At 43.3% G+C, this 143,140-nt stretch overlaps 2 protein-coding genes across 4 annotated transcripts; one reads left to right on the top strand and one right to left on the bottom strand.

Moving 5' to 3' along the window:
• The first annotated feature begins 22,421 nt into the window (after positions 1 to 22,421).
• Positions 22,422 to 43,490, top strand: LOC109285993 (uncharacterized). Of its 2 annotated transcripts, XM_019498724.2 has the most exons (6): positions 22,422 to 22,696; positions 29,070 to 29,206; positions 37,111 to 37,242; positions 37,886 to 37,972; positions 39,084 to 39,239; positions 42,331 to 43,490. In XM_019498724.2, the coding sequence occupies exons 1-6, from the start codon at positions 22,687 to 22,689 to the stop codon at positions 42,466 to 42,468; spliced, it is 660 nt and encodes a 219-aa protein (XP_019354269.1). In that variant the 5' UTR covers positions 22,422 to 22,686; the 3' UTR covers positions 42,469 to 43,490. The 2 variants fall into 2 exon arrangements, with proteins under 2 accessions (XP_019354269.1, XP_019354270.1); XM_019498725.2 differs by lacking the exon at positions 37,111 to 37,242 and having other exon boundaries at positions 22,427 to 22,696.
• A 15,544-nt stretch (positions 43,491 to 59,034) lies between these two features.
• On the bottom strand, positions 59,035 to 108,588 carry ZC2HC1A (zinc finger C2HC-type containing 1A). 2 transcript variants are annotated; one of them, XM_006259003.3, is made up of 10 exons: positions 108,508 to 108,588; positions 91,706 to 91,782; positions 90,572 to 90,688; positions 87,691 to 87,826; positions 84,160 to 84,308; positions 82,810 to 82,909; positions 80,413 to 80,521; positions 69,470 to 69,589; positions 62,857 to 62,967; positions 59,035 to 61,962 (listed from the first exon to the last, which is right to left on the bottom strand). In XM_006259003.3, exons 1-10 carry the CDS (start codon positions 108,521 to 108,523, stop codon positions 61,776 to 61,778), a joined length of 1,122 nt encoding a protein of 373 aa, XP_006259065.1. In that variant the 5' UTR covers positions 108,524 to 108,588; the 3' UTR covers positions 59,035 to 61,775. The 2 variants fall into 2 exon arrangements, with proteins under 2 accessions (XP_006259065.1, XP_006259066.1); XM_006259004.4 differs by lacking the exon at positions 69,470 to 69,589 and having other exon boundaries at positions 108,508 to 108,538.
• Positions 108,589 to 143,140: the final 34,552 nt, after the last annotated feature.

Here is a 143,140-nt window from a genome sequence, read left to right on the forward strand (position 1 = left end):
GACTGGGACAGAGCTGCACCTGGCTGATCCCAGCAGGGGTGAGCTATGCTCAGGCCAGGCCAAGCTGTGGGGCCATGGGAGCCCAGCAGCTCTTCCAGGGATGGGGGTGGGCTGCCCCCACCACTATGCACACTGCTGGTAAGCCGGGGGAGGGGGACCCACACCACCTCCTGGGCTCCCTGGCACTGTGTCCCTACCTAAGCCGCCAGGCTCTGATGTCTCTATGACATGGCCTGGCCAAAGCCCCAGTCACGGTGAATGCAGCCCCAGCTGGCTGGGCCATGAGACACTTGGAGCCTGGCTTTTCCTCCAGAGGCAGCACCAGGGAACCCAGGGGGCATGTGGCCCCCAGTCTCTGCACGGGGCAGGGGAAGCTGCACCTGTGGCCTCTGCTCCCCACCTCACTGCCCCTGCTTTGACAATGGCATGGCATCATGCGATTCCTGTCACAGGGTAGGCCAAGCCAGGCAGCGAGGCACATGTGTGTGGCATGGGGCTGGGTGTTGGGGTGGCAGGTGGGTGGGTGTGGTGTTTGGCTGGGTGCATATGGCATGTGGCTGGGTGTGAGTGTGTGGTGTGTGCATGTGGCATGTGGCTGGGTATGTGTGTGTGGCATGTGGCTGGGTTTATGTGTGTGGGGGCATGTGTCAGGTGTGGGGGGGCATACGGGGCCAGACACAGAGTGGGAGGGTGTTGTGCATGGCTGGACGTGGAGCGGTCACAGCGTGGGGTGGTGGGTAGGGGCACTCCATCTCCTACACCCGCCCATCATTCTTGAGGGGCACTTTGCTAGTTGAAACAATTTCAAAAGGAGTAGACTGGATACAATGGAAATACAAATTTAGAGGCAACAGAATTAGCTAAAAGATTGTAATTTTTATTTTTGTTTTTAATAGATAAAGCTGGATCCTGCATGTTGTTGATATTCTATTTTGGTGACTTTTTGCCAGTAGCTGAGACAGTAATTACTAGGGCTCTTCAAAATTTCAGAAGCCATTTCATTTCAGATGTGTGTAGGCTCGTTTCAGCACCCAAAACATCAAATCCGAAACAAAAAAGAAGGTTCCAAAACATCTCCGGAACTAAAGCAAACCATCTGAAATATTTTGGAATAATTGTTTCCAATGTTTCAGAGCCAGGCTTGCAAGGAAACAAAAACTAAGAAGAGGGAGGGGGAAGAGGGGCAGAAGGACTGCTCTGATATTGACAAGATGGGCAACAGTTCAAACCAATCAACAAAGCCTCCATGCAATTATAGTTCAGACTGTCACATGTTAGGTTCAAATAAACTGCAGGAATAAAATGCAGTAATTCAACCTTCTGGAACTAGGTAGTACAATTACCTCACATAAATTAAACTTCTATCAAGAACATTTTTAGTCAGAGATCAGTTCTGAGTGACATTTCACAGAACTCCAGTTATTGACATCTGTAGCTGGCCAGTATCTGTGAGCTGTCTCTGAGGCCCCTTCCAATCCCAGTGCTCTGGGGGAGGGATGGCAGCCTGTTGTCATCCTGCATGCAGATCCGGGGGCCTAGAGGAGTCTGGCATAGCCCTGCAGCCCTCCCAGGGGGCACAGACCCCTGGATCTGCATGCAGAATGACAGCATCCTGCCGCTGCTGGCTAAGGCAGCACCAGCACCCGAGTGTGTTCAGTGCAGCCCATGCTGAGCACAGCCTGGGCAGCCATGGGAGAAGCCCCCATGGCTGCCCTGCCTGGCCCCATCCACTGCCCGGCCCAGCCTCCTGGGACTTAACGCCCCCCCCCCCCCCAAAAGCCCTGTACTCACTGGCTGTAACAGGGGCTGTGAGGGCTCTGGGACCATGTGGCAGACCCCCCCCCCCCACACAGTCCCCACTCCCCGACCACCCTGCCCCCACCACACAGCCCCACCCCTGATGGCCCCCCTGCCCAGCCCTAGCCTAGTTCTGGCACTTCAAAAAAAAAAAAAGCCTCGCACTCACCAGCTGCAGGAGCAGTGACTGGGGCCTCTGGGAGCTCGTGGCAGAGCCCCCCCATGCAGCGCAGGGCAGTGGAGGCAGCAGGGATAGCCCCCCTGCTTGGCACCTGCATGGCAGCTGCCCCACGGCACAGGTGCAGTGTGGCTTAGCAGGCACCACATGCTGTCTGGGTGCTAAGCATCACCCAGAACCCGGCAGTGCTCATTCCCAGTGGTCCCAGCTCCCAGGCAGTATGTGGCACCCTGCCAAACCATGCTGCACCTGCACCATAGGGCAGCTTCCATGTGGGTGCCAAGTGGGGGGGGCGATCCCCACTTCCCCCCCACCTACTTACATTGCACGGGGGGGGGGGGGGGGGCTCTGCCCAGAGGTCCCAATCACTGCTCCTGCAGCCGGTGAGTGCGGGGATTTTTTTTTTTTAATAGTGCCAGAACTAGGCTGGAGCCGGCCAGGGCAGCCATGGGGGCTTCTCCTATGGCTCCCTCCACCTGGGGAAAGGCAGGCATAGCCAGAGAAGCAGCGAAAGAACCTGTGGCTGCCCTGCTGTGCCTGCCTCTCCCCGGACGATCCAAATCTCCAAAACAGAGTCAAATCTCTGCAACAGGTTCGGCCAGATCAAAACAGAGCAGTGATCCAAAACATCAGAACAAATCACTGTCCCTCAAAATGGCCGAATCTGAAACTGAAATGAAACATAACCGTTTTGCACAGCCCTAATAAATACATCATAGTGGCTTTATCTTCCAACTCTGTCCTCTTTAAAACAAAAATCACAAAAAGCCAAACACATGTTTTAAGAAGATTACCCAAGTGGAATGATTAAGCCCAGAATCTGTTCTTCCACTGTTTCAGTGCAGACAAGCAATATTCAGTAATGTAACCACTGCTACATTACTTCAGAGGTTACAGTCCACTGCCTTGGAAGCTGGCAACTTGATGGAATAAGAGGAGAAAGCATTTAGGAGGGGGGTTATGAGCCTGTTTCCTTCTAAGAATGATTGAAAACTTTACTGTCCAAAGAAAGAGAAGAGTAATAAAATGAAGTATAGGAAGGGGAGAAAACTCCTTACATACTGCATTTGCTTAACAGCCAAGTAAAATATGCCAGCCTTAAATAAACTCTAACAGTTATCTAGCAAAGAATATTTTCAATACTCCCTTCCCCATATGATGAAATTTTAAAATACTACCTTGACACTTTGGCAATATGAAAAAATAATAATTTGCTTTCTATTTATTCCAGTGCTGCTTTAAGGCTTTCAAGCTTTTTTCTCCATGTTCACAATGGTTAAAAAACCCTTTTTTAAATGAATACAGATATTCTTCTTTTTTAAAATGAACACAGGTATTCATCTGATTCCAAAAGCTAAAGTTTTGAAGAGAAATACCAAATGTCATGGGTCAGCAATGCTAAAAATAGTTGTAAAATTCTGAGTTGCAAACAAAATGTTGTGCTTACTAGTCAGTAATTAAAAAGAGACAACCCTTGAGTAACATAAAATATTGTGATTCCTACATATATAGAAGGAGATTAAGAAGTCGGAAATATGAAAAAAAAGAGAAAATAGCCAAGGGAGGCTTCCTTTATGATTTGCATTATAAGCTATAGTAGCTCACATGCATAATATTTGTTTTTTATTGGATGGTCAGAAATCAGAGAGAAATAGGGCTAGAAGAGACCTCTAGAGTTTATCTACTTCAGCCCCCTGCCTGAGGATCATCCCTATCCAAACTATGCTATACAATCCATAATCTAAAATCTTTGTAAAACTGCCATCAACAAAGTATTGTTTACATGCTTTGGCTCAACCAGAAATTATCAGCTTGACACAGGAATTCCTGAATAAAATTCTCTAACCTCAAGCCAGCATGAGGGCAATGTATTACATTTTAAACATAAACACATTTTTTGTAATAAAGGTCTTTATCCTTAAACATTTTAAATTAGTAAATCACCCTTACCGTTTGAAAACTGATTTGAAATTTATAAGCAAAGATGTCTGGATAATAGAAGGCAGAAGGATATTAGGAAGATTTTCCAAAAGGAGCCACAACAAGCGAGTTGTGACAGTCACTTTAAAATTCTGTTTTGTATTCCTTCCAAATTGTTATACATTTTTGTCCTGCAATAAAAATGTGCCATGTGACATTTCAAGGTAATTTGATATGTTTATTCATGGGGTGGGGAGGAATTAGCAAAAACTGAAATATAAGTATAATGGGAAGTGGACTTCAGACCTTGTATTTAATTATACTTCTCCAAGATGGGCAGCAGTTCAAACTAATCAACAAAGCCTCCATGCAATTACAGTTCAGACTGTCACATGTTAGGTTCAAATAACCTGCAGCAATAAAATGTAGTAATTCAACCTTTTGGAACTAGGTAGTACAATTACCTCACATAAATTAAACTTCTATCAAGAACATTTTTAGTCAGAGATCAGTTCTGAGTGACATTTCACAGAACTCCAGTTACTGTGTGAAATATCAACCTCTTCAGTACATCTCCCAGGGAGTTTTCCAAAGAGAAAACACCTTCATTATAGCAATTACTTTTATTTGAACACACTGTTGTACTTCTAAGGGTAATGTTTTATAATGCCAGATATAAAAGTTAATTTTCTGTGTTGACATGTTTACCTTGCAACTGCCCCAAAATGTTTCAGAAAATGTAAATTGATTGCAGTCAAACCACTATGGAGTTAGCATTATGTAATACCATGTCTGTTTAACTTTCCAACTGTTGCAGCAGCCAACTCACCCATTTACCAAACTCAGAAGTTGATACAAAAGGATAAAACCAAACAACAAAACAAACAAAGAACTTCACGCAAAACAACTGAAAACATTAAAAAAATCGACTTCAGCATGACAGGTGTATGGGCTGATTACATAAATAAACATCAGAGTACTATCTACCTGTCCTGGTTAGGTCTTAGCTGCATTTACCCAGTTCCTTAAACTAGAACAGTATCTTTACTATAATTTCCTGCCATCAACCTAGGTAAAAGCACATACTTCTCTTGATGATATATGTACTGCAAAAAGACCTATCCAAGTTAATTGTACAACTTAGAAATAAAATTTGACACACCTTGGACACAGTTATAGTTGAAATCAAAATGCTTTTATCCTTACTGCTTAAAAATGTATGTATAAAAAAGCAGAGAATACTTCCTGAGTGGATCTCTTTTCATTTCACAACTAGTATATTTTGCATTTGACATCCAAAGCACATTTGACAGTTTGTAGAACCTGTTAGTTTAAAAGGTTTTCATTTAGAAAAATAACAGAATCTGGAGCTTAGCTGGCACTTAGACCTAAGGTCAACTTACAGCAAATCCTAATCATGAGGCCTGATTCTCAGAGGTGCAGAACACCTGGAGAGTTCACCGACTTCAGCCAGATGTGCTGAGAGCTTAAAATGCTGAAAAAAAAATCAGGTATTTTATGACCTTCAGGATTGCCTAATATGTAAATAGCAGAGTTCAGAAGTTATTTATGGCTCATTCAACTGTTTATCTTGAATCCCTACCAGAAACAGTGCATCAACAATTATCAGAAGATACTGTATTCTCCTGATATCTTCTAATTCATAATCACATACTTAGATGAATTAGAATCAAACTACATTCTACCTTGAAAAATGTTATGACCAACTTTAATGGGACTCAATATTTACAGCTTGTACTGAACAAAATAAGTTACATCTGCACATTCATTTTTCAATGTATTACATACTTTTCTGTCTGTTACACAAAAAAAAAAGCACAAGACCAAAAAATAGCAATTTTAGGTATTGAATTGTCTTATAATTACTTGATGTACATTGGGCGCATCTACACATGTGTATTTCCAGTGCAGTAACCAAAATTACTGTGAAGTACAGGTGTATATCTACACATGCAACCCTGTACTGCACAGTAAATATGGTGACTTATGTTGACTTGAATGCAAATTTGATACCTGCATCATGCAGGTATCAAATTTACACCTGATTAGTTACTGCGGAGTAATGCACATGTGGACACGTTGCTGTGCAATAACACTGTATGTATGGACTGACTTGGGACTAAATTTAGTCCCAAGTCAGTCCACACACAGCATTAATGTGCTTTAACACCTGCATGTGTAGATGCTGGCCTATTCCTGCTTACTGTGCAGTAATTTACAGCTCAGTAAATTTAAGCCAGCATAAATGTATGCGTAGACACACCCACTGTCACTAGATTTAGGGATCTAAGAGCATGTAGCTGAATCATTAAATTGTAAAATAATCACTGTTGTGCATCCTAACAAAGATACTATTTAATATTGTACTTATCACTATAGCAGTCAGCTGTACTGAATAAACAGACCTCCCAAAAATTGATAAGAGCTACTTTGCAATGATGGCACTTAATTTGGCACTACTCTGTTATTTGCATAAGTTTTTCAGAAATATGGTTTTCTGATGTCATCACAATTTTTAAAAATAGTGAATTTTACTTATGTCCAGTTTATCACCAAAGAGGATATCATTCTAGCTCCAAACCCAACATAAAAACTGCTTCTTACAGCCACTGGAAGGTACTTTTACAAGCATGCTGCCTTTGTCTTGCCCATCCCTTCCCAGTCTTAGGAAGCAAATAAACAATCACATTCTGGACCTTAGCTCTGTCTGTTTTGTCCTAGTCCTGAGAGGTAGCTTCAGGTTTAGTCAGTGCAGATTATACCAGGTGTAGTCCACTTCCATCCTATACTGATGCATAAAATAGATCCTAACGTACAGTGGATGAAGCAAGGGAAGCAAATACATATAAAGTTATTGAGAGATTCTTTCACTGATAGCGAATAGAAGAGTGTTAATTATATGTAAGAAACTGAATGTGAATGTGACTAATGCATGAACAGTAAGATTCCCAGCAAGATTCCCAAGTTACTAAAGTTTTGAAAAAGTTATGTTGAATTACTGTTTGATCATGAAATATTCCTCAGACAACACATTGGGCATGTCTACACAAGGCATTTACTGCTCAGTAGGCTAATTAGCTATGCAGTAAACATCTTGGCATCTATACATGCACCCCTATTAGGCTCGAGTAAAACACTTTGCAGCACTGCACGCATAGAAGCTGCCCTGGCTGGCTGGAGCACAAGGGTGCTTCAATGCAGGGGTTGCTTGCTGGCTAGCCCCACACTGTAGCAGCCCTGGGCTGGCAGGCTGACACCCTGGACCCTCTGCGAGCTGGGGCTACTCCACCCTGGCTCAATGTCCTGTGCATGCGTGAAGATCTGTGCCTGGAAGCATGAATTCTGGCATTATAAACTCTGGAGTTTATTCCAGTGACAATGCATGGGGGGGTGCATCCCCTGTCAGGCTGCACTCCCTGTTTAGCTGGCAGGCAGGGGGTCAGATGGGAACATCAGTGCACCCCCTGCGAGCACCAGCCAGGGACCAGAGCCACCAGCAAAATTGGTGAGTGAGATCGGCCACTGGGGGGACCGACCCTCCCCACACCAGTCGCTGACTGGTGTCGGGGGAGGCACGTATCCCCCTCACCTCAAGAGACACCAGTCACCCATGGTTTATTCATACATATCAATATGCATGTGTAGGTGCACCCATTAAAAGTCAATTGTGGACTCAAAAGAGGGTTCAGATTACCTAAATTATCTTAATTTCACCGTTTCCTGACTTCTCAGTGGTTCATTTGGCAATCTATAATGTGTATTAAAAAGATACTGTTGTATGGAATTTCCTATGCTTTCAACACCAAAAGAGGATTGATCATAAACATGATTTAAGTCATCTTTATAGATCCTTCTTCTCATTGTATGGTAGCAAACAAAGGTCCTTACAGGCTTCCTTCCCTTGACACCTTCAAATGTCATAAGGAAAGACACAGGATTCTCTCCAGAGTTTAGATCTGCACACACTTGCAGAGACACAGAACACTAATATAACATTATTTGACTACAATCATCATCATGCATTTATGAGTACATGTTCCAACTCTGACAGATCATGCCCACTTCTGGCTGGAACTTTAAAAACACTTAAGAGAACTCACTCCTGCAAAAAAATTTCCCACTTGGTTAACTAGATCAAGTAACATTCAAAATAATATGCATTTCTTCTCACTTCCCCCAATTGTCTTCATTCTCAGAAAGAGATTTAAATTGGATTTATTCAAATAAATTTGATTTCAGTTTGGGAGCAAATGTGACAGATTTAAGCATGAAAGGTAAAGGATCTATTAATTTAAAACAATAAGTGACAGATCAGGATGGAATCACGTTTGCAGGCCTAGCTTTAAGCCAATGACACCCTTGTTTTATTGAACTGCTTTCTCTAAATTAAGCAATTCTAAGGGGCGGGGGGGAGAAATAAAAGCAGAGAACTGAGTGGGAGGAAGCCAAGCAGAACAATTTTACCTGCTTCTTGGTCTAATACTGTCCCCCTTTTCTTAAGGAAAGCAATGTTTTGTTGAGATAACCAAACTAATAACATTGGAAACTGAAATCATTATTCCTATACTGAAATTTGCAACAAAAGACTTTATGAAAGGACAAACAGTAGTGTTAAATTTTTAAAACTAGTTCTGTATTTTCTGGAGATACTGATAAATGGTAATTCAGACTCCATTCTCATCCAGAGACAGTTACCAGCTCTGGTGCATGTTCTGATGTGGACACATTTCCAGTAAGAAATTAAATGTGCCATGCACTACATTTAAGTAAATCATTTTAAAATGGAGGAATAAAGGACACAACGTTCAGGAATGAAAACAATTATAACAAAGTTTTAATCTGAAAACATATTTAGTGACTGAGGGCTAGCACGAAAACAATTTAAAACCCTTAAGAAGTCTCCTGGTCTCTGAAGTGGAATCCAAAAGCCAGGGTTTGGTGTCTAGGCAAAACAAAAATAAAAACCAAGCCAACTTTTGAAACACTCAAAATTGCACTATTTAAATCATAAAAGATGGGAATAATATTTCCTTTTTCACCCTTAGTTTCTGTTGCTTAATTATGATGTTGATTCTTATGAAATGAAGACTGAAATCTCTTTGCTATTGTTTTAATGATGGCAGGTTCTCAAGACGAGTAATTTTGATAGGGACCAGGTCTAATTAAGTGAAATATAAACTACTGCATAGAGTTTTGAATTCTGTATGATTTTAAGTTAATTAGGAGTTGATACAGACACATTATTATAAATTACTGAATACAGATTTAAACTTCAGTTAGTTAGACTGGAGATCTTTTATTTTTTTAGCCAATGAAGTGGTATAAGGAGGAAAGGCTACTAACTTCGTACAGTGAAGACACTGTGTCAACATTAATTTAACTTTGTTTGAACAATAATATTAACCAAAATACTTATGTAATGTAGGGAGGTCAGCCTTGGATTCTGGTAAAGAGTAAGAAGGGAAGGAGGAATGAAAAAATCCACATATTGAACAAACTAAGCAACCTACCAAATTAGATGGAGAAAAGAAGGACCTGAAGGAGAATGCTGTCAGGCATTAATTTAGAGGCATGATGAGATTTTATTTGCAATCCCAACAATCACACCTGCTGCCATGACACATGTGCATGGCAGGACATGCAATTTTGCTGTTTGGGATTAGATCCCAATTGCACCTTATTTCCTAGGGTAAGGGGATCCCAGGATAAACAAGCTGAAAGCTGGGTTCACTCAGTTAAGCTGATTGCCAGCTGGGGCTGAGGAACAAACCGGGGTATGTAACTGGCCCCAGGGGGGTTCTTGGCCCCAGCCAATAATCAGCTGATTGTCAAAACCCCAGCTGGGCTGCACATGTGGTTTTTATAAGTCCCACAACACAGGGACTCTAGGATGGAAGAACCTTTCTCTGATCCTGGAGTCCCATCATGTTGGGACCTTTAAAATTATGAGTGCAGCCCAGTCCAGCCAAGTTTCCTGACATCCTCACTGCATGGACACCTCAGTACTGAGGAGAAGTCCTTTGATCCTGGGGTGCCCAGGCACAGAGGATGTCAGAAAACCCTATGTGCAGCTGAACTGCGTACACAGTTCTTAAAGGCTTGGGGTGCAATGAACTAGAGACCAGGGAGATGCTCTGTGATGTTGACCCTCACCACTCCCCTCCCCTCCCCCCATCTACCTCCAAGGGTTAGGTGGGGGTCTGCAGTCCAGGAACCAGTTCTGCCCCCAGCCTGATTAGATAGGGGACAGCTATGTAACTCTGTGCATCTTTACTGTAGATTTGACCTAAAACATCCATTTTCCCCGCCATAAGTCACTAAATAGTCCATGGAGGGTAACTGCTTTTAGCCACTGGTGCCCTTGTCCAAATTCACAACAATGGCCAAGGTATGACAATCTATGCATTCCGTTACTCATCTCCCATAGGTAACTTTCAGAAATAAAAGGGCTGCCCCATACTGCATCCTGACACTCAACTGAGCATTGGAATCTTTCATGGGCCAGCCCCAACCTGCCACATGTTCAATTTAAGGCATGACACAAGCCAACAAAGTTGTTACACATTATATAGATGTGGAATAATTTTGTGGCTTGTTTGCTGTGGTATGCCATAAATTGACATGAAACATCACCTGGCTGCAAGGCTGCATGTAACACCCTGGAGGTAAGGGCAAGAGCTTAAAGGGATGGTTAGGAGGCTCCTGGTCCTGGGCATGACCTAAAACAGTACCCTGCCAGGAGTGGGTGGCCTGGTGGGGCTCCCAGTGGTGCGGGAGCCTCCAGGAAATACCAGGCCAGTTACCACCCCGATGAAAGGCAGGTTGAGGCACCTTAATAACTGCAGTTCTCACAACCGGGCGAGTTACTCCATGGTAGGGCCAAGAAGACGGACCCAGGTTAGAGAGTGGGCTATAGACTCAGAAGCCTGACTTAGAATCCCTTCAACTGGTCAATGCTGGGGCCAGGACCAGAACGGTCAAAAGGGCCAGGGACCTACAGCGAGGGACGCCCAGAGTTGAGGGCCTGGGGTTTCCGACTGGCCTTGGAGGTAAGGCCAGGGTCTGTGTGGCCAAAGGTCCCGGGGGACTGCGCCTGAGAGGGGAAAGAGTTCAGGGAGCTAGGCAAGCCAGAATGAGGGCAGAGTAGGCCACCTGAGTGGAGGGATCCTATAGGGGTCTGGACTGGAGAATTCTGGGGCCCAGTGTGGGGCCAGTGATGTTAAGAACAGTGGATGCCATCTGCAAGGCTTGGGTTGTGGTGTAGGGGAGGAACAGAGCCACAGATAGCGCCCCCTGGCATCAGGGCAAGAAATGGGCTGCCTCCCACCTAATTAATATCATAACTATATATCATCAAGGCATGGCAGAAGAGGAGGTTGGTGGTTAGCCCAGAAACAGGTGGGCGGGCCATTGGTAGACGGGCCCCGAGGAAGCTTTCTGTTACAGTGTGATTAGCAGGTTAATCGCTTCTTAAATGTGACGTGTTATCAGCCTTAGAACTGCACTATCCTCTGTTGGTTTTGTGTAATTATACTCAAACAACATTAGATGTGGGAGAATCTGGGAAGCACTACTATAGAGCACTTCCTATCCTGAAGATCTACATATGTGGAATTCACTGTCATGTGTGGCTAGTGTAAAAAAAAATTAATGTTTATTTTTTTAGAAGGCTAGAGAGTTTTAGGACCTGAGGTAGCATCCATAGCTAATGATAAATATTTTACCTAAAAATAATGGTTATCATTCCTTTAGCACTTTTCATTTTCTAAGCAGTTTAATGATCTTCACTACACCTCTAGATTGAGGTGTATTATCATCCCAGTTTCAAAATTGTGGAAACCAAGGAAAAGCAGTTAAATGCCTCTCCAGATGAAGCAAAGATTATAACTCACATTTGGGCACCCAGTCATTTCCTCACATTGTACTCTCCAAAGAAGAGAGAACTGAAGTAGTTGGACATTCATTGAGCCTGCATTCAGTAGCAGGCACAAGCTTCTGGCTGGATTCAGATTTGGGGTAGGGGTTGGGAAGAAGTATCATTCTAGTTATTGCCATTATCTAATTTACTTTAAGAACTTGGGTAACAAATACTAGATTCATATGGTCAAAGGGTCCACTTTTACCCCCTCTATAACGGCCAGCCTCTCCCTCAGTCACCATCACACTGCAGTCTTTTCTATGATGAATTAAGTTGGTTTACCCTCAGCTATGCCCTAATCTCAACAAGACATTGGACAAGGCACTCAGCTACATCATCTAGGTTGGGCAAGATAAGAGACAGTGCTGGGTGTCATGCACATACTGAAAATGCCACACCCAACAACTTCTCATGTCCTGTATGAAACTTAAAATAAAACAGATGGCAAATGGAACCATGTGGTCTAATAAGGGTGTTTTTCCTTCTAAAATTCACTCTAAGAGACATCAAGTAAATAATCATGGATAAGACACAAAAAATATGGTATACTATTTTAAATTTCTAAGGAAGACTATATTCAGATTTCTTGGTTTGTCCTTCCATGTCCCAAACCTCATTAGCAGCAGCTGCTGGTGCTCCTGCTCCTTCAGATTAAAGATATCTCCTTATATGTCATCCTTGAAAAGGATTGGGCACTTCAGTAAAAGGCAGTGCTTTCTGCAGGACATTTCCCAAATCACACTGACTGACTTGAGTTAAAGTTTGATTCATAAGATTCTAAAATTGTTGTCTTGGGAGAAACTCTGGACAATAAGCTTAAGATTTTCCATTGGAGTTGTTAAAGATAATGACTTGTAAAACTGAAGCTGTAGATAACAATACTATAGCTACTAGAAAGTGTTATTAGGGAGCACTCAATCAATTTACCTATAGTCTGAGATCATTTTTAGAACTTGACCTCAAGTCACTCATTCTAATTACCCTTGAAAACCTGTATTGTGACCTTTGGGACCTTATTGATCAGGGATAAAACAGATGAGCAGATTGCAAATGTGAAGCTCTTAAATATTGCAAAAAAATATAGGTTTTATCCACTCCCGCAAAATTTGCTCTTCTGCATAAAAACTACTGACTTTAAAGTCAGTCTGAGACTCTATATTGGATCTCTAACGGGTACAGACAGGACTCACAGACCAAGGGGATACAGAGATCCAAGGCAGCTTTTAGCAATGTTTGTACCCTCCACTTTAGAGACTGCTTCAAGTCTCGTATTACCTGTCAGCTCTGTGTTCCCGAGAGAACCTTGGCACCCCCATCTAATCAGACCTAAGCAGAAGAAAAGATTAATAGGCATCTTGGGCTGTACATTCCCCCATCCTAGTATGGAAGGCCTATTTAAATTTGATCGACTAAAACTCAGTTGCCAGGTTAGTCTCCTGCCTCAGCATTCCCTAAGTCAGAGTGGGTATAGGCGACACTTGAACAATGGTTAAGGGTTCATCACAATGTCCTGCCCATTGAAAACCTGACCAAAATGCTGTCATACTTTTCCTGGAACGACTGGTGGAAGTCCTCCCCACAAAGTTTATGAACACTCCAAGTAATCCCCTTAAGCACGTTCCATGTGCCCTTGGGATCTTCTGTTTTAGAAAACAGACCATATCAAGGCGCCAGTAAAAGACTGTAAAATCTGAAAGTCATGCTAAGCTGAGGCTTATTTACAACAGGTAAAATACAAAACACTGATGCTGACTTAACAGTGCAAGCATAACTAGGCCATCTGAGAAGAAATAATGTAGTATCCCTTCCAGTTTATCTTCTATATTCATAATAATTTCAAGCCGGCTCCTAGGTGTCTGGTTACTCCTTAAAACTTTATGTTTTTCCTGGTTGTTGATCAGTTTCTTGAGATGTTCCAAACCAGATAACCCCTTGTCACTGAAAAAGGTAATTCATTTAAATTGAAACTGTTTATATAACAAGATTTTCCCTGTCAATTACGGCTTCGGACCCTCTTGATTTACACAACTAAAAGAATGCTTTGAAGAGGCTGAACTAAGGGTATAAGAAAGCAGTAAAGCAACAACCAGTGGGCTTCAAGAGGAAGAAATCTCTCTAACACCATCTGCTGTTGTTCTTGAGAAGCAGGGATAAACAGATAGTCTCTTTTTGTCCCTCATTTAACCTTCAACGATCATGCTAGGAACTTGGCCTGTCAACAAACCACCCAAGTGCCTTGGAACGGCGAGATCCCAGCTCTCTCCCTGTCTCTCTCTTTCTCTTTTTCTCGCTAGGCATAGCTTTCTGAACCTGAATTTTACTAGTTAAGCTTGAGCTAGGTTTCCCCAAGTACTCAACTGAACCAGGGTAATATCGTAATTGTTTTTGTTTGTTTTTCCTTGTATGGCTATTATTACTAGCACCATCATAAATTCCATATACTTAGCAATAAATAACTTTTATAGTCAAACTGGTGGTAACCAAGTGTATTTTTCTTTCTGTACTTCCCCTTCCCCGCTTACTCTGGAGCAACGCTTCTTTAACCCAAGCCAAAGATCCCTGTAAAGCCCCAAAATACTGTGGGGTCCACTTATCAAGAGGCTACCGCTACTAGGACAGTTAGGGCAAAGGCTTGGGACTTGCTGAGTTTGAAACACATAAGGGGATCAGCTTGTATAGGCTGATTGACCCAGTTTGGCTCAGATGTACCCATGAATAGCGTGTGACCCGGCTACTGGGGAGAGCATGGTGGTGACGGGAGCACAACGGCAGGAGCATGGCAGCGGTAAGTGGGGAGCTCCTGCAGATGCCACCAACGCTGTTGGCGGCAGGGGTGTGTGGGGTGGTGAGCAGCGACTGCCCGCAGGCACCACCAACAGTGTTTGTGGTGCCTTTTTGTAGGGGATGCACTGTCACGTTTGGAGGCGTGCGTGCAACCCCTACGCATGACCCCTGGACATGCCCTAATAAACTGAATGCTGGCCCATGAGGCTGACAGCTGGACACCCAGCCTGATTCAGAGGGATTCTGTTAACCTGTGTGCTTGTGTCTGACTGCATTTTATTGTTGCCCTGATGAACTGATTCCTGGTATATGAGAGTGTCAGCCTGTACTTGCTGATGAACCCAGCCAGGTCAGGCATGTACGTTAATCTGCGTGTGTGACTAATTTGCTGGCTGGAGGAACCCAGCTCCATTAAAACTGAGTCCTGCAAGATAGCTCCATTGGGGGTGAGGACTTGCAGAAGGGAGAGATACAGCTCCATATAGAAACACAAGTAACACAAGCAGCACGTTGATAGAATTACAGAGACCCCAGAAACATACCCCTAATAAATGAGTGCAACCCGAAGTGATGGGCAAATCTGGTAACACTAGAATAGTCCTCAGTGTAGTTTTGAAAGCATTTGGAGGCCTGTTTACATTGCAGCTGCCCTACGGCTGCCATGTGAACTCTAGGCTGTTCTAGAGACTAAAGAGCTTTCCAGATTCTCCACCGTGCAGCATGGTCTGTCACCCCTCAAACGTACTGCTTCACCACCACACCCCAAGTTTGTAATACGGTCCTCAGAAGGCCCTCTTACAGATATTTTCCATAGTAGCTATACCAATGATGTCCCATCCTGGTTGCAAATAAGGTTTAGTGTGGGGAAGGATTCATCAGAAGAAAACCAGAGTGAAGATGAAGATCTCAGGCTTAAATTCCAATTCTATAAAACAACTGGATTTTTTCTCTAACGACTACATTTTCTAGAGCTATAAACTGAGGGAATACTTTTGTAAATGTACATGTTGCCAATATTGCTAAAAAGGAGACGCAGTGAATAAACCCCATGGTCAGATCAGTATAGACTGTGGGGGGTTTTGCCTTCCTCTGTAGCTGGGGACATGGCCCTCAACCTGGGATCTCTTAAGCATATCTTAACCTTTTATGGAAGCAGGACTTTGGCTGCCCTGGTTCTGCTGCTTTACCTGTGGCGGGTTAGGGTATTACATCTTGTGTTGCATCAGGGTTGACAGCAGTTTTAGGAAGAGTTTAGATTATAGATTTTAATGGTTTTGATAGAGAGCATCCTGGATCAAGCAAGAGATTGGACTAGATAACTTCTGAAGGTCCCTTCTAGCCCTTCTTCCCTAAGATTTCTAAGCAGAATTGTAAGACTATAGGCTCCAGCTCTGCAGCAGACTCGGTGCAGGTAAATCCCTATAACCACCCAAAGCCTCCCCAGCTGCACTGGAACAGCATGCAAGCATAAAGATCCTCCCCAAAGAGAGCAGTGTACAGAAAGCAGTAAAATTTCATTTTTACTGAGGTCCTTTTATAAACGCAAATCAAATGAGAAGGAAACATGCACACATTTGGAGAATACAAACATTACCCACAGATAAAAAGAAATCAATAGGCTATGTATGAATAAAACACGTGTGCCTTACTGTCAAAAGCACCACAAATGCTTCTTTTCAGTTAATTCAGAAGAGAAATACAAAAATGACTCAACATGCTGCAGGCTCTTCACATGAGATACCTTTTGGGACATACAGGCAGTCCCCGATTTACAACGTTTTGAGTTACAAAGTTTATAAGTTGGCACCCTGTTTCAACTTTCTGACATCAGTTTCAACTTTACAACACTTGATCCGACGTGATGTGATGCCAGCGAACAAGTTCGCTGTGTCACCCATGTCCCTGGAGAATATCTGTCCAAACTTCGTTGGATATTTTCTTTAAGAAAGCAGACAAGACTCCAGAAAAACCTGCAACCAAGACTCCTGAGAAGACTATAGCCAAGAGGTCTTCAAAAGGTCCAGCAAAGCCTGCCTGTACTCATTTCTACCACATGCACCATACAATAATGTTTGCCAGGCATGGCACTGCTTGAAAAATTTCAGCTTCGCTAACAGGACAAAACAGCTAAAGCTTCTCCCTGTAAACAAGTTGGAATAGTTGGCAGAGCCAATCATTTGTGACACAGTTTCCTAATATGTGTACTTAAACTCCTCTTGCGGATCCATCCCATTGGGTATCTGACTGGTATTTCAGCTTCCAGACTCCAAAATTTAAGATACTCAAAACATTCACACATCTACCACCTAATCCTTAAAGCCCCTGAGTGCACCTAAGGACATGTTTACAGTGCAAGTGACATGTCAAGCAGCAACTTGCTGACTGAGGTACTACCAATTAACGATGCTAATTAGCTGTTACAGTGCTAATTTTTTTTTGCCTGCAGTGCTGCACAGATACAATTACAGAACAGTACAGCATGTTTGAGCATGCCACACCACCTGACATGGTATATTTGCAGTGTAGATGCACCTTAAGACAGTAAACTGTGGGATGTGGCCTTTGGAGTGGGATGCAAAGAGTTCCTAGGGAGGCCATAGAAATGGGGGCAGCAGCAAGAGGTAGAATATCAGGAGGTTGAAGTGGGTGGGAGCAGGGGCATTGATAGTGACCTACTTTACTATGGTGGGACACAAATGGACCAAATTTGGAAAATACTGCCCTATAGTCTAAATTCTGTGTTACTTTATGTGCCCAAATGGCACATACACAGGCATATAACTGACATTTTTAGCATTTATGCACAGTTTTGCAATATGGTAAAATACAAATCTAGAAAAAGACAAGATATTAGATTAGCAAAGCCCCTCTCACCTCCCTCCCTCCCCCCCTGCTCGTTTTACCCCCACTTTGCAACCTGTCATACACCTAATTCCTCAATAAGCAAAAATTTAGCTACAATCCTCTTTTCAGCATTTTCTACTGGCTAGTTTAGGTAGCTCCTTACCTGGCATGCAGAATCCTATTCTTAAGGACCTAACCCAATCTAAGTGTCAAGTACACCTTATTGGTGTCTTTTAATGCATGACTGAAAGATAATTGTTATTTTATACTGAAGTCTTAGGTGTTTTCCCAGACTGTCTTTAAGAAGCCATTTTTCCCCTGTACTCTCACACTTCAACAAAAGATAAAGACTGTACTTCAGAGCTTTTACATACAAATGTTCAGACATTACTCATAGAAAATTCTTGTGATAAATCAAAAATTCTAAAATCAGACATTTCACTTCATCTTCCTGTACACAAATTTACATATCATGCAAGCAACCTGTGCAAGAAATATATCAGTCACACTCCAAAAATAATCTATGGAAAGGTTTGCTATGACAATAATAATGGATCCCTAGCCTTGTTTTATATGCAGATAGTGAAAATGAAATCGGCATGCCAGGGTTCACACAAATTCAAGACTGAATCCCATGTAAGCAGTAAGCTGTAGGTTGGTTTGGTATAGAGTGCAAAATTGCCTAGAATATTCAACATTAATCCATAAAAAAACTGAAAACTGGAAAGTTCAGTTAAGTCTGCCATTAGTTATATGTTTATATGTAAAAATTAGGGCATGTGTGCCAGTAACCACAACTGATTGGATTCTGTCAGTTTGTGTCCCAACTATGTTTAGTTATTTTACTCCAGAATAAAAGCAAGCTCCTCTTTTGCTAAATACATTTTAAAATACTGTTTTAGTATTATCTCATAGATGAATACTGTTTGAAACATAATTTAAAAACAGGCCATACACTAAGCTACATAATTATACATATGAGTAATTTGAGTTGAAAAGAAATTAATGTGAATCTGTTACATTTCCACCCTTAAAAATGCTTAAGCACATGCATAATATTATTCAAATACATACTCAGGGTTGAGTTCTCAAATGTTCCACTGACTAATATACATTGCAAAATAACTGCCCTTTAAATAGCCACTACATTGCACAAAGTTAGGACATAATCAGGTCTACTTTTATGTTCTTTCTAGCGGCGGGTATTGAAGCCAGTTTAAAGGAACTGAATCCATCATCACAAAGTTGCAAATTCATGGAACATGGTTACGCACACATGGATAATGTCACTGGTATCTTTGAATTGTTTGCTACATACACGGCAGTGCTTTCTTCTGCTTTCCCTATTCTTTTTCAAATTATTTCCCTATTATTATTCATCAAAGCTTGGAAGAAATCAGAATTGTACATCACTGAATGAATGCACAAAAATATATGCATTAACATACAAAAACAAAGTAGTGCTAAAAGTAAAGAAACATCTCTGAAAGCCACATACTCAAATCACTTTAGAGATTACTATTTTTTAGAGAAGTCCATAAATGCAAAAATCATAAGAGTGCCTGATCCTGCAGCATTTCTCATGTAAATTACTTGAAGCCCTCTTCTTCACACTCCTCTAAGTAAAAGACTGTATGATGGAGTCTTAAAATGTTAAAGTTTGAAATTATAGCATAATCCTATTCAAGTTGGCAAAAAATGTACTACTGGACAAAAGTAAGGCTCTTATGCATCAAAGAAATCTTCTCAATTTTCAAATTGATGTAATTAATTGACTAGTTTAGGTTCAAATGGTGTATGCTATTTAAATGCCCTCAAATTAGCATTCATGACTTCTGGATGAAAATTATGTATTCCTCTAAATCCCGGAAGTTATTTACATTTAACTCTTCACAATTATATTTTAAAATTTCTGCTTTTTAACATTTTGGTGGGTTAGTGTTCACTATGGTTTTACATTTGATTAATTTTAATGAACAAGTCTACTAAAAAACGGTAGTTGATTTCACAATAATTTTATCGTATTCTATGCATCATATTCAGTTAGTCAGGGTTATTTTAAACAGAGGCTATGACAATGTTTAAAAAATAAAATCTATTCCAAAGATTAAAGAGGCAATATATTTATATTTGCATTTTCTAATCTACTTTGTATAAATAAACTTTGAGTACCAAACCTTAATTACAGTTTCGTTGCTTCTTCTACTAAAATGTGATGGCTGCATAGAAAGAAGCATTTATGAAATAACAGGTTTGGATCATGCTATGCAAATATTTAACTTAGGATAGACTCCTCCACAATAGAAGAAAAAATTGCAAATGCAGACAAAATAAGTATTGGACTAAGTTATTAATTTGTTTGTCACCTACATCTATGGAAAAAGCCCTCAAACACCACATTTCAACAGTATATGGCAGTACATTATTTAAATCCCAGATACCACTGAAGTCAGTGACAAAACTCATTGCCTTTTGTTGTGCAATTTTAGCCTCAATTTTATATAACCTTTTTGTTAAACAGACCCCACAGTCAAATAATACAATACACAGTATCATGGTTTGAATTTGTCCTACTTCTCGTAGTGCTGTTTGTAAAGAATTCTGTATCTTTATCTTTTTGATAGACTGATTTTTTATGAGTTTATCTATAACAATCAAAGCCAGATAAATAAATATTTTACATGCTGTGTATGTGCTAGTAGCTGTACAAACTACTTGATGCATTTATAAGATTGGGGCCTAAAAATATAATGAGATGATAACATCAAAAATAAAATAGTTCTTGGTTAAGTTTAAGTCAAGTTTGTTCATTAGGGTGTGCAGGAACGAGGCCTTAAAATTAATCTTTTCTATTCACCCATATTATGAGTAGCTTACCTTTATAATCCCAAGTGATCTACCCTTTTCAAATACCACCAGCTAATGCATCATAATACCCTAACACCATACCAATCCTCATTCTAAATTTCCTTTAAATACCCCACAAACTTTTCTTTAGAAAAAGAGATAGAGGACCCCTGCATGTCAGCAAAATCAGCCTCCTTTAGACCAACTAATTCCAATCTAGGAGGAGGATGAGAAGTGTGGGGTGAAGTGTGGGGTGACATTTAATAGAAGAAACATGAAAAAAAGAAAGAGATGCAGAACCAATACATTCAGTAAAAAATTCAGCTCTCTCATGAACTGATATATAAAAACCCTAAATTTTGTAGTTGTTAAACAGGCAAAATACCCATTCAAATTTAAGACCCGAAAACAATTGAATTGGTATGTCGGCTCCAATCCAGGGAGAACATCACTGTGGACAGACTAATTTAACTGAGGGACCACCCATGGTAAACTTCTTGCATAATAAGGACCTTACTGATGTGAAGTATTAATTTTTCATACTCTACACTTCCAGCATGAGCTGGTTAGCAATGTTTAAGTGAAAGGCTGAGAGAGATACCTACATCCCAGAAAAATTTATGTTCTAGACACTCCCCTAGGATGGAGAAAATCCAGCTTCAAATACTTGCTCTAATGGTAACTCAGTTGTATACTTAAAGAACAACAACAGAAAAGATGGAGAGAAAACACTCCAGAACAGCCATGACCTAGCAGACAAGGATGCCCATAGGGACTATGAGAGGCACAGGTTCAGCTGCCTTTGCCTTCACATGTGAGTATGCTGTTGCAGGGCAGGAGGCCCTCTGACTTCAATTTCCTCCTGATACAGAAAGGTGCTTTCCTATTCAGCTCTATTTCAAACCTCTTCACATCACTCCATATATTTAATTTCTTTCAACTTTCCTCTGCTTTGCTCCGCTAATTCTTATAATTGAATTTTGTAAATTTAGACGAAAGATACAGCCTTTCCACCTCCCTTTGGCACGCCCTCCCAAACTATTCATTTTGCAATCAGAGAATCGGAGAAAGTTAGGGTTGGAAGAGACCTCAGAAAGTCATCCAGTCCAATCCCCTGCTCAAAGCAGGACCATCCCCAGCTATCTCTAACTTTCTCTCTTAACTCTCTATTTTGGTTCAACACACTTTAAAATTCTCACTGAGAGGCAGTCAGCAATTTTTCAACGAAGGGGCCAGCAGGAGAGACACCCCACACCTCAGAACAGCCTGGGGTCTCGACCAGCGCATCTCAACCAGGGCGCCGTGACAGCACCCTCTAATGCTTGGCACGCCTTTCAAGGGGGTGGCAGGGAGCCACACAGTGTTAGTGCCGCTAGAGGTGCCAACCTGCTTCACACGAGTAAACCCAACGATTTCAAGTAGGAAACCATATAGTGCCAGAAACATTTTGACCTGTCGGGATCTTCCCGAGTTCTTCGCAGCAGAAGACTCGCTCTCTTTCTTTTACCGTGACAAGGCCAACCAAGCGCTTACAATCACATGCTACAACAACTTCAGAGAGAGGAATCCAGAAATCCAATATTACACAATGGATGCTAAGAGACCACGAAGGGCTACAACCAAGCGCTGGCATTTTCTTTCGGGGGGCGCCTCGACTCTACCGAGGTAGAGACCGTCAGGCATAGACTAGCGGGTTTCAGCCTGTTTTCAGGCTTGAGGCGCTCCCCGGGAAGATGCCAGCCGCCCGTTGTCACTAGGGGGGTGGCGACTACAGGGACATAAGCGCTGTTCCTCCCTCTCAAAGCCCTGGCTACAGAAGCCGGGCACTGAAACAGACTCTGGGCTGAGTCCCGCGGAGCAGGTCTGCGCCCAGCAGGAGCTGGGGGCACCCCAGAGTGCTGTGCTCGGCGGCGGCCGAGGCTCAGGGACACCCGGGCACGGTGCGGGGGCCGCCCGGAGCACGGCTCCGGCAGGGGGCGAGGGCCACCCCGGCGGGGTCCCAGGCCAGGGGCGCGGAGCTGCCAGACCCCGCCCCGCCCCCGCGGAGCTGGGCGTGGAGCGTCCCGGACCCCACCTGCTCCCCCGCCTGGCCGCGCCGGGACCCGCCGGCACCAGCCCTCGCTGGCAGCGCGCGGGGCGGGGGCGAGGGCGAGAGCGAGGGCGGCTGGGCCGGCTGCCTCCCTCCGCACCTGCCGCCCCCGGAAAGCGAAAGCGGCGCGGGAGCCCCATGGGAAGCGCCGAGCCCGGCTGGGGGCCCGGCGCCCCTGAGGATGAGCCCCGCCGCCAGCGGCCGCTGAAGCGCGGAGCCATGGCCCGGCGGCCGCCGCCGGCATGAGCGGGACGCGGCCAGTCGCAGCAGCGCCCCCCGCCCCGGACCATGTCCCATGGTAAGCGGCTCCTGCTCCTGCTCCCCTTCCCGGCCCCGGCCCGGCTCCGGCTCCGGCTCCACCTGCCGCGCTCCTTGCCCGAAGCACTGCTCCGCGCCGCCCGCGCCCTTTTATCCCGCTGCGCCCGGGGCTTCCCCCGAGCTTCAGACCGAAACTAGAAGCTGCCGGGAACGGAACGCGGGACGCGGCCGGGAAGGCAAGGGAAGGGAAGGGAAGGGAAGGGAAGGGCCGGGCACGCAGGGAGGGAGAGAGGGAGGCAGGCAGGCGGCGCGGAGCTGCGACCCCGCGGGAAGGCAGCACTCCCGGCCCTTTGAAATCGAGGGAGTGCGAGGCTTGCCCGCTTCTTCCTTTCCTGCCTCCACACCCCTTCTGTCCTCGCAGGTTGCCCCACTTGCCCTGAAAGCCCCGGCGAAGCTGGGAGAGACGCGCGGGACCCTCCTCGGGCCCCTGGCGGGGTTGCGATGCAGTTTGACAAGCTGCCCCGCGCGAGACATCACACCAGGAGCGAGGGACCGCCATGTGCTGGGGCAGAGCATGGGCCCTGTCACCCGGGGGATGCCGACAGGGAGAGGGGGCTGTGCAGGACCAGGGTTTTTTAGCCCGCTGTTCTTCTGTCAGTGGCAGCCTCTGGCATTTAGGGTCTAGGATGTCCCGGTTCAAAGGCTGCACATGCCCCTGACTCCTGTGCTGGGCAGCTACTGAGGCCCTGTTTCTCCAAGAATTTGTCCAACCCCTTTTTGAGTCTGTCCGGACTGTCAGCTTCCACCACATCTGGTGGCAAGGACTTCCACCCTCATTCGTTGGGGCATCAAAACCCTTTGCCCCACAGGAAAGCTCCTCTGACCTTCTCCCAACCTGCCACGTGCTCCAGTGGTAGAGGTCACCCACAGAAAGCCTGGACTCTCACAAGGAAGCCAGGGAATAGTTAAGCACCAGCCAGCACAGCCTTAACTCTGCCCCCTGCCGTTGGCTAGGGCCTGATGTTGAACTTAAGACAGATTTCCCAGAGCAGTGGTACTCCGCCTCTTTTTTTTTTTAGACTCAAGGAGCCCCTCGGAAAATGCCAGCTCTTAGTTTTTACTGCTTTTTTTGATTACAGAAAAATACTAGAACAGTTAGTTTGCTGCAAGGACTCAGAAAGTGCATATAGGTCAGAAACTTCATAACACTATGGATTCCTAATACTGAGTTTACACTTAACAGGTCTAAAATTGAGTGGCATCCTGTGGCACCCTTGAAAGGATCTCAAGGCACCCCTGGGTGCTGGCACAACACCTAGTTTGAGAATCACAGCTTAAAGTCTGTGTGCACATAAATATGCAGATAAGTGCCTTGAAGGGTGCTGGCTTATGAAAAGTGTGGGTGCTTTTGAAAGTCCCACAAGACAGCTGCTGAGCCCCATGCGAGTTATCTGCACACACTCAGTCTACTGCATTCCCTCCCCTGGATGGTGGACGGAGCAGCTGGAGGATCTTACTTGGCAAAGCTGTGATTGTGACTTGAGGATTTCTGAGGGGGCTGCTTTCCCCTTCTGGTTAGTCTGAGGCCCTTCCCCCTTCTGCTCCCAGCATGTGTGTAATTAAAGGAAAAAAGTCCTTATGTAGCTTGAGAGATTCAGTGTACCTTGTTTCAGGACTGCATGGGGCAGGTTGTGTCACTAGGAGGCCATGGGGATTATCTTGCCCTCGGGATTGTCAGCATTGAGGTGGGTTAAGAGTGTTCTCTAGATTAAATGGTGGGTGAAAGCATGGCATTGGGATCGGGAGGGTGAGTGAATGAATGATCATAAAGGGTGAAGCTGCTGTAAAATTTAGCATGAATAAGGTTGTTCCTGCTAGTAACAAACAGGAAACTACTCTTTGCTATCTGATGCCCCCTGCTCCTATGTGACTATCACAAACAGCAATTTAAATTATTATTATTAAATTATTAAATTTAATTAAATTATTCAGCCTGGATGTGTTCAGAGCCAGACCATGTGCCACTTTTGTGGCTCTCCCCAGCATAGGGACCATAACCATACCTCACCTCACTCATCCTATCCCCTCCCAGCTGGTCCCCTTCACTCACACTAGCCCAGCCTCTAACCAACTTGCAGTGGCCTGCATCTCAACATTATAGGTCCTCATTTTCAGAGGTTTAAATCTGTGTTATCCTCAGAGCCTGTCTCCTTGTCCTCACAAACTGATCACGTAGGGGAAAGGAAGTTGGGCTGAAATCCTCCCTGAGTTGTCAGATCCCTCCAATGTTTGATGCACAAACAAAGCAAGAAGGATTCCAGTACCTCCAAGAAGTAGTGACTCACCACAGATCATAGCATGTGTGGGTGGGGAAAATGTGTTTTTGGTGTGTAGCCTGTATGTATTGTAATTCCTTTAGAGTGAGTGAGTCCTGCACACAGTTGCTTATCCAGATATCTTAACCCTTTTCTGAGTAGCATTTTCATATTGCTTCCCCTAAGAGATAGTTGGGTACCATGTGCTAGCTGGAGGAAGTGTTGTATGATTCAGACTATTTCCCTAGATTCTAAGATACATACAAAAAAGTTTGCAGAACCATAGTTAACTTAAAAAATGCTAGGTTTCTTTCACGGGGCTGTATTATCTTGCTCAAATAACCCAACGTTTGGATCACTATGTTCAAATGACCCCAAATTTGGATCACTAACTTTTCTTTTCCACACCTCCATCAGTCACACAGTTTCATAGATTTCATAGACATTAGGGCTGGAACAGACCTCAGAAGATCATCAAGTCCAGCCCCCTGCCCCAAGGGCAGGAAGTTAGCTAGGGTCAAAGGTTCCCAGCAAGATAAATTTGAAAAAAATTGCATAAACTTCTGGATTTCAGAAAAGTTGATCTTTAAACAGAAAGGGGTTCCTAATTCCATTATTTTAAAATGATTTGTGTTGTCAGTAACAGGGGTGTAAGTTGTAGCCATGTTGGTCTAAGGACATATGTAGACAAGGTTCTTTGGGTAAATCTGATATCTTTTATTAGACCAACTTAAAGATCAACTTGAAGGGTTTTTGAACCCGAAAGCTTGCTTAAAAACTTTTCCAACTTTTCTTTTACTTATTTAAGTAAGTCTAAGAAAAGATATCAGATTCACCCAAAGAACCTTGTCTGTTGTCAGTAACAGCATTTTTCTTCTTAGAAACATCAGGAAAATTAAAATTTCCCTCATTTTGGTGGAGAATTTGTTGGCGGTTTCACACTGCAAGCAATGAACCCTCTCGGTTAACTGATAGGGAGCAGATTGACTCCATGGAAGGTTTCCTTTTTTCAAAATGTTAATTACCCAATAGAGTAGAGGTGCACCAATATATCGGTCGCATATCAGATTGGCACTGATAAAAGGAAAATTAACATTATTGGCAATCCGCTTTTTTTGGCCAGTGTAGCTGATAATGTCACTGTGCGCAACCGCAGCATGCATGCAGCCAGGAATGCACCACCACACCTCCTGGACAAGCCGCCCACGGCTCTGTCCCACTTCTAGTCCCAGGATCCTATTCACCGCCATGGCTGGGCAGCCCCTGCACCACCTCTGCCCCGACCCCCCACACCTCTTCCCCGCTCAGACTTACCAACAGGACTCTGCTTTCCAAACTGCTGGGCTTCATTCCTGTAAATCAGCTATCGAATCAGTATCGATCGATATGGTTGGTTAATAATTGGCTATTGGTATCGGGCAAGAAAATCTTTATTGGTGCATCCCTACAGTAAAGGTAACTAAGTTTTTAAAGCTAAGTACAGCAGTCATCTCAATTACGTATCACTGTTATTTCATGTGATGGTATAGTCTATCGGGCTCATTAGGGCCTACTGTTCTAAATAAAATAATAAATTACAGAAAAGCAAAAGAACACAAAACCAAGGATTTTTTTTTGTCACAGTTCTTAAAATCTCCACTTGTAATGTGCTGCTAGATAAACTAGGTGCTGGAAGCTACGGCTGCAGTGTTGTTGCATAGTGGTGTCTGTAAGGGAAGTGATTAATTTCTGTTTGACATCACTTAGTTTGAAATCACTCTTAGTATTTATTGCATTGATTACAGATTGAGAACATTTGTTGTTTTCCCTGTGAAATATAATGCAAAACATCTGTAGATAAGATATCCCATTTAAGTGGTTCTGTTCCTTAAAACCTCTATTATTTTGAACTAATAACTATTATAGTTTCTTGTCAGTAATGGAGCCAACATGTATAACAGAACTTGAAAGAGTTCCCTTGTACTACAGTTCTTGCATTTTTCTATAAATGTCAGTTCTGAGCCTTCGTTCCAAATCTAGGCATCAATTTTAGAAATGAATGAGTCTCTGTATATGCAGTGGCAGATCTCTCTCTCTTCAGAACTCAAGTGGGGGCTGATTGAAGAATATTTCAGCTTTATCCCCCAACTTGTACAGCCTTAGAATTATTATGAATTTCAGAAGACTCTAAGGCAATTTAAACCAGACTTTGTGAAGTATTTAGGTGTGTATAAATGCAGACTAGTGCTTGGTAGGATTCTCATGAAGTCACAGAAAAGTAGAGCTAGGAAGCACTTCTGTAGGTCATCTAGTCACAAAGTGTCTAGGCACATAAATATTTTTGGAAGTTCTGCAAGACAGCTATTTGTCTTCTTTAGAGGCTTAAGTAGCCTTGAAAATCTCACCATTTGAAGTTGCTGCTTTCCCTAAGTGGAGTCCCACTGATCTCTCTTGAGAACTAACCTGTGTGCCCCAAGTAATTTGAAAGACTTTCACTGTGAAATCATAACTCCCATTCTGAAAATAAAATTACTTTTAAGTATGAGTCTCAGTTTGGACATATGAAACTTAGATTTCCAAATACAAATATTTGGCCAATAATAATGACTGTGGTTACAAGTACAAATGCAGGTGTAAACACTTGTGCTTGACACTGATACTGATCTACCTATTTGTGAATTCAAATTGGTTTCCACCTCCTCATATATTTATCTTACACTGGCCTGCATTTCGCCCAATAAAAATGCCAGAGTGGATTTAATGATGGATTTATCTAAACCTGTAATTACTTTAATTCCTCTCTTTCTGTGCAAGTGAAATGATATTATATGACATACTGTGATTCTATAAATGAACATTATATGCATTCTTGATACCTGAATGGGTCAGGAAATGCATAATGAGATGTGGAGCCTTTTACCTTTACTGTTTAATGTTTACCATTTTTGTTTAAAACCAGCCTTTACTTAGTTGCTATGGATTGTTTCCATATGATGACTTTTTGATACCTGAGGATATAACTGGTTAGATAGCAGTGTGCCAGATACCTTAGGCCTAGATAAAGGTATATAAATCAGTGATACATAAAAAAGAAACCCAAAAAACCCAAAACCTCCCAGTAGAGTATTAAAGTCGACATGGAATTTGTTCAAATAAAGATCGTTGAATTTGTCCCTTAGAAAATTGAAAAGAGTTTTCCAATTAAATTTCTAGGAAAGGTACATACATCACCATCAACCTTGTCACATTTAGCATTATCAGCAGAGAGGGTATAAACATTAAAGTTGAATTTCCATCTTATTTCTAGGGGTGCTTCTTCTCTAGGGAGAGATTTGGATAGATAGAGGGAGGGGAGGGGAGTTGTTTCCTAAATAAATCAGACTAGTATGCTGCAGGAGCATTTTGGGGGGCCTTACCATGCCATAGCGGCCAAGGGTGGGCAAAATGCGGCCAGAGGGCTGCATGCAGCCCACTAGGCCATTTTGTCCGACCCGTGGAACCCCTAAACAATTTAGAAAATTAATATTTATCTGCTCCTGGCTGCCTGTCACGTGGCCCTTGATGGCTTGCCAAAACTTAGTAAGTGGCCCTCTGCCCAAAATAACTGCCTGCCACTGCCATAGCCAGACAAGGAAGAATCACACCTGCACAGGGCAGCAGTGTAGCAGTGGGCAGCACCCAACTTGGTGGTTGGAGGGGAGGTGGGTACATGCACAGGTGTAAATAGCAGCTGGGATAGCATCCAAGTGACATGCACCCTGGTAGCCCATGTGGTACACAGCCCCTGCTGATGTGACCTCTGGAGGCTTAGAAGTTGGACCTGCTATAGATCAGGATTCTTAAGAATACACTAAAGGGTACATTGTCTTATCAATATGTGCTATTTAGATTAGCATTGATGAAATTTAGGTGCATACCCTTGGAAAAATATACTCTGAAACCACATTTGTTTACTTTGTGCCATATCCAAAGTAAATGTTTAATGTGTATGCTATTTGATAGAGTTTTACAGTTAAGTTCCACTTAAGTGACTTTAACAGACTACAGTATGTAAGATCTACTCGATTACACTTTCTGTGGTGTTTTAATATGTATTTAATTTATGTTGTTGTAATCTAGCTTTTTTTAGGTCTACCTTTCGTTTTCTGCTACTATTGCTAGTGCTGTTGCTAGCAAATTCATCTTGTAAATTGGAAAGTACAGCTGAAATACGTGCGAATTATGAAAATATCCTAATCGACGACATTAACATTCTGGTAGGTAGTAGGTTTGGGGTTATATATATATATATATACATATATAAAAAAAAGTACAATTTTTGCTTTTATAAATAACTTACAGGTTAAGACATGCAAAATTGCACTTAAAAACACATATTTAAAATGGGCATGCAGGTTTATTTAATGGGTACAATGGCCCAGCCTCTAATTTGTACCCACACTTGTATGTACTTATTTGCAAGTGCAAATAATATCATTCAACAGGCAGGTAGACATATACATTATTGTAGTGTAGATTGTATAACACCTTACACTGGAGAGCTCTTATGCAAGACCTGAGTCAAAGTCATCTCAAATACAGTTTGAGATGTTCTTATAATTCCAAAAGTAGGGATTACAAAATCTAAAATTTACTACTTATTTGAATTTTTCTTGGAAGTTTTGCACCCTCTGCTGAATGCAGGTGAAAGCAGACATAAAAATTGGGATCAGTGTTAAAAATATATTAGGTGTGTCTACACGAGATGCTGACAGTGACTACTCAGTAACCTGATACTACTGTGCAGTAGCGTTGCATGGCAAAAGGTGTTCACCAGCGTTACTATTTATTTAGTACTTGTATAAACAAGTACTAAATAAATGTGCAGTAAGCACTGTGCAGTAGCATCTCATGTAGATGCGGCCACTGATTTCTACCTCTTATTCCCATCAGTAATGCATTTTGAAAATAGTCACCTAGTTAAAACTATTTCCTTACTACATGGCAAACTAGATTCAGTTAGCAAGATTTTAGGTAAGGTATTTCTTTATTTTTAATTTGAGGATTGCTAGTCACTGAAACATCTAGCAAGCCATACAAATCTCCCACAATCCATATCTGTTGAGGGGTTTTAATGCATTGTTTCATTAACAGGCATGAACACAAAATCATTTAAAATAATAATTCAGATAATTTCAATAATATTTAATCATGATTATTTTAAATTATAGAAGTATCTTTTTAACATTATCTTAATAAAGTCACATTTCCTGACAAGTATAACAGATCTTGTCTGTTACTATAAACAATTTCCATATAATCTCACCTACTAATCTATTTTATTTAACCAGTAAAGAATCACAAGGACTTGGGACTTCTAAAAAGCAACAGTTTAGAATTCACATTTGATAGTTGCTGCATACCTTGTCTAAACATAAATACTTATGTCTTCCATGTTGTGACTATAGATGATAGATTATTACAGCCTTGCAGAAGATATCAGTAAAATCACAGCATTACAGGGCTGGAATGGATCTCACCAGTCATCGGATCCAACCTCCTGCATGAATGCAGGCATGCTAATCCTAAATCATCCCTGACCAGTATTTATTCAGCCTCATCTTGAAAACCTTCAATGAAATAGATTTCAAAACTTTCCTGGGATGTCAACTCTACTGCCTGATTGTTCTAATAGTAAGGAAGTTTTCCCTGATATCTTATCTAAAGCTACTTGGCTGCAATTTAAAAGCCATTGCTTCACACATCCTACCCTTTTGCGGCAAGAGAGAACAGTTTTATCGGACCATGCTCAAAATCTATTCTGCTCTATATCATGAATTGTCATTGATTGTGTTTTACTGGTCCAACAAGACTAGGGCTATGTGAAGCTTTGGTCGCTGATACAATTTGGTGGAGATTTGGCCCGATTTGGCGGTCAAATCTCCAAGTGTAAATCGAATCAGGAGACCCTTTAATGTCTCTGAAATCCAAATCAATTCAGAGAGATTTGGAAAGATTCGATGATTTGGACACAGACACAGCTTTAAATGTTTTTTCTGCATACCTCAAGGTAGCTCATGAATGCTGAGATGCTGGGGTGGATGGAGCGTCCCACGGGAGCATGGGGGGCACCCTCTACCCCTGGGCTTAGCACCTAGTGCCTCTTAGGTCTGGGGGGGGGCACGGTGGGGAGTCCCCCACATACTTGGTGGCAGACCCAGAAGGGGCCAGAAGTACTTCCGGTCTACTTTCAGGTTCACCGCCGAGCACGTAAGGCCCTCCCCCCCGCACTTCTGTGGGATGCTCCTTCCACGTTACCATTGCAGCATTCACGAGCCATGCCTGGTACCTTGAGGTATGTAAAAAAACATTTAAAGCTGTGTCTATGGCCGAATCGCTGATTCATCAGATCAGCATCGAATTTTCAGATTCGGATTCAGCTGAATCGAATCAGGACAGTGATCTATTTCACACACTGCTAAACAAGACCATTTTCTTAGCTCAGTATAATTTTGGAGCTTGGCTTACCAGAGACGTTTGTCTTAAAAGTGATCTTTTTAGAACAGTGTATCACTAAACTGGAATTTTTTGTTCTGCCATACAAAATGGAAATCAAGGCAATTTCAGGTAAACATATTCTTTTTTTTTAAAATATAAAAATGAAGTGGTGTTCAGCACCTTTTTCAAAAATGAAAACACTAGTAAGATGGTAACATGTCTGTTTTCTCTTCACACTTATGCCCTTGCCCTATCCTGCAAAGATTTATACATGCGTTTCTCACTTTTCCTAGGAAATCTCAAGTCCTGATACAGGAACAAAATAAGATGATTATTTATTCTCCAGAGCCATTCATTTTTGGCTCATCTGAAAAAGGTTCCAGTTAGTTACTACTGATTGCTGTCATTACCCTGAACAAGAAAAAATTGGGAAAATAAACATGGCCATGCTAGAACAAACAAGTAGTCCTTTCACTTGTATCAGCATCTTGTATCTGACTGTGGCAGACACCTATTGCTTCAGAGGAAAATACAGCAACCTTGTAGTGGACAATTATAAAATAATCAGTCAATGGGTTAGAGGATGACGTGGACATAAAAGTTTATACAACTTAAAATGTTTTCATAGCCAGCGTAAATTGATATTATCACCTCAAAGTTCTAATTTTTTTTTTCTTTTTTGGAAATCGATGTAACTTTTGCCTCATTGTTAGATACTGAAGTGTAGTGAATACCACAGGTTACATATGTTCTATACAAAAAAAAAAAAAAATGTGATCAATTCCAAATTTGTTGTCTTCGATTTCATTGGAGGTTCCCTCTCTCTTAAGAGCAAGGGGACAGGAAACTTTCTCTATGCAGTTTATTCTCTGACAACTGCATGATGTACAGTCCTGACTATTGGGTGGTCTTTTATTATGCATGGAAGACAAGAATTGATCTGCAAGTTGACAAGGAGGTAAATCCCCAGGCTGCATGAAAGACACTCTTGGATTACTGTGGAAAGTTATCTTCTTTCCTAATGTATTTTGACTCACTCTGAGCTCGAAAATACTTTTGCTCACAACTTATGCCTCCATTTAATTTCATCACTGTTTTTTGGCAGAATTGTTTCCTGGCGAAAGGTAGTTAATTTACAACTTTTTGTCTTTAGGCAGGCATTCACCATAGTACATAGGAAGAGAAAATGCCACTGACAAAACACACACATTCTTTTAAAAAAAAATACATAGATCCATTTTCTAAATTGTGGTACAGTGGCTGAATTTAATATGACTATTTTTGTTAACAGCTTAATTGCTTCATTTTTATGCCACTCTCCATTTATGCCAGCTAGCCACAGCCAGCTGTTCCTGTCCAATGCAGTGTCCACTGAAATGGACACTGCAAAGACTTCCATTGCCCTTAGTGTGTCCCAACTTATTTTGTTCCACCTTTTCCACTTTATACTTCAGTTCTGCTAGGGAATCGGATATTATTTGGAAAAAATACATTTAGGCCAGTGGTTCTGAACCTTTTTAGATGCACAGGACCCCTTGGAAAATGCCAGATCTTAGTTTTCACTCATTTTTTAACTACAGAAAAATAGTAGAGCAATTCTTCTGTTTCAGTGAACTCAAAAAGACCACAACAGGGCAGCATGTTTTTAACACTGTAAATTCCTAATTGAAATCTCTGGGTTTATGTTGTGAACCACATTTGCAAACTTAACAGAGATAATATTGCATGGTGCCTCACATAACCCTTGACACCCTTGATAACCCTTCCTGGTTGAGAATCACTGGTGTGGGCCAAATATTATTTCATATCCTATAACTTTTTCTGAGATGTCTGCATCCACCCTCATTAATTATTTACCAGTAGCCCAACAGACTCTATTTCCCTGCTTACATAGTACTTAAAAATATTTTTTTTATCATTAGCTTTGTGCCCCTCACATTCATAAAGCAAGATGTAGTGAAGTGGTAATCTTAACAGGATAAATTTGCCTGCAAAGAGCTCCCCATTAGTGCAGTTATACTGAATGTAGTGCTAGAAAGAGCCAAATTAGTACCTTTACACTGCTCTAGGTTGTTTCTTCTGTGTTCCATTTCTTTTGTTGCTTTCACTTGGGCAGGATTTTTATAAAAGCTTCATGTTTGGATTGAATGACTTGTCATATCTGCAGTGTGATCTTGTTTTCCTGCTTCTTTTTTTCTTCAGAGTAAAATCACAGATGGGTGTATGTTATGGTTTAGTTTTAGATCTTCCTTGCAGAATCCAGAATTTTTTTTTTCTCTCAATTTTAGCTTTAGAGTCCTTTAATAGATTTTTCCTGTTGTATCACAGTGCTACTTTCATTTTCCAAAAAATGTAAAAGTGTATTATACTGTGGTCATTTAGCAGTTTAGCAATAGCTTCTTTTGAACCAATCCCAACGTGATTTTCTTTGGATTATATCCAGAGTAGATTCTGCAGTTATTCCAAGAAGTGATGTAAGATGCTGAAAAACTGCTTCTGTAAATTTGTGCCAATATAAGAAAGTTTGGGATAGCTAGATTGTTTTTTCCCTCAATTTAAGAAAAAATCTTAATTTTCAGAGTTTTTCAATGCTCCTTGGCACGCTGCTTAAGCTCCTATTTGTCTTGTGTCTTCCCTGCAGCATTAGCTCAGGCTATAACTTGAGGGTTGCCTCTTATCTGGCTTCTTTTCACACACAAAAATCTCTACTTTGCATTAAGTGATCCTTTAAATTTGAGGTCATTGCAGTGGTCTTGACACAAAGGCAGGCAGTTACCCTAGGCCAGCATTTGCTCAGGGCCACCATTACCTCATCCCGTGGCAGGACACTGGCCCCCCAAAAGGACACACCCTTGAATGGGGAAGGGAGAGTCACCTCAAGATTTGGCTCCGTGCTTACATAAAAATCTATCTGCGCCCTAGCTAGCTGGTTGCTCTGGCATAGACTAAAGCTCAAGTGCTGTTAATACTGAAGCAAGTGATTGAGTAGGGCTATAGCAAATGAAATTTCCACACATTTTGTTAGTTATTTAATGACTATAAATGCATTTTTAGGTATCAAAGGAAATAATTCACCTGACTGGCACAGAATTTTAAATGAGCTCTGTATAATCACAAAACATTCTTTGGAGACAAGTTGCCAAGAAAGGTCATTCACAATATGCAACGCATTTCCTTAAACTTAACTACACAGGCTTAACTATCAGCCAGCTTAATCTACAATAAGCATTTAAAAACACTGCTCTAAAATATCCCTGTGTCACATTTATTTAGTTTACAATCTGTGTAGTTAAAAACTTAGTGTAAAGATTGATTGATTGATTGATAGATCTTCCTAAACAACTCCAACATTAAATATAGGTTGTACCACTCTATGTCTACAAAATGCATTTGGTGTTGTCTGACATTTGTACATTCAAGTTAATTAAGGGGGGTATCCAACTTAGGTACTCAATGCAGATTTTGGTTGCTGTGTATCCAAAAGTGACTTTTAAGGGTTCTTTGAAAAATTGGTATCTAATGCTGCTTGCACTCTGAGCTTTAAGTTCCATTAACTTCACTGGACTTGAGGTCAGTTCATCACATCCCAGCTCATCTATGTTATGTAGTATCTAAGTATCTAAAAGAGAAGTAGTGTTGGAATGAGGGTTTCACCATGATGATCCAGGAAACATAAGAGGGGCAAGGTTTGGTTTTGGGTTTTTTTGGATGGTATCTTTTATTGGACGACTTGTAGAGTTGGGAGAAATCTTAGACAAACTTCTGGACAAAAGATACCTTTTCCTCAGGTCTTTAATGCAGCCACATATACCTCTCCCTGCTCTTCGGTATTAACCAAAACACAATCATTGATATGTTTCCTAAAGAAGATGTGCCAAAGAATCTCTGTACCATTAGGTCAAAAGTTGAAACTGATTTTCTTTTTCTATGTAGTGTAGCAATCCTCTGACAAATAGAACTGAAGTCATTGACCTTTTTAAGCTGAAGTAAAAAAAAATTCTCTATGTTCTTTTTTCTCCTAAACCCCAATAAAATATACATTTCCTCAGGTGATTTATTTCCAAAGAGACAATCAGTCCCTCCTAGGGAAGAGACTATCTTCACTGCAATGTTACTTCTATCTAGGTTCTAGATAGTTTGAGAGTAGTCACATTTGACTATACTGAAAACCAACATTCAACAGTATTAAACTTGAGAGACCTGAGGAAAGGTTTTTTGGACCTGAAATCTTGCCAAGAGTCTATCCTAACCATACAGCTGGTCCAATAAAAGATATTACCCACAAAAATTTTTGTCTCCTGAATGTAAGAGATGTTGTGTGCACACAGGAGTTAAATTAGGGGCAGCTCTCCAGTTTTAGGGTGAAGAAAAGCCCCAATTACCTTCACCTCCCTCTGCTGGATACTCTCAACTCTCTAGAGTTGCCATCAATTTGATCTACTCCTCTTCCCATCTCCTGCCAACACAGATCTAGGTTCCCCCATCCACATCCTTTTCCTGTGCTACAGTTCTGATCCTTGGCCCCATTTTCTCTACCTCACACACCCAGCCCCACATTTCCTCATGCCACTATTCCTAACTTCACATACTTCCTTTCCTTCCCTGCTCCCTCTTCCCAGTCTCTTACCCACTCCATCTTTAAAGAGATCCCAGTCATCCAGGACCTCTTAATTCCTCACTTCCATCAAGTCCTCACTATCTTAGAGAACTGAATCTCTTTGTCTGAAACAGCCCCTCAGTTGCCCTCTCCTCTTCTCTCATACTTCCCGCCCTAGATCAGATTGTACTGGGAGCATTAGGTTTCTCCACTCCTACCCTGCTGCTTTCCTCCTATTTCCCCACACTTCCTATTTGGAACAGCAGTGCCTGCCGCCCCTTTGTATTACCTGTTTATAGTCCATCCAACTCCTCCCCAATGTTTTCTCCTCTCTCCGTCTTTCATACACTCTCAGTGACTTCAACTTCCACACTGACTACATTTTTACTCACTCTAGCATTTCTGGTCTTCAGTCTGGTTCAACTCCCAGTCTCCACAAGGGACATTCAACTTAGTCTTCACCAAGCACTGCTACCTATTTGACCTCTGTTAACAAAGTCTGTGGACACTTGTTACATTTGTAGCACTACATATACCTGTATGGCATACCATACAACTGTAGTGGGTGTCTAGCACCACAAAAAAGTTTCAGTTTAAAACAGCATTTCTTTATAGAGCTATGTTTTGTAGTGCCATATGTAATGTGTGAATCATTAAACATCAGGCTACAGAGGGTCTGTCTTGGTCACCCAGTATCTCATAGTGCTTGACTCTCTCTCCCTCTCCTCCAAGGGGGAGGGAGAGTGGCTGGCTCCTTGATAGCTGGCTAGGAGCAGAATGGCAGCTCTGCTGGGGGCCCCTAATGCTGGAACAACTAAGGGCTGCCTCAGGGCAGCAACAATGCTGCTGCCATCATTACAGGGGGCTCTCTTTGACAGCTGCTGCTTCAGGATCAGAATGGGGACCTAGGTGTGGAGCAGCATCAGTCAGAAAACCTGACTTCCCCTCCGCTGGGAGTCAGTGGAGGCTGTTAAACACAGCTCCCAGCCACTCATGACAGAGGGAAAAGAGGACATCATCTTTGACATTGGCTGCCTTCCAGCAGCTGCCAGCTACTCACTGACAGCTTGTCCTCTTTCGTGGCAGGGAAGAGGGCAGGTTATCAGTGATCCGGCTCATTCCCTACTCTCTCCCAGGGAAAGAGAGCAAAGGAGCAGTCCTCTGTTTGCCCCGGCTCGAGAGAGAAATCCCCAACCTTTGAAGAGACTAGTGCTCCAGGTAGGAAGCTGTGAACATGGGTATATCATTTACAAATGAACATGTTTCCATAGCAAATGATTAGTTTCTTTGAACTTTGCAGAAGAAATTGGTTAAATGGTAAGCAGTAGAAAGAAAAGGAAGTAACCTGTTGTACAGAGACCAGGAGTACTTGGGTGGCAAATACAAGAGTGAAAGAAGGAAAATGAAAGAAAAAGCACAGGGCATAAGATTATTGATGATGAAAAGGGGAACTTAACTTATCTGGGGAATTTAGACACAACTTCCATTCATGTTTAATGATTATGCATGCCAAAGAATCCCCTATATGCCTTAAACATCTCAAACTATATTTCTTTTTCTTAAGGGGGTAAACAGTCAGTGTGAGATTTATAGGCTAACTGAACTTTTTAAAAACTGTTTAAGAACTGAGCAATGAATCGGAATCTGTCATTTTAACGTTATAAATAGCTGTTCTTTCAAACCACGGGCAGACTCTATCTTCCTTTGCTTGCTGCCAAAAGAAAGTTCAGAATTGTATATTTCTTCCACTGCAATTGATGACCTCCCATAAAACAGAGGAGTTCAACCCACCAGCTGTTAGCAAACTCATTAATCAATGAGGAGAAACACAGTCCATTGCATGCTATATGCTCTGTTACAGGTAAATATGTCTGCAAGAACTTGTGACTGGTACTGCAAAAGAAAAAAAGATGAATATTCCAGTGTGATTTTCTGCAATGATAGTCAGGTAAAAGACAACTTTTCAGATTTACTTGGGCTTGTGTTTTCTAAAGTTCTTTTCTATATAATCCAATCCCTTTGAGACAAATTCTGCTCATGATTAATGTTATCTGTAACCACAGCAAGCCCTCATATTCAGATCTTGCATTATAGACCCATTTATTTCCAAATGTTGTGGGCCCATAATTATGCATGCTGCATATAAGCTCTTGCTTTCATTTGAAACTTTAGTAATTCCACATCCAAATACTGATTCTTTATCATTATTCTCATCCCATATGGAATTGAAATAGACTGCCTTATTGTATTAGTGAGCTGATTAAAACAGATTAAGGTTCCTGTTGCACATTACGTATATTATGCAATTAACTGGTTAATCTCACAATACATTTAGACTGACCACACATGCAAAGTAATTATCACATGATAAAAATGTCTGTGCAGCTATAAAAAGAGCCAAACAGCTATATCGTGCTTGAAAATGTTTAACATCTCTGTAGCTGCTTTCTATCCAGTTTTAATTTGGATATGTACCAGGGCCTTTAAAGACTTCCACACATGATTTTATTTTGTTCCCCAGAAAAATATTTTGCTGGGTTTCAAATCTGTGCCACCAAACCTGTATTTCAGATATTGACCTTTAATTGTGTAAATGTATGACCTTATATTTCAAGACATCTTTCATAGATTTTGGGTTTTCCATAATGAAGCAGATTTGTAAAATAACCTTGAAGTAGAAATATTCCTCCTTAGAAGCCAAAAGTAGTCAGGAGGGGGAAACAATCTCACTACTGTGTACCCAAGATATATGCTTGTACACACAAGTATATACATACTTTTCATAATCTCAGAATCACTTTTAAAATGTATGCTTCTGTTACTTAATATCTTAAAAATAATAGCTTAGGGCAAAACTTAAACCTATAAGAGGTAGAAGCATCCACTTTAGATGTTCCACAAGAGTTGAAAATGTAATCAAATTAAGCATGCTATTCATTAGAAGAAAACAGCATAACAGCTGTTAAATATGGCCTTATTCCTTAAAACAGCCAGTGATATATGAAATCTGATGCTACTCACACTCTCCAAAGTATCTTTTCTTTTTTACTTTTCCACAGGAAATAGTATCACTACAGATCATGGCGTGCGATTTGCTTAAGTTGTTATATAAACAATATAACCAAAAACGCAGGGGAGAGTTCTATCGCAAAGCAGCTGAAGTCTCATGTATGACATTAGATATTATACAAGGCCCTTGTAATGAGAAAAAAAAGGTAAGGAGAGTCTGCACATTGATCATCTTAGTTTGATTTTAAAAAGGAAACACACTCCTTTATAAGGTCCTTACATGTAAAAAGTGGTTACTTTCAGCTCAAATTAAGTGCAATATAAAACACATATGGTATCATAGAATCATAGAAGGTTAGGGTTGGAAAGAACCTCAAGAGGTCATCTAGTCCCACCCCCTGCTCAAAGCAGGACCAACCCAACTAGATCATCCCAGCCAAAGCTTTGTCTAGCCAGGTTTTGAAAACTTCCAAGGATGGAGCTTCCACAACCTCTCTGGGTATCCTGTCGCAGTGTTTTACAGCCCTCCTAGTGAGAAAATTCTTCCTAATATCTAACCTAAATCTCCCTTGCTGCAACTTAAGACTGTTACTCTTTGTTCTGTTATCTACTACCACTGAGAACAGTCTAACTCCATCCTCTTTCGAACCCCCACTCAGGTATTTGAAAGTTGCTATTAAGTCCCCGCTCAGTCTCCTCTTGTCTAGACTAAATAAACCCAGTTCCCTCAGTCTTTCCTCAGAAGTCATGTGCCCCAGCCTCCTCACCATTTTGTTGCCCTCCACTGGACTCTCTCCAATTTGTCCACATCCTTTCTGTAATGGGGGGCCCAAAACTGAACACAGGACTTCAGATGTGGTCTCACCAGTGCTGAATAGAGGGCAATAATCACTTCCTTGACCTGATGGCAACACTCCTACCAATGTAGCCCAGTATGCCATTAGCCTTCTTTGCAACAAGGGCATATTGCTGGCTCATATTCAGCTTATTGTCCACTGCAACCCCCAGGTCCTTTTCTGCAGAACTGCTACCCAGCCAGGCAACCCCCAGCCTGTACTGGTGCATGGGATTGTTTTGTCCTAAGTGCAGGACTTTGCACTTCTCCTTGCTGAACCCGCATGAGATTCCTTTTGGCCCAATCATCCAATTTGTCTAGGTCACTGAATCCTAGCCCTTACCCTTCAGCATATCTACTACCCCAGCTTGGTGTCATCCGCAAACTTGCTGAGAGTGCACTCTATGCCATCTTTCAGGTCGTTGATGAAGACATTGAACAAAACCAGCCCCAGGACCAACCCCTGTGACACTCTACTTGATACCAGCTGCCAACTAGACATCGAGCCATTGATTACTACTCTCTAAGCCCAATGCTCCAGCCAGTTTTCTATCCACCTTCCAGTCTATTCATCCAGCCCATGCTTCCTTAGCTTACCTGTGAGAATATTGTGGGAGTCTATATCAAAAAGTTTGCTAAAGGCTAAGGTACACCACATCCACCAATCTCCCCACATCCACAGAGCCAGTCATCTCATTGTTGAAGACAATCAGGTTGGTCAGGCATGACTTATCCCTAGTGAATCCATGCTGACTGTTCCTAATCACCTCTTCTCCTTTAAGTGCTTAGAAATGGATTCCTTGAGGATCTGCTCCATGATTTTTCCAGGAACTGAGGTGAGGCTGACCGGTCTGTAGTTTCCTGGATCCTCCTTTTTCCCGTTCTTAAATAGGGGAACTATATGTTTACCCTTTTCCAATCATCTGGGACCTCTCCTGATCACCATGAGTTTGCAAAGATGATGGATAATGGCTCTGCAATCACATCAGCCAACTCCTTCAGCACCCTCAGATGCATCCTATCCAGCCTCATGGACTTGTACATGTCCAGCTTTTCTAAGCAGTCTCTAACCTGTTCTTTCACCACTGAGAGCTGCTCACCGCCTCCCCAGACTGTGCTGCCAGGTGAAGTAGTCTGGGATCTGACCTTGCCAGTGAAGACTGAGGCGAAGAAGGCATTGAGCACTTCAGCCTGTTTTGCATCTTCTGTCACTAGGTTGTCTCGCCCAATCCACAGTCACCCATCCCCCATGCCCCTCACTCCTGATTCACAGCCCCCTGCCAGTGCCCCTCACTCCAGACCCCCAGCCTTCTGCCCCCCTGCCCTGCTGTTGCCTCTTACCCCCGACCCACAGTCTCCTGGCGCTGCCAGTGCACCACACACTCAATCCACAGTCACCCGTTCCACCCCCTCACTCTTGATCTGCAGCCCCCTGCCCCCCTCCAAGCCCTGGCAGTGTCCCTCACCCCCTACCCACAGCCCCTGCTGGTGCCCCTCACTCCCGACCTGCAGCCTCTTGCCCTGCCCTGCCTCTCGGGCCTGCCATTGCCCTTCACTCCTGACTTGCAGCCCCTGCACCCCAGCCCTGCCGGTGTCCCGCAGCCTCTGCCCCCCCAGCCCTGCTGATACCCCTCACTCCTGAACCGCAGACCCCTGCGCCCCCCCAGCCATGCTGCCCAAGCAGCTCCCACATTGCGCACGTGCAGGCTTACACACACACGCAGGCATTCTGAGTGTCTCTTACCTGGGAGCTTGCAGGAGCTTGCGCGGGGAGTGTGTGACCCCCAACAGCCAATTGTGTTGCCCGCTGCGGCCACTCCCATGCAGCCAGCCTGGGACAGCAGAAAAACCAGTCATTTGCTGTTATTTTAAGAACCTGCCTGGATGCAGCACAGGGGTCCAAAAAAGAGGGCATGTCTGAGAAAACCCAGATGTATGGTAATCCTAGCAGAGAAGGCCAATCTAGTCATGTTCTATAGTATTAGTTCAGGTAACAGAATCAGTATGACCATATCAGTTTGATGCTCACACCATAGTACTAACAGTGCTTTGTAGTTAATGTGCATTGTTTAAATTAGGGTAAGTACATATGACTTTATTCTGAGTCTACCTGCTTAAACTGAGCTCACTATTTTTCTTGGGGGTTTTCTTTTATATGCCTCAACTAACCTGAAGAGCATTTGCTTGTAAGATCTTCAGTGAATATTTAGGAACCATGAGAACGTGTATTGATTCAACAGATGGCAGGCTTTCTTCTGAGCCAAACCTGGCTTCTCTGACATGGTATCAAGGAGCATGAACAATGCATTTAGAATGAAATCTGATGCAGTCATAAAGATTCCACAGCATTTTTGTAATCTGTGGCCACTATATCATTTATTGAGATGTAGTTCATGTTTTAACAAGTGTAGAAAAGAATAAGTATGTCTCAGTTAATAACTAAACTTCTTCTGTTTTTTTAGATGTGTCAAGAGTCAAATCTACACAAACATGGGAAGTCTCCTGGAAAAAAATGTCCTCAAGAAGTATGTGTATTAAAAATATATATATCTAGCCTTCAATCCTGCTGGAATAAGTTTGAAACAGAAACTATTAGGTAAAACTCCAAATTTAAATATGCAACCTTGCTCCTTTTTCAAATGGCATTACTACATAACTTTGCACTTTACATGCATTCTTCAAGTATCTCTGTCTACTTATCCAAATATTTTGTGCCCAAGTCTTCATTAAAGTTACTTCACCTTGTTTCTGGAGACAAAACCGTTAGAAACAGATAAGCAGGACTGCTGAAAAACAAGAAGTAGAAACTGGCAACATTATTGCAAGCAAAGACCAAACAGAGAAAGCTGTAGTCCCAGCTGCACACAGTGGAAAGTACTTAAAATCTATTCCTATCTACAAATAGTTGGTCCTGTCTGACTAGCTTCATATAATTTTAAGATGAGAAGACACTTGTTGGTGCTAACTGCAATAAAAATCTTCTTAGAAATCACAGACAAGGAGAACAACATACCACATGAATATGATTTTATACATCAGGGATCAAAATTAAGAATTTTGTCAACAAATACTGGCTCCTAAGACTGTTTCACTGATGCTGTAGCATCTTAAGTACCAGCCTCTGATGGATTTGCAAACTGATCTGGGGGCCAAAAAATGGGCAAGAAAAAGAAGACTATGGAGCTGATTTATTAATAAAAGCCAAGGAAGGTGTATCAGTGCTGAAGAGATCTAGCACCAAAGTGGCTGAAATAGCTGGAGGCAAGACAGAGTAAGGACTGTGGAATGGGGGGGAAAGGGAACTCCTGAATGTGAGTAAGTCCAGCTGATTGGGAACAGCACTACCTTTGTGCATTTGATATTCACAGAGTTAGATGCAGGAATAGTCAGAGTGGCTTACAATGATTTTGATTTTTCAATATATATTATTTTACACAATGTTAATATGTTAAACAAATATGACAATATGTATATGAATATTTTCAGAGAATAATATATTGGCATTTTACTAATAAAATGTTCATATTTAATTTGATGAATGCAAAAATATTTTTATAGTTGTTTTTACAACTCTTGCAATGTCTTTCTTTGATATAACTTTGATAATAAAAGCACTTATACCCACAAACTTTTTTTTGGCATTGATTTCTGTGGTGCTATCTTTTATTGGATGAACTGCATGGTTGAGCTAAACTTAGACAAGTTTTTGAACATGATGCATTCCTTTCAGGTCTCTTGGTTTTCTTTGGTCTTGCTATTTCTTATAATGAGGGATCCTGGTTTTCTCTGATTCAAAATTGCAAATTCTGTGATTAAAAACCCAAAATCCATGATACAAATTAAAGGCCCTCCATAATCTCAACAGCCCTCCTGATGCCTCTTGCAACAGCCTCCCAGACCCACAGACATGCAGGCACAGACATACAGACACTGACACCCACCCAGCAGGTAAGTGTGTGTGGGGAGAAAGGGTGGGGCAGGGCAGGGGAAAGGGAAGGTGCCAGGGGGTGTAGATCAAGAAGGGGGGATGTAGCAGGATACTAAGCTATTTTCTATTCTCAGAGCAGAGGCAGGAACCCAGGTGCCGGTTGCTGGGACAACCGGTTAAGGAGGGACTTGGCCGCACCTGCGCCTGGTCAGCTGACCGGAAGGGGCAGGGCCTGGCTCCCACATAAATCCCAGGCCTGAGGCCAGGAGGGCAGTTTTCCCTGCTGGCAGCCAAGGGGGAAGGGAGCTCTGCTGGACAAGCGAAGGGGAGGGGCCTGACTGCTCGACCAGCTCCTGATGCTGGTAAGGGGCGGAGTATCCCCCGGTAGGGATTGAAGGATGTTTAGCTGAATGATGTTTTAGCCGGGCAGCTTGGATTTTGTTATAGCCTGGGGGCTTGTGTTTTGTGTTTGCTGTTGTACCAGCAGTTTGGGTGAGGCTAATAGGGGATGGAGGAGGCCTCATAGGTAACCCGCAGCAGCGTGGGAACCCCAGCCCCAGCAAGGGGGGCAGCGAGAGGCCCCAAAAGGGGGGGCAGTGCTGTGGAAAGCCCAGGGAGGACAAGGGGAGGGCCAAATTGTAATGAGGCTCAGATCAAACCACGTCAGTATCATCCGCAAGGCTTGGTAGCCACTTGGCTTGGCTGCCACTACACCTTGTGCTACCTTGTGGCTGCAGTGTAGGGAAGGAAAAGGAGCCACAGATAACGCCCCTTGGCACCGGGGCAATAAATGGTCAGCTTCCTGCTAATTAACATCCATTAATTAATTAAGATCAAGGTGTGGCAGGAGAGAAGGTGGGCAGTTGGCCCATCACAGGAGGGCGGAGTCACTGATACACAGACTTCAGAAGAGGCACTCCTGTCACAGGGGGAATGTGCCCCTGTGTCCACTCCCAGAAGCAGGGCCAGGGAGTGAGGGCAGGGGTGCTACTCTGTGGGCCACACATGTGCTATTCGGCCTGACAGGAGGTTCTCACATGGAGGCCACCACCACAACTCTGCCACTACACCTTGTGCTACCATCCCACACTACCTGCACAGCTTTGTGGCCAAGTGGCACAAGGCACGGCAGTGGCAGTGCAGTGGCAACCACCGGGTGTGGGTCACATACGTGCCTCCTGACCGGGCGGTGGAACAGGGGGATTGCATGTAGTGGCATGCCCCACAACTGGCTGCATGGCTCTATGATGGTGCAGAGTGGTGGCAGCTGCATGCAGGCTGGGGGGGTCTTTGTGGGCAAGTGCTGCCACCGAGGAGCCATGCCCTTCACCCCTGGATCCTAGAGCTAAGTGGGGCTTGGGGGCTGTGGGGCAGGGCCGGGGAAGATGGTTGGGGGTTGAGGGAGTTGGGGGTGCTGCCAACCCCAGGCAGCACACAACAGCTGGGAACAGGGCCAGGGGGTGAAGGCAGGGGTGCCCCTCTGTGGGGCGCTTTGCAGGCAAGCGATGCGGGACACAGTGTGGTGGTGCCTGCTGTGTGTGGGCTGCACACATGCTGCCAGGCTGCCTGCCCAGGGGAGGGGGAGAGGGAGGCTTGCATGCAGCTGGAGCACAGCTCCGTGGCTGACTCTGCAGCTGCAGCAAGGGATGGGGGCTCACACGTGGCAGCCGCTACTGCTTACCTGGAGGCCTGTGACAGTGGAGGCGGCTGCTGCCTACAAAACCTCCCGCTGCTGCCCTGGAGCCATGCCCAGAGCTGTGCAGCCGGCCACTGGGCGGCAGTGGCAGCGTGGTGGCAGCTGGGTGGCACACAGCCATCCCCACCACCACCCTGCGCCATGCTGGGCCGCTGCTGCTGGCTGCACAGCTGTGGGCATGGCTCCACAGCAGCAGCAGGAGGTTTTGTATGCAGCTGCAGTCACCACTGGCACAGGCAGCCCCACAGGAGATGGAACTGGGACTAGCTACCTGGATCAAGGACAACAAGAAGTCCTTTTTTAAATACACAGGGGGCAAAAAGAAGGTACCGGGTACCGTGGGACCTCTGCAAGACACGTTAGGAAATCTGGTCGTCACACCAGATGACAAAGCTAACCTATTTAACAATTTCTTTGCCTCCATTTTCCTGAGCAGGGACCAGGTCAGCCCCCCTCCCCCCCAATGGGACCTCCATAGGCCCCAGGGGAGGCGCACCTAGGCCTAGGGTCAGTGAGGACCTAGTCAGGGAACTTCTGGAGGGACTAGATGCATTTAAATCAGCTGGTCCTGCCTATCTCCACCCGAGTGCTGAGGGAATTAGCAGAGGTCATTGTGGGACCCCTGGCACGGCTTTACGAGCACTTGTGGTTCTCTCGTGTGGTGCCAGAGGACTAGAAAAGGACCAATGTGGTTCCCATTTTCAAAAAAGGGAGGAAGGAAGACCCCGGAAACTATAGGTCAGTTAGTCTTACCAAGATCCTAGGTAAGCTTTTTGAGAGAATTATCATAGTGCATGTCCATGAGGGGCCAGCAGGGGAGGTGATGCTTAGGGGCAACCAGCATGGGTTCATTAGAGGCAGGTCCTGTCAGACCAACCTGGTGGCCTTCTATGACAAGGTCACAAAATCCTTAGACGCAGGGGTAGCAGCAGACGCAGTCTTTCTGGACTTCAGGAAGGCCTTCAACACTGTCTCTCACCCCATTCTCATTAAAAAAACTAGGGGACTGTGGCACTGACACCTACACAGTCAAATGGGTCGTTAACTGGCCGGAGGGCCGCACCCAGAGAGTGGTGGTGGACAGGTCATTTTCGACCTGGAGAGATGTGGGCAGTGGGGTTCCCCAGGGCTCGGTCCTTGGGCCCACACTGTTCAACATCTTTATCAGAGTCTTGGACGAGGGGGGAAAAAAGCACCCTGTTCAAATTTGCAGATGACACTAAGATGTGGTGGAAGTAGGCATGTTAAAAGGGAGGAATAGGCTGCAATCAGACCTAGACAGGTTACAGGGGTGGGCAGATGAGAACAGGATGGGTTTCAATGCTGGCAAGTGCAAGATGCTGCACCTGGGGGGGAAGAACCAGCAGCATACCTACAGGCTGGGGAGCTCCCTTCTTGTCAGTGCAGAGGCAGAAAAGGTTCTTGGAGTCATTATTAATGCCAAAATGAACATGGGCCAACAGTGTGGGAACGCGGCCAGGAAGGCCAACCACACCTTGTCATGCATCCACAGATGCATCTCAAGCAGGTCCAAGGAGGTGATCCTCCCCCTTTATGCGGCGCTGGTCAGGCTGCAGTTGGAGTACTGCGCCCAGTTCTGGGTGCCACACTTCAGAAGGGATGTGGACAACATGGAGAGGGTCCAGAGGAGGGCCACCCGCATGATCAGGGGCAGCAGGGCAGGCCCTACGAGGAGAGGCTAAGGGACCTGAACCTGTTCAGCCTCCACAAGAGAAGGCTGAGGGAGGATCTGGTGGCCGTTTACAAACTAGTCAGGGGGGACCAGCAGGTACTGGGGGAGTCCCTGTTCCCCGAGCACTCCCAGGAGTGACTAGAAATAATGGTCACAAGCTGGCAGAGGGTAGATTCAGACTAGCCATCAGGAAGCACTACTTCACAGTCAGGGCAGCTAGAACCTGGAACCAACGTCCAAGAGAAGTGGTGCTGGCTCCTACCCTGGGGGGTCTTTAAGAGGAGGCTAGATGAACACCTTGCTGGGGTCATTTGACCCCAGTGCTCTTTCCTGCCATGGCAGGGGGTCGGACTTGATGATCTGCTCAGGTCCCTTCTGACCCTACCAACTATGAAACTATGAGCTTAGCAGCAGTGGCTGATATGTGAGAGCCCCCGTCCCCCCCACCCCATGCTCCATCCCTTGCCATGGCTGAAGAGCCGGCCACGGAACTGTGCTCCGGCCACATGCAAGCCTCCCTTTCCCCCTCCCCTGGGCAGGAAGCTGGGCAGCACCACCACACTGCGCCCCACATCACTTGCCCGCAAAGCCCCCCCACAGAGGGACAACCCTGCCCTCACCCCCGGTCCTGTTTCTGGCTGCGGTGTGCCACCTGGGGCCGGCTGCATCCCCCCACTCCCTCAGCCCCCAACCATGCCCCACAGCCCCACTTACCTCTATGCTCCAGGGAGGAAAGGTGAGTCTGAGCCTGGCCTTGGCTGCCTCAGAGGCTCAGGCTTTGCCCACCCCACTTCTCCTTCCCCCTCTGGCCAGGGCTGGGGGTTTCCCACCCTTTCTGCAATTGGCTCTTAGAGGCTGGCGCTGTGCCAGCCTGCAGGAGCTCTTTGCAAAAGTGGAGAATCCGCAGATTTCTCTGCTAAAAAGGGAAATCCACGTTTTATCTGATAAAAACAGGAAATCTGTGGTTTTCTCCATTTTTCCATGGGAAATGGAAAACCCAGATCCCTGCTTATAATTTGTAGCATCTATCAGGTTATTTAAGCCTTATATACGGAGAGTGCTACTAATAGCACCTTTAGTTTTGTTGCCTTGTAATTCCCATTAGAAGACCATTTTCTGTAGCTGTTAATAATTTTTGGGCAGAAATTTTCTGTGTCAAGTGTCTGTTTCTTATCTGTATTGCTCATTTTTTAGATAGCCTCAGTTAAAAATGTACACCTAAAAGTATCAGGATTTGGGAAACATACATTGTTTTGCTCTTGTTAATATATCTTACAAGGTTCCACTCAGAATACCAACGCTTCCATGCTTCAGAATACAGACTTGAAATTTGGTGTGTTTTGGCAAGGGGGTGTCTCCTTTGCCAAAACTGAAGTCTACTTGTAAACTAGACTTGAAAAAATCCAGTTTATGCATGCAGAGACTTATTAGTGGCAGCTAAACTGTCTAAAGATTCAGTTTGCACTGTGTGAATAATTTCCACAGCATGACAACTAGTATTTCCATATGTGATCAAGTAACAAAAGATTGTATGATAATATATATATACATGCAAGGGAACCACACTAAATTTGCAGACAACTTGAGTTTTGGCATTTCCTCACTTTTAAAGGCTTGTAAGCTCACATATCTTTTAAAGTAATTTCTGGTATGTTCACTGCATCACAGTAACCCAATAAACTGGCCTTTATAACATTCCAGTAGTAAGCTTGTGACTAAGATTTATAACTATGCTGCAGCCAGAGCCATGCTGGCCTCTCACAGAAGCATATCTAAGCTAGTTTCAAACTAACTAATGTGGATACTATTAGCAGCCTAGCCACAGCAGAAGGAAGATTAGTTGATATCTTTTATTGGACTAATTATATGACCAAGAGAAATATTAGACAAGCATTTGGGCACAAAATGCCCTTTTGGGGTCTGGAAAAGCAATGGATACAGCCTAAGCTAAATACCAGATAGAACAATTACTTTCAAGGGCTACACATGGGATTCCCTGTAGAAGATGTGTTGTTTCTTGCCTAAGTTTTAAAAAGTAGATATTCCTGTTTAAAATGGAAAAAAGCCAGACCATAGAGTGAATTTCAATAGCTTTCATGTTTTAGTAGTATTATATTAGCTATGATGATCAAGGGAACATGCAATAAACAAAATATGTTTAGTTACAATTTTCACTGGACTGAGAAAGGGCAGTTTGTGCCCCAAGCTCCGTTTAACTATATAATTGGTCTAATAAAAGATATATTACCAAACAAATCCTGCTTCTCACCAGTAGTGTGACTTCAGGGGTTGGGGACAGTGAGGAGAAAGTGGGGCACCAACCCCAGGTACCAATTCAGAAGGGGCACCAGAATGGCACTCCCCAGAGACCCTGTGTCACTGCTGACACAGTAGCCTGTGTTTGGCAAGGTTATGCTGAGACAGTGGCAGTCCCTGCGTAAGAAGGTAAGTGTTCACTTATGGATGCTCCCCAGGTAGGTTTCATAGCCTGCACAGAGCTGTATACTACCACAACCATACTATCACCAATCCCTAAGCTAGATGGTTTAAAGCTATGGATCTGCAATCACACTTTGACTGTGCTGTAGACTTGGTAGTCAGTGCTGGTATTTAGGGCTCGATTCAGCAGGACACAGATTCCCATGCCACAGTTCCATAGAACTGCACAGATTGCTACTAACTGGTAACTCTGGACACTATTCACAATTCTTTGTAACGAAATTCCTAGTTTTTAGGAGTTGCAGACTCTATCCATGGTTCCATGGCTTTATCTTCATTACAGCATGCCTAATCTATCAAGAACAACGGCAAAAGCCTTAATTGGCACATCACCTTCATAGCCCAATGCAGGAAGTGTGAATCATCTTAGTGTTCTATAATCTAAACTAATATAACTAGAGATGCATGCAATGATCAAACAATAGTAAGCATCTTAGCTGTTTGAAAACACTGCTCTATTTTGCTAGACGTTTCTTTGGAATTCAAAATAAAAGTAAATTTCTCTCTTTGGAAAATTATTTCAAATTCCAAAAAGCCTCACTGACTGATGGTAGGAAAAGTTATATATATTTTTTCAAATAGCCATTTAACATTTACAGCAGTAAGCACAAGAAAAAGGACACTTGAAACTTACCATCGCAGAAGGAAATCCATCATGAGCCATGATAGCTGTAGGATGTCCAGATGATGTCAAAGCAGAGTCTGCAAGTAGTAGGTTTAGACTGCTGCTGTAGTCAGGAAATGAGAGGCAACAGTTTTTTGGTGATAGCTTTTATTGGACCCTCTGTATAGTTGCAAGAAATATTAAGCAAGCTTTTGGGTACAGCATGGCCTTCCTTGGGTCAGCAGTTCTCAGCTAAACAAGAAGCTTCAAACACACCCACACAACATTATCATCAACCAAATCTCACCAGCTTCCAAATAAGTTCATAGGAAGTGTCAACCCCCAGACTAATTTCAATTTACTTGCTCCTTAAAAAATATGTTAACCTCTACATCAGGACTGAAAATCTTGAAATACAGATTTTCTTGAATATTATTTTCCTAGACAAAAATGTAAGAACAACCAAACTGCCAAAATGAAAATGCCCAACAAAATCTCCAATAAAAAATATCAACTCCAGAAAAGCTGGCCCAGACAAAAAAAAATTAAAAATGCATGATTCACAGTAAACATTTTCCCATAGATTAATTCTGGATATTCCTGATTACCAGGAATAGCAGTGGACCCTCCTAATTTCTCTGCCATGAGACAGCACTATGACAGAGATAGAGCACAGAAACCAGCACTGGAGAAGCCTTCTCATTTGCAGCCCAGAGCTTGCAAAAAGAGCTTTATAGCAAAACTGTTCTGGCAGCAGCTCTCAGCACAAAGTGGTTTAGTATACTAAGAAAGGAAATGTTTCTTCCTTCAATTTCTTTCCCCCACTGCTTCAAAAGAAAAGGAATGATGACATTCCATAACGAGCAAGGTAGTGCTTGAGCAGAACCAACAAGGCAACAGTAATATGCTGGATGAGGGTATTTGATTCAGAAGGAAATGCTAGGCATTCTTGTTTTGATTTTTAGGTCTCTTGGGCTGACTGATGATAATCGTTGTTAATGTTTCTCTTGAAGTACTTTGATACTGGTGGAGAGGGAGAAAATGACAAAATTTGGTCCCATGCTTGCTTGTAGATTCCTACTGCATTTCCTAGGAAAGACGGCAGCTGAATGAACAGCTGCCATCTTTCCTAGGAATTGCAGGAAGAATCTACTGCCAAAATGTATTTCCTAATAACTACCATTATGAGGTAGAGGAAAGGTCAACGGAGGTTAATAGAAACAATTACAAAGCTCTGGCTGATTAAAATGCCAAAACAGCAACTTAACACTCAGCCTAGCACTGCTGAACCCTTGATACAGCCCTGAAACAGCCCAGGTGCAGTGTTCTGGCATGGTCTCAGGTAACAATCAAAACATAGGTGCCGACAAGGCAATAGGGATTAGCAATTTTACCTTAGACACAGCAAAGTTATTGAGTTGGGGTGTTTTTTTGGTTTCTGTTAAATGTTTTGCCTGTTCACATCCTACTTCCAAGACCTCTGAGTCACTGGTTAAGTGAGAAGGCTGACTGCTTGGTGGATGACTTGCATTCTCTGATTTGTTTCCAATTTAGTTTTCCACAGCTGCTTCTGCATTTCAAAGAAAACAAAACTCCAAGCAGAACACATTTACAGGAAATGGGGGTTCCCAGCAACAATTTACAGCCAACATCCACCAGTTCCCCTAATTCCTTCCCACAAGATAAAAATTAGCATGTGATAAGTGTCCTGTGTGACCACATTTTGTTCTAAAATGTGGGCAAAAAGAAGGGGACTTGTCACAAGTGGATTTATGCAATGCTGTTAACGAGCAAGTAACATAGGAAGGCCAAAGGAGTACCAAATTAGGGGAGCCTGACAAGAATTTGGCTGCATCACATGGGACTGGAAAAGTTAAGCAAGAAGTGGTGAATAATTCTGGCAAACAAACCAGCCAATTCACCCATGTAAGGCAATCCTCTAAGCTTGGAGGGCTTTCCCAGGAATGAGAAAGAAGTTTCCTATACCTAGAATTCAAGGTCTTGTCAGGAAAGAGTGAGTCCAAACTTTGTTTCACTTTAACCAGTGCAGGGTTGAACAATGGGTTAGGTGTAGACTGAGGGGAGCAGACAAGTGATGGGTCTCAAGGTGGTCAGGTCTTATGCAACTACTGGAGATCTCTCTCAGCAGGGGTATGGGAATACTTCCCTCCAAACTGAATTGGAGTAGGCAGGCACTGACAAGGAAAAGTAGGGTGCAGTAGGGTTCATTTGGTGCAGCAGCAGAAGCAGTTGCCTGGCCATTTCCCTGCTCCCTCCTTGTGTCTGACTGGAATAGTTTTGCAGGGATTAGTGAATCTGTACCCCAACGCACATTTTGACAGCTGGAGGAAGCTGTACCCCCTTCAGCTCCCCAGTTGACAACCTTTTATCTTGTCAGGGCCAATGTAGTAGTTGCCCACTAAGCATCTTCAGGATGGCTGCTTTCCTGTCTGGCAGTCTGTGTCATGCTGGAGGCTCTGATGGGGAACAGACAGCTATACTACCAAAATTGTGTTGCTGCTGTTCATTCAGTAGCAGAGAGATGGGCTGCCTGGCAAGCGAATCTGGTAGAGAACTTGGAGGACGCAGGCCAATATTCAGGTGCTGAAATCTACCTTTCTGAAACTCCTTCTGTACCCCAACCTATAATGTCACAAAGCATGAGAAAAGGAAGTTAAGGGCTACCAAGGCACAACAATCACAGCTGGAAGGAAATGCTTGAAGGAACTCACCTCACACATTACATTAGTATTTATATCCCTAGAAAAAAAGAATCTCTCGTGAAGCACTCCTAAGGGGTGAAATGCATCTTGTGCAATGCGTACCCCAGACCTACACAATACATAAGCCTGAAAAACAGGACTACTGGTATCTAAGGGCTGCCTAGATCTAAATGGTCTCTGCACAGAGAATAGAATGCTTTTTTTGGCAGGAAGGAAAGGGCTGGAGAAGGGTGTGGTATAATAAAGAGAAAGGCTAACAGAAAGTTCTCAAGTTAAAGGGGGGGAAAAAAGAGGAACTGGTAATTCAGCTAGATGGGGGAAGGGGACAACAAATTATGACATTTCTTCAGAATCCAACAGGAAAAAGCTGCTTTTAGTTCCTCTAGCAGGCATCTCACTTAACCATTTCACTACTAATAATAGCTGTTATAAGCACCAAAAAAGTGCATTTATCTCACACAGCAGGATAGTGCTATATCAGGTTACAGCTATGTAGACATCGGGTTATACTTAGTACTTCTGATTAAATGCATTTGTTAAGAAGGCTGGATTATGATCTTGATAGGGCAAGTGTAAAACCAACTCTTTCATACAGGAAAGAAGGGGAAACCTAGAAATTTTTCATAAACCAGTCCTACTCAGTACTATATTAAGATAATTCTCATTTTTTAAGATTTCTGAATCTTTTGTGTGCCTTAAAGATTAAAGATAAAATTTTTGAGAGCCCCAAGTCTCATTTTTAAACATGATTCAAGCACTTAAGAAGCAACAACTTGGTGAAAACCATGCAAGTGCTTTAGAAAATCCTAACTGCAATGTCTACAGCTCCCTCAAGCCATAGGAGACAACACTGAAATGGTCCAAGGTCAGGGCTCTACTTTCTACAGGCATTGTGTATTGCTCAAAGGAGAATAACTGTCAGAGGCATGAGCTCTCCTCAATCTAATGGTGCCTCCAAAAGCCCATGCCTCTCTGAACAAGTTGGTCTCTAAAGGTGCCACCCTACCTTGCCTTGCTTTCTGCCTACCTTCAGACTAATACAGCTAACCACCTCTCTGAGGAGAATAATCTATTGATGACCAGTTAACCAGTTGCTGGCTGCTGAGCTCACTCCTTTGTAAGCAAATCAAATGACTAGACCATTCACACAATGTAGACAGACTTTGCAAGTATAAAAAGAGTGGTGCTCAAGTGCTGATCCCCACAGATCCAGATAGTTGGCAGGAGAGCAATGGCAATTAACTCTGCCAAGCAGACAAGACATTGGGTCCAATCCAGCATGCACAGGGCCAGGGTGGCAGGCCCAAACTGGTGCATATGGGGCTAGAGCTGGGGCAGTGAGCCCAAGCAGTGGGGCTGAGGCCCAGTGGCAGACCTGATATCACATGTAGCATAGACCAAGGCTAGACTGCACTCGCCCATCAACTCTGCGCCGAATGTGGCCCGTGGTCTGACCCTGCACCACTTGTCTGGCCCACAGGGCTGGATAAACTAGGCACTCCTGGTATGAACACAATTCAGCACCTTAAGAGGAAAGCAAGCTGAGTACAAGGAAATAGAGCTTACATTTCTCAAACTTCTTTCAATGGTTTCTTTCTGGGATCTCAGAACAGAGTGGAGGATCTTTGATCTGTCTGCATCTGTGAGTACAGGACATGAAAGTCTAGCTTTCATAGAAAAAGGCTAGAAGTTTCAAGGAACCTCCTTGCTTTCTGAAACTCTGGGGACCAGTCTAAATTAGTTCTTCAGGGGTCTGTGGAAAATATCAAATAGCCTTGTCTTGGTAAGTATCTAGCCACTGTCTGGAGCATTCTAGTAGGGGTGGTTCCTATATAATTAGTCTATAAAGGTGCCAAACTACCATACTTTCTGCCTATAATTAACACAATTATGCTCATTGAGATTAGGGGGTTAAATAGGCTTCTGGAAAGCCTTTCCATATCTGTGCAATTACAATATAACAAACAACAGATGCCAAAGTTACATAATTTATTAAACATTATCAATCTAAGAATTGCAGCAAATTTTACTTATATTCCGCATTGATTCTCTGAAACTAAGTCTATTCAGCATCTGGGAAGTGACATCATTTTCAGGTCTCAAACTATACAGAGTCCTAAGCAATGCTGTGCTAGGCTACATTTTCAGACAAGCTCACATTTGGGCATATAAGGACACACAAAAGAAAGTGTCATATGGCATATTTGCTTTATTGTAACAAGTAGCAAGATATTATAAGGTAAGTTTTATTTATTTATTTATTACATATTATATTTGCAAATTCAAAGCAGAATTAACACTTGAAAAAACAAGTCAAACTTAAATATATTAAAATCAGCAATAAAAAACCCCAGTCATTTTGTAAAAATGAGACTCCCAATGGCTAGCATTCAATGTGTTAAAGTTCCAAGCATAAACATAATGACAGATGTAATAATTGCAAATCTACCGTGTTGTATAGAACAAACAATTTACACCAAAACCATTCAAATACTGACAAAAATAAATAAATAAATGGGTATTTTGGCTTATAGATGCATACACAAGCTCACACAAAGGACTGGCACTTGAAAAAGGATAAGTATTCGAATTTCACTGAAGAGCAGAGGCATTTCTGGGAGGCTGCGAACTCCAGAGCTCAGGCCCAAGCCCCTCTCCACTGCTGCCAAAAACCTCCAGCACTAATTGAGCATAGGGCATAGTATTCTACAGCTACCTTTGTTTAAATTGAATGAAACATCAGATAGCCTTGTCACCAATCAAGTCTGTTATTTACAGAGGATAAAAGAATATCCTTTTTATTATGATGTTTCTAATGAAGACAACATTCCTATTTTAAAAGGAAATCCAAATAGCCCAGTCCCTTGTAACCTATGGAATGGCGCTATTTAGGCTGGATCCAGATGTGCAGGCATGTGTAGTTTGTGGCACCACAAACCTCTTTGCAGTGCCACAAACTGCACTCACACCATGTTAAAAAATGTGCAGCGTGGGGCACATTTTAAATTAAAAAAAAAAAAGTACAGAAAAAAATCAGCGTGGTGCACACCCAGACATGGAGGCTGGGTTCTCCCGAGATACGCTTTGGCTAGTAGCCAGAGCACCTTCACTACTTTAGTTGTCCCGACTCCTTCAGCACAGTGGGAGCTGGGAGGAACAGGGCAATTTGCCTCATACCAAACCTCACGTGCCTGGGTGTGCACTGCAGCAAAAAGCAGTGGCACAAATTTGTGCCACTACAATTTTTGCCACAGCTAGTGCACAGCCCTAAACGTGGGAATGCTTTTACCATTCTTGTGGGACATCTGTATGTTCTTTAAAACAAGTAAAAAACAAACAAAAAAAGCTATTTTTTTCCCTTCAAATATTTACAAGTAATCCCTTATACTGTGCACTGTAAAGTCATGAGAGCCAAGTGACTGCTGATTTACTAAACACTGCTTTGATTTCTGAACTTCTATTTTGTTAGGAACAAGATAAACTGAGTCAATGTTTCAGCCTTACTAGTGTACTCAAAACCTAGCACAGGCTAAGCTATATTTGAACTTGATATGACATTATATTTTAAAGTTAAAGATATGTACCCCAAGACTAATAAAAAAACAAAAAAAGTGTGCCTTATATCATTCCCCTTTTATTTACCCTGGCAAGCAATTCTTTTACTACCTAGGCAACTAGAAGTCACTCATTTATATTAAGCACTTAAGGTAGATTTAATTTTGGTGTTTGACTGAAAGTTCTTACCTATTTAATTTTCACAACTTAGTAACCGTAACAAACAAACTAGCAGAATAGCCCATTTTGTTGCAATACACCCTTTTAGGCAAAAAAATTAATCAAGCTACAAAAACAAGTTTGTATTCTTTATACAATAATACATAGCCTTGTGATGCATAACTATCATTTCTAGATTGTGTGGCACCAAGCCTACTTTATATTAGTTTATACTTCGTAGACTGGTTCCAAAAGATGTCAGCATACATCACAATAGGCATTACTCATTGGTTTTTAAGCTATGGGAACACAATACCCTTCTGGTGGCCTGCTATGAAATAACTATTGCTTTCGCACATGTCCTACCACCCCAGAATCACAACACTGAACTAGAAGCACATTCTACTTACATAAGTGAAACACCCATTTCTAACACTGGATCTGTTCCTAGAATTTATCTAATAGTCTGTACTCTGTTCTCCGCACAGCCTGTATGTCAATCAGATGCAGTAAAGATGCAGGTTCAGTATCAGAGCACCATGGAGAGCTCCCAACACATGATTCAAAACAAATCTCTAAAGCTGAACTCTTCAAAGCCACCAAAGAAGTTTAATGGGACTCCAAATCCCACTAATAGCCTATAAAAGTTTAGCCTGTAAGATCAAATTTCAGAAACTGTGAGCAGAAATGAAGGAATAAAAGGAAAGCATTAATGGAGAGGCAGAGCAATGGGTAAGGGACTGAAAGCCAGATCCTCGAAAAAAGTATTTAAGCACCAAACTTTTATTTAGGCGTGTAATTTCCCATTGATTTCAATACTCCTACTTAGCAGAATAACTTCAAACATAGTAATATACGGAATGGTAATAGGTAGAAAGCAAAATTAACTTTTTTCCCCTTAAAAAGCAGTCCCTTATTTTGTATATTGTAAATCTAGGAAGGCAGTATCTCAATGTGACTGTTGATTTACTAAGCAAGTTTCACCATTTCTTAACTAACATTATTGAAGAGTTGGTATGATAAACAATCTAAATCTACTCTCACTGATTTTGATACGAAGTTAAGCACTGAAAAACCTTTAAAGATCTGGATCAAAATCTCTTGTCTGTTTTTTGGGACATAACATTTCTTTGCTTGGTTCTAGTACAAAGAGCTGGTGGCCTAAACTATAAAATGAAAGCGCCCAAGGCCTTCACAGGAGGGAAGTTCTTGTATTAGTACGTTTATGCAGAAAGCCACAACTAACCTTCTCTTCAGCATTGGCTATTTATGAAGGAACCCATCCTCAGCTAACGGCAGAATGAAAGAACCTTTGTAAGTGACTCCTAGTAGAACAGTATGGTAGATAGTAAAAGGTCATAACACCATATGGTTGTTGCATTACTTCCGATTACACCAACAGTTGTTCACATTTTAAATTAGGCAGTGATAATGAACGTATTTAGTAGTTTGGAGGTTCATAGTTCTCTAGTAGGCATTTGGCCCATTTTTATTGGGAATTATTAATTAGTGTTATCAATACAACTTTGGACACTACGGGCATGTCCAAACGTGAGTGGATGTTTGGTTCCCCAGGGACAGCTAGCAGTGGCGCACCTTGCACTGCACTTTGGCATGCAGCAAGTTACCCCAGGGTTGGTAAGGGAGGTGGTAAGGGAGGTAGGGCTGGTAAGGGAGGTGGGGGCCAGCACTGTGGTCCTGGGGGCCTCCCAGGGCTGCAGCCAGAGATCCTGCTGGGTGGAGTCTGGCCGGCAGCTGCAGCTCTAGGCGGCTCAGCTCTGCTTTTCCATGGAAGAAAAACCCAGAGCAGCCCCCAGACAGGCAGCATGCTCTTGCAGCGTGGAGAACACTAGACTGTATGGTATGTGGCACTTCAAACGTATTTGAGGTGCCATGTACCACATGACTGCACTCATCTGGATGCACCCTATGGGTCCTTTTTGAAAACATTACAACCCTATAAAGATGCTTGGGAAGATACAGATTCTCCAAATGCTCATTAAGATCCCTCCATCAGTGCTTACTTTTAATTTCTCTCTTCCGCCATCGCGGTAACTATATTATGCGTTTTATATTCAGTTTAAACAGCATCTGCAAATGAGTAGGAAAACCACTCCATCTTTGTTTGCTAAAACATTTGGATGGAAAAGCAGAAGTCTGTGCTGCTAACATGTGCAGTGCAGTCTTTTGTAGACAAAAGCAGAAACTGAAAAAATTGCCATTAGATAAATAATAATGTTCATAAAACTGAATAGGCAGTAAGGCTCTGATAGCTTTACTCTGAAGTAACAAACAGGATAATCAGATGATAAATTCATATTTCATGTCTTTATTGCTGAAGATTCAAACACGTACACAATATATATCAAATGTCACATTACGCAAATTTAGATTAAATTTGCTTAGGTGTGATGCCAAATTAAACTTTAAGATCTCTTGTAAAAACATGCATCAGTTCAAGCTTATAACACGTTTTTTTTTTAAATGTACTGTTCTGGTGAGTGGTTATAAAAACAAACTAAATGGTGCATAACTCAAGGGTAATTTTCTCACAAAATGGCTAAGCCCTGTGTCTCACAATCTCCAAAAAGCTGTAGACCATAAATCCATGTACTGTATGCAGAAGACTGAAAACCTGACGTGTTTCAGAAAGACAAACTTAATGTATTTTACATAATTTCAAAAAGTCCTTCAGCACATCCACTGTTTATAATAACATCTTCAGAAGCTTGTTTCCTTACTGTGCTTTTCCTTTGTATTGTGTGGCCACATTATTATTTGTTTTGCAGGTGTGTTCAAGACTGCTTAGCTGAGGTAATCTGATTATTTTAAAACCCCAAAATGGTAACATTTTTGCCAGTAAGAAACTCAATAGGTCACATGTTGAGTGTGTCAACCTTTAGTGTCCCTTTAACTAACTGACCCATATTGGGCTTGTTCCTCCATCTTTTAACAATTAGAACTCCCAGGAAGTCAGTGAGGGTGAAATTCACCCAAGATGGGAGGCTACAGAGACTCGTTAATATAAGCCTGCTGCAGATCCTCCTCCTCCCCTGAGGCTTGCATGTACAAGTGACGCAGGACTGTGATTTCTATATGTAAATATGGAACTGTTAACATTAAAATTCTACCTAGCTTGGTTTCTAAAGCTCAAACTTAGCCAAGGTCCATCAAGTTTAGCTATTATAGAAATTTCCTTTCCTAATTACCCACTTTAACACACTAAGTATTGACAGCATAATGGCAATTTCATGGATTGAAAATAAGATAACATTACACTGTGTAAAGGGGCAATTCTGAGGCGTGCTTAATTACTAAGCAAAGTTACAAAGGAATTCTGCACCACAGAAATTGTCAATTCTAAAACAACAATAGTTTAGGGCCTATGACAAGCCAGCCTCAAGTTAACTTGTGGGTATTCACTGAAGTCAGAGAAGGGTATGCAGAAAATAGATACCAAAGCTTTTGTTGGCCCCATTATTTGCATTTTCAAAAAACTGTCAATACTATCCTAAGATTACATTAATTAAACATATTACAATGCAATCAGCTACAAAATGCCACCTTAACATAAATCATACACTTATTATATTAGTGGTGGTAGCGAGTTAAGAGTAAAAACTTTTGACAAAACAGCACAATTTAGGAAAGGCACAACTAGCTTCTTTCAGACTGCATTTCCATGGGCAACCAAAACCAATAAATCCTTCAAAACAAAGTTCACAGACTAAGTAACCCAGCTTCTGACTGGTTATTTAAAAATTGCATTACAAAATTTTTAAACAGCCAAAGAGGGTCTGATCATGCTTCCCTTTGAAGTCAATGTGAGGTTTGCTATCGACTACAATGTCTGTCGTACTAAGCCCAAGAATACAAAATCATTTACAAACGTCATTTACATACTATCACATGAAGCATTACTGCTCCATATTATACCTACTTGCATGGGAATAAGAATAAAGTGATGACAACTTCTATCAAACCATACAGTACCAATATATAATTACAAATATTTATTCTGGATCACATTTAGTTAGGAGGGCTATTTTAAAAAATGACATACAATTTATTTTCCACCATGTACTTGTGATCATCCAGTGAAGCCACTAATTAGGTCTCATAGCAAAAATCTAAATTTGGAGTATGTAAAGATTTTGCCTTTACCTAGGAAAAAAAAGGAAGGAAATAAAAAAGGGCAGTGCCTTGTAGTAGGACCTGTAGAAGGGAAGGAGGGCATTGCTTCAGAAAGTAATTTGGGCAGTCGTGGTAAAGAAGAGTTTATTTTGAAAAACTGCATTCTTTTTTAAAATTTGTGGTCCCACACTTATAAAATGCCTGTATAACATAAGAAGTCTCTACTGGTTCTTGTTGAAAGAAGGGAATGTGGAAAGATGTATGGCAAAATGCAGTTAATATACATAAAGAATAAAAAAATGTTCACACGGCTATTTATTTAATTTGCTTTAACATATAGTTTTTGAAGTAAACCAAGAAAATAACCATAAAGCCCAATTAGGATAGTATTTTAAAGACATATAATTATTGTATTTTCAATTTATAAGGAGGCACCCCTGTAGTTCTCATATAGTCTAACCATGATAACTTCCAAGTCAGTGTGCCAAATGTACACTGATTTCTTCTTGGAGGAATTTTTAGCCCAATTGTTTATGGCTAGGTCTCTGTGGATGATTATCATCTCAGATGGATGACTTAAAAATATTTTACCTGTTATGATTATACAAAACAAAATAATCAACCCATTTCAATTGGCAAGTGACTTAATATATTTCTACTTCAACTATTTTCCACCCCAAATTAAAGTGTATTTCCTTGAATGGCACAGTTTTAGGTACCTGTTTTTATATGCAGTATACATATTGTATATATAAATTATTATGCAACTAAAAGGATTGCACTCAGCAAAGTTACAACATGGTGTTTCAAGTATGTTTGCAGCATGAAATCTAACTGGAAGTTCTCTAGCTTTCCAATGCGGCAAAAAGCAACAGAGCCTCTGGTCTTCTTTTCCATTTTGCTTTTAATAATATATTCATAGGACCATTCTTCGAATTCCACATTCACAGCAAAACTTTGCCCAATCCACAGGGTACCTGGTTCCACATTCATGGCAGAATTTTGATAATTGCACAGGTGAATTTCCCTCACTGCTTCTTGAACTTCCCCCATTGACTGAGGATGAACAGTCTCCACTGTCATAGCCCAGTTTGCCATCAGACCTGTTCCCAGATAAAGAATGTTAATATTTATAGCTCAATTCAATTCAAGCTGGTACAAGTATCCATGCAAAAAATTGCTAAAGCTATTACCGAGGGATTTCTTAAATTGATGTTGTAAAAAGGATAAATCTTCCATGTATTTGAATATCCCTGCTGAAATACTCCTTACTTTCTAATAATAAAAATATCATTAAAGAAAAATAGCATAAGAAATAGAAGAAACAGATGCAACATCTGAGTCACTAACTGATCTAAAATTTTTAACACTGGCCTAGCAATTACTTTATAAAAATGTAGCCCTTACTCAACAAAGCTCAAAATGAGTGCACCATATACCTGAATACAATTTAGCATCATAGCAGAGGAGAGGGGAGACAGGAGGGGAGCATGGGGGATTTGTTGTTGCTGGTTTTTTGTTTTTTTTTTTTAAAAGACAGACTTGCTTCTGGTGCAATTTCCACACATGCTAAGCATCACAGTTCCAGCTAACTGCAAAGGAGGTGCCTGGTGTTCATAACATAAGGAGATAAGGGTTGTGGTATTTTCTCTGAGTCTTGTTGAGTTAGAACTACAAACTTCCTATTTTCTCAGTTTCTATATGCAATGATGAACTTAAAGTTCTGTATTTTTAGGTTGAAAGTAATTGCATTTCCTTAACACTTCCAACTAATCCATGGTGTTCCCTTATCTTAGAGAGCTATAATTTGAAAATTATATAAAGCTAGGGCCCAAAAATATGCCAAACCCACAATCAAAGCATACTAAAAATGTTAAACCCACAGACTTGAATTAAGTGACTACCACTGTTTGTGAATATTCCTTCCCAACAAAAGTCAAGTACTTCCTTAAACTGAAGCCTGTTACTAACAAGAGCACAAAAAAGTTAAAAACTACCTGCTTGAGTAACTTTCCGCACTATAAGTTTTTCTTTTGCTTGCTAGAGCAGCTGTGCCTGCACTTCTCGCCAAACTGGGAGGTGTTGATGTTCGAGTTTTTACTGTACCTCTAGAATAGATATTCAGTAAAATTAATTGTTACATTAATAAATACAAGGTTTAACAAAAAAACACAACTACATAGCCATGACATTGCCAGCAATTTGCAAGAACAGCAGCAGTTCATAAGTCTTCATCAGTGACAGAGTACAGAGACCCAACACTGATTAGCAAGGACCACAGAATGTCAGGATTCAAATCTGTGGATAATTTTAAAAACCCATGGTCTAATGGCTTACATATCCATGTATCACACTGGAATAAAGGTAGGGCACTTACCATTGGTTTCTCATGCTACAGAATGCTTCTACCTCTTTACTGACAGCAAGTGATTTTTACACTAGGAATGACAGAAGTATTTTGAAGGATGGTGGTCTTGCACCCCTCCTCTTCACAGCTACTGTCAACTAAGCTACCCGACTGACTTCTTGGGCATCTATACACATGCTCTGGGGTGGGGGGGGGGGAAAGAGGGAGCCGTTTAATCAGAGCAGCTCTCGGGAGCACTTGCAGCATCTCGTGTATCCAGCATCCCATGCTTCAAAATGGAGGTAGGGGCACTTCAACTAAAGATTGAAGAACAATCTTTAGTTAAAGTGTCCCCACCAACATTTTGAAGTATGGGGACGCGGAATATGAGACATAAAGGCTGTGACATTAGCACACATCAGAGCAGGCGCTGGGCACGTGTGTAAGTGCCCTTTGTTCTCAGCCACCTGAAGGACATTTAAGATGGTTACTACTTTCCAGCTTATGGAAAAAATAACCACCTTTGGTGCAGCCATCTTTCTTTTCAGCATGAGTGCTGGGGAAACATTTCCATTGTTCAAGACAGAAGTAGCACCCACCTTTGATAGCTCTGCCAAAATTACTCTTATACCAGGCTTCAATGATTTGGCAATAGAAGGGAGGGAGTAGCTCTCAAGAACAGCCATGAGAATGGAAAGGAATTGGTAGTACACAGCTAATGATATACTCGTGTTCAACTCAAAGTCTGTGGTCAAAGTCTACTTGATTTGAAGAGCAGGCATCCTAACATCGACAATCTGTCTGCACTCCCTCAGGAGCTGTATTATCATGAGGAGGAGAAAGCATCCTTCACCATTAGGAACCAAAGGTTAGTTTTACTGCCTTGTTCCAAAGACTTGCCACAAACCATGGTTGGGTGAATTTCTAATTTGGTGCATTTTCACTGGCCTTTAGAACACATGACATCACATACATGGGTTCCAGCATATTTCTATTAATTTAAACATTCTTCACCCGCAAGTCATAATTTTGACTTTCTTATGCATTTGCGAATTAGGTTTAGTGTGTGTTAAAAAAATAAAATGATTACATATAAAGAGCATGTTCACTGAGAACTCAAATGCATCAAACAGAAATTCACAAATCAGTTTTAAGCAAACCCCAGTGCTCCTTTCAGCATTATAAACATCTTTGAGACTAAACTGTAGCAACTGTAAGGAAGAAAAATGTAAACTTCAATAAACTGAAACGCAATGTTCATACCACAAAGGACACAAACCAATGAGTTTCAACTATTAGACAGCATGTTGTAAATATATATTTTAAACTTACCTGCCTCAGTAATAGCCAAGGATAGATTAAGGTAGGATGCTTGGCTCCTGGGATTTGGAACCAGTGGTCTGAACATTGCAGTGGAAAATTAAGAAAGGGGAGTGATCAAACAATTAAGCACACAAATCAGGAACTCGAGGTCTATGTTCAAAGTTCAGCCAAGTAAAAATGGATGCAAATCCCACTGAAGTAACTGGTTTCAAGGACAGTGACATGCACTTGTGTCAGGAAAGAAGGTGGCCCAACACCCACTAGCCAATGCATTGATACTGTGGCACTGGACAACTCACTGAAACCCTCTTATAGTTTTCCTATGACAAGACGGACAGTCCTATCAATCTATGAAAGGCATTGGAAGGACTGCTTCATAAAAATTCCTGTAGAATACAGTAGACCTTAAGCTATTTAATGGGCGGATAGTATAGAGTTACTTGTATTTGCTTGACTATAGTTTGGCTAAGAGGAGAGCAGGCAAAGAAAATTCTCAGGTGAAATAACAATGTAAGGCACAAATCATTTTAGAAAACTTAAGAGTAAAATGTATGGAACAAAACTGGGGTAAAGTTTGCAATGTGCCTCAAGTACCTTTAGTGGTTTGATGATAGACAAAGCTAATTTTAGACAAAATAAATCTTACATGAGAAATAAGAATAGGTACTCCTGTAATGTTCATATACCAATTAGGAATGCTTTTATATTTTTACCTTATTTAATAAGGCTTTTTATATTTTAGCTAAGTGATCGAGTATGAAAACCAGGTCCACTTTGGGCTTTTAGACTTCAGTCTTGAACTATGGTTCTTACCAAATTACCCACTTGTAAATATACCTGGTTAGCGCTATTAGCAATTTATTTTTTTTAAACCTTTTCCTAATGGGCTGGCCACCTGTTAGTGGCTTTTTAAGATTTGTAAGACAGAAATTTTAAGATTGAAGTAACTTCAAATACTGATAAGAATGTTATGCTTTGAGATAAACATGCATTTTAGAATTTTTAATCAATTGCTTGATATGTCTTATCCATACTGTTTAGTAATTTATGCATCATATTTCTATATTTCTTCATTGAATTTGTTATTAAAGTTTTAGGTTCTTATGTTGTAGGTCAACACTCTGTAAATGATCATTTAAAAACCTCCAAACCAAAACAAAGCTCACAACATATGTTGAAAGTACATTAGATTATGATATCAAGTTCTTAAAAGTAAGGAAATGCCAGAATTAAGGCAGTTTTTAGATACATGATCACATCCTATATCTATATTATCCATTCTAAAACCGAATGCTCTTTCTGCTTTGGTTACACAGTTCTTATATGCACCTAGTCAAGTCATTTAAACCAAACCTTTCATATGTGACTCATCATGTAACCCTCATTTTCTGAGTTCATGATTTGAGACTCCAGGATCTGATTTTCAGCTATACAATGCTACAACATTCAAAAAATTAAGTTCAGTTTCAAGTCATCTAAAATTTGTCCTCAAATCTTTCAATACTTCAGTTTCTCATTTGTAACACACAGGCTCCTTGCAGACATTAACATCTCCCCCCCCCGCCCCAAACTGTGCTTTACCAGAAGCAGCAGCATGTTATTTCAGCCCAGCGATGCGGCATCTATACAGATCAGGGTGCTTCAGCAGAGCTTTTTGGTGCTTTTATCTAAAGCTGATTCAACTAGCTATTAGATAAAAGCTCCCAAAAAGCCCCACACTAAGATGCCCAATCTATACAGACATTGGACAAGCCAGCTACAACTACCACAGCACTGCCTTTTCTGGGCACATGCTGGGCTTGGCACAGGAATGTGAGGAGTTTAAAAGTAAAGTGTCATTTTTTGTTTTGTTTTTTGTCTGCAAGCAGCCACAGATTAAGGTACTCCTTCAGTAGAATATACTTTGAAAAAAAAATCTTTAAATGTCATTAAACACTCAAATATTACAAAGATGAGTGCCAGAGGAAAGCATTCAAGGAAGCTGGTGAAGTTCTTCAAAGCCGCCTCTAAATAGTGAGCAGCAAGATGTGTGTGGTGCACAACAAACGAGGAGAAAATGAACAGCTGAATAGCTGTTCATTAAACTAACATTGACATTCTTTTCACTAGATGAGGTATGGGCCCTGTGGAACAGTGAGAATGCAATCATGCAAAGACATACACAACTGGGGTGAATGAAGGTTTCAAAGGTAATCATAACTCTGGCATTTCCTCACTTTACAGCAGGTGGTTTTACAGCCTTAATGTTCTTTTAGCATAGTTTTATGTATATAACTTCCTAGTTTATTTTAAAAATCAAAACGAGTCACTAATTAACTTACATATTTCAGCTGCTAGGTTAAAAGTATTAGATTGACTTAACAGACTGTTGCCTATTGTGCTAATAGAGTCCCAGCTGCAGCACACTGTCATCATCCAAGTATATCAATGCTAGGGGAGGATGTAAGTTGCCCATCAGTGGGTTTCACTAATATTTGCTAACAGAGAAGTGCGAGAGGCTCTAGATTGAAGGTTTCAAGAGGCAACCCTAATTCTAGCATGTCCTCACTTTGGAGTGGCTGACTTCACAGACATACAAAGCTATGCTAAAACACCATTATAAGTGAGTTCCTAGTTTGTAAGAAAGCATCCTCTAAAGGGCACTGACTCTTGCTCATGCTGACTTCTGATCTTCCCCCTCCAACCTGTCCCCATCTCAATCCTGTCCTTCCCCATCAATCACCTTCTCCCAGTAGCATTGTTCTTGCAATGAAGTAGGAACCTAATAATCTGTGGAGTGTCAAAACTTCAAAAAAGATAAAGCACTGCCCCAGCTATAAAAAAAAATGAATTACATCAAGATGCATCTTGAGAAAAGGAGAATTAGAAGAAAAGGCCTGTTTGAAAAAGATGAGGAAGAACGAATACAAAAGAAGGGCTATTTAGCCCTGTTCCAATCCTATTGCCACCAGCTGACAAATGGGATATTTGAAAGTAGTCTGCATAATAAATTATTAGGGGTGCACCAATAAAGATACCAATGGCTGATTATTAACGAACCATATCAGCTGATACTGATCTGATTGCCGATATACAGTCCAGCAGCTTGGAGAGCAGTGTCCAGCTGGTAAGTCTGTTGGGGGTAGGAGGGAGGGTGGGGGAAGGGATGTGGGAAGCAGATTGAGGCCCCCACAGCAAACTGCCCCGAGGAGAGGGACTGGGGCAGGTGCAGGACAAATTCGCAAGAGGCTCGTCCAAGTGGGAGGCTCCCAATGCTGGATGCACCTCCAGGGGAGGCATGGGGACCACATGCCCTCTATTTCACATCCCCCACCATGCCTCCCCCAGGGGTACATGCAGCAGCAGGAGCTCCCCCCCGCCCAGGCCCCCCAAACAAGCCACTCACAGCTCCATCCCGTGCTCTGCCCCACCCCAGCTGGGCAGCACCTGTCCCAGCCCCATTCCTCCCTCACTGTGAGGGCCTCAATCTGTCCCCCACCACACCCCTTCCCCCCAAGGACTTACTAGCCAGATGCTGCTCTCCAAGCTGCCAGGCTGAACACATGCATGCTGAGGCTGTGTGCATGCATGCAGAATTTAATTGGTGACATTATTAGCCGCATCGGCCAAAAAAAAAATCTGACTGCTGATGATGTCAATTTTCCTTTTATCAGTGCCAACATGATATGGACCAGTATATCGGTGCACTTCTACAATTATCTCTTGTCTTTATCCAGTTATTTTGTTCCTATTTTCCTGAATCGAGCCAACATATTATGCTTACTTCCTATATCTTGACATAACCCAAAATAGTTTTTTCCTTTTTTTTGGACAGCTGTACGTGACATCACGGCTAGAGTTTATGGAAGTGTACTTACCCTACATGTTCTTCAAATTACATGATCTGTTCGGGCAGCTGACTATGCACAACTTTAAAAGCAAGGTTTTTCCAGAGTAGTTTACATATTTATGGATCAACCATTACTGCCACCAGTGGCAGGGTCCCTCTAGACATCTAGGGTTCCTATACACATGCTCCGATTCAGTCTAACTAGAACGTGTTGGAGCAGACTCACTTAAATTGAGTCTGTTCCATGTTCTAGTTAGAACGCTCTAGCATCATTGCAGCATCACCTATATAAGTTCCCATGGGTTTAAAAAAGGCCACTGGGGTACTTTAATTAAAGTCTGTTGGATGAGCTTTAGTTAAAGCATCCCACAGACATTTTTAAATATATGGGGGATTAACACATGTGATCCTGCTGCATTTTAATTAGAGCAGCTCTCTGGGAACAAAAAACAGAATCCGTGAGAATAATTAAACCTCAAAAATATTTTTTATGAGGCATAATTACTACTTTTGTGCATTTCCCCAATAATTTGCCATTTAAAAGTCAAAATTTTTCCTTATCACTTAGTGATAACTGAGACATTGCATCCATTTCTTACTTAAAGATATGGAAATATTGTTTCACATATTTCTTTTCAGATAGTGATAAGTAAATACTAAATTTTAACTGATTTAAAAATATCAGCTATGTAGCAAGAATATATTTATCTCTGCTTTGTTCTCCATGTTTAAATGCCTACTATAGAAGAAGCTTTTTGTCAGCATTGTTAACATGACATATTATATTTAGTTTGGAATAAAGAAGAAGAAAATGTTAACAGAGAAGGCCTTTGAAGTCAAGCCTAAGAAATAGCCATTTTCTTCCCTGTAAAATTTTTTATTTCCTATAAAATTTGCAGCAGGCAAACTTATGTGAACAATGGAACAAGTTACTTATTCATGTCCTTTCTCCCATAAAACAATAGGATTTGGTCCATCAGCAGATAGTTATTTAAAAAGTTCATAATGAGGTTTGGTATACTCCAAAAGTCAAAATTCATTTTTAATTCTCTAATCCTTTAGAAAACATATCCAAAAAAACAGGCAAGCCACACTGATTTGCAATACTTACTTGTTAATGGGCAACAACTCATTTGGTCTTTTGATGGTACTGTCTGTTTTTGTATCACTGTCATACAACCTTTGCACATCTCTTCCAGTTCGCAGTGGTGGGCCTAACTTGTCCATCTTACTATCAAAATATATAAAGGTGTACCCATAAGGAGGTTGCTAGTTTGCCGTTTAAAATATTGCAAGTATTTCAAAGAAACAGTCACAATTAAACATTTGTCTTGCTCACTAAAATTGCAATTCTTATTCAAATATAATTAATAGTATCGGCTATAGCTAGAGACCTTAAACTTTCAAGGAACAAACAAGCTTCAGGACATAATTTTCTGTTTTTTTAAAGGACATCCTTCACAAGTACCAAACACTACAGTCTCTATTACAGTTGTGCAGACACTACATCAATGTTAGCTCATCCTAATTTAGGCTATTTTAACATTATATAAACCTATATAGCTCAGTTTATTATGAATACAGAAACATTTTTTTTTAAAAAAAAACTAACCACAAGTGGGCTTATGGGCAGAAATCAAACAAAGTTAACTAAGAGATACTGAAAATGGATGAAACAGTAAATAATATTTTTCACATAATGGTGGAGTGAAGAATAAGAGAGAGGCGTTGTTTTCTATTTCCCATCTAAAAATATCAGAGCGCAATTCTTTTTTTCATTTTCCTCCCTCTCATAAGGCAGAGTTAATCTGAGTGAGGCCGCCTGCTTTCCCAAACAAAACTTCAGAGACTGGAATATTTAAGATTTAAGTAGAGCGCATTACTAAGAAACAGTCATTTCTTTTTAGCTACATATTTATTTCCAGAAGCTTAGCAGAATGTTAAGAGATTGTGTTACAAAACCCATACTTAAAAAAATTGCAACTTAACAAGTAACAGACCAGAAAAAGGCTCCCTTGACATGTCAGGAGTATGTTTTAGAAAAAAATAAGGATTCTGTCATCTTTCACAGATTAATCTGCTTTCTACTTGTTATTCTAAAATTTGGCTAGAACAGTTGCAGCCAAATCTAAAGACAGATAATTCTGGTGAAAAAACAAGTTTATCTGACTGAAATTAAAGACGAAACAGATAAGAAGGAGAGGCGAGGGGAGGAATTATCTATATAGCATATATCAGCTTCTGTTATTAAAAATTACACAGGCATTTTTTACTTTAAGGGACACATTTCAAATACCTGTGTAACTAATAACAAGTGTTATTAAATATATATTTAATAAATGATAATAATACTAATGATAATAATACTTGTAAAGTTACACGGGCATTTGAAACGTGCCCCTTAAAATGAAACCACCTGTATAATTTTAACAGCAGAAGCTGTCACATGCTTTTCTCCAGTGCCCCAAAAGGATGTTAACAGAAAGCAAGAGAATAAGGCAGCAGAAATTTTTTTTCAAAACTTCTTTAGAGAAAAGGGGAATTGATTCGTTAAAAAAAAAACAAAACCCAACAAACCCACATAACGTTCTACATTTCCTGTCATAGGGCATTAATTAACACCATTCATGGCATATCAATGTAACCACAGCAATAATTTCATAAACTCTTAATTCCTCAAAACACCTTCAAGCTTTTTTTTTGGCTTTCAATAACTGGTTATTTATCTTGTAAACCTCTCTAACAAATATTATTTTCATAGAATCATAGAAGTAGGGTCGGAAGGGACCTTGTAGATCTTCAAGTCCAACCCCCTGCCTGGGCAGGAGGAAAACTGGGCTCAAATGACCCGTCAGGTAGGCATAGAGCCGCTTCTTAAAGACCCCCAGGGTAGGAGCCAGCACCACTTCCCTTGGAAGTTGGTTCCAGATCCTAGCTGCCCTAACTGTGAAGTAGATCTTACGGATGTCTAATCTAAACCTCCAACAACTTGTGGCCGTTATTCCTTGTTATCCCGGGGGGCGCAAGGGGAAACAAGGTCTCCCCCAAACCCTTCAGTTCCCCCCAAGTGAGTTTAGAGACGGTCACCAGGTCCCTCCTCAGCCTTCTCTTGGGACCTGAACCTGTTCAGCCTTCACGTAACCTCTCGTTGTAGGGTCTGCCCTGCTGTCACCGGATCATGCGGGTGACCCTCCTCTGGACCGTCTCAATGTTGTCCACATCCCTCTTGAAGTGGGGTGCCCAGAACTGGACACAGTACTCCAGCTGTGGCCTGACCAGTGTCGCATAGAGGAGGAGGATCACCTCCTTGGCCCTACTTGAGATGCACCTGTGGATGCACGATAAGGTCTGGTTAACCCTGCCGACCGTGACCTTGCATTGTCGGCCCACGTTCATCTTGGAGTCATTATTGACTCCAAGATCCCTTTCTGCCTCCGTGCTCTCAAGAAGGGAGTTTCCCCATCTTATAAGTGTGCTGCTGGTTACTACTGCCCAAGTGCTGCACCCTGCGCTTGTCAGTATTGAAACGCATCCTGTTTTTGTTAGCCCAGCCCTGCAACCTATCCAGGTCTTGCTGCAGTCTTTCCCTCCCTACTAGCGTGTCCACCTCACCCCAAATTTTAGTATCATCAGCAAATTTGAACAGGTTGCTTTTCACCCCGTTGTCCAAATCGCTGATAAAGAAATTGAACAGTGCAGGCCCAAGGACCGAGCCCTGGGGGACCCCGCTGCCCACTTCCCCCCATGTCGAATATGACCCTTCCACCACCACCCTCTGAGTATGACCCTTCAGCCAATTTGCAATCCATCTGACTGTGAAGGCATCAATGCCACAGTCGCCTAGTTTTTTAATGAGGATGGGGTGGTCGACAGTGTCAAAGGCCTTGCTGAAGTCCAGAAAGACTACGTCCACGGAGACACCTGCATCCAATGCTTTTATGACCTGATTGTAAAAGGCAATCAGGTTGGTCTGACATGACCTGCCTCAATTTTGACTGCCTCTATAACATCTTCATTTTTAAGGCACTAAAGCCCACAGTTTGCAAAATGCTATAGAAACCTACTGAGGTTTTTTTGTGAAGGCCCTGGTATCCACTCTTGCAATTTACATTCTCTACAGTGTCAGGGGACATTTCTGTATAATGAACAACGGAACTAACAATACTAAATAAAGTTGCAATTCCTATAGTGTACAGCTAGAAGGAAACACTAATCTAATCTCACCTCCTATGAAAAACCATAGGCCAAAAGACATACTGATGTTAATTCCCATTTTTCTAACAGAAATTTTCCAGTTCAAGCAGGAATTAAAAATTTAACTCTTTTTTGAACCAGCCTATTTCTTTGTTAGAATTATATAGACTAAGCTCCTTTAAGGGAACCTCCACACATGCAGGTAAAGGCACGATGGAGTCAATGTGCAGTCCACACAATTGCGCCTCCTGACATGCCATATGTGCATGTGCATGGCAGGAGACGTGACTGTGAGATCATGCATTAGATCCCATCACACCTCACTGCCAGGGGGATCCCATCAGGGTTCACCTGCACCAGCAAGAAGCAGCTGAGGGGCTCCCAGCCATGGAGGAGTCCCACACACCCCTACAGCTGGGGGACAGCTGCTACAGCCTCCCAGCTGGAGCCCCAAAGTTTCATGGAGTGCTGCCGGGGGTGGGAGACCATAGCTGCTCTGATCTCCAAGCTGTGGGAGGCTCCACACACCCCCAGGGCTGGAAGACTGAAGCAGAACCCTACAGCTGCTAGGACCCAGAACTCCACAGCTGTGGACTCTGGGTCACAGCACCAGAGAGGCAGCTGCTAGGACCTCCAGCTCCGCAACTCTGGGCTCCAACAGCCTTGGGGCACTGCTGGAACCCAGAGTCCACTGCTGCTGGGGCCGAGTCTGCTCAGCGCAGGACTCCCAGCCTCAGCTCTGTAGGGTATTGCCCTGCAGCTAGGAGCCCGGCCATATGGGAGACCCTGCTACATATGGAAATTAAAGCTGGATAGCAGCCAGCTATAAAATTAGTACATATTTTTGAGGTCTAACGGTATAGTTAGTTGGATCTTTTTATGGCGTGATAGATACTTTGCACCTGTAGCTGGTCTCAATTATGCAATTAAGCAGTTAATGGTGCAAGACCTGTATTGTGAACAGGGGGCATAAATCACATATTTTAATCCTTTAATCATTCTCATGGTTCTTCTGTGATCTGCTCCCAATGTATGGCCAGTCTTTGTAGGCTGGTGAACAAGACAGAGTAGCCCAGCAGCAGTTGCACCTGTGCTTAAATATCAAGACAGAATATAATCTTTCCTACTTCTAACTTGATATTCCCCTGTTTAATAAAGGTGACTTTAAAAATCCAAGCTGACTGAACTCTTTAATTTCTGGGTAAGAACCTGAGCTAAGTGTGGTCAAAGTTGTATTCATTGCATACAACTGTATAACATCTCTCAAGTTTGTATGGAAGGAATTGAACTTTAAGGATGTATTTTTAAATGCTAAATATATTGTTGTGGGGGGTGGGAGGGGAAAGGGAAGCCAAAGGAATATCTCAAGATTACTTGTGAAGGCATTTCTGATACTGAGTAAAAGTTTAGTTCAGAATCAGTGCATTTTTGTCACAAGAGACAGTCTGGCCATTGAAAATATCAGACATTATCCCAAGAAAATATGCCTTTTACTACTAGCAGCAAAGGGATCAAATGGTTTCTCAGACAAAATGGAAATTTTAACTCCACTAGTAAGCTTTTATTTTATCATCCTGAAAACCACAATTTTAACTACAAATCAAAAAATTTGGAACACATCCACGAGCAGAAACATGCATTTCTCCAGGGGCATATTTGTACAGTGGCTACTTGTCCCCAGGCATGCCCCTGCATGCAGTCTGATGCGCAGCAAATTGCTCCAAGTGGAGTAGGGGGCTGGCCACAGCAGCCTTACCTGGTGGCAGTGATCTGGGCACATGGAACCTGGCCAGTAGCTGAAACAGCTCTGGCTGGCCAAGCTCTGGTTTCTGGCAGTGCAGGCTGCAGCCACATGTACCATTCCCCATTTTTCCCCATTTTTTAAGATACAGCGATTTCCGGGTATCTAATTTTGCAGTTGCACTGCAAATATGCAAAACAGCAAAAAGACCCATGTGTGCCATGTGTGTTTTGCAGTGCCTCAAAAGGCTTTGAGATGCCTCAGATCGCATGTTCCTGCTTGTGTAGATGTGGCCCGAGGCAGTATGACAATCTTGAACCAACCAAGTTTCTCCTACGATATACAATTATTCTTGGCAGCTTACTAGAAATCTCTTCTTAACAGAAAGAAATCAGAAACAATAAAGAACTACTTAACACTCCTTCAAAATGTTTGCTAGAGCCTTGGTAGCCTGATTCACTATCAAAATCTGAAGCCAACTATTGCTTACTTAGGGTCAGCTTTCCATTCCCCATTTCCTAAATAGCAGTACCAGAATCAATTGGAGATTAGCTATTAACTCGAAAAAGCCAAGATTTCACTCCATCTTTCCTCCTATTCTTTTAGTGTTCCATACGCTTTCCAAGAGTTCATAAAAGATACATTCATTATGTTACTATTTTGTTGAAATTTACAAAATAGTTCTTGGGGTTTCTTTTGACTTAATCAGAAAGATAATTTCTGTTTTAACTGCCATAGCATTGTCAATAAGGCTAGGCACAGAAGTTACACAGGAACTGGTTTAAGTGATCAGAAACTGGTTTAAACCTGTAACAGAACAGGTGCTCAGTACATATAAACCAGTTTCAAAATAGCTGAACCTGGTAGAGGTAAACCTGATTGAATGTAGTATTAAGCTTAACTGATTTGGATCAGACCAGCTTATGAAACTCCTGTGCCAGACCCCTTCCTGGTTCAAGTTAAATCACAGTCCCCCAGCATACCAGCATGCTTTCCAGCCCTGGGCTGGGCTGTCTGCTCCAGAAACCAGGGCTAGCTCTGCCCGTCTGCTCCCTAGCTGGAGCAGTGACGGCTACCTAACAATGGAGTGGGAGGGGAGGTAAGGGCATGAATGCATCCTCAGCGGGGGGGGGGGGGGGGGGGAAGAGGAGCATGCAGCCCAGTGTACAAGCAGGGACTGCCCCCCCTCCCCTGGCAAAAACTCTGGCTGAGGTCTAGGGCCAGGGAAGGGATTTAAACACTCCTTCCCCCATTCAACCCTACTTCTGGCTACAACTGTGGACTACAAATCCCAGAGGCATCTGGAAGCAGGAAGATGCAACGATGAGCAACCCTGAAAGGAGTCCTACTGCTGTAATTCTGGACTGAACATCTCAGAGACTTCCTCTTCCTGCTGTCCCGGAGGTGAAAACATAGACACAGAACCATGCTCTAGCACCCCCTGGCTTCTGGCCTGAGCCACTGTAGGCATGTGGCTGCTTTTCCTGAATCAAAAGTAATGTCTGTTTGCTTTTGTTGCAATTTAATCTGTGCAGCTTAAACTAACCTGAAAAGACTGAATCAATTTAGCCTTGAGCTTTCGACTGTCTGTACCTAGCCTAGCTGAACTGTGTTCTTTTGCCTATGGTGTGTCCCTGACAACAACAGTACCATCAGTAGAGGCTAGATGTGCTAGGTTTTGTTTTTTCATTTGATAAGACAGAGGAATGAGAGTTAATAGGTTTCATACAATTTAATTGTAGTGTTGTTGAAATAAAAAAAAATGTTTGCATTATTTATTACATACTATTCTGGCATAAAATTTAATTATAACATTTTCTTATTATAGAATTATATGCCATTATAAAAGCAACCGTTCATTTTAGAAATCACTTTTAAACCAGTTGTAGCTAAGAACTTTATCTGCCCAGCAATTCTTTTTACATGTGCCAGGCAGCAGTAAAGGAGTGCCACCTAGAGGTTAGTACGAAGGCTACATCTTGTAGGATTTAAACATTTTCACCTGTCTATTCACACAACTTCCTGATTTCTTTGCCTACTAATCACCATCACAGAGAATACATTCTATAAATCTAATAGTAACAGGCAGGCTGTCCAGATAAGTGCTACAATCATATACTTCCATGATGTTTTTCATCTGAGGTGGTTAGCTGTGTCAGGCAGAAAGTAGGGAGGGTAGGGTAGCACCTCAGAGAGGCATGAGCTTTTTAGGCAACAACCTCTGTGAGATGTTATCTGATTGAAACAGGTTGTTGTTTAAACTCATCCTCTCTCTGAACCGGTTAGTCTCTAAGGTACCATCCTGCCCTATCTTCTTCCTAAGGAACCACAATACTTTATTGTAGTGAATGAATTAAGCCTCATGCTATCTTTGTATTAGTTATGGGATTATTTTATCTAATAAAGAAATGGAAGATATCAGTTGTTTAACAGTACACTGGAACCTTATACTACAGCTAGCCACAGGAAGCGAGGAATACTTTGCATAAATGAAGATTCTGGAGTGATTTGGTTAGAATAGAATGATTCAACCTGGAATTTGGCCAAGTTAATGAACAACTTTTCAATGTTTAAAAAGGATCAGATGAGATCCTCTTATGTTTCTTTTGAAAGCTAGTGCTTGAAATCACTCTCCCAGACTGCCATGTTCATGAACTGGTTTAACAGCAATTCAGGGGAGGGTGGGGAATGAAACTTTTTAGAGCAGGGATGTCCAATTTCAGAGCATCCAGAGGCTGCACAACACACCAGTTGTAGATTCCAGGCTACCCACCATGGGAGCCACACCCCCTGTAGGCTCCAGGGACCCCTGCCATGCACAGCCACCTACCTGTGTGAGCAAAATGAGCACCCCTTTCTCCCACATGGGAGCAGTCTGGGTTAATCCTCACCCACCACTGTATGAACCCACTTACTGACATTATTGTGTGGTCAACCACCCAGTTCCGCTGCTGCTGCTAAGCAAGCAGCACAAGCCTTCCCACTGCTGCCAATGTGCAGATGAGTATGCCCCCCCATGCCACTATGCAAATGGCATGGCCCCCACCCCATTGCCTTGTTGCTACTACATGATCAGTGAACTTTCTGGTCCCCTTTCTGCCATGCTGTCTTGCTCCAGAGACTTGGGCCACTGCCATAGCAGCAGAAGTCATGGGGAGAATGGTTTCAGGGTATGAGTTCATGGGACACTTTCACCCCTCACAGGTTGGATGCTGCTCACAAGCCACCAGTTAGATAGGCCTGCCTTAGAGCAGTTACCTGAGGTCAGTGACTCAAGCATCAAACATGCCTGACTGCTCATCCTGTAAGGTATAAAAGCAAAAAACAGAGCAGCATGGCACTTTTCTATGTAATGTTCATCGTATTAATGTTTCACTGCATATATATTTTCTATAACAAAGCAACAAGGGAATAAGTTATTTTTGGCAACATCATGGCCACTGGAGCCAGAGAGGACTTGGCTGGCCTGCAGCTCCTACAAAGCCAGAAGGCATCCCTGGGTTGAGCACCAGTGGAACAGAACAGCACTGAAAGGTGATGCTCAAGTGTGCCGTTTGGCATTGCCTTGGGGCAGTGACAGAGACCAGGACCTTCAAGTTTTTCATGTTGCGGTTCTTTTGAATGAAACAGTGCATTTGTTGGGAAGAGAGAATATTTTGGGGGCTTCTGGGGACAGCCACAGCCCCTATGTGGGAAAGGGAAGTTGTAGGCTTGGGAAAGATGCTAGGGGACTGCCCTGCATGTGAGGCAGGGGAGTGTGGGCAGAAAACTCCTGCCTGCATAGGAAGAGGATGCTTTTAACGGCTTCACTCATGAGACCCTTCTTTTTCTTCCTACCTCATTCACCTAGCACCCTCCACTTCAAATCATTACTTTTACTTGATAGCCTCCTCTCTGAATGCTCTTTCACATCATTGGATAAAAGAAGCCATGCCTTATTAAAGCTTGTACTTCTTTGATGTAAGGTGTGATGTAAGGTCTGTAAGGTGCATCTCTACCTGGCCTTCTGCAACAACTGAGTTTAGGGTGTGAGGGTCTTCAGAGAACAGTCACGTTCACCATAATACTCCGATTCATCCCCAGATCAGGTTCGTGCCATGTGCTAAATAAAGAGTGTTTCTATGGTTCCTAAATTTCCTAAAAGACTGAAGGAAAGAGATGCTATGAAAGAGGCAGACCTTCCCTATCAAACCACTGAGGAATGTAACCAGGGAACCTTTTCTACACAACAGGACTCATATAGTCCACGTTAGTTCTGAAATTTTGGGGGGATAATCTTGTCAATCTGCCACTCACCCACAGCTCTCACTAGGACCCTATTTCTGTATCCTAACAGCAATCCTCTTCCCCCGCTTCATTCTTTCCTATCATTGGTTTAATCTCTTTCCTGTTTACATTCATCCCTCTACAGTTCCTAAAATTTCTAACTCCTGTTGCCTTCAACCAAAACTTCCCACTTCTTTCTGCTGACAAAGAACTAGGTCCCTATCCATATCTCCTTGACCCCTATAGTGACATTTGCCAACCTTGGCTTTGAGCCGTCCTCCACCCCCAAAATCACTTGCATCACCTTTCCTTTTCTATACCCACTACTTCCTCTTACTTTTTTTTCTCTCAGAGGCCTCCTGTATACATGCAGGTAAAGGCGCAACTGGATCTAATGGGTGATCCACATAATCACGCCTCCTGCCATGCTACACATGCATGGCAGGAGATACAACTGTGGGATTGCACATTAGATCCAATTGTGTAGGAGGAGCTTGATCCTGGGCTCTCCCTGACCTGGCAAAAAGCGGGCTCCCACCCACAAGGGCCATGCACAGCCAGGACCAAGAGACCCCACAACTGACAGGGCTCTGGGCCCTGGCTCCATGTCATGCACAGTGGGGGCTGAGAGCCCCACAACTGACAGAGCTCCTGGCCCTTGCTCTGTCTCACGTCACATGAGGCACAGCCAGGCCTATGAGCCCCGTCAGGTGCTGGGCTCTTAGCTCTGGTTGCGCTTGAGGCTCAACTGGGACTGGAAGCCCTGTCAGCTGCAGGGTCTCTCAGTCCCACCTATGCACGAGGCACAGCCAGGAGACTCAGATCCCACGTCGGCTGGGGGTTTCATGCATCTCCGAGCCGTGGGGATCACGGCAGTCACAATCCCCAGGACTTGGGCATTTCACTCTGGGCAAGGTGAACCTCTGCAGCTGGAAGCCCTGTCAGCTGACAAGGCTCCCAGCTGTATGGGAGACTCTGCTACATGTGCAAATTAAAACCCAATAACATCCATCTCTAAATTAGTACTTTCAAGGTCTAACTTTATCACTACTTGGAGCTTTTTATTGTGTGATAGCTATTTTGTACGAGTACCTCCGAGTTTCCCGTCTTTTGCAGATAATCTTTTGTCTGATACTACATCCATCCTCTTCTCTCATGCTCCCTCCCTGGATCACACTGTGGTGGGGGTCCTAGGCTTCTCTCTTGTTCCTGTTGCTTCTAGCTCATCCCTTATCCCTCTTCCCACTCTCTTCTCTTTTGATCAACAATGCATCAAATTTTTTTCTGCCACGTTGCTGTCATTTATCTTACCCTCCAACTGTTTTCCATTAACCTTACTTTTTAGGTATTGACTTCTGGCTCTCTCATCCTCCCTATTCTTAGTATACAGATATCCGTCTTGTTTCCTGAACTATATAAAGCTATCAGTAGGAATGAGGCAAATCAACCCAGCTGCTGGGGAGGGCTTGGGGGAGAGGCAGGAAAGGCTGCAAAAGGAGCACAGAGCGAGAACAAGGAGCAACAGAAACAGTGGGGAAATAGTGAATCCCCAGGCAGCTCTGCTTTCTTAACTACATTAAAAAAAAAAAAAAAAAAAAAAAAAAAAAATCGACAAATGCCTCTTTAACTATCTTGATGGCCCTTAAACTCACTCCTCCCTCCACTGTAATCATGGCAGCCTATAAAACACATACAGAACAAAACCAGTCCTTGTTTTATCTGGAAGAAAAAAAAAAAGGGCAGAGTTAAATCAAGGATGAATTTGGTCCATTACATGTCTATAAGTATTAGTAAGAGTAGTTACTTTAAAAAGTGAACAGGCACAACATGACAAATATGAAATGTGGACTTACCTTCCTTGTGAGTTTGTAACACCCAATGAGTTTTTATGAGCAGGAGACAACGTCTGAATTTTGCTTCCAGTGGACCCAGGTGAAGATAATCCTTTACTTGCAGGTGTAGCTTACAATTAAAGGCAAAACTATTAGATTTTGCTAGCATTTATAACAATAGTGCACTTTTATATTAATAAATTCAGTCCTCTGTAAACCATTACCTGACTATGACATATTAGCAAAAATAATCTTTGTGGGGGGGGCAGGAAGAACTAAAGCTTAGTGACATAAGCTCTCTTCTAAAACAGGAGATGCGTGTTGGCACTTTCTGCCTTTGGGGGCAAAAAATGCTATAATGCACAAGCCTGTGTAACTGCAATAAAGTAGGGGTGCTCCGATATACTGGTTGGCTATCGTATCGGCACTGATAAAAAGAAAAAAAGACATTCTTGGCTATTGGCTTTTTTTGGTCATTATAGCTGATAATTATGACCATGTGCATGGAAAAGCCTGGCAAGTGTAGCCTGGTCCCCACATCCTGCTGCCAGCCAGAGCCCGTGGCAGACTACAGGTCCTGGTGAGCAGCAGGAGAGGAAGGGAGCACTAGGGAGCGGGCACAGGGCACTGGACTCAGCAGTAAAGGGATCATTACCAGTTCCTGCTGCTGCTGCCGCCACGGCAACACTGTGCATGCAGTAGGGGCCCAAGCACCATGGCTGCCACAGAGATATTGCGCTGCGTGCAGATAAGGTAAGGTGCCACATGAGGGACATTCCGCTCCACTGGGCACCTTTGCAAAAGCAGCTTCTTCCCGGCAGCTCCAGGAACCTGGCTACACAGGTCCTGTTGGAACTGAGATAGCAGCATACTCTGGGGCTCCAAATGCACCCAGTGCTGCTGTCTGCACGAGGGTCCACCCTGCCCGCCTGGGATGGCAGCACAGGCTGCATGGGGAGCAGGGCTGTCGTTAGAAGCCGTGGACCAAGGGGCTACGTGCGTGGGAATAAGGCAGTCACCACCTTCCTTCCTCATTGAGGGCGAGAGCAGACAGGAGGCGCATGCGCGTTATAAGTGCAAAACAAACAAAAATAAGATTTATGGCAGTAGTTTAAAATGACTTGCACTATTACTAAATATTGGTTATCAGATCACCATCAGCTGATATGGTTGTTTAATCATTGGCTATCAGTGTTAGCTGAGAACATTTTTATTTTATTTTTTTTTTTTAAATCAGTGCACCCCTACAATAAAGCATTTCATGGAGATATATGAAATCAGAATAAAGCCCCATGTTGACACAATTTGCTTTATATTATATTTTTAACTGCTTGTCAATATATTAACATTTATTATTAAAAATAAACAAGCAAAGAAATAATCTGGGCACTATTGTACTACCCAGCTCATAGAAGACCCAATTCAGATGGATGCCAACCATAAAAAGATGCTTAATTACAAGTGCTTAAGCGTTTGGGCCCAAATGTTGCAAGACCCCTACCTTTTGTTTTGTAAATACCAATGCAACAAACATATGTACTTAGTAAAAAAAAAAATAAAAAAAAAAATATATAACCAAAGGCATTAGATTAGAAAAAACAAACAAACAATACATTTTCTCACATAACCCCGTCCCCCACCCAATAAAACGTGCACCTTCTTTTTGGAAGGCAAATGTGGGAAGAAAGATTTTAAGTCATGGCTGACTTTGTGACAGAGTTAAGTCCTCCTGGAAAAAGTGTCCAGGAACTGTGGCATCCCAGAATATAGTTTAGGTGAGGCAGTAGGAACTTCTTGGTATGGCAGGACATCAATAAGACCCTTGTAAGAGGAGTAGCAAGACTTTTACTTCTTTACTGTAAATAATAAACTGTTGCTTCCATACAGCAAGCTTCATCAACACATTACAAACTGCATGCAGCAGCTCACTGGCTCTTCAGCCAATGTGAAAGAATTAAACACTGGATTCCACCCATGCAGTTTGTGAATCAAGGGAGAAATGGCAGTCATACTGGCATTCATGAGACAGTTCTCTATTCTATACTGCTTCTGTTCCAATGAAGAAAATACACCTTCCCCACCTAAGACATGCACTTCAGTTTTGGAGGGCTGATTTTTGGGGAAAGGTACCTGTAGTAGGCAACCACTGATCCTTCTGGATCATGGTGCATGCATGAGAGAAAGGAGCATATGGCATGCGAGTAAATATGGTATGTGTTACTGGAAGCTATGAGCCAGTAAAAGCCACAGCTACTTAACTCACTTGTGAGACGCTATGCATTTCTAAGATAAAGCTTTTATTTCACCAATTTATTCCAGTGTGCCACTGTATACAGTTTGCTATACTATTACACTATTTTATAGTTTGAAATCAATTATTTAGAGGGTCAATGCATAATTCATAACATAACTCCATACCTGCAACAGTTTTGCTAACACTACTTGGTTGTGGTAAACGTGATGATACTGATGGTGCTGATGTTACAGAAGTTGCTTTTTTAATTGCTGCAGGTTTGTACTGTAATAATGGACATAAAAAAAAATCATTTAAATTTAAAATTGTATGACTTCCTTAAAGAGATGAACAAAGTAAGATGGTTAATGTGTCTTCCCATGCCATCTCCCAAGACCATCAATCAGCAGTTCCATTTGCTTTTCGTCAAATGTCACAAATTATTGCCTCTACTTTGAAAGGAATTTCCTGTACTTGCAATGGGGAATGCTAGACAAAGGTAAAAAATCCTGATGAGCAAAAACATTTCAACTGCATCCCAGTATATCTTCCCACCTAACTAAAATCTACCATTACTGCTCTCTCTCACTGGTCTTCTCTTGAGTTTAAGGCTACTTCTCCATCACTGAAATTTTCCTCTCTCAGAAGTAGCATTCTTTCTTTCATTCATTCATTCATTTCAAACCCCATTCACATGGCAACACCTTCAGCCAATTTAAGTACAGACTCCATGATTAATCACCTTCATGATGTCAACTCTTTTTGTTTGTGCACATTTTGCCATAAGTTAAAATGTTTTAGCTACTGTAGTAAAAGTACTACAAAAATAAAAAGAAAAAAGCACAGAATGGATGTGCTCTCTCACACACTGCTTTCTGTGCTATATCTTGCATAATTTTTTCTCCTCCAGCTTAGTTCTAGAAATCTGTCAACCATCATCACTGCATCATTGGGTATCCAAGTTACTTCCCTTCCTGAACTTCTATTAGAATTGTTCCATCTCAGTTTAATTATGAGAACATACACCTCACATCTACTCCTGTACTTTGCACGTGAAAAGCAGAGGTTCCTGACTCTCATCGTCTGAGGTATTCGCAACTATCAAACTGTGGTAATAACACTTGCTCCTCAATCACTTCAAGATCCAGTTCAAAATAAAACGGTGTTTCTTGTTGCTAAGAAGTTCTGTAAAATTATTTTAATTTACTTTACCAATAGTTTTCCTGTATGCATCCTGATGTTGTCCTCTACTTAGCATTACCTTTGCTGTTATTTCTCATAGTCTTACTTATGTTTATAAGAGGGCTTTCTTCTCTGCTACTGAAACTGTCTTCCTGCACCTTTATCATTCAGCTCTCAGCTGAATACACATACTCCTTCCTTGCCTCTGGCTCTCAATTTCCACCCTCCCCCTTTTATTTTTCAATTGTATTAATTAACTCACTAAAGTATTTTACGATGCTACGAAAAATAACTAACTGATTTGCCTTTATCACAGAGGCATAATTCAGAGGAAGGAAAATATTGAAATTCACCTGTGTTCGAGTAGGCAGTTTCCCTTTTACATCACTACACACTTTTCCTTTATTTGTAATACGTGCTGCTTGTTCCTTGCAGAAACTGATGTGTCTGTCAGCTGCATTTTCATTAAATCTTCTCTGGCAATATGGGCACTGAATGTAATCTTTAAAAAAGTAAAAACGGAACATTAAACAATTGGAGATGACGATCACTGATTTTACGAAACTATATAAAACAGACATGCTAGAGGAAATTAAGGTCCTCAGAAGATAACAATACAAATATGGAGTTGAGGTAAATCCTAACAGCCAAAGGTCTGGCAATCTAAAGAAAAGACAAGCTTCTCATCTAATCCATAACGGCCAAAAGGAAGGTTGGGAGTGGGAAGCAGTTCAAATCAGGCTACAACAAAACAATGCTGAGAGGCCAGGCAGAAGGAAAGGTGGCCAAAATGTCTGAGAAAGAGTAGAGCAAAGAGCTGAACTACTACAGAGACGATGAGAAGAGAAAGGACTGAACGGAGCAGTAGAACTCTGTTCAATTACATTTTCAAAACACCCTGTATTATTGTGAGTATATAAGATATACAAATTAAGTTTGTATTGATGGTTTTCAGACTAATCCTGACTATCAACTGTTCTTACTGAAGGCAATGGAAAAAGTTTTGCCTATTTAACAAGTAAAATGGAGTATCTAGTCAGACAAGACATTTTAACTAATGCAATCAGTATTATCCTGGTGTAAAAGAAGAAAAGAAAAAAAAACAGTCAAAGATGCAAGCCTCTAAAATTGAGGTAACTTTACCCAATGCTATGCAGAATTACCCTTGAAAGAATGAGGGGTCAAACTCTGCTAGTCTAAATTACATTGATTTAAGTCTTATCTGCCCACTTCCATCCCAGGGTAGTTCATCTCTCAATTCAAACAAGGTACTACCCCCAGGGATAGGCAACCCCAGGCACATATGCCACAGCGTGGCATAGAAAGACATTGTTTGGCATGTGCACCTCGGGACAGCTGACAGGGGAGCCACAAGGGGCTTGATCCTTGTTGTGGCAGTGCAGCCCCAGCCCCTTTCCTACCATCCGCCTCGAGGCACGTGTACACCTACCACTGGTTTTGAGCTAGGCCAGGGCTCTACGGATCCTAGTACAGCTGCTTGCAGCCTCCCCACCACCTGTGAGCAGCACAGTGTGCATCAGGGGCCTGCCTAGAGCCTGGGCTGGCTGGCAGGTAGCTGGGAAGCTACAAGTAGCAGCAGCAGAGTCTGTGGAGCCCCAGACCAGATCATCGCTGCTGGTGGGTGTGTAAGGAGTGACCTAGAAACCTCTACTCAAAGACAAAGAAGAAGAGAATGCTATGTGAAGAATGCCCATCTGCAATGATAAGGAGGAGACAGTCTTAGATAAAGGGGACTTGAAAACAAAAGAAGAAACAGAGTACTGGGTTAAAGGGCTCATTAAAATACTAAAAATCACACCACTAGGTGGGGAAAAAGTATGCTAATTAAACACACATGTATGTATATGAGATGCATGGCTAAAACACAGGTATAGAGACATGCTCAGTAAAGAACTTCTTGCGTCACTCACTTATAACCAATCATCAAACAAGCACGCTTGCGAAGGCTTGAAGACTCCTGTATAAGAGATGCTTAGAAGTAGTAGTGGGTGTGCTTGTTACGTGAATTATTCTGTTTGCACCATTTATTGCTAGCAATAAACCTTCTTTGTACTTTCACCCCTGGTATCTTTATTGGCCTTTGCATACCGGGCACGATCCCAGACTTGAGCTGAGACACAACAGGTGCACATGTGCCTTGGAGCAGACAGCAGAGAAGAGGCCAGGTCTGCACTGTCACAAGAATCGGGTCACTCATGGCTCCTCCACTATCCAACCTTGGCACACCAGCATCTTACAAGTTGAGGTTGCAGGTGTTTTTGGAACTCTGCCCAAAAATGTTGCCAACACCTTTACTACTCATTTTCCAGTCCCCTAGAGGCAACATGCAGTAATAGCTACACATTTGTCTGTTCTTGATTCCTGTATAATTTATATAGATACAAATCCCAACGTAAAACACATTGTGATAGGTGAACGTCTGTCCACACCTGAATCAAGGGGAAAAAAAGAAGCCCAAATGCTATATAGGCATCTTTAAGGAATGCAATGGGACAATTTGTACCCCACATTGTTTTCATAACAATCTTAATCAAATGGGAGTGCAGTCCCTCCTATTATTCAAGACACGTAAATATTCTTCTCATTGTCCAGTAGCATTGCAGTAGCTGAATGCAGGTTTTTCTCTATTAACTTAAACCAAAAAGTACCAATATGTTTATATGAAGCAAAGCACACTCCAGACTTGACAGACTCAAGTGGCTCAAAAATGCTTTCCAGCCCCATTAGGCTAATTCACAATGGCATGAAGAATGGACAAACAACAGAATACACCTCCTAAGAAAGTGAAAATGAGCACTCAGCAGTAAGAAGCATGGATACATCCAGTGCTATTTTATATAATCAAAAAATTTAAAAACAAAACACATTATCCACAATATTTTTTTTTACCTTGAAATTGAGGCAATAGTTTAAAACAGATGAGACTGAAGATAAGAACTTTAGGCCAGGGGGTTTCAACTGGGGGTATGCGTACCACTGTGGGTACTTGGGAAGGCCTCCGGGGGTAGGCGCCAGTGGGGTGCTATCACCAGCATGTCCGCCACTGACACGCTTGCTGATCAGCCACGGGTTGCCAATCAGCCACTGGGGGACATCCCTCCCTCCCCCTGTCCCAATCAACTGGCTGCTGGGGGACCCCCACTCATCAGGCCACTGGGGGACTCCTGCATTCTCACCTGGCCACTGGGGGTACACTGACCCATAAAAAGGTTGAAAACCCCTGCTTTAGGCAATCATAACTTTTTAATCTGAGAATAAGATAGCCCAGATATTGGGCCAACTATTTTGAGGTTTTAGTTTGTTTGGGGTTTTTTGGCTAGAAAAAAACCCAACAAAATCAAAATTCTTCATCTGAGTGTTAGCAGCTATCAAGGAAAGCATGCCTAATAGTCTGATTTATTAAATGTTCTTTATAAGTACTTTTCTTTTGATCTTTTAACTAGGTCTTCTTAGAGCAAGATAAAGCAGCACATTTTTAATGAAATACTGAATTGTTAGATTTTTTGGAAAAGGAAACACACACTATAAAACTCTCTCTCAGATAATATAGCTCTCCCAACCATAGGGTTGGTCCAATAAAAGATATTACAATAAACCTTGTTTCTCATATTTAAAAAATCCTGTGAAAACAGATCATAGAAAAGAAGGTAACAGAAATAATAGGATCTTAGCATTTCTTAGCTAGTCAGAAGCAATAATCACAACTGAGCATCATTCATTCTCTGCATCACTAATATCAGACGGCAGCTCTCTGTGTGCATCTTCATAAGCATCTTATTGCAATGCATTCCTTATCACATTAATACATATACTATGACAAATTCTTTAAACACACATCTAAAAAAGGTTCTCATTTCACATACCGGGATCATATGAAGGTGGGGGTGGTGGAGGAAGTTTTCCTCCGTCCTTAAAATTAAGGCCTTTGGCCGCTCGTATTGTTGCTATAAATTCCTCATGCTTTCGTCTCCAGTTGGATTGTTTTTTGGGGGGTTCTGGCTAAGAAGTCAACAGAAAAACAAAGCTTTTACAGGTTTAGAGGTTTTACTCTGCAGTGAATATGCCAAATTTCATATAATATCATAGTGTGTTATGCATATAACATTATAATCCTAACTGATCCTAAAGATGTTCGGCCTCTCAAAGTACCTTTAGATGCTTAGATAAAGGCATAATAGGATCTGATGCGTGATCCATACAAACATGCCCCCCTGCCATACCACACGCACATGAAAAGATACATGACTGTGGAATCCAGCATCAGATCCTATCACACTTTATTGACCATGCAGGGGGAGCCCAAGATTGTGATACTAGTCTCCCTCTGCACTGGCTCCCACTGCTGCCATCCCTGGAAGCTGATGAGGCTTGGGGGGAGGGGAGGGGGGGGCAGGGGGGTGTAAGTGTTCTCCACAATGCCTCCATTGAGAGCCCTGCAGCTGACAAGTCTTGTGAGGGGACAGCATTCCCCACATTGTCCCCCCTGCAAGCCCATCAGCTGCTGGCCTCACAGGTTGGGAAGTGTAGGGAATGCTCCCCTCCCTTTCTCCCCTGTGAGCTTGTCAGCTATGGGGCTCACAGGGAGGACAGTGTAGGAACGCTGCTGCCACTGCAACCTTTGTCCACTGCAGGTCTCTCAGTGGGGCCATGTGGGAAATGCCGCTCCCCTCCTCCTATGAACCTTGTCAGGTGGGAACACTGCCCCCCCTGCAAGCCTTGTCATCTGTAGAACTCGCAGGGTGGGGGGCAGCACAGGGAATGCTATTGCCACTGCAAACCTCATTAGCTGCAGAGCTGGCAGCAGATGGTTCACTTATGTTGCTGGGAGCTCCTTGCCATTATTTGAACAAGTCAAAGTTAGACATTTTTTGTGGAATAACTTTGTGGCTTATTCCTTGTTTTATCATGATACTAACTGATCAAACATGTGGCTGAGTTGCACTTAAGGCATGATTAGCCAGTTAATCTCGCCTTAAGTGCAACTTCTTGGTACTTCCAAAGAAACACACTCTTGACAAAAGAATAGCATCTTATTCAGCCCCTAAACAGAAATGGCACAAAATATGTGCATTAGAAATACAAAGACAAAATGGTTTTTACAAGCAATGACTGGCATTTCATAAAAAATTGATCTGCAGGACCTCTATTTTCATCTCTCTAGCATTAAACCAGAGCCAGTATTTAGCATGACAGCATATGATAAGTCTGCACTAAATTGCAAGCTGCATTTAGTAACCTCTCCATGTCACACTATGTTGGGTGCACACATAATTTTGTCCAAGGCAAACCTATATGGATGTGGCTAACCTGCTCAGGAAAGAAGACCATCACCTTGAAGGACCATTGCTGGGCCCCTTCCCTGCCCCCCTCCAGCAATCTAGAATCATCACTTTGATGTTCTCAAAACTGCTGCTCCAACCCCCTGGATTAATGGATATAATAGATCTTGTACAAAGGCTCCCATCATAGCTTTGAGCAAATGGAAATAATTTTTTTTAGGTTGGCCATTTGACTGGTCCAACACCCCACCCCTCCAAAAAACAAAACAAAACAAAACAAAAAACCTGGTCAATTAACCAGTCAAAGATTGTCAAATAACGGACAAATATTTGAGACATGAATTTATTAGAACAGTGAAGAGAGAGACTTTAATCTTCAGTAGCTTAGATATCTATGCTAATTACAAAAACAAGTTAGTTAGCTGTTATTGTGAAACTATGAAATTAAATGCTAAAAAAGTGCAATGAATTTTTATATCTATCAGCAGATAGGCAAGCATAAGTGTGAACAATATTCAAGACTGAACAGAATTCTTCTTTTCCCTTATCTCAAAACCTCAGGATCAGACTGAACAGTTCAAAAAATAAATTAAAAGATAAACATACACACAGCAACCATAAAAGACAAAACGGTTAACATACCTGCGTTTAAGTGGGCAGCAGACCAACCTTTTTGAGTATTTTGCTATTTGCATTTGGAAATGCCTAGACACAGTAGATAGCCAGTAGGAGAAGCTTTTCTGTGCTGCTGGGTTCTGTTTTTCCCCTCAACACAGAGTAGCTCCTGCAGCCCCATGTGGCTTAATGGAGTGGGGGAGCATTAGAAGGGAAAGGAGTCTGAAACTCAGGGAAAAGTAGCCGTGTAAAAGATGTGTGCTCCTAGATAGAGCGTGTGCATTGATGGTGTATTCTCCAACTCCTACAGGACTGAGGATCAAGGAGCTTTCCCTCCAGCCCTTAATAAGAGATGCAGTAAAAGGGTAGGCAACCATCTATACAAAGACATTCTTGGCTTCCTGGTATATTTGACAAATCCTGACTGAGGTTATAATTGCACTGGTTCCAACACCTGGAATAGTCAGATTATGAGTCCCATAGCTCAGGTCTCAGTTTTACAGACAGAGAGATAACAGCATATATTAGGTCTTAGCAGATAGTCACAAAAGACTGGTTTCTGTCCAGGACAAAGACTGAGACAGATTATAGTACTGGAAGAGAGTATTAGTCTTGAAAACAATAACACTAATACATCAGATTTAAGAAAAAGGCCATGGTGGTTACCACCTTTTTCTTCTGCTCTTGCAGCATTTTGATTTCAGCGATCATAGCAGCTAATATCTTATTAAAATACTAGGGGTTATTTCTTTATATCTTTGAAAAACTGATGTAAATTAGATGAACCATATTTTTATGCATACGTACAGTATTTTCTCTAAAAATTATAATAGACAGAGGCTTCACATACCCGTGGCTTAAGAGGTTTTACTGTAGAAATATCAGTTCCTTCTGCCCTCTGTCTGCTGGAATCAAATGTCTTTCTTCTCTTACTGGAAGTTTTTTGGCAAATAGGTGCATGTTTTTTCTGTCAGAAGAGAAAAGAAACACACAGTATGCAAATTTATATTTGGAAATGCAAATGACAGCATTCTTTCATTCTTCCTTTCCAGGTATTTAAATCAGCAAATAAAAAAGCCAACCAGAAAGAAGAGGCTTAGAGGTAAGAACAGTATCACGTTCATGCTTATGTCACAAATATTTCCTTATTGAATCCCCATGCATTTCTTAAATAGCACATAAACAATCAAACAAATTCAAGTAAACAGGGGAAAAAGTAGCACAAGGAATATTTTTATTCACCTACATTATTAAAACTACTTACACAAAGTGAATTTATTGGACAAATATCATCTACCTAATCAACAGTGTAAGTCCATACTCGATATATGCATTCAAATACAAGAGTAACCCTATTTTTCACGTGTACCTCAAACTTTAATATCTTACTTTTTGCATTGAGGTTCACAGGGACACTACGGGTTAAGAAAAAAAGTTCTGAAGAGGAAAATTAAGTTGTGTATTCCAGGATTATCAGTTTAAGTAGTTTTTAAAAAAAAAAATGTATAGGTTTCAAGTATTTTATAGCCAGGATGGTCAAAGACAAAGTAACAAATAAAGGCCTCGAACTTTTAACTTGATAAAAATCAAGTTATAAAAAAACAACAACAACAAAACCCCAGTTAAGTAGATATGACACTAGAAAGTAGACCAGATTGGGGAAGACTAATAAAACTCGCAATTAATCAGTCTGGGACAGAATGGTATTAAACTTTAGAAAACCAGACGGAAACAACAACCGACTCTTGGGTGCCCAATATGAGATGCCTTTGAAAAGGTGTAATTAAAAATTAAAAGCCCTTTAAGAGTTTCAAGTTGGACACTGAACAACCAAAATACTTGGAAACCCTAGTATCTTTTGAAAAATTAAGCCTAGATGCTTAGCTCCAGTATCTCTGAGGTATCATATTACTCTATTATGCTCAGATTGGTATGTCTAATCTATTAAAAAAGAATCAATAGGGAAGGTGCTACTGCTACTCACCAGTGCTAATAGAAAGAATGTTCTTCCACAAATCTTACATGGTAATAGGTCTCCACTTTGCACTGTAGGTTCATTTTCTAATAAAAGCAAAACAAGACATACACATTTATTATATATGTATAGATACGGAATTTTTTGGCCTATGACCAATCTATAAATGTAATAGAGTTTAGTGTCAAAAAATTAATTCCCATCTATGCTAATCCACTTCTAGTTTCCTTCCATTTCATAAAAAAGGGCTTTCATGTCTGCATTTAACATACCAATTTATCTGTTGTATCAGTTGGGGCCAGACTTCCATAGCAACACAAGTGGACTCCGATAGCCATGTTTCATATAATTTAGAAAAATCCTGAATAAAGGAAAGAATAATCAATGCCATTACAGCAGATGCTTATTTATGGCAACACCTTATAAGTAGAAACCTACTCAATTCACAATTTTGTAGAAACCGCAAAATCTGGCATTGTCCACAAAATAAAAAACAAAACAAAAAACTTATTAAAAATAAACTGCTAGCTCCCCAGAGGGGAGTGACCAAAATAGCATCTGCCTTTCCCCCCCATCCCTTGCCACTGATTGGCTGAGAGGGCTGCCCGTAGCGTGGCCCCACCCCTCTCTGCCAATCAGCAGTAAGGGGTGGGACTGCACCACAGACAGCCCTCTTGACCAACCAGTGGTGAGGGGTGGGGCCCATCAGTGGTGAGGGGTGGGGCCCTGGCCCCTTGGCCAGAGGAGTGGGGGAACCCCACAGCAATAAGCACATGAAAACAGCAGTCAGCGCCGCAATCAGCCCACAAAAATTGGCTGCCTGGCTCCTCAATTTTGATAGATCCCTACTCGTAAGAGCAACAACTACTTGCCAGCAACATTTCTCCTAGGAACATTTTCCTACTACATATTTTTTACCTGGTAACAGCAAAATATCTACTGCCTAAGAGCAACCTTTATGAAGGGTGGATGTGACGTAAATCACAATGTCCAACAGTAGGTGTGGGTTATATATATATATATATATTTTGTGGGGTGGTCAAAACCAGACCAAATGCCAAGTCTCCCACTTAAAGAAAAAAATCAACACTATGAGAGTCTATCGAGCTCCCAGGGTTAATCAAAACCAAGCTGCAGTTAAAGAAGTTGCGCTGACTAAGCAGGATACAACATGGAAGCAGAGGGAGAAACTGACAATAAAAACAGACTGGGGAAGAGCTGTTGAAGTAACGACAACTCTCAGAGAAAAAAAAAAAAGTAATGAAACTCCTGATTTCCAATTCAAATCAACTCTGACTCATGATCTCCTGATAGAGAGAACAAATCTAGGGATTTTCTTCTTCTGGCCCATGTAGAGAGCACCAAGCTGGTAGGTCTGTGAAGGGGAAGGGGCAAAGGGGGAGGGAAGGGGTGGTGGTGGCAGATTGAGGTCCCCCCAAAGTGAGGGAGGGAGTGGGGCAGGAGCTGGGGTGCATGGGGCCTGGGTGAATCATGCAACAGAGCCGTGTGTGTGTGTGTGTGTGTGTGTGTGTGTGTGTGTGTGTGTGTGTGTCCTCCCAGCCTAGCTGCTGCCCCTCACTCCTGACCCATAGCAGCTTGCATCTTGCCAGGGTGTGTGAGGACCCTCCTCCCTGGGCTTCAAACCCCACACACACCCACAGCACCCCACACCTTCACAAATACCCCCCCCCCACACACACACACAACCACTTCAAAAATAGCATCTCATGATGCACTTAAAAAAAAAAATAAAATCAAGAGATTTGGAATGAGTTTGTCTCATGATTTTTGACACAGTGGGGTTGGCAATACTGCTACTGTAAACATAGGTATGAAAGAAAGCACCGTGCTGACATGGCTGTCTTTCTTTGATTCAAAGAGAAAAGGGAACATGGTCCAGAAAGCACAGCTCCTGCAATCATATAAAAGGCTACTGAGCTTGCTGCTTCAGCTAGACTGCATGATTTTAAGAAAAGGGATGGCTCGTTCACAAGGCATAAGGAATGTTTTAATGGGAGAGGGAGAGACAGAGAGAAAGGGGAAGGGGAAAAAGAGAATGGAGAGAGACAGTCAGCAGATAAACCAGGAGCTGAGCAATGGCAGAGTGGAAGACTCTCTTGCATTTTTTAAGTCTTCCCCACCTGACATCTACTATGTGGACACTGCAGGTCTGCATCTGAAAGGACTCTGTAAGAAAGAGGACGTGGGAAGAAAAATAAGAAACCTTGAAAAATGGAAAAGGATCCTCTCACCCTGTCAAAGAGGGCAATGGTGTTCATCTGTGCCAACAGAAGGGACTGACAAAAGCCCTGCTGATTAGGAAATCAAAACATCTTGATGCTTTCTAAAGGACATCATTAAACCTCTTTGCACCTGCCTGGATTTCCACTTGACTGAAAAAGTGGAATAGTCAACTTAAAGAATTTTTTTTTGCAAATACCTAGTTATTTCCAAACTTAATCAAGAGGGTGATTATTTTGATGAAAATCCACCTCTATCAAAATTAGAAGCTTTGAAGGCTTGCAATTTATTTCGGCAATACTCACAGCCAAAAGGGCTCAGTGAAAATTTCCAAAACAAAACTGTTACTGAAAAGTAGTGGAGCTACTAACAGAGTTCTTTCACCCAAAATGAGCAAATATACCCTTTTAAAATTAATTTACAAGCCGGATACTCAATCTACAGTGGGTATCACAAAGTGCACTCAATGCTGCTCTTCTCATGCAGCATACGTAAACACCTCCAAACATGTTTTTAAGCTCTCAGAATTTAGTAATAAAGTATGCTTATTTTTGCTGTTACAGTATTACCAAATTTACTTTAAGTAGAAGACGAGCCCCTCCCCTCCCATTTAACATGGAGGAAAAAGCTCTTGCCTTACAATCAAGCAAGAGGCAGTGGGGATCAAGGGTTTGGAGTCAGAGCCAGAGCTGCCACCTTCCCCGTCCCCCAGCCTCTGCAGGACCCACCACTCCTCCCCTGCATCCCCCATTTCTCACCCTCACTCCCCACATGGTTTCTTCCCCCCGCCCCTCTCCAGGCTGAAGCAGCAGTGTTACCTCCATGTTGCTGCTATGGGGCTAGGCTGGAGCCATGTTCCATGCCCCAGGCTGCAGCAGGGACAAAGCATGCCAGCATGGAGCAAAAGTAAAGAGGCAGGCAGGGGGAAGATAAACTGGGGGGAGGGGAAGAGAAGGGGGGGCAGAAGTGGCATGAAGGGATGAGGAGGTGGGAACAAGGAAAGAGGGAATTAGGGCAGCCTGAGGCTGAGGGGGGCAGGCAACAGGAGGAAAGTTACCTGCTTCTCTCACTACCTGCTTCTCTCACTGCCTGCCCCTCCTGCCTCCCCAGTACCTGCCCTACAACTGCCTCCACCACTGTCTGTCTGCCACCACCTGCCCCCTTACTTCCTCCCTCACCACCTCTCCCCCACCACCTGCAGTAGCGGGGAGGAAATAATTTAAGATGATCCTCCAATAATTAGATTCCATATGTGGAAAATTATAATAAATTTATAAATGTATACATTTCCCATGTGTGGAATCTAATTATGAGGGTGGTGTCATCTGACATTCAGGGTCATCTTTTGTCTAGGTAAATACAGTAATATTGTATATATTACTAGCGAATTGCCCATCAAGAATGATGCGGGGGGGGGGGGGGGGGGGATGCAGAGACAACAGGGCTGATGGGTGGGTAATCAGGTCTGTTATCTCTCATCTCCATATACTGCTGTTAACAAGGACATTAATCTCTGGAGACAACAAACTCCTTATGCCTAAAGAAGGGTGTTTCTGCCCGAAAGTTTGCAAAGAACAATTTTTCCAACATTTAGTTGGTCTAGTAAAAGATACCACATTTACCCAAAGAAGCTTGTCTGCCTATGATCTCTGGAGAGAAATCCAGAGTTTGAGAACTGAAATTAAGCACCACAGAGATGCTTAATGGGATGTTCTAGACTGAGCACTAAGTCCCGTCGGGTAGAGGGGTTTTCTTTAATCTTTACTAATCTATAGAGGAGCCTCTAGGAATCCCATAAGTTTGGGCCCCTAATATAGTCTATAGCCTGTTGTGATCTGTTCAAAACTTCTGAAAAGGTTACATGAATATATTGTCTCAAACAGCATATATTTAGAAGTTATAATCCTTATTCCATGTTATGTTTAAGCTTTAACATACCTTAAATTAAAACTATCTGTATGTTTATTTTTTTAAAAGCATCTGAAACAAAAAATAAAAAAATGTGATTAAATAAAAAATATCTGTTTTTTTTAATTTATTTTTTAATGTATTTTTATCTACCCTGGGGATGTATCACACTTCAGGAAACAATCATTTCTATCAAAACTATTTTGTAGTTTACAAGTATCCATCTGCGTTCATATCTTTAGTTCAGCTCACTGGTTTATGCCACCTTTTGAGAAGGAAAAATATTCACAGAACTATAAAAAAATTAGGGCTGAAAGTGGCCTTTAAGAGGTTATCTAGTCCAACCCCCTGCTCAAAGCAGGACCATTACAACTAGATCATCCCAGCCAAGGTTCTGTATAGCTGGGTCTTAAAAACCTCCAAGGATGGACACTCCACAACCTCTAGGTAGCCTGTTCCAGTGCTTTACTACCTGCCTAAATAATGAGAAAGCTTTTCCTAATATCTAACCTAAGCTTCCCTTGCTGCAACTTGAGACCATTGCTCCTTGTTCTATCATCTGCCACCACTGAGAACAGTCTAGCTCAGGGGTAGGCAACGTTTTTTGGCCGGAGCGCCAAAAACCCTCACAATGCCTACTTTGGAAGGTGCCAGAGTGCCGGCATGCCAGAAAAACAAAATGAGGGCAGGGGGTATATGGCAGGATGCCCTGCCTGTGCCCCTTGCCCCCCAGCCAAAGCATCTGCCCCCCAGCCCTGCTGCCCTGTGCCCCCCAGCCAAAGCTGCTGCCCCCAGCCCTGTTCATGACCCTTGACTCTCACCCAAAGCCCTTGCCCCCCACCCAAAGCCCCTGCCCCTCAGCCCGGGCTCTATACCCATCAGCAGCTACCCAGAACCCGGGCCAGCTGCAAATATCTGCTGCCTCTCCATCCCAGCCCTGGCCCCAGCTGCGTCCCAGCCCCAGACCTGCCACACTACCCCTGTGTGCACAGAAGCAGCATGGGCAGCAGCACAGGGTTGTGCCCCTTGCTGCTGCCCCTGCCTGCAGGGGAAGTGTGGCAGGGCAGCGGAGAGCTCAGAGTAGGCAGCTTTCTGCACCCCCTGCTGTGCCCTGCCGCGCTGGGTTCCAACACTGCTTTGCAGAAGTGGCAAAGGCAGCACAGCAGGGAGCACTGCTGGTATGTGCTGCCTCTCCAGAGCCTGGGGCTGGGAGACAGCTGAGGCCGGGGCCGAGAGGCAGCAGATGTTTGCGGCTGGCCCAGGTTCTGGATAGCTGCTGACGGCCACAAAGCCCGGGCTGCTTGCAGCAGGGCTTCCATGGGAGCAGCCCAGGCTCCGTGGCTACCAAGGGGCCCGCTGCAACCAAGAGGCTACAAACAGCTGCTGCCCTCCCCCTCTAGCCCCAGCCCTAGCTGTCTCCCAGCCCTCCAGGAAGTAAGCAGGTGCCAGCACTGCACCCATTGGGACTGCCCCAGCTCTAGGTACCTGCTAATAGCCATGGAGCCCGGGCTGCTCCCAGCAGGGCTTGCAGCATCCCAGCTGCCTGCTAGGAGCAGCCTGGGCTCCCGGCTGGCAGCAGCTACCCCAGGGGCGGGCAATTATTTCAGGCAGAGGGCTGCTTACCCAGTTTTGGCAAGCTGTCAAGGGCCGCATGGGTAGCCCCACCCCTTGACAGATGCTCCGCTCCCGGTCACCATCTTGGGACCAACGTTCGATGTCTTGAGACCAATGTCTCAGGGCCACCACCGGTGGGGCCCAAAGCAGGACACAGGCTGGCAAGGATCTGTGGAGCCAGGCTGGGCTGGACCAGCAGGTAGAAGGGAGAGCTGGCCCATCTCCATAGAGCCCCTGCTGGCCGGGACCCTGAACTCCTGCTGCCCTCCTCTGGGCCCCGCCAGTGCTGGCCCTGGGACACCGGTGTGGGCCCCATGCACCCCCTCACTCCCAGTGCCCCCCAGCACAGGCGGGGGGCAACGTACAGCCCTGGCTCCCTGCTCCCAGGCAGGAAACGAACTGGTGCTGAGCGTGGGGAAAAAGTGGCCCCTCCCCTGCCCTGTGGTTGGCACTCCCTGCTGCAGCTGCTCGCAGCCTGTGCGGGACTGTCCTGAGCAGGCACAGACAGCCCCATGTGGGCTGCAAGTGGCTGCAGCGCAGGGCACCGGGTGCTTTTCCCTGTGCTCAGCACCAGCTTGTAACCTGCCCCTGCTGCCGGCCTGGGCCCCATGCCAACTCCAGGCTCACCTGTAGGGGCCGTGCACAGCGGCAGCAGCTACAGCCCCCCCAACTTGCTGCGCTGAGTAATTTTTGCCACCACCGCCTCTGCTACCCAGAGTGCGAGCTCCGGGCAGGCAGCAGCAGCAGTGGGGGAGGGGGCTTTTTTCCCCCGGGCTCCTTCCCTGCCCTCCCCACCCCCTTACCTAAGGTTCCAGTGCAGGTGCAGCCACAGGGTTCCAGGCTGCTGGGGAGGTGGGGCTAGGTGGGCCCTGCTGTTGCAGGAGCCTGCCAGGCTTCCCCTGGGTCCTACTGCCCCTGGTTCTTGTCATTTTTGACAGGAGCCAAAGACAGATAAATATTAATTTTCTAAATTTTTTAGGGGCCCCGCGGGCAGGATAGAATGGCCTTGCGGGCCACATCTGGCCCACAGGCTGTATTTTGCCCACCCCTGAGCTACCCAGAGCTGGGGCTGGCTGCAGCCAGGAGGCTGCAAATGGCTGCTGCCTCTCCGGCCCCAATGCATGCCAAGGAAAATGGCCTCACGTGCCATGCTTGGCAGGTGTGCCAACCCCTGCCCTAGCTTATCATTCACACCTGCTACCAGTTGCTACATTCAGCAACTGAGGGCAGCTGGACAATAAAGCATAAATAAAAGTAGGCATACACACTTATAAACCCTAATCCAACCAAACCTTTCTCTTTTCCAAAGGATGAGCCCCCACTCATACTTCTTGGTACCTTTACTGATATTACCGACAAGGCTATCAAAGACAATAGTGGCAGTTTACTAGAAACTATTTTTTCATACCCAGATCAGCATAAGTAAATTAGAATGTGATCTCAAGATTAAATATTTTGTATTCCCTTAGCAACCATGTGTTATCTATGGCCACATTTTTCAACAGTAGAACATGCATTTTTCAAAACCTTACTGTTCAGAAAGAATTGGCACTCAAATCACTATTAAAATATAATGAACTTAGTTGAACAAACTCAGTTAAGCATTTGTTATGAGCTCATAAGAAAATAACGATTTACATAATACACACCAATTAGCACCCATTATAGCTACAATAACAGGAACTGAGTATTTTCTTTCAGCATTCTTAACACACTACCACTGTTGCCAGAAAATATCCACTTCAAATCCATATTTAAGAAGAGCAAAGAAACTCACTCAGAAAAAAAAACCCTCAAAATAAAATAGAAAGCTACCCAGAAAGCAAAAGTATTTTAAAACTGAAGTAAAACTTCCTGAAGTTCTGATATTACTGTTTTTTTAAAATATATTTTAATCTTTCCTGTTGCCATGTGAAAAGTCTACAAAATGTAATAAAAAGACCTGACCAACAATAAGAGCAAAAGTGAAGAAAGTATTCTTTTCTCTAATTTCCTTAAATTATAATGATCTGAATTATTTGTAACACTAGCAAAACTTGCAAGGGAAGCATTATGGGTAAGCTTTTAGACCTGCTATTACTAAGGAAGCATTACACTTCCTATGAGACTTTTTTTCCTAGCTGCTTATAATTTTGATGAACTACAATCATGTGGGCTAAAATTTTCCATCTTATTCATGCTGTTTTTTTTAGATGTTTCAGCCAACGTATGTCAGCCTTTTCTGACAACCGGGCTAGAAAGAAATGTTTCAGTGATATTCTATAAAAATCCAGTGATTTCTTCTTTGAAAGATCTACTATTTCAGTGCGCTGGAGCAGGGAATTAAACTTAGCAGGGAATGACTTCTGTATCAGGGATGTCTTCTACTGTACCTGGGAATACCTGCCCAAGTTACAAGTCGTTACAAATTTATTTGAGACACACTCAGGAGAGATTTTTATTTTAATATGCTCTGCCTCCACATCAGTTTTTTGAGCTAACCAGAATGCACATTGGCTAGGAACCCAAAAACATGACTCCCATGGCAGGATGGGAATGACAGGATACCAGGAATGGGACCACCTGGACAAAGATATTGGGAATGGGAGTCTAATTTTAAGCTGGAGAAGAGTAAGAAGATTATAGTAGCCACTTTGTTTAAATTCCTGGTACTAAACAAAGACCAACATGGGTTTTTTTCTTTTAGATCTAGCAGGTGGCTCCAGTACTGCTGGCCATCAGTTATTAATACACCTGCTCTAAGTAGGTGTGATAGGAAAAGCTGTCATATGACTTGCATTTCCTCCCTGGAAGAGAACATAACTAATAGTAATTATCTACCCCATATATACTCACTTAAGAAAAAAAGTTCTGCTCTGTCCTTTCTTGGTCTCTGTCCCTTATGCTTCCATGTTACATAACAGCAAAGGCAAAGAGGGAAACAACAGGACTATGCTGGTTGAAGTACTGCTAATACAGAGCTCTAAGACTGTGCAAAACTTTGGTAGCTGATTTAATTCAGAGGAGATTTGGCCTGATTCAGGGACCAAATCTCTAAATCCAAATCAAATCAGGAAACCAATTAAAAGCTCCAAAATGATTCAAAGCATCCGAATCAATTTAGAAAAGCTTCAGAAAAAGATTTGGCCATAACCTAAACAGGCAGCTGCCTCCAGCTGGTAAATCTGTTGGGGTTGTGGAAGGGGGGAGGAAGGCATTTGGGCTGGGACAGGAACAAACTGCCCAGCTCGGGCAGGGGATGGGTTACATGAGGAGTGGGGCAGGAGGACATGGGATCTGGGCATGGCAGCGCTGGGAGCGGGACCTCTGCCCTGCTGCCGCTTGCCCAGCCAGGGCCGGGCTGGGGCAGGATGCGGATGAGGCTCACTCCAGGCAGAAAGGGGTTAGTCTATTAGTTGAACTTATTTGTGTATATTGAGGTAAAAAAAAGAAGACATCAAATTCTTCAGGCTTCTCTGCATCATCCATACCTAGGTTCTCCCCTTTTGCATTTAGTAAAGGACTTATCGTTTCCTTGGTTTTCCTCCTACTTCTGTCATATTCGTGTAACCCCTTTTAATTGCCTTATATCCCTTGCTAATTGCAGCTCAAATCATGCCTTGGCTTTCCTAATTTTTTCCTGCATAGCTGTACAAAACAGTTATACTTGTCTCTAGTAATACGACCACGTTTCCACTGTTTGTAGGATCCCTTTTTGAGTTTGAAACCATTACACTTCTCATGTTTCTGTTGCATTAGGATACTTTGCTCTTGAACTCTGAAAATGGCCTCCTTGAAGTAAAGCCAGCTCTCCTGGATTCCTCCCCCCCGCCCAGGAATCCTGCCCAGCTTTAGGATTCCGAACTCTGTCATTTTGTGGTCATTATCACCCAAGTTATCTTCACACTCTCAAGCAATTCCTTCCTATTTGTGAGCAACAAGCCAGGAAGAACTCCACCCCACCATTGCCCATTCCCTGCAAGTTGGCCTCTCTACTACCTGTGCCAAGAAGTTACCCCAAATACATTAAAAAAATTTGCTAGACTGTTTAATGCAACCATTAGATACTGCAAGCACTCATTTTAGATGTGGCTCTAGCTCTACTATATAGTTGTATATAGCAGACCTTTCCATCTTTGACTACAGACTTTTACCTATTTACTGGATGGACCAATCTATGATTACCTCTTGAAATCTTCAGAATTTGGCTAGCTACTTACTTATCAGTATCAGTCACACAGACCACAGAAAGCCTGTGCTCTGCCTTTCAGAACACTTACAGGTACATTCGGACCTATATTGGACACAATATTCTAGTGTTCTAATAGAGCAGTTGAGATATGATGGAACATACAAATTGCTAATAGCTAGGTTTATCCCCTTGACTTCCAGTATGTGCTTCCACTTAAAATTTCACAAGCTGCCTATTGAAGGGTAAACTGTGAGCCCCATTTGCTTATGTTTTTACTAACAGGGAAGGCTCAGCAGGTTACTCAGAGATTTAGAAGGTGTCACTGAACTTTTATAGATTGAAATGTTATTGTAGTTTTCTTCTTTGTTTTTAAAAGTAGTGTGTAATAACTTATGTATGATACACTTTATAAGCTAAAAATATCAAAAGTTAAAAGATACTAATTATATGTAGTAATAAGGGTATGACAGTCCTTTCAAATGCCTTTTAGATCCCTTGTTCATTGTTGCACGAATAAAGTCCTTTTTCATAGAAAATAAGGGTTGGAAGGGACCTCAGGAGGTCATCTAGTTCAGTCCCCTGCTCAAAGCAGGACCATCCCCAACTAGATCATTCCAGCCAAAGCTTTGCCTAGCTGGGTCTTAAAAACTTCCAAGGATGGAGATTCTACCACGTCTCTGGGTAACCTGTTCCAGTGTTTTACTGCCTTCCTAGTTAGAAAATTATTCCTAATATCCAACCTAAACTTCCCTTGATAGAAAAAAGAGCAATGGTCTCGAGTTGCAGCATATGCCACCACTAAGAACAGTCTAGCTCCAACAGTCTAGTACCTTAGCCTTTCTAGTGATGAAAAAAATATTAACACTATTAAACCTTACCCCATTCAAAATTGTTAAAACTCTCTGGTATGGCATCCCATTCACTTTTAGAAATCATCCAGTCATACAGTCAAAATTATTCAACTTCAGCAAAAAGTATCATGTACAATTCCAATTTTCACCATTTTTAGCATATTTTCCAGAACAGAATACATTCTTCCCTAACTTCCTAGTTTTCCATTTAATTCAGCGAAATAGAAAGCTCAGTCCTTATACCCCCCTCATATTCTTTTGTTTTGAAAAGACATTGCGGCTGGCTAACGTCAACTCAGACAATAGCCAGTGGATGAACACCACTGCCATTATATTTTCACTGTTCCATGTTGTCTGCATTGCTATAATATCCCTAATAATTTTAAACAGAGAGGAGATAAGCAAACAAAAGTGAAGGTGCAATAACAAATATACCACACTAAGAAATATTTCTTGAGACGGCTTATTAAAAATATATAAAGGGCTAAGGCAGGTAGGTAAGGGGAGGAATACAAATAATGATCATGATAATGATAATTAATACTAATGATAATTAATAAAATGGGCTGTCAATTTTATAAATTTTCCATGTGAATGTTACATGCTATCCAAGTCTGTATTTCAAACATGATAAAAATGCAAATAAATGGTAGAGGGCACATACATAAGGTACTCTGCACGCTGTAACTAACAACACTCAATACCTTTGTTTGAGAAATGCAAAGTCGCAAAGACTTACTTTTGGCAATCCACTCCAGTCTGGATGAACTATTCACTAGACTGCCTCACATTAGATATCCAAGAGCACAAGAAGCCAGTCGATTTTAACCACAGTTACAAATAAAGCTCTCTCTCAATTCTCATCCTTTTATATACTTCTAGTGAGGGGCAGGTCCTTCAATCTTAGCAAATAATAAGTAGAGTCAGGACATACCAGAACACACACTACACACCAAAAACTTTTTGACTGTTTAAGAAGACTGTATAATTTAAGAAGAAAGAATTGTGGAAGTTTCTCTACCATCCTATTTTAAATGCTATTAATAAAGACACTATAAGTTTTATTCCATTCACAAGAGATAACAGAAAGTAACTCATACCCCACCTTCATCAAGTTCACACTTGATCTGCATTGACTTTACATTCACAAAGTTAGTTTGTCTTAATATTGCTAAGGTCACTGGGAAGGTTTTATGTTTGAATACAGGTCTTTGGAAGATGGGGAATCCATATTGTTTTTGCAGTGCCAAAAAAGTACAGGAAAAGCAACCCTCCATTTTAGAAATGACAATATAAACTGTCAGAAGGAATCCCTATGAAGCAGACCAATCATTACTCACTTTCTAAAACACTGGTTAATTAGAGACTGAATATATCCACAAAGCATGTGTCTGCATTATACCAGCAAGTCTGCCAGTCTCATTCCCACTTCCCAGCATTCAGCATGAAGCTTAATCTCATGCGGTGGGATGTCTGGAAGCATGACAGTAATCAAATTCAACAATGTTAAGAATTGAAGAGATAACAGTGACCTCAAGTTAGAAGCAGGAGTCCTGAAACAGGCTCCTACTCTCAGAAAAGCCAGGCACTCAGATAAGAATTATAACAACTTTGCACCTTTCATGAATTGAAACATATAATCCATTAGTCAGTTTGTGATGCATGAAAAACAATATGCAAAATATATATTTTAGGGATCTCTATACTTAGAGATCATCATAGCTTGTTAATATAAACTTTGTTTTAAATAACTTAATTTCATTGTGAATTAGAAGCAACTATGCCACCCCGACATGTATCAACAGCATGGTTTGATGCGCTCAACCTCAAGATGCTTAGATTAGGCCCATATAAATTTCAAAAAAGTAATTATTAGACAAATGTGGCCAGTCACTGGAGGACTGCAATGATCTGAGGAAATTACATATGAACTATGGATTCCATTTGAGATTCTGTCCATTGTGTCATACTGCAAGCTCTACTTCAAGATTCTTGGTCTTTATCAATCTTCTCTCTTTTTATCTCTGTCATGGACTAAGATTCTTGAGGAGTATTGGCACAATGCTGATAATGGAAGGTCACTCAAACACTATACTGTTGAAATGTAATCAATCTAGTGCCTACCCAAGAGAATTGGTTTATCAGCGGAGAGTTCAACTATCAATGAAGACAAGTGGTAGCTAAACATCTAAAATTTAATTTAAAATTATGAAAAACCTATGTTAAGGCTGATGCCTGTCATAATCTATTAAAACAATAAATTAAATTTAATTAAAAAACCTTAAGCAGTACATGTTTGTTGCTGAAGCAGTAAAGAAAGTCAAACCACTGAATTAGAAGGCCTTGGCTGAAACCACATTTCTTGAACTGCAATGCTGTTTTTCAACATGAATAGCCTCTTCTGCAAGCGTGGAAGGAATAATTTCTTCCTTTCGACTTATTCAACTATTTCAGTTCCAATGCAAGCTCTTTCTAAATAGAGTAAACAAACTGAAGTTGTCAATAACAACTCTGGCCTTCCAAGCAACCAGAGAGAGAGGATTTTTTTTTTTTTTTTTTTTTTTAAGAAGGAGGAAAATATAACTATAAAACCATAGAACAGAAGTCACATGAGTCACCATGACACAAGCCCAGTGTAATACTTTAACATGTTTTGAAATCCTGTTATAAACCACAGTGCAGGTAAGTTGTTGGGTGTCCCATTTCAGGCAGGAATGCTTGAAATGCAATTATGTTCATTTTCATAAAACATTTTATGATGACTATTATAAGATCTTTCTGTCCCTAGCTAATCTATCAAATTATTCCTATTTATGGCCCTGAAAAACCATGGAACTAATTTTTAAAGGCTCTCAGCAACAAAAACTTCAACTAAAGTTATGGAAACTACAGATATATCAGTCAGCACATCTGAAAAAATCAGGCCCTGCACTGTCTTCAAAAATTTATTTCTTAAAGAGCTAAATGGTAAGTTAATAAAAACATTTTTTTTTCCTCAGGAAAACATCTTATTAGCATGCAGATTCCACAATGCCTTTAGAAAGCTAAGCAAGCAGTTTTAGATTTAGCTGTAAAAACCTATAATGACAGTTTTGTCACTTTAAATAACATGTGCAAGACCTGGTCTTCCTGCAGCCAACTTAGTAGGTTCAAGATCTGGCTTTCAGAATCAGTGTAGGAAGTGACAAAACTAAAGGTTGAGGGAGGTGTGGGGGGGAAAAAAAAAGAATGAAAGAAAAAGAAAATCGAAGCAAGTTTCGGCAAAGTAATGAAGCCATGTCAGAGAAGGTTTGCTTCAATCTCATTACAAATCTAGACAGCTCTAACATACTTGCTGTGGGATGGAATTACAATACAAAACTTGTAATTAAGCTCTTTGAATACTACTAACAGCTCCAAGATCTAATCAGTAGGATCACATAAACATACACTATTCAGTAGGGCATCTACATGTGCATTTTACTATGGAGTTGACTAATTACCTCTGCAGTAAAGCATCACCGTCTACACGAGCAACACTAGTATTAGGCCAGACTAAAGTAGTTAACTCCCCAGTAAGACAGCACTGCCTGACAAGTACTATCTTACTAAAGCAAAGATGTCTACAAGTGTGCTGCAGTAGAGTAAATAGTGACTGGGGCTGGCTGGGGCACAAGGGTGCTGCACTGTGGGGGCTGCCTGCCAGCTATCTCCACCCTCGTGCCCCAGTCAGCCCCTCTACAGCACGCTTGAGCCAGGGCAGAGCAGGCTCACCCCCCAGCTCCCCCGCCAGGCAGGGCTGCACCACCCTGGCTTAATGTGCTGCGGCCCAGGCACATGTGTAAACACTGTGGTTAGGAGCAATAAACTCTGGTGCGAAATGCACCAGTTTATTCAAGTGCACTAGTTTCATGTGTAGATGCACCCAATATTGCCCAAATAACTTCCTGCATCCCTCACTATAAAATTCCCCACTTATTAATTAGAAGCTGGTTCAAAATAGATTTTGTATCTTATGATTCTAAGCTCTCTGGAGGGGGAAAAAAAGAAGATCAAGTTTCAAAGATGGGTGGCATCCCACACTAAAAGCATTCTGTTCTCAATACATGTATTTAAATCGAAGAGGGCACCTCCAACAACAGTATCAAGTTCAGGAATGACTCATCAAGTAGCAGTCTGTCTTCTGAAATACTTCAACATACACTTTGTCATCCTTACTTTGGACCCTACCTTTCCACACAAATATTGATTAGACATGATTTGTGAGACAACTTGTGAGATCTAACACTTTCACAGCCAGAAGAGGTGCAGATTCAACAAAAGTAAACAAAAGCAGTTTACATATATACCCAGCCGTTCTTACAGCAACAAGAATGGATGAAGTGTTGCTAGATAATACTTTGAAACAGAAAAAAACTACTTCTCATTGAAATTAAATGACTGAAATATTGAAATACAATGATAAGTCAAGAAGCTACTGAATACATACTTTTCATAACTCGCAGAACATTTATGTGGGAGAAAAGTTAGATGGAAAAACAATCTGTACAAAAAAACAAATGACTAATTTAAATAAATAAACAAATAAATAAAAAGGACAGAAAACAACATCTCTGCTACCATTTGCTATGTTCAAGTCAATCAGAAATGCTCTTAAAGAAAACAGAAGTTTCATGCCATAAAAACAATTTTATTTTTCAAAAAGATGGCACCACCATTGAGAATATGGTCTATAGCAAGGGTACACAATCTTTTTCCCTGTCTATCCACAGGCCAGATCGTGCTGGTAGCCCAGATCTGGCTTCCGGAGAAGGGCAAACCAGGGCCTGGGGGCAGCCCAGTTATGATCCAGTCACCTGAAGGAAGGGGACTTAACCTGGCTGCAACCTGGTGTGATGAGGCATGACCCAGTCCTGATCCAGCCTTACAGGAGGAGGGAACAGCCAGGCTTCCAGGCTTCCTGGGGGAAGGGGATGTGGCCTGGCCCCCAAGCCAGCCATGGGGGTTGGCCATGGAGCTTAGGAATTTGGCAGCAGGAGAGGGAGATGGCATTAACTGTCACTGTTCCCCTGACACCAAATTTCCCAACCCGTGGGGAGCCCTGTTGACCAGATGCCATGGTGCCAGGGGCCACCTGATCTATAGAAATTTCATATTAGAATAGTCATAATCCATCCATCTAGTCCCAAAAGCTGTCTAAAATACACAGAATGCAAACGGTTCTTGACATGTTTCTGAACCAGCCAGTCGGTGCTGAGAGAAGGAGCAGGCCATATTCTGCCATCATACCTTTTTGGGAGGGCTGCCACACTTGCGAGTGCCACTCGGATCCCCCTGCCCTGTGCAATCTGCAGCACTTTTGACCCCCAGCCCTGTGCTTCCCCCTCCACTTTCAGCTCCTGGCCCTGCCTCCGCCTGCTCCGCTGCTGCCCTCTTCTTCCTTGTGCCCCCCTGCCCTATCTGCAGCCATGCTGCCTGCATGCTCCCCCCACTATGATCTCCTGGGTGCTATCCACGCTCCCACACGGAGGCAGGGCCAGTCAGGCACCCCTCCGCTGAGCAAACCCTCGTGGGAGAGGCCACACCCACCCTTGAAGGCCAGATCCATCCTCCCCCGAGTGCACCCCAGAAACACTTGGTGGGGCCAAAAACTTATTGCATCAGACCCCCCCACCCGGCTTGCCCCCCCTGCCAGGCCCCGGGGGAAGAGCTGCCGGCTGTCAACCCCGCGAAAGAAAAGGGCGCCAGGAGCCCGCGGGGGCTGCTCGAGGCCTGCTCACAGCGCCGGACACCCCGGAGCCCCCTCCCCTCTCCGTCGCGGCCGGGCCAGGCCGGGAGTCGCCCCCGCCCCGCCCCGCCCCGCCGTTCCTGGGGTCCCCGGGGCACCAGGCGCGCGGAGCGGCTCGGGCCAGCAGCGGCCCTTTGTCTGCGGCACGGCGCGGGCCGGGCCGACCCAGGAGCAGCCCCCTCCGCCGGGCCCAGCTCGGAGCCCCGGCGCCCCACAGGCCCGGCCCGCACGGAGGAGATGCGCGGCCGCCGCCCCTCACCTTCCAGCCCCTCCATGGCGCAGCGCGGCCGCTCCCTCAGCCCGCTGGGCCGCTGCTGCTCCGGCAACCCGGCCCCGCCCAGCCCCCGCTGCCATTGGCCCGGCGCCGCCCCGCCCCCGCCTGTGAGCCCGGAGGCCCGTCTGGCCCCGCCCCCCGCCGAGCCCCGCCCCCCCGGCCGCAGCATCTGTGGTCGCTGTCCCGCGCCCCCTCTTGTCCCCGCCCTCTGGGGCTCGGCTCCGCGCCGCGCTGCCTCCCATCTGCTACTGCAGTCTCCCGTCTCTGGAGGCGCCGCCGCCCGTTGGCCTCCATTCCTGCCTCCTGTCCCGAATTAGAAAGCCTCCTGCAGGGATGGCAGAACTGCTGGAAGACGAAAGAGGACAGTAACCTCCCGGGAAATACTCTGAGCCCTGGCGTGTACTCGCTCTCCCTCTCCCTCCTACCAGAGAACACAGTAGGCACGTGCACGTGCACGTACACAATTACCAGAGAATACGCACCCCCCCCCCCCCCGGAAAAGTGGTGTTTGTACCGGAAAGCTTTCCAACTACAATTTTTCCAACTATTGAGTTGGTCTAATAAATAATAATAATAATTAAAAATAATAAATAATAATACTTTCTAATCCTCAAAGGGAATTTACAAAAGACCTTTCACAGACAAGCCAATGAACTTGACATCACAGTCCCGGATACAAAAAGTAATGGACTAAATACAGACGTTGGATTTATGACACATTATAACACCCCTAACATCTGACTCCTCAGGTACCTCTCCACTTTTACCAGCTATAGTCATTCCCCTCCCCCACCGCAACCTGTCTCTCACCCACTGACTCCTCAATTTACACCTTCCCTGGTTGCCAGTCTTGCATGGGGCAGACTTACCTGCTTGAGCCCCAGTGCATCCTGGACTTGAGAATTCTCAATGCCGATTGGTGGCACCCATCCACCAATCAGGGAAGAGCAGGGAGGAGCTGGCACCACCCCTTTCCCAAGGAGCTCCAGAGGCAGTTTAGACCTGGAAGCTGCAGGTCCATTGGACTTCAGGGTGGAGCCTGCTGACGGTATGAAGAAGCAGCATGAGCCACGCAGGGGGGCGTGGTGAGAGACCTTGGAGAGGGAAGAGCCTTGACCAGGATCCCTTCTTCACCGCAGCAGTGCATAGGCTGGCACATGGGGCTCAGGTTCTGGGAGCCGCATCGAGGCAGCTCGAGCCTGCATCCCCAGCCGAGGGCTGGACAGAGCGGTGTGCTGACCAGCACACGGAGAGCCGGCCATAGGAGCAGCTCAAGGCTGCTCGGGCCCACACGGTGTGCAGTCTGGCACATGGAGAACCTGCCCTGGGAGCAGCGTGAGGCTGCTCAGGTTAGCCCCAGCATAAGCCGGATAACCGGAGTCTCGCAGTGTGGCCCTGCCAAAGAACTAAAAGAGCCCTGGAGCCTAGAGCAGGACCCAGGAAAAGGGAGGCCCAGGCATAAGGCTAGATAAACCCAGCCAGCGACGGCTAGATTCCCTTCCACGAGAGCTGGAAGAACCCTCGGTGCCCAAAGTGGGACACAGGGCCAGGAGGGGAGGTCTCGGCATGAAGCAGACAGCACTGGTGAGGCCTCTGATTGAGCGGAGGGCCCCAAGGCCCGGTCAATGGCTCCTCGAAGAAAATTGTAAGTTGCTGGTGGACTCAGGTCCTGCAGGGGAGACATTCCTGAAATAAGGCACACTCCCAGAGGGACGCCCTGGATGAAAATATTCCTCCCAACTAGACCCATAGGAGAGGAAGCACCCCTTGCTAGCTGGGATCCAGGGGTAACATGCCTTTATATCGTGTAAAACTGTGCCTCATATTTTGTATGATTGTTATTGTAATTATGGATATGTTGTACAACATGTTATGGGATTGGATTAGTTTTGTATAATGGGTTCCTGGCTTATATTGTAAATATTTATCTGTATTCCTTTGGTATTGTGAAATGATATCATTAAGAATACTTTTGGGAAGTTTTCCTTTGATACCTATTAGGATACTTACCTATACATATTGGATAAGAATAATATTTATATTATAATTCAATAAACTGTAAATAGTTAAGAGCATTGGTGTGGAGTTGACTGTATAGAAAAAAGAGGGACCTGAGCTCAAATCACCGGTGTCCTTCTTACACCACTGTCGCCTGCCTCATCTATCCCTTCCAATTGAGGACGGGCACACCCTTGGGTGTTCTTGGATTACACATGCAGACCAGCCTCTGGTTTCTTTGCTATTCATTCCATCCAGGAAGAGCACACACCAAATGCAGATGCTTTCTCAGCATGACAAAGGGTATTTGTACCCAAAAGCTTGCAAAGAAGAATTTTTCCAACTATTTGAGTTGGTCTAATAAAAAATATCAGCTTTACCCAAAGAACCTTATCTGCCAGTTTCATCAGAGGCATTTATTTTTCTATCCGCCCACCCCCTTTAATGTATTTGCTTGCAATAGAATCATAGAAAAATAGGGGCAGAAGGGACCTCAGGAGGTCATCTAGTCCAACTCCTCTATCCAACTATATTATTCCAGCCAAGGCTTTGTCTAGGCAGGTCTTAAAAACCTCCAAGGATGGAGAGTCCACAACCTCTCTGGGTAACCTGTTCCAGTACTTTACTATCCTCCTGGTGAAAACATTTTTCCTAATATCTAACTTAAACTTCCTTTGCTGCAACTTGAGACCATTGCTCCTTGTTTTATCATGTCACCAGAGTCTTAGCTCCATCCTCTTTGGAACCACCCTTCAGGTAGTTGAAGGCTACTATTAAATCCCCTTTAGTCTTCTCTTCTCCAGATTAAGTCCAGTTCCTGCACCTTCTCCTCAGTCATGTGCCCGAGCCCCCTAACCATTCTCATTGCCCTCCTCTGAACTCTCTCCAATCTGTTCACATCCTTGAAAAACTCAATATTGCAACTGAGTTTACCAACATCTGAAAACTGTTTGCATGCCAGTTGGTATTAAGTTCAAGGAGTGCTGTGTTGTTGTGCCTTTTTAGATTGGACGGTGGGAGGGGAGTTGTTCTTAATTTGGTCTTTGACTCTATTACGTATATAAAATGTCTTTTAGTAAAATCTTTCCTAGTGTAAAGGAAACCATGTGCATTGAATAATTCTACCATGGGTAGATCACACTCTGCCAGATGTGAAGTAACCATTAGATCTCCTAGTGCTTCTAATATGGTTGTGCTCATTGGTAGCAACTCGTTTTAAAAGACAAGCCCCAGGAAATGTGTAGACACAATATAATAAAAAGCTAGCTAGCTAGCAGGGGCAGATCCAAAGCAGGTGCTGTGGCACAGTCACATTGCACTTTTGGACTATGCTGTGGGGGCAGCATTCATGGACTTATAGTAAGTCCCTGAAGCAGGGAAGAATTTCCCCCTCCCTTCCCCTCCATACTCATCAGCACATCCCTTTCCTTCCTCCCCATTTTCCCCCACTCACTGCTGCCCTTGTCCCTAGGTGACTCGGGGCAGCGGGGAGTTCCCGAGCCACTCCTGCCGTGTTCCCGCTGGGTTCTCCAGGGAGCTGGGCTCAGCCAGGGACAGCAGCAACCACAGCAGTGGGTAGATTCCCCCCCCCCCTCCCCCCACAGTCTGGAAGCAGACACAGGGACAGGGAACCTGCCTACTGCTGCTGCTATTGTCCCCCGCTGAGCCTGGCTGCACACTGCGGTGGAGAGGCAATAGGAGAGGTGGGAATGTGAAGCTGAGCATGGAGAGAAAGGGAGGGAATGCCCTGCACAGGGGGCAAGGGGAGGGGGGCAGATTTCTTACCCTATTTGGAGACTCAAAGAGGTCCCCAGCTGCTGTTCCCATGGCATGGTCCACCTGCCCTCGAGGAGGGCAGAGGAGAAGCTAGGAGCAGGGCTGGAGCCACCCCTTCAATGTCATTTGCTGCTCCCGCACAACCCCTTTACAAAACCCTGGCTCTGCCCATGCTAGCATGTATTTGTATGTGTGTACAGGCATGCATACCACCACTCCAATGAGTAAAATCAAAATTGTAAATGTGTGGCATAAGCTTTGAACACCTACTAGCCTATCCAGATTTTTCTTTCAATTCAGAGAGTTGCACCTCCATATTACAAACTACAGGCTGAGAATTCTGTGCCCCTCTGCCCCTCACATTTCTAAACAGCCATTGTGAACTGTGTTAAAAACATGAAATTCCTACAGTTTTGCTACACTATTTTTTGAACCCATCGCAAGCTTACACTTCTTCTTCCCCCCTTACGACCACTTCCAGCAGTATTTCTGTATGAATAGCTTTGTCCTATGACCAGTAATTCCTAATCGGGGTGTTACAGCACCCTGAGGTGCCTTAAGATCCTTTCAAGGGTACCATGTAATGTGGTACTGGTATATTCATTATACCTATACCTGTATATTCACTATACATATACCACTATACCAGTAACCACCATATATACCACTAACTGGTATATTCACTATACCAATCATTCCTAATCAGAGTGCCACAAGCACCCTGAGATGCCCTGAGATCCTTTCAAGGGTACCACATAATGTTAGCATAGTTAGGTGCCCAAACATGATTCATGCAATAAACTCAAGAGATTTCAAATAGGAATCCATAGTGTTAAAAATGTTCCAACCTGCCATGGTTTTTCTGAGTTCTTTGCAACAGAAAAATTGCTCTATTATTTTTCTGCAGTCAAAATATGAGTGAAAATTTTGAGTTGGCATTTTCTGAGGCATGCCTTAAGTCTAAGAGTGCCTTGGAACCACTGCAGTATACTATGAGCTTGTAAGTTAAACAATCAGCTATCATACAATCAACTATCAAAGCAATAGTAATATCACAAACACTGATTTGTGGCATTGATAATGAATGACTGGCTGTTTTTAGAAGAAAAAACAAAAGTTTCTTTTATACCAATCTGTATCCCCATTTCAGGGACTATGCACAATGTACGAGCAGCATTTATTATAGTCATTACTTTCCATATATACTCATAGTGGTGCAGACATCCATGTTTAATGCATACTTAATTAGTAAGGAAAACATGTAGAATAAGTCTAGGATCATATGCAATCAACGACAATTTCATGATATTTAAAATGATTGAGAAATAAAATACTGTAGTTTCTTGAGCACATACATGTGCAGCTTGAGACTTTGAATTATCCAAGTCCAAACAAAAAACAATATGAAAAAAAATTAAAAGCATGGGAAAAACTCTCCATTTTTTAAACATTAAATTTAAATTTTCTTCAAACTTTAGAAAAGCATATTAACATTCCGGGTAAGGGCAAAAATAAGTTAAAGTCTAAAGGGTTTCCTGTTTTTTTCTTTTTTTGTGAAAATTTTAAAAAATTGAAACTAGTAGTTAGGATTCAAAGATATTCTCAGCCCAGCGAAACCAACAAAAATAAACCAGCAGTGGAAGCACCATCAATGGAAGCCTTAATGGTGTAGGCTGAGGAATGCTCCCAATACTCTTAATCACTGATGATTCTTCATTAGAGATACATGCATCTCTCTGATTTTATGAACACTTTGTAGAATAAAATATGGACCCAATCCCAAAGAGTTTATTTAATAAACAGTGCAACGAGCAGCTATTGATAGACCAGAGGCACCAGGCCAATGGAATAAAATCCAGGAAGGAGAAGTAAGGTTACCTGAGGTTGTGAGGACTTTACAACTTTTCCCTACTATATATAAGCTGAGATAGGATTTAATCTCATATCTTTTTTCTTTAGCACAAATGTTCAAGATTTCGATTTCCCAACCTGAATATTAAAAGGGGACTGATTTTCAGAAACTGGTGATTTTACACTATCAATAAACTCAGCTCCTAAGTTTCCTCAAATTGGAAGTCCCAGGCAGAGGCTCACAAAATCACTGTCACAAACTGTAGGCCTTAGTTCTCAGTACTGGATGACATAAGGATCAGCAACTCACAGCCTGCAAATTTAATTCAGCTTGCCAAGTAATTTCATTCAGCTCACAACGCATGAATGTTGGCAGCATTTTGGCAGCAGAGTGATTTTGTGGTAGGTTGCACATGCAATGGTGGGGATAAGCAGAGATAACTGGTTTGGAAGCACTGGCCCCCTTCCTACCAAATTGTATTATTTTAGCCTGCCACTCTAGAAAGTTTGCCAACTCCTGGTGTAGTGCCAGAATAGTTTCAAAATCTTGCTGGAGTTCCAGAGATAGAGTTTGAGCTTTGCTCTGGGCTGGTGTTGAAGACTTCACCTAGCCATTGCAGTAGTATTAAATAAGTACCTAGTTGCAGGGGTGACACATAGGGGGTGCACACGGGTGAATGTGCACCCCCTGAGCATGGCAGTGCACCCCCTGCAAAAAGGCACTGCTGATCTGTGGGCGGTCACCACTCGCCACCCCACCGCCAACACCACTGGCAGCGTCTGTGGGCAGTCCACGATCGCCCCTGGCCATTGTTGATGCTGCCTGAGGGTGGTCGCTGACCCCTGGTTGGCACTCACCACCCACCTCCCCCCCTCTGCTGACAGTGCCAATGGCATCTGCGAGAGCTCTGCGCCTACTGCTGCCACACTCCCACAGCCGCCAGCGCAGCCGTGCACCCTCAGCCGCCAGGGGCATGCACCGTTCATGCCTAGTTGTAGGCCACTAACCACATTACTTGTGTGCTGTTGGCTGCATCAGCTGGTGAGCTTTAAACATGCTAGCCTAATTCTTTAGCTTTGTAGATCTTGGTGGGTGTTTCTATTTTTTTAGCACAGTGCTTAACTGTTGCTTATTTTACCATAAATTTTCACAGAAAGTTTATAGATTAAATTTGAAGAGCCAATTAATATTTAAAATTGTCTCCTACACTTTCTGATTCTTTGTAATGAAGATTAAAATCTTTATTGAAAATCAGCATCTTTCATGTTAATAATGAACATTACATAGGGATGGATTTCCCAAAGTAGCATACTAATGAATATATTTTACAAAAAACCTAGGCCCCTGGAGTTTCGGATGTGCCTGCTCTAAGGGACAGGTGATTAAAAAAGAATCATAATAAACTTACAATTAAAGTTCATTGTGGATGAGATAGAAGAATTACTACTTCCCTACTAAAATAATATCTCAATTCAATTGCTTTAATGATCTATACTTGCAAATTATGAACTGGGAAAGAGCCTATTGTTCTATTTCTTCTTGTTATAATCCTGATTTGTATTCAAGGCTGGAGAGTTGCGATTATCCTGCCAATCAATTTATCAACTCAGTTTTTCTTTAATACATTTGTACACTGTTAATTGAGTTATTGTGGGGGACTCAAATTATGCTGAATGAGACATTCCATCCCATAAGCAGCAGTGTAATCATGGTGAACCATGTTGTCATAAACACTGTTTAGTGCATGTGCACATGCATGGGCACAGCTGTACTATGCTTTGCACATTGAGGCTAGAAAAGTGAAGACATAAATTAAAAGGGTTCCAAAAAGGCTCAAAGCTGGTAGGAGGCAGGGCGGGTGGGAAGGCATTTAGGGCTCTAGAATCTATTTTCTGACAATCTTAGTAGCTAGTGCGGTAATAGAACGGTACCAAACATTGTGCCTTATCTGAATTTAAATCATTTTATAAAGCAGAGGTTGTAAAACTCCAGATAAGAGACAGACAAAAACAGAAACAATGCTTTTTTCTACCTAGCACTGTAAAATATGCCTGTCTAGCTTCGGCACATCTTTGTACGAGTCAATTTATATTTTCAAAAAATCATGTTCTCATTAGGTTTTTCTTTCTTTATTTATTCAGAGACAGGTGGAGCTAATGTAGGTGGTGCTAGTGCTGCTTTTAACTTAAAATTTTCTACACTTCCTTGCTAATGGACTTTTAAGTTTTAACTTGTAAAATTTCTTCTAATGCCTTTTATGACTAAGGTTTCCTAGTTACCTATCATACAAAGGAATAGGTGTTCTACATCAAGAAATCTGTTTAGCCCAGTTACATCCAGGGAACTCAACAAACCTGGAGGTATCAAGTGAGAAGCCACAGGATCATACAAAATGCTGCCAAATTCTGATCCCTCTGTTCTGATATGGAATGTTCTCATTGGTGGCAGACAATAAACCAGAAGCAATGGTCTCAGCTGCAGCAAAGGAAGTTTTGTTTAAATATTATGAGAAACTCTTTCATTAGGAGGGTACTAAAGCACTAGAACAGCTAACCAGAGAAGCTGTGGCAAAACATACCTACCAGGAAGCAGCCACAGTGCTCCCAGAAGTGGCTGCTCCCACTCCCCAGCCCGTGCTCACAGTGGGGGGGACAGGGGGGGGCACTCCCTCCTGCCCCCCCCTGCCCATCACCTCAGCAGGGAGCGCAGCTGGACAGGGGGGTACACCAGTGCTCTCAGGGGGTGCACATGAACCCCTGTGCACCCACTATGCCTTGCCACTGTTTGTCTGTGTGAGTGTGACAGGCCATTAAGTTAAAATTTGCCAGAAACAAAATCATGAAACTGCAAACCAATAATAGCTAAATGTTCCAAATGAGGGCCCAAATAGCAGCTGCAACAAATTATATTAGGAACAGCTGGTACTTCTGGAAGAGGTGGGGAAAAACAGATCATGTTCCCCTTCCCCTCAGCTATATGCCATTCTTTTTAACAGGATGTTTATGTTTGGTGTAAAAATACTGACTATGTAAATCAGGATCAAACATACATAAATGGAAGAAACATCCAGATTGAACTTCAGCAAATCCCCATGCACAGTTTTCTCTCTGACACATTTCTGCTCTAAAACTTGTTGTTTTAGGATACAACATTGTTTTCTCAGGCATTGCACTGGGTGTGTCTACTAAAGTGATGCAATAACCTCTGGCACTTACTGCGTTGGAGTCTCTTGCTCCTGGGTGTCATATTTATATATGTACCTGGGCCCACAGCATGTTCAGTTAGGTCAGAGCAGCCTTGGCTGGCAGAGAGTTCAGGGTGGTCAGCCTGCCAGCCTGGGGTGCTCCATTCTAGGGCAGCACAAGGATAGCACAAGGGTGCTCTATTCTAGGGCTAGCCAGAAGGCAGGCCCTGTAGTGAAGAATCCTTGTGCCCCAGACAGCCAAGTCAATGTCTACATGTGCAATGCAGCACACTGAATGCCATCTCAGGATAGTACTTGTCAGGTGCGGCTGGTGAACTCAGCTTGGTGGGGCTGTAGAGCATCCATGGGACCCGGGGGGGGGGGGGTGCGGAGAGGTGGGGGGTGCTTTGCAACCAGCGAGGTTGAAACCTTGAAACATAGAATCAATGGACCAAAAGGGACCTGGGAGGTCATCAAGTCTGGTCCCCTGCCATAGGCAAGAGCTTAATGAGCTCAAAGTAGCTCAAAGAGATGCTTTCTTTTGCCTCAGACTATTTCTTCCTAGTCGACCAGTTAGGCCTTATAAAGTAGTAGAATGCCCCATGATGATTCTGCCTTTGGTTAGCAGTTAAACCTATTCACCATTAACAGATTATAGTCAGTAGTTTTAGGAGTACATCTATGGGCACGCCTACACATGCAGGTACATGGGCTTGCAGTAGCTCATATAGAACCAGTGCAAATTTGAACCGGGGCTTTTTGCCTCAGTGCATGGGCCTAGACATGCACTTTGGTGTGGTGCCAGTTGTGCCACTTGGGGCAAAATAACCCTACCTGGCTCCTTCCAGATCTGCAGCCGGTGGGGGAGAGATTGGGGCCAGCACCTGTGCTGGCCCCAGCAGTGTAAAAAGCTGCCCTGTCCTGGCCCCACCAATACGAAAAGCTGCCCTGGCAAGTTGCTCAGCTCAGGGATATTCGCTCTCAGGAGCTTCTGGGCCCCGGCCAACTGGCATCTGGGGACACTACCCCTTGTGTCAGCTGGATTGCTGAAGCAGCCCTGAGAGTTCCCTGCACCCCTTACCCACTGCAGCAGCCTGGCAGTGGGGGCTGCTGCCTGGCTATGACCTGCACACCTGACAGACTCAGATGGAGACTGCACAGCCAGTAGAGGCATCTGCCTCTCTGGGCCAGCTGCCAGTGGACTGTGGCTGCAGAGTTGGCCTTTGTGTGGCACTATTGCCATGTGTGCCCCTGCCCAGCCATCTGGCCATCTGTTGCCTGGAAGATATTCCCAGTGTGGTGGCCTGCTTTGAACTGTCAAAGCATGTCCTCCTAGCCCCAATTGGCCAGGAAGTCAGCCACTACCAGCTGGGTCCAAGGTACCAGCTCTGAGCAGGCAGGGTCCTGCCACTGGCCTCCCTAGCAGGAATTCTGGTGTTCCCTATTTGGAAACTGAAAAATCTGATAAAAAAATCCCAAAGTCACTCTGTAAAATACCCCAAAATCCATGTTCCTACACAATCAAAAGACAAGACCACTATATATTAGGTAAGGTAACTAGTAAGGTGAAAGTGCTAGACTTTAGGAAAGCTGATTTCAATGAACTCAGGCGATTAGTCAAGGACCCACTGCAGAGTAGGAGTTTTGAAGAGATGGGAGCCCAGGAAGGGTGGCTGTGCCTTAAGGAAATGATCCTTCAGGCACAGAGGGAGATGATCCCGATGCGAGGAAAAAGAGGGAAAGGGGCCAGAAAGCTTCCCTGGCTGACCACAGAAATCCAGAGCAGCCGACGGGCTAAAAGGAGAGCATATAAAAAGTGGAAACAGGGAGAGATTACCAAAGAGGAGTATACCTCCTCTGCTCGCGCTTGTAGGGAGGCAGTTAGATGGGCCAAAGCTACCATGGAGCTGAGGATGGCATCCCAAGTTAAGGATAACAAAAAATTGTTTTTTAGATATATAGGGAGTAAAAGGAAGGCCCAGGGTGGAATAGGACCCCTACTAAATGGGCGGAAGTGTAGCAGAAAGCCCCCTTTTCCTCTAATGTAGCAGAAAGCCCCCTTTTCCTCTTGCCTCCATTTGCTCTCCCCTCTTTGGATATGTTTCTCTTTTTCTACCTTTTCTTCCTTCCTCTTTCTTTCACTTTAAGATAAGGAATTGTATTTTAAAATTTGTATGTGTGCATTTTGTATCTCCCTTTGTAGTTTGGTATTTTTATCTATTTGTGTGCCATGGCATTTGTAGCTTATATTTTATACTACTCACCTTTCAACTTTCAACTAAATGTGTTTTAGTAAGTTATACATTGTAACATTGTTAACAAAGGCAGGAATCAAACTGCCCTTCCCTGTATCAGGCTGGCCTCTGAAAGAACGAGTGAATCAGTGATTGAATGTGTAACATGGAAGCAGGCAGCAATTATCACCTGGAAGCTGAACTCAATAGAAGACAGTGTAACAACCAGGAAATCTCTATACCTCACTGATCAAGGGCTAGAAGCCCTGGCCTGACTTAATCAACACCAGAGACCAACTTTTGGGCTGAATATCTCCAGATCGACCACTCCCAGAGCCCTATTCTAAATTCATCAACGGACTCCCAAACCTGCACGTACATGCGGACAACCCCTGGGGCTGACAGATGCTGTCCAGTAGCCACGGAGGGGGGGGAAGTCCCACGAGGGTCAATGACCCCTGGACTGGGCAAACCAGAAAACTGGGGAGTCACCAAAGTCTGCCAGGGACAGATAAAAGGCAGTGAAAAGTGACCCTCAGTGGCGCCCTCTTGATCTCCAACTTGAACAGACCTGTCCAGCCAGAAGGACCAGCCGGCGACCCCCTTCTGAAAGATAACACCACACTGGAAGAAGCCTCAACAACAGACTCCAGCTCTTGTAGGATAGGTATACCTGACTCTGTAGCCTGCTACTGTGTGTGTGTGTATGTGTGTGCATGTGTGCATGTGTGTGTGTGGACCAGCCCCAAGTTTTATGATTACAGTGTTTCAATCCGCCTAATAAACTAGAATTTTAAGGATCCCGAGTTGGACATTTGTAGCCAACAGAAGCAATTGGTGACGGACAGGGGGGACAAGGCTGAACTCCTCAGTGAGTTCTTTGCCTCAGTGTTCCTAAGTGAGGGGCAGGACAAGGCTCTCACTGGGATTGTGGAGTGGCAGCAGCAAGGCGCCAGACTACCATGCATAGACCCTGAGATGGTGCAGAGTCACTTGGAGGAACTGGATGCGTTTAAGTCGGCAGGCCCAGATGAGCTCCATCTGAGGGTACTGAAGGCACTGGCTGATGTCATTGCACAGCCACTAGCGGGAATATTTGAACACTCGTGGCACATGGGCCAGGTCCTGGAGGACTGGAAAAGGGCCAATGTGGTCCCCATTTTCAAGAAGGGGAGGAAGGAGGACCCAGGCAACTATAGGCCAGTCAGTCTCACCTCCATCCTTGGCAAAGTCTTTGAAAAAAATATCAAGGCTCACATTTGCGAGAGCCCGGCAGGAAAAATTATGCTGAGGGGAAACCAGCACGGGTTTGTAGCAGGTAGATCATGCCCGAATAATCGAGTCTCTTTTTATGACCAGGTTACAAAACGCATGGACGCAGGAGTAGGGGTTGACGTCGTTTACTTAGAATTCAGGAAGGCCTTCGATACGGTATCCCACCCCATACTGGTGAACAAGTTAAGAGGCTGTGACTTGGATGACTACACAGTCCGGTGGATGGAGAATTGGCTAGAGGGTTGCACCCAGAGAGTCGTAGTGGATGGGTCGGTATCGACCTGGAAGGGTGTGGGCAGTGGAGTCCCGCAGGGCTCGGTCCTAGGACCGATACTCTTCAATGTCTTCATCAGCGACTTGGATGAGGGAGTGAAGTGTACTCTATCCAAGTTTGCAGATGACACAAAACTGTGGGGAGAAGTGGTCACGCCGGAGGGCAGGGAACAGCTACAAGCAGACCTGGACAGGTTGGACAAATGGGCAGAAAACAACAGAATACAATTAAACAAGGAAAAATGCAAAGTACTGCACCTAGGGAGGAAAAATGTCCAGCATACCTACTGCCTAGGAAATGACCTGCTTGGTGGCACAGAAGCGGAAAGGGATCTTGGAGTCCTAGTGGACTCCAAGATGAACATGAGTTGGCAGTGTGATGAAGCCATCAGAAAAGCTAATGGCACTTTATCGTGCATCAGCAGATGCATGACAAATAGATCCAAGGAGGTGATACTTCCCCTCTATCGGGCGCTGGTCAGACTGCAGTTGGAATACTGCATGCAATTTTGGGTGCCGCACTTCAAGAGGAATGTGGATAACCTGGAGAGGGTCCAGAGAAGGGCCACTCGTATGGTTAAGGGCTTGCAGGCCAAGCCCTATGAGGAGAGACTGGGGTACCCGGACCTCTTCAGCCTCCGCAAGAGAAGGTTGAGAGGTGACCTTGTGGCTGCCTATAAGTTCATCACAGGGTCACAGAAGAGAATTGGTGAGGTTTTATACATCAAGGCGCCCCCGGGGGTTACAAGAAATAATGGCCACAAGCTAGCAGAGAGCAGATTTAGATTGGACATTAGGAAGAACTTCTTCAAAGTTCAAGTGGCCAGGGTCTGGAACGGGCTCCCAAGGGAGGTGGTGCTCTCCCCTACCCTGGGGGTCTTCAAGAGGAGGTTAGATAGGCATCTAGCTGGGGTCATCTAGATCCAGCACTCTTTCCTGCCTATGCAGGGGGTTGGACTCGATGATCTATTGAGGTCCCTTCTGACCCTAGCATCTATGAATCTATGAATCTATATATAGAGAGCGAGAGAAAGAGGCAGCAATCAGTTGAACAATGTAAATTGGAAGCCTACCAGTGTATTTATCATCATAATAAAATGAATTCTAAATATGTATATGTTTTGCTATTTGCCTTTGGTTTTCTTACTATAGAGCAGTTAGAGTTCCACAGGCAGGCAGCGTGCTTCAGCACCTGGGTGAGGGCCAGCCATAGAGATGCTCTGGCTGGCTACCAAAGCATCTCTGTGGAGGACCCAGCCTCTGGGTTGCCTCGGGGCACAGTCCTGGACCATGCCTTACCCCGCTTTTTTTGCCTGGGGTATTTTTTTGACCCTTGGATATCCAGGGGTCTAATTTTGCCCCATGCTGCAAATTTGCAGCATTGTGGTACGTTTTTTTTTCCCCTGCATGTGCCTCTTGCAGCATCTCAAAGAGCCTTGAGACGCTGCAAGAGGCACATGTGTGCTTGTCTGGACGTACCCGACTTGTGGGGCTAAAGTCATCTGGTATCCCAACACTTACCTCCAAATATAAGATATCTCAGGTGACAATGAAGACCTCGTTCCTTTTTTGTATACATAGGTTCTTCTGGGAACCTATGTGGGACAGTTGGGGGAAATATCAATTTTACTATGTAGTATGGAAACTACATAGTTAAAGGATCTAATTGCAATATTAATATTTGTTAAAGAGTACTCCCATATTTGTCAAAGTTTTGGTAACTATAGACTAATTTGTAAAATCTGATTCATAGATTTCATAGACATTTGGGCTGGAAGGGACCCCGGAGGATCATCGAGTCCAGGCCCCTGCCTGGGAGCAGGAAGTCAGCAGGGTCATAAGATCCCAGCAAGATAAACATCCAAAAGTGTCTTGAAGGCATTCAAAGTGAGTGCTTGAACCACCTCCGGCAGTCTATTCCAAACCTTGGGGGCTAAAGAACTTCTTCCTTATGAACAGCCTGAAACTGTCACAGAGGATCTTGTCATCCCTTGGGGCACTCTGGGATGATTCATAATGATGAATAGTTATTTTCTAAATAATCCCAGTTAATTCAGTGGATATATTTGTGTGAATATCTGTTCCCAAATGATTGCACCATTTTCTAATACGAAAATTAAAGGCATTGCATTGTGTTTTTGCATTGCTTATTTGGATTTGATCATTTGGTGTGAAAATGATAAAAAAAAAAATTCATAAAAACACCAGACAGAGATTCCAACATGACTGAAATATTAATCAAGAGACATATTTGGGCCCTTCCATCATAACAACTCAATCCAGATTAATTCAGTTAGAAATAGAAAATCTCCAGCAGAGATCTGTGTTATGGTAATATTTATATGTCTCATTTGGTTATTTGTAAAATAACATGTTGATTTCAAAGTACTTACATACATGGTTCTGAGTTATATTGACCCAGGATGCATGTTCTTTTCTAGGCTTGCACTGACCTCAGAACTTGCTTAATTAGTGGATGCACTGCAAAAAAAGGCAACCGAGGCTGCTAACACACGTTACATGTAAAATGAGATTAATTGCACCTTAAATAGTAATCCATCTATGTGTTTGAGTTAATTTATGGTATGATAATACAGGAAAGGAAGCACAACTTTATTCCACATATAATGTGTAACAACTTTGTGGATCATTTATATCATGCCTTAAACAGAATGTGTGGCAGGTTGGGGCTGACCCATAACAGAGAACAACGCTCAGCTGAGTGTCAAGATCTAGTATGGGGTAGCCTTAGGGTTCAGGACACAACTGTCCCTCACCTAACCAGGCAGGAGGGAGAACCAGTTCCTGGACTCTGGACCCCTACCTCCTGTCTTCTCCCCTCCCCATCACAGATTCTGGGACCTATAAAACTGTGTGTGCAGCCCGATGGCAGCCCAATTCTGGGGTCCCCATGCACTGGGATGAGCAAAACCCGTGTGTGCTGCCCTGTTGGGGTTTTGACAATTAATTGTCAGTTGGGTTGTGGACTGCAATGGGGCTAGTTCCAGACTCTGGTTTTGTTCCAAGCCCCAACTGACAATCAGCTGATTGTCGGCATCTGGCTTTCAATTTACTGGTGCAGGGGAAGCCTGGGATCATTATTCCTTGTTCTCCCTACACTGGTAAGTGAGGCACAATTATGATCTAATTCCCAATCCCCAAACTGTATATCCTGCCATGAATGTGTGGCTTGGCAGGAAGCACAACTGTTGGCATCACAGATCAGATCCCATCATGCCTTTAAATAAATGTCTGCCCATGGCCTTAGAAATATTTGGGCCTAAAGGCTTTGTTGTTTACAAAAAATAGTGTCCAGGACTTAATGTATAAATACTAATGCACATTGTATAGCAGTAAATAAGTATCTTAATTTTACAGAATAAGTAACTGATCTACAGAAGTGACGTACAGTAAAATCCATTATCCAGCATGAGTGAGGAATGCTGGTTATATAAATATTCTGGTTATCTGAAGGCAGATAATGCAGTGTGGGAGGAGGGGGAAAAAGTGTGATGGCAGCCACATGTGGAGTGGTGGCAGTGCAGGGTGGTGGTGGCCACCACGTGCAAACTTTCTCTGCCCCCCCACTCCCCCCCCTGGGTCCAGCTGGAAATTCCAGTTAGTAGAGTGTTCCAGTTTGTAGAATGATGGATAACAGGGATTTTACTGTACTTGTGAAATGACTTACCACCCTCCACCAAAAAAATCACACAAGACGTCATCAGCAAATCAAGAATAGAACCTATATCCTGACTGCTAGTATGTGCTCTAACCAGATCATACTGGGTGCATCTACATGCAATGTTTACTGTAAAGTCTCAATGTCTACATGTGCAGCCCTATTAGGCCACAGTAAACTAATTAACTTGGCTGTAGGTTAGTACTTGTAAACACAAGTACTATCCTATGGCAAAATTATTTACTCTGATGCAACACATGTATAGGCGCTGATAGGGCTGGATGGAGTATGAGGGTACTTGAATGTGGGGGCTGTCTGCCAGCTAGCCCTGCATTGGTTGAGCCTGGTCGGAGCAGCCCCAGGTTGGCAGGCTGACCTCTTAGGTCCCCTACCAGCTAAAGCTGTTCTGATGTGGTCCCAAACACATGTAAATGCGGTGCCTGAGAGCAATAAATCCGGCATGATATGTGTGGGAATTTATTGTGTTGTATTAATGTCATGTGTAGACAATGTCATGTGCACCCACTTAGGTGCAGAAAGTTGAATAGTATTAAAATTAAAAATGTAAAGCTTATCGTTTTAACAGTGATTTAAACCATGTTTGAAATGCTAATTGCCATAGAACATTTTGGATGCAAAGGGTCCTATATAGATTAATTAAAATTCTGTTTACTATTGTTTTTGTTTCCATGTGATGTGTCCACTTTATTTTTTATAGGTCTCAATTTATTTCCTCAGTAAAGTATAAAATTATAAAGTTACAGGCAAATGCAGTGAAATGAGTAGTTGCAAAATGCCTGTAAAATAGTTTGAAAAAAAATATAACTGTCTGTATGTGTGTGCATAACTCCTGGTATGTGCCTCTTGTCTATCTTCCCTATACATCCACATATTTTAACTGCTCTGTCTAAGTAGAGGTTTATGTTCACTTGACTAACGTAGTAACACCTCAAACAATTTTACCAAGTGCCAAGTACAGTAAGTAAGAATGCAGAAGTCATGCAGAGGTCATGCTTTTGTAACAATGCAAGACGTGTCTTGAATCTTGCTGGCCTATGTGGTGTTTTCCCTTGGCCTTTTTTTCCTTGTTTTTCTATAAGTAGTTATGATTTAGAGAACTGATACTTTGAAAGGTTCATTTAAAACCTGAGGTGAAAAAAAAAAAGGAAATTAAATCTGATTTTTAGCACCAAACTAGCTTTGCAAAGTACAAAACATACACTGAGAGGGAAGCAGCAATAATTTGATAAAATATGAGAGGTATATATAGAAATCATCCATCCTTTTTTTCCCCCTGGTATTTCAGTCCAAGTCTGAAATATTACCACCATCCATATCATACTTAAAGTTATAACTATAGTTTGAACAAACAATGCATTATTTACTGTGAGTAAAGATAAAATTGTAAATCTCATGAGATGAAGCAGCCCTGGAATAATATAGCTATCCTTTCTCATATCATTATTTGCAGATTGTCCCCTTGTACTTTGCGATTCTCTTCTCAGTTAGAAGTTTCCCTTTGTGACAATTTTTGTATAACTCTGGTTCTCTGACTCCTTCATCAAACATTTGCATGTGACAGTCTCCATAACCCCACACTGGCATTTTCATACAGTGGAGACATTCATGAAAGGACTGTGAGAATGTATTTAACAAGCAGAGTTGCCACATCGATAACACCTTAGGCAAGTAACCCCTTCTTACATATCCCTTTTAAGGATTGAGGTATTGACCTTTTAAAGACCATGGGAAAGTTCCTGCAGTGGACTTCTCTTTTTATAACTCTATTAGCTTTACTTTGGTTTCAAGGATCAATTTACCCCTTGAAGTCTCCCTCTAGCTCTTGTTCATCTGCTCTTGATGCAGCTCTCTCCAGTTTATAGTCAGGCTTCCAGTACTCCACTTGCAGTTACTTTCCCTGTCACCAGCTGTGTTAGTCATAGCAGCCATTTCCCATTGGCTTGCTCATGTTTCCTGGCTGTACGCTTGCCTCCACAGTGAGTAGTTCCCCCTTTAAACTCAGTTCTTGACAGCCTGCTTGATGGCTGCTTCCTCTGAGGTTTCTTCAGGTTTCCTAAATATTGCTAGAATTCCATTACTCAGTCCTATACCTTTAAGCTCAGTCATTTATGGGTTTCTTCTTGGACTCAGCTTTCCCTCTTTCAGGTCTTGCTGCTTCCCCTCTCCTCTGCACATAACTCGAAATCTAGTTTCCAGGCTACTCATAGCTCTCTCTCTAGGGTCACTTTCTATTCCTGTTATTGCATCTCAACATTGATAACTTCCGGTTACTGTTTACTGAAGTTCAGGCAATACCTTCTGTTGGTCAGGTCCTCATCCAGGTCCCTGGATGAACTAGTGATCAATCCTACTCCACCAAGTCATGCTGCATTTCAGGACAAATATTTTCAGACCAAGCAGCTCATTACACTACTGTATATAGGCAATAGGTTAAACAGTTCTTTTTTGGTAACTTTCTTTCCATGGTAGCTGGGGTGGTATGTGCATAAAAGCACACAGTTGACAGCACAGGGGTTGCAAGTTCAAGGCGATAGAAGAAGTACTCACAGTGTGGCCTTGTCAGATTCTAAGAAATCTGGGAATTCTGTTAAATAGCTTGTCACAATGACATGAAAAGGAAAGAAGCTTTTCCATCAAATATTTTTAAAACTCAGACTTAGAAAAAAAATCTATTAAGTTATCCAGGCTATCTACCTCAATTAGACTAGTCATGTGACGGTAACAGCTTCGAGGCACCACTGACCTAAGCCTTATTTGAATGATCACCTTAATGAGAAGAGAAAGGTAACTAATCACTGATATTAGACAATATTTAATCTGTCAATGTTTGTTTTATCAAGGGTTGTCTTCAAAGCCATACTTTGTATATTTCATTGCAAATTCTGTATGTGCCAACTCAGTCATAGAGGCAAGCAGCTGCAATCAGCACTTTCATTTGAATTCAAAAACTAATAATGGGATGCACATGCATGTGGTAATTACTAACAAAATAATGATATGGTTGTTTCTGGCCTTAAGCAGGCACACAAAAAATATGTCCAAAAGCTCTCATTGACATAGTTAGAGATAATTGAATTTTATTTGCAATTTGAAGTACTATTACAACATACTGATTTTTGTAATGATTACAGTTTGGAAGATGACTCATTTTTGGCCTGAAATTGCTCTCTTCTCAGTTCCAGGTGCAGGACACAGGTGCCTGCCTTGTTTCTAATTGGTGGAACAGGAAATGCCCTGGATGGGTATTTGTAGAGTAAACATACCAAGGATTGTTTTTCCTCCATTCCCCTGGTTGGCGTAGTTTTCAGTGTATAAGCACTGTGTCAGGGTGTTGTCTGCAGTGCTGCTGCAGACAGTGCTTATCCGTTGGACACCTCGGTGTTATACAAAGAATGACCACTGGCTTGGTTCAGTGGCGCAGTCTTGGCCAGGTTGTCTACAAAGCACCCATTCACTATCACACATACCACAGGTTACAAGGGGTTAGCCTTCAATGCGGGTAGTAAGGCACTGGCACAATTTTCAAAATCTGTCCCCTTGGCCTAGCACACAGTTCTAAAGCAGGGGTGTCCAACCTTTTTGAATGTGGGGCCGGATCACGAACTTTTTATCACCCAGTGGGCCGGCAAGACCTCACAAGAAGTGGTATCACATCAGGAAGTGATGCCACGTGACCTTTGACACCAATGAAGGTGCAGGAAGTGACAATGAAATGGGTCTGGAAATGTGGTTTAAAATCCAAAATAAAAACAATATAAAAGCTAGAATGAAATAATACCAAACACTTGAGTAAAATAAACACTTCCACTTCTACTCACTTCTCAATGAATGAAAGATGCGTAATGCAAGTCGATGGATCAAACGTGGAAAAGATATCAGCCAGAGTGGAAACTACTCAAAGCAACAAAATATGGGCATTTTTGGGAATAATCTTCAAGAAGATTTACTTTTATAGAATTAATAACTTGTTAGTAACACACCTTTAACAAGTAGTAACAAATTGAACCTCCAATCCCGCACAAAGAGAAACAGAAGCAAACACAATCCAACCACTGGACAGTATTTTTACAAAGATTTTTTTGAGTGTAGTGTAGGCCCTGTAGCTAATAGAGCCAAAATTAATTTTAGTCATAGAAAGACTAGTTTGGCAGAGACAGGTGAAGTTAAAAACAACTCACCAGTTCAAAATCACTATTTTATTACTGTGTAGTAATACTGTGGTATCAATATGGACCCGCACCCATCAGGTATAGTCATAATATGTAAGGTACAGCCTGACATGTGCAGGTGCTGCCATCATATGCCAAGTGCAACCTCAAATGCTGATGGGGAGTCAGGGCAGGACTTAACCCACTCCTTAACCTACATCCTGAATTTTGATTTCAACCAATGGTATCAAAATTATCAAAATACTCCTTGCCACTGGGATTTTTTAAATTACAGCAAAGCAGATTTAGATCAAATCTCAGGAAAAATGTACTCACTGTAAGAACAACAGGACAATGGAAAATGCCTAGGGAAGTTGTGGTTTTCAGAAAGTATGTATGTTTGGTATGGCTTAGGAACAGGACATCATTTTTCTGTGGAGGGGGTTAGACTAAATTAGGGCTGCCCAACTGACTACCTGCAGGCCACATGTGGGCCAGGATGTCGCCTACAGTCTACATGGGGTTTGCAAGCAGTTAATATATAGGGCATGGGCCTGGGCAGCCACCTCTCTCACTGCTATGCAAGGAGGAAAGGCCTGTGGGGGGAGGAGTGGTCCATGTCCAGCTAATGTAGCCTGCATGGCTGAGGATGGGGGTCTGCATGCTGCTGGAGCAGCCTGTTCAGTGAGGGGATCCTAGGGGCCCACCCCCACAGCGTGCAGCCTGTGCAACACATGCTGGTGTCATCTGGGGCCCACAGCCTCACCAGATCTGAACAGTCCTGGACTAGCTTATCCTTGAGATCTCTTCCACAACTCTGCAGTATATGCCTACAATTTCTATTTAATTAATGTAGACATGCCCTAAGGATATGTGTATGATGATACTGAGGTACCTGTCCAGGTCTATGGTCTTGTCCATACCACCCAACCATCCACAACAAGAGTGCCTGAGCTTGTGTCCTGGAGTAAGTTCAGCTTGAGCATTCAAGTTCTTCTTAGCTTCCAGTTACATATATCAGTAACTGCCTGACTTCATACATGACCAATGTACAGTGTAGTTGCAGCATAATTGCAAGCTCCAGGGTGAGAGTACAGCAAGTCCACTGCAAGTGAACTCACAATTACATTTTCCAATGTCTTCCATTTTTCCTACAGCTTTATAACACTTTAAAAAAAAATATTTAACAGCTTATTTGCCTCGGGGAGTACTCCAGAGTCTCAGCAAAACTTCTACCACCCCAGAACTACCCAAGACTGCAACCTGCTCCTGCTTTGCTGGTGTCATCAAGACTTCCTGATGTACAGCTATCTAGCAAGGGGAGCACAGCCAAGTCTTAGTCAATAGCTGGAGGGAATAAAGCAAGACCTGTGATTTCAGCCAAAATAGCTGCAGAATCTATCAATGTAATTAACTTGAACTAGACCTAGCTATGGTACATAAGAAACTTCTCCACCAAAAGGCAAAAGATACTAATCAAAGTGATCAAACATAATGCTCAACTTTAATGTCTCTGCCATGAAGAACTGCATGAAGTGCTTGTCAATACTCTGGGTATAAAACCCAATGCCTCCCACAACACAGGTTCATAGACTGAGCCACAGAATACCTCTTTGTGTAGACTTACCTTAAAAAATGTAGAAGAATGTATAACACCCTCCTTTCCTCATGGCACTTATCATAACTGTATTATAGCATAAATTTATGAAGATGATGATGATTTTACTATTTGTATACCAAGATTATTCACCACAAGTAAGTCAGTAGGAACAGTTGTGTAAGTCCTATATGGTGAGTAGGAATTGCAGAATTAGGCCTTGTATATTCAATATAAAAAGATTACCTCCCAATAATTTATAAGGATATTTACAATATCCTTATTCTCGCATAACATTACTCTGGAAATGCATCATGTCTGATTAGCAAATAAAAACCTCCATTGAACAATCATCAAAAATTTACTGGTAATTTTTTTCCCAATTTTATTTTTTCTTTGTACGAATTTGCTTTTTAGACTTCAGAGTTTTAAAAACAATATTCCATTTTCAGATGCATGAGTCCTATATCCTGCTTAAAGCAATGGATGCTATTACACTTGTCTGGAGGAAGAATTTAAATGTCTCTGTAAGACCCTATTAAAGATAATTATTTAAAGAAAGGCTTTTTTGTAGAAGAGAACTCTGACTCAATGTTTGATCTCCCTCTGGTGGCTCTAAAGCAGCAGTAATATAACAGTCTTAATGCTTACCCAACAAACATTAATTCCAAGAAAACTTTTTGATGAATGTTAGTTTTTTTAATGTAGAGGCTACCCTGTCACGGGGTCTACTGCCTGACTAAAGGGCATAGTTACTAGAGCTGTGCGAAATTTTGACAGGTGTTTCATTTTGAAGGTGTTTCAACGAGTTTCAAGCTCAAAAAAGCAAAATTGAAACAAAACAAAAGGCTTCAAAACAGCTTTGAAACAAAATGAGGGCACTTAAAATGTTATGAAACATTTCAAGTTACAAAGCAGCCCTGTGGCGGGAGGTGGGGGAGAGCCAGGACTGTGCTCCGAGCAGCTCTGCCAGCCCCATAGAGCTCAGCCTGGAAGTGGGAGCCAATGGCAGAGCCACTCTGAGCACAGCCCTGGCCCGTGGCTCTCTGACACCTCCCACTACCAGGCTCAGCTCCATGGGGCTGCGGAGCCTCACGCTACCAGGCTGTGCTCATCAGGGCTGCATTCCGAGCGGCTCCGCTATTGGCTCTCCTGCCACCTCCTGCTGCTGAGCTGAGCTCCATGGGCTGGCGGAGCCACTTGGAGTGAAGCCCTGGCTCTGAGCACAGCCCTGGTGAGCACAGCCTGGTGGCAAGAGGCTCCAGAGCCCCACGGAGATGCACCTGGCAGTGGGAAGCAGTGGAAAGCCACTGGCCAGGGCTACGCTCAGAGCCAGGGCTGCGCTTGGAGTGGCTTCGCTACTGGCTCTCCCACCACCTCCTGCCACTGAGTTGAGCTCCATGGGGCTGGCGGAGCACTCGAAGCACATCCCTGGCTCTCCCCCACCTCCTGCCACGGGGATGCACTGCAAGTGGTTCTGCCAGCCCCATGAAGCTGAGCCTGGTGGCGGAAGGTGGGGAGATCCACTGGCCAGGGCTGTGCTCAGAGCCAGGGTCGCACTCCAAGGGGTTCCACCACTGGCTCCCGCCACTTCCCGTCACCAGGCTCAGCTCCGTGGTGCTGCACAGCCTCCAGCCACCAGATTTTGCTCACCAGGGCTGCACTTGTAGCCAGGGCTGTGCTCCAAGCAGTTCTGCCAACTGCATGGAGCTCAGCCCAGTGGTGGGAGGTGGCAGGAGAGCCAGTGGTGAAGCCACTCAGAGCGCAGGCCTGGTGAGCACAGCCCAGCAGTGAGAGGCTCTGCAGCCCCACAGAGCTGAGCTTGGTGGCAGGTGGCAGCAGAGAGCCACTGGCCAGGGCTGTGCTCAGAGCCAGGGCTGCAGTCGGAGCAGCTCCACCACTGGGTGTCCCCCGCCTCCTGCCGCCCAGCTGAGCTCGAAGTGGCTCTGCCAGCCCCACAGAGCTCAGCTCCACAGCCTGCTCAGGGGTGTGGGCCCCCAGATCTGCACACAGGATGACAGAGGCTGCCACTGCTGCCTGGGGCCAGTGGCAGCAGCAGACTTCCTGGCCCAGTCCCAGGCAGCGGTGGCAGCCTCCTGTCGTCCCACATGCAGATCCAAGGGCCCACACTCCCAGGAAGAGTCTAGCAGAGCCTCACAGCCCTCCTGGGGTGCAGGCTCCCAGATCTGCGTATGGGATGACAGCAGGCTGCTGCTGTTGGCAAGTGGAAGAGTTTTGCTCTCAGCACCTTGAGATGCAGTTTCCCAGAACCCCCTCCATTTATCTCCTTGAAACTTGGCAGGCTTCATGCCCTCAGAAGGGGCTACCATTCCTGCAATGTTCATCTGAATCAGGCAAGAAATTACAAAGTTATAGGCATTTTCATGATTCCCCATTATAGCCTATGGGCTAAACATCAAAACGCGTCAAAACAGCGAAACAGTTTCACCTAAATGAAATGGAACCTTGCTTCGAAATGAAACAAGATGACTAGATGAAACACTGTTCCTTCGAAACAGTGAAACAGAAGTCGAAACAAGATGGTGCTGTTTCGCACAGCCCTAATAGTTACTTGTAACAGTGCAGTGTGTCCCAGGGTCAGACAGCCCTACTGAGAGAGCTGAGTTGTAGGGTATTTGGATAGAGAGGGAGTGTCTTGCTAGGAGCCATAAAAAGCTCTAGAAGTGCAAGCAGGGAGGGGAGGAAGTAAGTGGTGAGTTTAACTACTTGCTGCCATAAGAAGTCATGCTGCTGGGCTGGGACTCAGGGCCAAAATTTTCCTTCTTGAGTGTGTGGGGCAAGGCAAAAGGGTTAGGTCTTGTTTGTATAACTCAAGGACTGTGTTGCTTGAAGGACTCGTGAGAAACTTCTCAAGGGCAGAGCTAACCTACAAGAGCCAGTAGGCTAGATAACCTACTTACATTAATCATTCCTGGATTCAAGCCTGCAGGCTGATCCTGCCAGATGGACTCTGACACCCTTACAGAATCTCTTAATGGAAGGCCCCATTATATTTATGGTTAGAAAATGATATTTAGAGGTTTGTTTTTAGGAACTGGAATGTAGGTAAAGTAGATATTGTATTACAACAATGGTCTAGGGGAATGGCAAGGATTAAGTGATTTCTAAATTCCTGTTTCTCACACAGTTTCACAGCCTTCAAGGCAGACAGGGTGTCTGAGGCTAACATATGTATACATCCTGGGAAATTAAAAACATCCAAACTTTATTTTCATAATAGAGATAGGTTTGGCTTCAGGGCTCCAGGGCTGCAGTGCCCACTTGCAAAAATCCTTGGGATTTCTGGTTTGGAATGAAATGAACAAATTGAGGTGTGTGCATGTGATAGGTTTTTGAAGATAGGATTTTCACTGACAAAACAGAATGTGGACAGCATGATGGCCCCAAGGAAACCAATCAGCGATACTCAGAAATGAAGAGTCATCAGAAGAAAACGAATACAAAAGGAGGAGTTTTCAAAACAGCAAGTTGGCATCAGCCCCTGACCTCCAAGTTTGCTCATGTTGGACATTCAAGCAAAGAACCTCAAGGTGGCATTTACATACTGGCTGGACACACTGCTTGCCTCTGGGAATTTGGGTAATGTATGTCGTAATCATTTTGATTGCTCTGCTTGAATTACTCTTATTTCCTATCACTGCGTATCAATAAAATTTGCCTATTATCAACTGGAGGAGTTGTGGTCAGTCTGGAGGTTGTGCTTTCTCAGAGCATGGTATCAGGGATGGGTTGTGAATCTAGCGCCAGCAGATATAAGGCTCACTCTGCAAGGTTCTTAATGTACGATTGCAGAATAAAACATTTGGGATCTGATCCTGGTTAGTTACCCAGGTGTAAAACTAGAGTAGCAACACTGACTTTAATGTCTTAGTGCTGGAGTTATGCTCTTTCTTAAATCTTCCTAAAACATACAATTGAATTACACCATAACTTAAGGGCTTGATAAAGAAATAACTCCGTGAGGTTGGTCCCTCCTGTCTATAAAATCTATGAACCTTTTACATAAGTACTATGAGTCCAGATGTATACCAGTGCCATAGATTTGTCATAGATTTTACTTAACCATCTACAAAATGGTCAAGTGAGAGGGAGCCAAGGGAAAATTTTCAATTGAAATTCACATTTTTGCATTATCAATTGGTTTTATAATCATTTAGTTTTAAAATGCATTCACCTAGTTTTCTACCAGTTTAGACAGATAGCTCTGTTTAGTTACATTCATACACAACCAGATGCATAAAATCTGGTTATTTCTCTTCTTCCACTGCAGTAAAAATACTTGCCAAAATGGACTTTATTTACAAATTAAAAGTAGTTCCCCAACCCAGAAAAGGACTAAGTCCCTTTGCTTTGTAGTTTTTGTTCTCTCTCATGCTCTTTTTAAATTTTGTACTAGAATAGATACATTTTCCCAAGATATCGGACTTCATTGGATAGACTATATTATCTATTAGGAGCCTAGCACAGGAAGGAGGATAGCTGAACTAGAAAGCCATAGGACTCCAGTCTAGGACGTGAAGGGGTCAATGGTAGAAATCAGAAACAGCTGAAGTCCATTAGCCTCCCAGTCAGGAACATTTATAAGGAAAAAGAAGTAAGTTACTGAGAGGCAAAGCTTGTCATGTACGCAGCACTCTACTATATTGACTACACTATATTAAATACATAAAAGAAATATATTATTTTAGAAATAGAGAGCTGGAAGGGACCTCACAAGGGCATTTATTCCAGAAGTGTAAAATTCATCCCACCCCCCAGGCCAGATTGAGACCACAGGGCTCCTCACAGGCCAGATCTGTGGGGGAAGCAGCAAATACAGTGGGGCAAGCAACAGCAATGATGGGGCAAGTGGCCTGTACCATGGCAGAGACTGCACATGCAGCCGGGCAAGTTGCTGTGAGCCAAATCACAACTAAGCGAGCAAAGTTATATCAGCTCTCACTCACCCTTCCTTGTCTCCAAGGATGATACCCAGTAGGGCCCCAGGGCTCCAGATTCTGTGGTAAACCCCACCATCCAGCCCTGACCCCAAATTTCCTGGTCTGCCCAGACACCTAGGTGGAGTAGCTCTGTGGCTTGGATAAGACAGTATGTTTGATACTCCTGATCTAGTCCAACCGCCTGCTCAAGGCAGGATTATCTCTTTCTAAACTTCTTGGACAAATGTTCTAAACTGCGCTTAAAAGCTTCCAGTGATGAGATTTCAATCTCTCTAGGTAATCTATTCCAGTACACCCTCATAATTGGAAAGTTCTAATATCTACCCTAAATCTCCTTTGTTGCAATTTAAGACGATTATTTCTTGTCCTGTACTTAGACACTGCCAACAGCATATCACCCTCTTTATAACAAACTTTTTTTTGGATTTGAAGGCTTTTATCAGCAGAGGTATAACAAGCCAGATGGGCATCTGGGGCAATGGGGTGCATGGGGGGAGTGGTGACTTTTGGGGCACTGACAGACATGCATCTCCCCACTGCAACTCATAGCACTTCACAGAAAGTGCCATGAGTTAAAGCAATCCCCCTGACCCAACAGACCTTCACTCTTTGGTTGGGGGGGGGGGTAGGAAGGGGAGGAGGAGGAGCAGGAGATTGAGCTCCATTTCCAAGTGTGATATTGGATATTTTTGCAGTTATAGTATATTCTTGACTCACAGTTATCCTGAAACAGTGGTGCCAAGTACATGGGGGCCCGAGGGCTCTGCCTCTCCTTGGGAAGAAGGCTGTCACCTAAATTGTATAAAACTTTCCACATGTCCATCATCTTAGCCCCCTTGCCCTCATAAAAATAAAAGTAGGCACCTATGGCTTGAAATCCATTGTAATCCTTGCAGTACTGCAGCCGAGCAGTCCTTCTTATAATGTATTTGTGTATTTAATTAGTTTTTTCCTCAAGTCCAGTATTTTTCACTTATCTTTTAAAAAATTAATCTGATTTATTACCCAGTTTATCAAGGTTTTTTGAATCTTAATCTGGCCCATGAAAGTTTCTGCTAGTTTGATGTCCTCTTCAAATTTGCTAGCTGTGTACTCAATGCTATCCTTCAAACCATTAATGAAGATATTGAACAGTACTGGTGTCAGGACCTTTGGTTGAACTTACTTCCTACTTCCTGTCACTTGAGCCATTAACTACGCTTTGAGCATGATTTCCAGCCAGTTATGCATCCACCATATACCAGTTTCATCTAGACAGGGGCAGTGCCAGCCTCTTCCCAGCGGTGGGGCTGAGGTGGGCGAGACAGAAAACTGTGGGGGCTGAACTGCAAGCAGGAGCAGGGCTGGTTCATTTGCATGGAGCAGGAGGCAGTGGCCTGCGGGGGGGGAGGTGTGGCACTGGGATGGGTGGCTTTAGGGGAGCTAAGGTGAATTTTGGGGTGACTGTAGCTCCCCGGAATCCCTCCTAGTGCCACCTCTGCATCTAGACCATATTTCCTTAGCTTACTTACGAAAATGTTATGAGAAACTGTCAAAAGCCTTGCTAAACTGATGTATATCACATCCCCAATTCCCCCCCACCATTCATGAAATCTGTCACCTTGTCATAGAAGAAAATCATGTTGGGTAAGTGTGGCTTGTTCTTGACAAATCCATGTTGGGTATTTCTTATAAACAGATATCCTGGTTTTCCCTGCTTAAAAATCACAAATTCTCTGAAAAAAAAAGCAAATTATCTGATTAACCCTCCCCTCCCAAATCTGCATTTTTGCATCATTAAAATGAAACACCACTATCTATATAGGTATCAGTTGAGCACAAGGTTTTATTTTTAAGCAATTTGGAAGCCTACCAGTGCCTCAATCACTATAATAAAATAAATTCTGAATATCGATACATTTTGGTGTTTGATTTCTTTATCATGGAAATCCAGAGCTCTCCCTGGCCTCTTCAATCACCAGTCATGGGTCTGGCTGTGGCTACTCTGCCCCACGCTGCTTTGTGGCACTGGCAGCCCTGATATGCTAGTGCCCTGCCCACGGCATAGCCCCTACTCCCAACCCAATGTTGGCCAACACTATGCAAGAAAGAGACTTGGGGGTCATCATTGACCACAAGATGAACATGAGCCTGCAGTGCGATGCTGCGGCTAGTAAAGCGACCAAAACGCTGGCTTGCATCCATAGATGCTTCTCAAGCAAATCCCGGGACGTCATTCTCCCCTTGTACTCGGCCTTAGTGAGGCCGCAGCTGGAGTACTGCTTCCAGTTTTGGGCTCCACAATTCAAAAAGGATGTGGAGAAGCTTGAGAGAGTCCAGAGAAGAGCCACGCGCATGATCAGAGGTCAGGAAAACAGACCCTATGATGACAGGCTGAGAGCCCTGGGGCTCTTTAGCCTGGAAAAGCGCAGGCTCAGGGGTGATCTGATGGCCACCTATAAGTTTATCAGGGGTGACCACCAGTATCTGGGGGAACGTTTGTTCACCAGAACACCCCAAGGGATGACGACTAGGTCGAATGGTCGTAAACTACTACAAGACCATTTCAGGCTGGACATAAGGAAGAATTTCTTTACTGTCCGAGCCCCCGAGGTCTGGAACAGCCTGCCACCGGAGGTGGTTCAAGTGCCCACATTGAACACGTTCAAGAGCAAACTGGATGCTCATCTTGCTGGGATCCTATGAACCCGGCTGACTTCCTGCCCTTTGGGCAGGGGGCTGGACTCGATGATCTTCCAAGGTCCCTTCCAGCCCTAATGTCTATGAAATCTATGAACCCACAGCCCCCCTGGCCTGCTGGTGCTCCTCACTCCTCACTCCACACCCACAGCCCCCCCACCCCTGCTGGTACCCCTCACTCTCCACTCACAGCCCCCACAGCCGTGCTGGTGCCCCTCACTCCCTAACCACAACCCTGCAGCCCTGTTGCTGCTCCTCACCCGTATGTTTCCTAGCCCTGCTGTTGCCCCTCACTCCCCATCCACAGGCCCCCGCCCTGCTCAGCCCTGCCATACGGGGTCCTCAGCTGCCAGTTCTATGGAGCCACAGACCTGGATCTGCAATCTCCTACCCCTGCATCAGCAACCAAGCTCCATCTTCCGTGCATGGGAGACAGTGACTGCTGTGGCAGAGCAGATCATGGAGCTTGGCTCTCCCTCCCCCACGGGTGGCACAGGAAGAATGGAGCCCATGGGGGAGGTGGATGTAGGCTAGTGGTTGCAGTCTCGGGGCTCCCTACCCTCCTGCCTGCCCCCAAAGGGCCTCCCACCCAGCAGGGCAGAGCGGGGCTGGGTGGGGAAGCTCATTGTTACTGCCTAGCGTCCCATGCTGCCATGGTGAGACACCCCCTGCCCACACAGCAGCACAACTTCATGCTGCTGCCCCCACTGCAGCCAGGTGGGCAGGGGGCACCTTGCCATGGCAGCATGGGGCTTGCAGCAGCGGCACTGAGCTTCCCCATCCTACTCTGCCCTGCTGTGCCAGGTCCTGCCCGCTGGACTGCAAAGGCTCCAGGGGGAGGGCAGTAGGGGAGGCCCAAACCCACAGCATGCAGCCCATTCCTGCCTCCAACCCATTAACAAAACTGGGGGACATGTACCTCCATACCTTCCTGGGAGTGTACACAAGTGGCGGGGAGCCAGCACCCCCACCCCCAGATAAGCTGCCTGTGGCCCTGTCCTGCTCACCATCTGGGCCCTGATGGCCCCAAGCCGCAAGCCCCATGCACCTACCCAACTCCCTCCCTCCCTCACTATGGGAGCCTCAAAACTCCCACCACCCGCACTGCCATATTTACTTGTGGGTAGCTGTTCTCCAGGTTGCCTAGTGGCCATGTACATGTGTATCTGTGCACATGCACATGGTGCCCCTGCTGATTGCCCTCCCTCCACTTCCCCCAGCCCCTTTCAGACTGGAACTCTGCCAGCCTGCAAGGGGAAATCCACCATTTCCCAAGTTTTCTTCTTTAAAGGAAAAAATCTGGGTTTTTCTCTTTAAAATGAGAAAATCCAGGTTTTACCGCATTTTTCCATGGCAAATGGAAAACCCAGATCCCTTCTTATCAACATGTTATCCTCTAGGCATTTAGATATAGATCTTTGATGATATGCTCCAGTATCTTCCCAGGTATCAACGTTTTGCTCCTTGGGAACTAGCACACACTTGCAGCATGTCTTAGCACAGTGCTGCCTTGTTCTGTATAGACATACCCAATGTGCAAGATGGTTGGAAAGTGTCAACACTGATTAACTGCTAACAGATGGCCTTTTGACATAGGGTGAAACTATGTCTCACCGGGCTTTGGACTGTGAGACACATTATGTAGGCACAACTTTAGTTCATTCATGTCCCCAATGGCATAAAACATCCATCAGCAATGCAGAAACTATACAGTAATGCCCATATTTCATTTTTCACAGGCCTAAAAGCAAGATAGAGGATATTCAGGTAGATCACAGAGTAGGTCAAGTCCACAGTGTATTGAGATGTGTACTAGTCACTGCTTTTGACTACTTTTTAAATTAGTAGTAACTACTATCAAGATACTCTTAATACAGTAGACTATCTCTGTAGTGCTTGTCCTTGATATCAACTTCATCTAGATTTAAGCATAAACCAAAGGGTCTAATTCAAAACCCACTGAAATCAAAGGGATTTTTTTTTACTTCAGCCCTGAATACTTTGCTGTATTGGGGCATTAGGTCTGAGACTACGGGGATTATTTGTGATTCCCAAGAGTTAAATTAGTTTAGTCCAAAATAATCAGTCCCTGGCAAAAAATCATCTAGCTTAGATCATTTCTGATAGAAGACATGAGAGAGATTATGAGCATGCAATCTGTGACAAAAAACCCAATAAATTAAAAAGGATTAACCTCATATTTCATTTCTGCAGCTTCAAGGTCATGTGGTTCACATACAATACATTTATATTTCGAAACAGCACAATCTGACAGAGCAGTTCATCACAGATTTCATAGTCCAAGCTGTCAAATCACAGCATGAAAGCTTTTAAGACAAAATGGCCTGCACACCATTAATGTATCTGCAATAGGCTTGTATGGGTGTATAGTATACACTGCAATGTAAATGCCAAGCCAAAAGCCTGACACTCCATTACATCCTCCTGGCATTTATTTGCTTAAGCATATACCTTTTAACTAATAAATATGTTACTATATTTACTTAAAACTAAATAGTCTGAGCCTTTCTGACATTGTCAAGCTTCTTAAACACTACAAAAAATGTTCCCTTTTTCCTTTAAAAAAAAGAAACACTGAATCATCACGTGCTTAGTTAATGACTCCACCAATTTTCCAGGTTGGTGAGATTGTCCCAATTCATTTATGGGTATTCCAGAAAAATCTAAGTGATTTCTTTGTATCATTCTTAATCAAAGAGTTTGTTGAGGAGAGACCTACCCTCTGTAAATAAAGATGAAAAGCAGTCTCAGAGCTGCCTGTCAAAAGTGAGGTGCACCACTTTTTAAAAAAAGAAAATTATATTTCCTCAATCTATTAGAATTTTTGGGGCATATCCATGGAATAATGGATAAAAGAAAACAGAGCTATAACTTGTCCAGAGTTTCAAAAAATTCTTTGAAAAAAGTCATACAAGAGGACATGATGGAAATGAAAAGCTATATCAGGGGTGTCCAACCTGTGGTATGTGCACCACAAGTGACACAGACAGTCTTTATGTGTGGTACATGGCAAAGCAGGGAACACAGAGGCAGATAAGTCAGGGAGATAAGCAAAGAAGCAAATTGGGCAGGGAGCAGAAAGCAGAACAGTAAATCCTGCAGATGCAAGGGTCTGGAGTGGCATTCAGGGAGGCTGGGGAGCTTACCTTGTGGCATGGCTGCCAAAAAGGGTTCTGCCAAACTCATGCTCAGTCCTTGTGAGGGAAAGGAAAGCCCTGCTAATCACCTTTCCATGTCATCTGAATCAAAGAACAGCCCAAAGGGCCAAAGCAGATGCAGGGACAAGTTAGTGTGACCATAAGACTGCTCTAATTTTTGGTAGGTTTCTCAGGATTTCTAAAACAAAACATACTGTGGTTCTTTCTTTACAAACTTTAAGCTAAAATGGCCTACTGGGAAATAGGTAAAAAAATATGGCTCGCTGTTCTCAAATTCTGGTGAAGATTCCTAGCATTTTTTGAAAGGGCCATTAGAAGTCTTCTGGTATAGTAGTCCAGATGTGGGCAAAATATGGCCCATGGGCCAGATCTGAGCCGCCAACTGATTGAATTCAGCCCACAGCTGCCCCCGTGGTGCTCCACATGGGGCCAAGCCCCACCTACTTCCACCGGGGCAGACCAGGATTCTCCCATCGGCTCCAGCTCCAACCAGCACGTAGCTTCTGGTGGGGCTGTTCCCAGTGCAGCTGTAGCTGGCTAGATGCTCCTCTGCTCCCTTTACCTCCAGTGGGAGCGGCTGGGTTGAAGCTTTCTGCCCTGCCCTGCCCTCCCCCCCGCCCCGGTCTGCCCACTTGGAGTGGTACAGCAGGGGCAGGAGCAGGAGGAGAAGAAGCCGTTGCAGGTGCGAGGAGCACAGCAGCACCTGGCCAGCTACACCCCCACTGGGAACAGCCCCACCAAAAGCTGTACATTGGCTGGGCCCAGGCCAGTGAGTTTGTTCTCCCCTCGTGTCCAGCTGCAACTGCTGCCCCTGCCCCTGCTGTGTCACAAGTGGGCAGCCGGGTAGGCAAGTGGTGGGGGGAAGCTTCAGCTGGGCAGCTCCAGCTCCTGGCCGCCTTCCACCCACTCTGTGCACCCACCTGCAGGTGGCTGCTTATCACACTGGGCAGGCAGAGCAGGTGCAAGGCAGTTGGGAGTGTAACAGAGAGCCAGGGGCTCTTTAAGGGAAAGCAGCACCCCAGTGAGGGGGTACTGCAGGCTACACAGGGTGCAGCAGCTACATGTCACCATGGCAACAGAGAAATTGGGCCAATCAGCAGGCACCTGCTGGCAGCCCAGGCAGTCTGCTGACAGGAAGGTGGCAGGTCCCTGGGAGAATATAAGCCTGAGGCTGGGACTAGCAAGCTAGTTTCCCCCTGGCAGGTGAGCTCTGCTGCACATGCCCCCACCTCCCCCTCCCTCCCCTCACTCCTGGCTGGCTCCCAGGCAGCCTTCCCCATACACACACATATGTCCCCTCCACACACCCCCATAAATCCCCCCAACATCCCGTCCCCAGAGGGCAGGACATACAGGCAATGGATCACCAGTCCCACCCCTGAACACTGCTCCCCACCCACTCAAAGCCCCATAAAGAGTTTTGATGAGTTGTTACAGGAGAGGTGGGGGCGCTGACCCAGCTTGCAACAACTCATCAAAACTTGGGTCACTGCACAGCTTTCTGATGGAGCCAGGTGGGGAACTTCTCCTGCTGGCTGCAGCCTCTTGCTGGGGATCCTGAAGCCCAGCAAGGAGCCTCTCCTGCTGGCCGTGCTGCACTGCCTGCAGGTCCTGCTCCTTTAGGTTCTTCTGGGGCAATTGCTCCTGCCCCGCTGACCCAGCTCTTGCCAGATCTTTGAAACTCCTTCCTCATCATCCTTCGCAGGTCTCCCCCGAGTCAGCTGCGCTGCCCCTTTTATCCCCATCCAGGTGACCCAAGGGG

Source organism: Alligator mississippiensis, chromosome 3 (genome assembly GCF_030867095.1).
Source record: "Alligator mississippiensis isolate rAllMis1 chromosome 3, rAllMis1, whole genome shotgun sequence".
Taxonomy (NCBI): Eukaryota; Metazoa; Chordata; order Crocodylia; family Alligatoridae; genus Alligator; species Alligator mississippiensis.

Bases quoted from the DNA above. Each gene is read 5' to 3' on its own strand.
- LOC109285993 (XM_019498724.2), top strand. The intron at 29,207-37,110 runs GTAGGTAGTAGG...CTTTCGTGGCAG, and splicing joins TCGACGACATTAACATTCTG to GGAAGAGGGCAGGTTATCAG. The intron at 37,243-37,885 runs GTAGGAAGCTGT...GCTCTGTTACAG, and splicing joins TGAAGAGACTAGTGCTCCAG to GTAAATATGTCTGCAAGAAC.
- ZC2HC1A (XM_006259003.3), bottom strand. The intron at 82,910-84,159 runs GTGAATTTCAAT...CCATTATTACAG, and splicing joins AACTGCCTACTCGAACACAG to TACAAACCTGCAGCAATTAA. The intron at 61,963-62,856 runs GTAGTTTTTAAC...ATCTGGGAACAG, and splicing joins GCGGAAAGTTACTCAAGCAG to GTCTGATGGCAAACTGGGCT.